Source organism: Scardinius erythrophthalmus (genome assembly GCF_964197995.2).
Source record: "Scardinius erythrophthalmus genome assembly, chromosome: 16".
NCBI classification, from domain to species: Eukaryota; Metazoa; Chordata; class Actinopteri; order Cypriniformes; family Leuciscidae; genus Scardinius; species Scardinius erythrophthalmus.
The window spans coordinates 6,189,456-6,333,634 of record NC_138236.1 but is presented as its reverse complement, the minus strand read 5'-3'; the positions used below and the strand labels follow the sequence as shown (position 1 = coordinate 6,333,634).

General features: G+C 36.8%; 7 protein-coding genes across 12 annotated transcripts; 2 read left to right on the top strand and 5 right to left on the bottom strand.

The window, feature by feature from the left end:
• Positions 1 to 39,712: 39,712 nt before the first annotated feature.
• fxyd3 (FXYD domain containing ion transport regulator 3) lies at positions 39,713 to 52,006 on the bottom strand. Its single transcript, XM_081389587.1, has 8 exons — positions 51,740 to 52,006; positions 42,705 to 42,755; positions 42,453 to 42,488; positions 42,300 to 42,323; positions 42,112 to 42,186; positions 41,430 to 41,466; positions 41,253 to 41,296; positions 39,713 to 40,408 (listed from the first exon to the last, which is right to left on the bottom strand). Exons 2-8 carry the CDS (start codon positions 42,736 to 42,738, stop codon positions 40,389 to 40,391), a joined length of 270 nt encoding a protein of 89 aa, XP_081245713.1. The 5' UTR covers positions 42,739 to 42,755; positions 51,740 to 52,006; the 3' UTR covers positions 39,713 to 40,388.
• Positions 52,007 to 53,019: 1,013 nt separating this feature from the next.
• Positions 53,020 to 54,080, bottom strand: fxyd11 (FXYD domain containing ion transport regulator 11; the record flags this gene model as incomplete). The annotated part of the gene is made up of 4 exons (XM_081388033.1): positions 53,020 to 53,048; positions 53,150 to 53,224; positions 53,756 to 53,788; positions 54,047 to 54,080. The coding sequence occupies 4 exons, from the start codon at positions 54,078 to 54,080 to the stop codon at positions 53,020 to 53,022; spliced, it is 171 nt and encodes a 56-aa protein (XP_081244159.1).
• Positions 54,081 to 68,283: 14,203 nt separating this feature from the next.
• Positions 68,284 to 84,400, bottom strand: hpn (hepsin; the record flags this gene model as incomplete). The annotated part of the gene is made up of 12 exons (XM_081388032.1): positions 68,284 to 68,337; positions 68,441 to 68,605; positions 69,647 to 69,789; positions 71,969 to 72,064; positions 75,068 to 75,264; positions 75,910 to 76,075; positions 76,163 to 76,203; positions 77,200 to 77,316; positions 77,450 to 77,579; positions 79,135 to 79,176; positions 79,288 to 79,389; positions 84,382 to 84,400. 12 exons carry the CDS (start codon positions 84,398 to 84,400, stop codon positions 68,284 to 68,286), a joined length of 1,272 nt encoding a protein of 423 aa, XP_081244158.1.
• Positions 84,401 to 86,257: 1,857 nt separating this feature from the next.
• On the top strand, positions 86,258 to 89,498 carry LOC308703945 (myelin-associated glycoprotein). Its single transcript, XM_081387989.1, has 4 exons — positions 86,258 to 86,340; positions 86,487 to 86,882; positions 89,156 to 89,255; positions 89,333 to 89,498. The coding sequence occupies exons 1-4, from the start codon at positions 86,286 to 86,288 to the stop codon at positions 89,355 to 89,357; spliced, it is 576 nt and encodes a 191-aa protein (XP_081244115.1). The 5' UTR covers positions 86,258 to 86,285; the 3' UTR covers positions 89,358 to 89,498.
• A 2,777-nt stretch (positions 89,499 to 92,275) lies between these two features.
• Positions 92,276 to 103,102, bottom strand: LOC308703984 (B-cell receptor CD22; the record flags this gene model as incomplete). Its single annotated transcript, XM_081388031.1, has 12 exons — positions 92,276 to 93,554; positions 93,673 to 93,774; positions 94,923 to 95,021; positions 95,122 to 95,170; positions 95,256 to 95,337; positions 96,591 to 96,860; positions 97,033 to 97,302; positions 99,200 to 99,469; positions 101,033 to 101,290; positions 102,229 to 102,585; positions 102,815 to 102,873; positions 102,930 to 103,102. The coding sequence occupies 12 exons, from the start codon at positions 103,100 to 103,102 to the stop codon at positions 93,489 to 93,491; spliced, it is 2,055 nt and encodes a 684-aa protein (XP_081244157.1). The 3' UTR covers positions 92,276 to 93,488.
• A 3,450-nt stretch (positions 103,103 to 106,552) lies between these two features.
• On the top strand, positions 106,553 to 113,020 carry dnase2 (deoxyribonuclease II, lysosomal). 2 transcript variants are annotated; one of them, XM_081388444.1, is made up of 7 exons: positions 106,553 to 106,702; positions 106,957 to 107,062; positions 107,760 to 107,919; positions 108,450 to 108,540; positions 108,635 to 108,799; positions 110,415 to 110,630; positions 111,721 to 113,020. In XM_081388444.1, the coding sequence occupies exons 2-7, from the start codon at positions 106,974 to 106,976 to the stop codon at positions 111,981 to 111,983; spliced, it is 984 nt and encodes a 327-aa protein (XP_081244570.1). In that variant the 5' UTR covers positions 106,553 to 106,702; positions 106,957 to 106,973; the 3' UTR covers positions 111,984 to 113,020. The 2 variants fall into 2 exon arrangements, with proteins under 2 accessions (XP_081244570.1, XP_081244569.1); XM_081388443.1 differs by having other exon boundaries at positions 111,586 to 113,020.
• Positions 113,021 to 114,215: 1,195 nt separating this feature from the next.
• On the bottom strand, positions 114,216 to 142,293 carry rgl2 (ral guanine nucleotide dissociation stimulator-like 2). Of its 5 annotated transcripts, none has more exons than XM_081388441.1 (21): positions 142,111 to 142,293; positions 141,229 to 141,397; positions 131,374 to 131,421; positions 129,760 to 129,843; positions 129,511 to 129,677; positions 126,462 to 126,515; positions 126,160 to 126,353; positions 124,894 to 125,003; positions 124,490 to 124,705; positions 124,290 to 124,393; positions 123,350 to 123,434; positions 122,925 to 122,984; positions 121,805 to 121,891; positions 121,550 to 121,582; positions 121,337 to 121,458; positions 121,158 to 121,247; positions 120,186 to 120,279; positions 117,947 to 118,174; positions 117,621 to 117,735; positions 116,314 to 116,521; positions 114,221 to 115,954 (listed from the first exon to the last, which is right to left on the bottom strand). In XM_081388441.1, exons 2-20 carry the CDS (start codon positions 141,385 to 141,387, stop codon positions 116,340 to 116,342), a joined length of 2,232 nt encoding a protein of 743 aa, XP_081244567.1. In that variant the 5' UTR covers positions 141,388 to 141,397; positions 142,111 to 142,293; the 3' UTR covers positions 114,221 to 115,954; positions 116,314 to 116,339. The 5 variants fall into 5 exon arrangements, with proteins under 5 accessions (XP_081244565.1, XP_081244564.1, XP_081244567.1 ...); XM_081388440.1 differs by having other exon boundaries at positions 142,008 to 142,139; XM_081388439.1 differs by having other exon boundaries at positions 114,216 to 116,521.
• Between the last annotated feature and the right edge of the window lie 1,886 nt (positions 142,294 to 144,179).

The following is a 144,179-nucleotide window of genomic DNA, read 5'->3' as shown; positions in this document are numbered from 1 at the left end:
GTTGTTAGCATGTTTAACACTTGCTGGCACTTTTTTATATGTTATTAGGAGTCCATAAAAGTGTTAAACATGTCACTTCCTGTTGCCAGCAGGTGGCGCTATGACTGTAACTGAATATAAGCATGGTCATGTGTTCAGGACAGAACGCTTATCAAAAGTGTGAAGTTTGGGGCAGATTGGACATTCCATGCCTGAGTTACAGCAAATTCATATTTAATTGCAGTAATATCATTCTTTAGCACTTAGCTAAGTGTTTGCTAGTATGTTTCAGCATGTCTCTAGTATGTTGGTAGGATGTTTAGCACCTACTGGCATTTTTTTATATGTTATTAGGAGTCAAGAACAGTGTTAAACGTCACTTCCTGTTGCCAGCAGGTGGCGCTATGACTATAACTAAATATGAGCATGGACATGTGTTCAAGAGATAACTCTTATCAAACGTGTGAAGTTTGGGGTAGATTGTACATTGCCTTCTTGAGTAACAACAAAGTCCTGTTTCATTGAATTAGCATGCTTTAGCATTTAGCTAAGTATTGCTAGCATGTTTTAACATGTTTCTAGCATGTTTAGAACTCAATGGCATTTTTAACATGTTGCTAGAACGGCATCAACGTGTTAAACATGTCACTTCCTGGTGCCAGTAGGTGGCGCTATTACTATAACTAAATTTGAGCATAGACATGTGTTCAGGCCATGATTCTTATCAAACGTGTGAAGTTTGGTGCAGATTGGACATTGCCTTCTTGAGTAACAACAACATCCTGTTTCATTGAATTAGCATGCTTTAGCACTTAGCTAAGTATTGCTAGCATGTTTTAACATGTTTCTAGCATGTTTAGAAGTCAATGGCATTTTTAACATGTTGCTAGAATGGCATCAACGTGTTAAACATGACACTTCCTGTTACCAGTAGGTGGCGCTATTACTATAACTGAATATTCTCATGTAGATGTGTTCAGGACAGAACGCTTATCAAAAGTGTGAAGTTTGGGGCAGATTGGACATTCCATGCCTGAGTTACAGCAAATTCCTATTTAATTGCAATAATAGCATGCTTTAGCACTTAGCTAAGAGTTTGCTAGCATGTTTTAGCATGCTTCTAGTATGTTGTTAGCATGTTTAGCACTTGCTGGCACTTTTTTATATGTTATTAGGAGTCCATAACAGTGTTAAACATGTCACTTCCTGTTGCCAGCAGGTGGCGCTATGACTATAACTGAATATGAGCATGGTCATGTGTTCAGGACAGAACTCTTATCAAAAGTGTGAAGTTTGGGGCAGATTGGACATTCCATGCCTGAGTTACAGCAACTTCCTGTTTCATGGCGAAACATCGAAATTTGTCAGGCCGCCGAGGACCCGCACTTCGACGAAAACTCAAGATCTTCGCAATTTAACGTCGCAAAGGCCTGAAGTTTACACTCACCAAATTTGAAGATGATCAGATTAAAACTGTAGGAGGAGTTCGTTAAAGTACGAGGCCTGAAAATGGCAAAAACTGCACAAAAATCTGAGAGGAAGTTCAAAATGGCTGACTTCCTGTTGTGTTTAGGGCTACGCTCCAAGAGACTTTTTTGTAGGTATTAGGTAATTACATATATGTACCGAATTTCGTGCACGTACGTGGAACGATGCGGGAGGCGCACTCCGTTGAACTTTTATAGGTGGCGCTATCGAGCCATTTTGCCCCGTCCAATTCTGAAACCTATATCAGATGTAAATTTTCGCCAGTTCTGACGCGTGTGCAAAGTTTCGTGAGTTTTCGAGCATGTTTAGGCCCTCAAAAATGCAATTCAATGCGGAGAAGAATAATAATAATAATAATAAATATAGCTGCGAGCAGCGATTGCGGGCCCAAGCCGGTGGCACCGCCACCCTGGTGCCTTTAGTTACACTAAAGCCACCGGGGTGGCGGTGTCACCGGCTTGAGCCCTCCATCGCTGCTCGCAGCTATATTTATATATATATATATATATATATATATATATATATATATATATATATATATATATATATATATATATATATATATAAATAAATAAATGTAACAAAAAAATATATATATACATTATATATCTGTAACAATAAATAAATAAATATATATACATATATATGTATATATATATATATATATATATATATATATATATATATATATATATATATATGGCGAGGCGAGGAACGGGCAGAGAAGAGCGAACGTTTTTGGACATTCATCATATTGCATTGGTTTTCATTTCTTGTCCTCAAACCGAGCACTAATCTGTTTATTTTTAAGTCACACATTCTTCATTGATTAAAAAAGACAATCAAATGTATTTTTTAATGGTAGTATTATTTTATACAGAAATAAATTATTTATAATTCAGATAAGAATAAAGTTAGTGTTAATTAAAATTGTAAGGAAAACAAATATATTGATCTAAAATCTACTATCATTTGCTGCAAATATGTTGACTATTTATAATTATTATTATATTTTATTACGGCTGTAATGAACCGGCTGCGATGTCAAGATTGCAATGCTGGAATGCACTGTGTGTGTGTGTGTGTGTGTGTGTGTGTGTGTGTGTGTGTGTGTGTGTGTGTGTGTGTGTGTGTGAGGCGTGGGCACGATCGAACAGTGGAAACATAAAAACATAGGCTACTCCGTCGGTTTGTTCATACAGGACATCATTTAAACTGCAATGTGTTTACTTATATTTATGTACACTCGCAATAAAACACAACATTGTGCTTTTGTAAAAAAAACATTCAAGCAATCCCACCCCCGAAATGGCGCTATTTTTTAAATGAAACTAAAATGCTCACGGCTGCACGGGCAATAACGCACCTACGGCGAGGAACGAGCAGAACAGAGTGAATGTTTTTTAGTTCATTCCTACTGGACGTCCGTATTTCACTTTCGCTTTTAAAGGGATACTCCACTTTAAAATGAAAATTTTGTCATCATATACTCACCCTCATGTTGTTTTAATCCTTTATGAATTTCTTTCTTCTGCTGAACAGAAACGAAGATATTTAGAAGAATGTCAGTAACCAGACAGTTTCTGATCCCATTGACTTCCATAGTAGGAAAAAAATGTATACTATGGAAGTCAATGAGACCAGAAACTGTCTGGTTACTGACATTCTTCTAAATATCTTCCTTTCTGTTCAGCAGAAGAAAGAAATTAATAAAGGATTGAAACAACATGAGGGTGAGTATATGATGACAGAATTTTCCATTTAAAGTGGAGTATCCCTTTAAGTTAGCGATTTAAAAGCCCCCGCCGCGGTGTCACACATCAATTAACCAGTGGGAAAAAATTCTCAGTCACATCGCTATTATATTTATATATAAATACAATATACAATGGGCCTACCTGATTTTGAACACAAGAGGGCAGTATAGCCCTATGTATGACGTTTTTTTTTTTACTAAATAGCGCATTCTGGCTGATTTTAAACTTGTACATAATTCTTGAATTGAAAAAACTGAATAAACCCAAAACTAGTTCTGTTTCGGTTTAGTTCTGATATTTGTATAATTTTATATAAAAATAAATGGTGTATAATTAAATTTTTTAAAGATATGAGATGTTTTCTGATTCCTTTTATGACATTATTTTAATCCCTCGCCATATCAAAACCGTTTGAGATATTCAATATCCGTTCACAATTTAGCATCTTTAATGTATTTTCATCATGTTGAAAAAGTTTGGTGTGAATAAAATAAACCACTTAGCAGGAGTGGGTAAAAATGCAGAGGCTGAATTTGCAAATAAATCCACATTCAAACCAAAATATCTGACTTCCTGTTGGTCAGAGCTAATAACTGTAAATTAGAAAGTTGTCCGGCTCGATGAGACCAATATATGTACTGATTTTTGTAATTGTGGGTAAAACTAACCCCCCCACTTTTGTCAAAAACATTTTGAAAATGACACACTTCCTGCTGCCAGTTGGTGGCGCTATAACTTTGACTCACAATAGTCACATCCATCTGATCGGCCTCTTACCACGAACACACTGCTGAAGTTTCATCAAGATCAGTTAATGTGTGCAGAAGTTATAACACTTTGTGTTTCTCTTTTCTCGCCATAAATTCATGTCCTCGCCACGGCCAAACCGTTTGAGATATCAAAAATCCGTCCGCAATTTAGCATCCTCAATGTCTTGACTTCATGCACACCGAATTTGGTGGCGATTTAATTAATTCTCTAGGAGAAGTGTTTCAAATTCCACAGCAAGCGTTCTCCAAACAACCCATAATTGCCGACTTCCTGTTGGGCTGGCGTAAAACTTAGAGCACGAAAGTTGTTCGGCCCGATGAGATCTATATGTGTACCGAGTTTCATATCATTACATGCAAGTGTGTTTGATTTATGGACAAGTGTTCGGATCCCGTTCCAGGGGGCGCTGTTGAGCCCCCCTGCCACGCCCGGGTACCAGCTTCAGCCCGGCCCTGATGGCCGCGGTTTCTGACCTGTGTGCAAAGTTTCAAGAGTTTTCGAGCACGTTAAAGGCCCCAAAAGCCCCTGAAACCTTGAAAAACAGGAATTTTAAACAAATCTCACTCAAAAGACAAATCCCCCCACCCCTCACACACACAGAGACGCAGAGGCAGAGAGAGAGAGGGAGAGAATTCTTCAAAAAATCACATTCAAACCAAAATATCTCACTTCCTGTTGTTCACAGCTTATGACTATAAATTAGAAAGTTGTCCGGCTTGATGAGAACAATATACATAACGATTTTTGTGACTCTACTTAAAACTAAGCCCCCATTTTTGACTAAAGGTGGCGCTACTGAGCCCCTCACCACGCCCGTTTCTGAAACTTTGCACATGTCTACTGGCTAATAAATGTGATGTGTCTGTCGAGTTTCATCCAATTTCAAGTATGTTAAGAGTCTCAAAAGCATCTGAAAAGAATATTAAAGTTTGATGCGTTGCCACGGCAACAGTATTTAAGATATCAATAAACCTTTCACAGGTCTACATCTGCTGTGTGTCTACATTATACACATAAAGTTTGAAGCAAATCGGGTAAAAATAAGAGGGTGATTTCAAAGCATTTTGAAAGTGACACACTTTCTGCTGCCAGTTGGTGGCGCTATAACTTTCACTCACAATAGTCACATCCATGTGATCGGCATCTTACATCGAACACACTGCGGAAGTTTCATCAAGATCAGTCAATGTATGCAGAAGTTATAACACACTTCCTGTTTCTCTTTTCTCGCCATAAATTTGTTTCCTCGCCACGGCCAAACCGTTCGAGATATCAAAAATCCCCTGGCAATTTTTCATCCTCAATGTCTTGACTTCATGCACACCGAGTTTGGTGGTTATCGGGTGAATTCTCTAGGAGGAGTATTTCAAATTCCAGAGGATGCATTTTTCAAACAACCCATAATAGCTGACTTCCTGTTGGGCGGAGCTAATAACATAGAGTGTGGAAGTTGTTCGGCCCGATGAGATCTATATGTGTACCGAGTTTCATATTATTTCATATAAGCGTGTTTGATATATGGACCAAGTTTTCGGACCCCGTTCCAGGGGGCGCTGTTGAGCCCCCCTGCCACGCCCGGGTACCAGCTTCAGCCCGGCTCTGATGGCCGCGGATTCTGACCCGTGTGCAAAGTTTCAAGAGTTTTTGAGCATGTTAAGGGCCCCAAAAGTGCCCGAGAAGTAGGAAAAAATAATAATAATAATAATAACAAATAATCCTACCGAAAACAATAGGGCCTTCGCCCTTTCAGGGCTTGGGCCCTAATAATAATAATTAAAGCTGCAAGCAGCGATGAAAAGGGCCCTCGCACCCCTGCCACCGCCACCCGGCACCTTTAGGAAAGGCCTTAAGATTACACTCACCAAATTTGAAGAGGATCAGATCAAAACTGTAGGAGGAGTTTGTTAAAGTACAACATCAGGAAATGGCAAAAACTGCCCAAAATCTGACAGGAAGTTCAAAATAACTGACTTCCTGTTGTGTTTAGGGCTATGCTCCAAGAGACTTTTTTGTAGGTATTGGGTCTTTACATGTGTGTACCAAATTTCATACCTGTACGTGAAACGTCGAGCCGGGGCAAAATGTAGGGGCAATAAGTAAGCCATTTTGCCCCACCCAATTTTTAAAACCACATCACACGTAAATTGTCACCACTTCTGAAGCGTGTGCAAAGTTTCATGATTTTTCGAGCACGTTTTGTATTTGCCACACTTCCTGCTACCAGCAGGTGGTGCTATTGCTATAATCATAATGAGCATTGGCATGTGTTCAGGACAGGAGTCTTATCAAACATGTGAAGTTTGTGGCAGATTGAAAATTGTATGCCTGAGTTACTGCAGGCTGTCTGTGGTTGCCTAGCAACATCAGAACTGCAAGCAACATTAATATTGAACTTATCTGATCATGCATATATCACCAAAAGGCCGAAATTGGGTGAACTAGTGCAAAAAATGCCCGTGCAAAATCAGTTTTTGTGTGTGTTTTTAGTAATTGTTGGTTTGGTGTGTGCTCATTGTTACAATTACACAGCAAAAGTTCAGTGACATTTTTATTTGTGCATGGTAAAAAGCACACAGTGAACTCCGAGAAAACGCTATGCTTGAGCAAACAGTTTGTGAATAGGCAACTACAAATGATGCCCGTGAAAGAGACTGTGAACGCATTGAATAGGATATGTTTAGTTGGTGAATAGCATAGGCTATTATTACACAGTAGCGACAACGTTAAGCGCACCAGAATGAAATATAATATTCAGAAGTAAACACTAACAGCATAGCTGACATACAGATTCAGTTTACATCCACAAATGAATAAGCACCTCGATTCAGGGAGCAGTGCAAAGTGCCCGTGCAAAATCAGTTTTTGTGAGCTGATCGCCGTCAAAAAAGTTCAGGAGATATTTCTTGCGATGGCAATATGATCAAAAATAACTTTATATTGATTCAATGGATTAATAGCATTTTGAAAAAAAAAAAAAAGTCATGAATTTATTGCATTTTTGGGAAAAAATAATCCGTTTTTATAATAAATCTTAAAAAATTCAAATCCAGATTTTGATTTTCAATGTTGTTATAACCTAAAGATTCTATGTGAAAGTTTGAAACAGAAAATAGTGGTTTTCACACATTTAGTGGTTATCTCACATTCGAGAGATATGCGAATAACACACAGACAGACAGACGGACGTTTCTGTAATTTATAGATAGATGGATTTATCACGTTCGGGAACCAAACTATAATATTCAGAAGTAAACAGTGTAGCTGACTGAGTGTTTATGTCAGAATGTTTATTTTTAAACCACAGCCTTCTTGGGGCTTCTTTGACCGATACAACTCTCTAATGTCAGAATGTTTATTTTTAAACCACAACCTTCTAAAAATGATATATTTAACGATATCTTTTGCATTTCTCATCCAAACAATGTCAAACTTGGCACTGCACTTACTCGTGCCCGTGGCGAGACACCTGTCGAGTTTGAAATCAATCGGACTAACGGTTCGAGAGATATGCGAGGAACAGACACACACACACACAGACAGACAGACAGACAGACGTTCCTGTAATTTATAGATAGATGTTTGTCAGGCCGCCGAGGGCACACCCTTCGACGAAAACTCTAGATCTTCGCAATTTAACGTCACAAAGGCCTTAAGATTACACTCACCAAATTTGAAGAGTATCGGATCAAATCTGTAGGAGGAGTTCGTTAAAGTACAACATCAGGAAATTACGAAAAATGCCCAAAATCCAGGAGGAAGTTCAAAATAGCTCACTTCCTGTTGTGTTTAGGGCTATGCTCCAAGAGACTTTTCTGTAGGTATTGGGTCATTACATGTATGTACCAAATTTCATACCTGTACGTGAAACCAGGAGCCGGGGCAAAATGTGGGGGCAATAATTTACCGAATTTGCCCCCCCCAATTCTGAAAACCATATCACACGTAAATTTTCACCACTTCTGAAGCGTGTGCAAAGTTTCATGAGTTTTCGAGCATGTTTAGGCCCTCTAAAAAGCGATTCACTTTGGAGAAGAAGAATAATAATAAACGGAGCAAAAACAATAGGGTCCTCTCACCATCGGTGCTCGGGCCCTAATTAAAGCTGCAAGCAGCGATGAAAAGGGCCCTCGCACCCCTGCCACCGCCACCCGGCACCTTTAGGAAAGGCCTTAAGATTACACTCACCAAATTTGAAGAGGATCAGATCAAAACTGTAGGAGTTTGTTAAAGTACAACATCAGGAAATGGCAAAAACTGCCCAAAATCTGACAGGAAGTTCAAAATAACTGACTTCCTGTTGTGTTTAGGGCTATGCTCCAAGAGACTTTTTTGTAGGTATTGGGTCTTTACATGTGTGTACCAAATTTCATACCTGTACGTGAAACGTCGAGCCGGGGCAAAATGTAGGGGCAATAAGTAAGCCATTTTGCCCCACCCAATTTTTAAAACCACATCACACGTAAATTGTCACCACTTCTGAAGCGTGTGCAAAGTTTCATGATTTTTCGAGCACGTTTTGTATTTGCCACACTTCCTGCTACCAGCAGGTGGTGCTATTGCTATAATCATAATGAGCATTGGCATGTGTTCAGGACAGGACTCTTATCAAACATGTGAAGTTTGTGGCAGATTGAAAATTGTATGCCTGAGTTACTGCAGGCTGTCTGTGGTTGCCTAGCAACATCAGAACTGCAAGCAACATTAATATTGAACTTATCTGATCATGCATATATCACCAAAAGGCCGAAATTGGGTGAACTAGTGCAAAAAATGCCCGTGCAAAATCAGTTTTTGTGTGTGTTTTTAGTAATTGTTGGTTTGGTGTGTGCTCATTGTTACAATTACACAGCAAAAGTTCAGTGACATTTTTATTTGTGCATGGTAAAAAGCACACAGTGAACTCCGAGAAAACGCTATGCTTGAGCAAACAGTTTGTGAATAGGCAACTACAAATGATGCCCGTGAAAGAGACTGTGAACGCATTGAATAGGATATGTTTAGTTGGTGAATAGCATAGGCTACTATTACACAGTAGCGACAACGTTAAGCGCACCAGAATGAAATATAATATTCAGAAGTAAACACTAACAGCATAGCTGACTTACAGATTCAGTTTACATCCACAAATGAATAAGCACCTCGATTCAGGGAGCAGTGCAAAGTGCCCGTGCAAAATCAGTTTTTGTGAGCTGATCGCCGTCAAAAAAGTTCAGGAGATATTTCTTGCGATGGCAATATGATCAAAAATAACTTTATATTGATTCAATGGATTAATAGCATTTAAAAAAAAAAAAAAAGTCATGAATTTATTGCATTTTTGGGAAAAAATAATCCGTTTTTATAATAAATCTTAAAAAATTCAAATCCAGATTTTGATTTTCAATGTTGTTATAACCTAAAGATGCTATGTGAAAGTTTGAAACAGAAAATAGTGGTTTTCACACATTTAGTGGTTATCTCACATTCGAGAGATATGCGAATAACACACAGACAGACAGACGGACGTTTCTGTAATTTATAGATAGATGGATTTATCACGTTCGGGAACCAAACTATAATATTCAGAAGTAAACAGTGTAGCTGACTGAGTGTTTATGTCAGAATGTTTATTTTTAAACCACAGCCTTCTTGGGGCTTCTTTGACCGATACAACTCTCTAATGTCAGAATGTTTATTTTTAAACCACAACCTTCTAAAAATGATATATTTAACGATATCTTTTGCATTTCTCATCCAAACAATGTCAAACTTGGCACTGCACTTACTCGTGCCCGTGGCGAGACACCTGTCGAGTTTGAAATCAATCGGACTAACGGTTCGAGAGATATGCGAGGAACAGACACACACACACACAGACAGACAGACAGACAGACGTTCCTGTAATTTATAGATAGATGTTTGTCAGGCCGCCGAGGGCACACCCTTCGACGAAAACTCTAGATCTTCGCAATTTAACGTCACAAAGGCCTTAAGATTACACTCACCAAATTTGAAGAGTATCAGATCAAATCTGTAGGAGGAGTTCGTTAAAGTACAACATCAGGAAATTACGAAAAATGCCCAAAATCCAGGAGGAAGTTCAAAATAGCTCACTTCCTGTTGTGTTTAGGGCTATGCTCCAAGAGACTTTTCTGTAGGTATTGGGTCATTACATGTATGTACCAAATTTCATACCTGTACGTGAAACCAGGAGCCGGGGCAAAATGTGGGGGCAATAATTTACCGAATTTGCCCCCCACAATTCTGAAAACCATATCACACGTAAATTTTCACCACTTCTGAAGCGTGTGCAAAGTTTCATGAGTTTTCGAGCATGTTTAGGCCCTCTAAAAAGCGATTCACTTTGGAGAAGAAGAATAATAATTAAAGCTGCAAGCAGCGATGAAAAGGGCCCTCGCACCCCTTCCACCGCCACCCGGCACCTTTAGGAAAGGCCTTAAGATTACACTCACCAAATTTGAAGAGGATCAGATCAAAACTGTAGGAGTTTGTTAAAGTACAACATCAGGAAATGGCAAAAACTGCCCAAAATCTGACAGGAAGTTCAAAATAACTGACTTCCTGTTGTGTTTAGGGCTATGCTCCAAGAGACTTTTTTGTAGGTATTGGGTCTTTACATGTGTGTACCAAATTTCATACCTGTACGTGAAACGTCGAGCCGGGGCAAAATGTAGGGGCAATAAGTAAGCCATTTTGCCCCACCCAATTTTTAAAACCACATCACACGTAAATTGTCACCACTTCTGAAGCGTGTGCAAAGTTTCATGATTTTTCGAGCACGTTTTGTATTTGCCACACTTCCTGCTACCAGCAGGTGGTGCTATTGCTATAATCATAATGAGCATTGGCATGTGTTCAGGACAGGACTCTTATCAAACATGTGAAGTTTGTGGCAGATTGAAAATTGTATGCCTGAGTTACTGCAGGCTGTCTGTGGTTGCCTAGCAACATCAGAACTGCAAGCAACATTAATATTGAACTTATCTGATCATGCATATATCACCAAAAGGCCGAAATTGGGTGAACTAGTGCAAAAAATGCCCGTGCAAAATCAGTTTTTGTGTGTGTTTTTAGTAATTGTTGGTTTGGTGTGTGCTCATTGTTACAATTACACAGCAAAAGTTCAGTGACATTTTTATTTGTGCATGGTAAAAAGCACACAGTGAACTCCGAGAAAACGCTATGCTTGAGCAAACAGTTTGTGAATAGGCAACTACAAATGATGCCCGTGAAAGAGACTGTGAACGCATTGAATAGGATATGTTTAGTTGGTGAATAGCATAGGCTACTATTACACAGTAGCGACAACGTTAAGCGCACCAGAATGAAATATAATATTCAGAAGTAAACACTAACAGCATAGCTGACTTACAGATTCAGTTTACATCCACAAATGAATAAGCACCTCGATTCAGGGAGCAGTGCAAAGTGCCCGTGCAAAATCAGTTTTTGTGAGCTGATCGCCGTCAAAAAAGTTCAGGAGATATTTCTTGCGATGGCAATATGATCAAAAATAACTTTATATTGATTCAATGGATTAATAGCATTTAAAAAAAAAAAAAAAGTCATGAATTTATTGCATTTTTGGGAAAAAATAATCCGTTTTTATAATAAATCTTAAAAAATTCAAATCCAGATTTTGATTTTCAATGTTGTTATAACCTAAAGATGCTATGTGAAAGTTTGAAACAGAAAATAGTGGTTTTCACACATTTAGTGGTTATCTCACATTCGAGAGATATGCGAATAACACACAGACAGACAGACGGACGTTTCTGTAATTTATAGATAGATGGATTTATCACGTTCGGGAACCAAACTATAATATTCAGAAGTAAACAGTGTAGCTGACTGAGTGTTTATGTCAGAATGTTTATTTTTAAACCACAGCCTTCTTGGGGCTTCTTTGACCGATACAACTCTCTAATGTCAGAATGTTTATTTTTAAACCACAACCTTCTAAAAATGATATATTTAACGATATCTTTTGCATTTCTCATCCAAACAATGTCAAACTTGGCACTGCACTTACTCGTGCCCGTGGCAAGACACCTGTCGAGTTTGAAATCAATCGGACTAACGGTTCGAGAGATATGCGAGGAACAGACACACACACACACAGACAGACAGACAGACAGACGTTCCTGTAATTTATAGATAGATGTTTGTCAGGCCGCCGAGGGCACACCCTTCGACGAAAACTCTAGATCTTCGCAATTTAACGTCACAAAGGCCTTAAGATTACACTCACCAAATTTGAAGAGTATCAGATCAAATCTGTAGGAGGAGTTCGTTAAAGTACAACATCAGGAAATTACGAAAAATGCCCAAAATCCAGGAGGAAGTTCAAAATAGCTCACTTCCTGTTATGTTTAGGGCTATGCTCCAAGAGACTTTTCTGTAGGTATTGGGTCATTACATGTATGTACCAAATTTCATACCTGTACGTGAAACCAGGAGCCGGGGCAAAATGTGGGGGCAATAATTTACCGAATTTGCCCCCCACAATTCTGAAAACCATATCACACGTAAATTTTCACCACTTCTGAAGCGTGTGCAAAGTTTCATGAGTTTTCGAGCATGTTTAGGCCCTCTAAAAAGCGATTCACTTTGGAGAAGAAGAATAATAATAAACGGAGCAAAAACAATAGGGTCCTCTCACCATCGGTGCTCGGGCCCTAATAAACGGAGCAAAAACAATAGGGTCCTCTCACCATCGGTGCTCGGGCCCTAATTAAAGCTGCAAGCAGCGATGAAAAGGGCCCTCGCACCCCTGCCACCGCCACCCGGCACCTTTAGGAAAGGCCTTAAGATTACACTCACCAAATTTGAAGAGGATCAGATCAAAACTGTAGGAGTTTGTTAAAGTACAACATCAGGAAATGGCAAAAACTGCCCAAAATCTGACAGGAAGTTCAAAATAACTGACTTCCTGTTGTGTTTAGGGCTATGCTCCAAGAGACTTTTTTGTAGGTATTGGGTCTTTACATGTGTGTACCAAATTTCATACCTGTACGTGAAACGTCGAGCCGGGGCAAAATGTAGGGGCAATAAGTAAGCCATTTTGCCCCACCCAATTTTTAAAACCACATCACACGTAAATTGTCACCACTTCTGAAGCGTGTGCAAAGTTTCATGATTTTTCGAGCACGTTTTGTATTTGCCACACTTCCTGCTACCAGCAGGTGGTGCTATTGCTATAATCATAATGAGCATTGGCATGTGTTCAGGACAGGACTCTTATCAAACATGTGAAGTTTGTGGCAGATTGAAAATTGTATGCCTGAGTTACTGCAGGCTGTCTGTGGTTGCCTAGCAACATCAGAACTGCAAGCAACATTAATATTGAACTTATCTGATCATGCATATATCACCAAAAGGCCGAAATTGGGTGAACTAGTGCAAAAAATGCCCGTGCAAAATCAGTTTTTGTGTGTGTTTTTAGTAATTGTTGGTTTGGTGTGTGCTCATTGTTACAATTACACAGCAAAAGTTCAGTGACATTTTTATTTGTGCATGGTAAAAAGCACACAGTGAACTCCGAGAAAACGCTATGCTTGAGCAAACAGTTTGTGAATAGGCAACTACAAATGATGCCCGTGAAAGAGACTGTGAACGCATTGAATAGGATATGTTTAGTTGGTGAATAGCATAGGCTACTATTACACAGTAGCGACAACGTTAAGCGCACCAGAATGAAATATAATATTCAGAAGTAAACACTAACAGCATAGCTGACTTACAGATTCAGTTTACATCCACAAATGAATAAGCACCTCGATTCAGGGAGCAGTGCAAAGTGCCCGTGCAAAATCAGTTTTTGTGAGCTGATCGCCGTCAAAAAAGTTCAGGAGATATTTCTTGCGATGGCAATATGATCAAAAATAACTTTATATTGATTCAATGGATTAATAGCATTTAAAAAAAAAAAAAAAGTCATGAATTTATTGCATTTTTGGGAAAAAATAATCCGTTTTTATAATAAATCTTAAAAAATTCAAATCCAGATTTTGATTTTCAATGTTGTTATAACCTAAAGATGCTATGTGAAAGTTTGAAACAGAAAATAGTGGTTTTCACACATTTAGTGGTTATCTCACATTCGAGAGATATGCGAATAACACACAGACAGACAGACGGACGTTTCTGTAATTTATAGATAGATGGATTTATCACGTTCGGGAACCAAACTATAATATTCGGAAGTAAACAGTGTAGCTGACTGAGTGTTTATGTCAGAATGTTTATTTTTAAACCACAGCCTTCTTGGGGCTTCTTTGACCGATACAACTCTCTAATGTCAGAATGTTTATTTTTAAACCACAACCTTCTAAAAATGATATATTTAACGATATCTTTTGCATTTCTCATCCAAACAATGTCAAACTTGGCACTGCACTTACTCGTGCCCGTGGCGAGACACCTGTCGAGTTTGAAATCAATCGGACTAACGGTTCGAGAGATATGCGAGGAACAGACACACACACACACAGACAGACAGACAGACAGACGTTCCTGTAATTTATAGATAGATGTTTGTCAGGCCGCCGAGGGCACACCCTTCGACGAAAACTCTAGATCTTCGCAATTTAACGTCACAAAGGCCTTAAGATTACACTCACCAAATTTGAAGAGTATCAGATCAAATCTGTAGGAGGAGTTCGTTAAAGTACAACATCAGGAAATTACGAAAAATGCCCAAAATCCAGGAGGAAGTTCAAAATAGCTCACTTCCTGTTGTGTTTAGGGCTATGCTCCAAGAGACTTTTCTGTAGGTATTGGGTCATTACATGTATGTACCAAATTTCATACCTGTACGTGAAACCAGGAGCCGGGGCAAAATGTGGGGGCAATAATTTACCGAATTTGCCCCCCACAATTCTGAAAACCATATCACACGTAAATTTTCACCACTTCTGAAGCGTGTGCAAAGTTTCATGAGTTTTCGAGCATGTTTAGGCCCTCTAAAAAGCGATTCACTTTGGAGAAGAAGAATAATAATTAAAGCTGCAAGCAGCGATGAAAAGGGCCCTCGCACCCCTTCCACCGCCACCCGGCACCTTTAGGAAAGGCCTTAAGATTACACTCACCAAATTTGAAGAGGATCAGATCAAAACTGTAGGAGTTTGTTAAAGTACAACATCAGGAAATGGCAAAAACTGCCCAAAATCTGACAGGAAGTTCAAAATAACTGACTTCCTGTTGTGTTTAGGGCTATGCTCCAAGAGACTTTTTTGTAGGTATTGGGTCTTTACATGTGTGTACCAAATTTCATACCTGTACGTGAAACGTCGAGCCGGGGCAAAATGTAGGGGCAATAAGTAAGCCATTTTGCCCCACCCAATTTTTAAAACCACATCACACGTAAATTGTCACCACTTCTGAAGCGTGTGCAAAGTTTCATGATTTTTCGAGCACGTTTTGTATTTGCCACACTTCCTGCTACCAGCAGGTGGTGCTATTGCTATAATCATAATGAGCATTGGCATGTGTTCAGGACAGGACTCTTATCAAACATGTGAAGTTTGTGGCAGATTGAAAATTGTATGCCTGAGTTACTGCAGGCTGTCTGTGGTTGCCTAGCAACATCAGAACTGCAAGCAACATTAATATTGAACTTATCTGATCATGCATATATCACCAAAAGGCCGAAATTGGGTGAACTAGTGCAAAAAATGCCCGTGCAAAATCAGTTTTTGTGTGTGTTTTTAGTAATTGTTGGTTTGGTGTGTGCTCATTGTTACAATTACACAGCAAAAGTTCAGTGACATTTTTATTTGTGCATGGTAAAAAGCACACAGTGAACTCCGAGAAAACGCTATGCTTGAGCAAACAGTTTGTGAATAGGCAACTACAAATGATGCCCGTGAAAGAGACTGTGAACGCATTGAATAGGATATGTTTAGTTGGTGAATAGCATAGGCTACTATTACACAGTAGCGACAACGTTAAGCGCACCAGAATGAAATATAATATTCAGAAGTAAACACTAACAGCATAGCTGTTTTAAATGAGTCTACTCCTCCTGGATACTTCTATAAGCATGAGCCCCGTCTGAATGGTCGTGGCGGCGGTGTTGCAACAATCTATAGAGATTTTCTCAATGTTACTCAGAAAACGGGTTATAAGTTTATTTCATTTGAAGTACTTGTACTAAATGTTACGCTCTTAGATGATAGAAAAACATCCCTATTATCTCTAGCCTTGGCTACCGTATATAGACCGCCTGGGCCTTACGCTGATTTCCTAAAAGAGTTTGCAGATTTTCTCTCAGACCTATTAGTTAACTTCGATAAAGCATTAATTGTTGGAGACTTTAATATCCATGTAGATAATCAAAATGATGCGTTAGGGGCTGCGTTTACTGATTTATTAAACTCCTTTGGGGTCAAGCAAAACATTACCGGACCGACTCATCGATTTAATCATACACTCGATTTAATTATATCACATGGAACCGATCCAACCGATATAGATATCATTCCACAAAGTGACGATGTCACTGACCATTACATGGTAACTTGCATATTACGTACTCCTGTAATATATCATGCTGCGCCGCGTTATCGATTAGGCAGAACAATCCTTCCATCCACCATAGATAATTTTTCAAACAGCTTATCGGATCTGTCTCAGCTGCTCAGTGAACCCAAACAAACAGATGAACTTGAGGAATTAACTAGCACTATGAGCACCATTCTCTCTGGATCATTGGATATTGTTGCGCCCATTAGATTAAAAAAGGTCAGAGAGAAAAGTAAAGCACCATGGTACAACAGTACTACGCGTGTTCTAAAGAGAGAAACCCGTAATTTAGAGCGTAAATGGAAACAAACCAACTTAGAGGTCTTTAGAATCGCATGGAAAGACAGTATGTCACGTTATAAAAAGGCCCTAAAAGCGGCCAGGGCTGAGCATCTACGCAAACTAATAGAAAACAACCATAACAATCCTAAGTTCTTATTTAACACCGTGGCGAGACTAACAAATAAACAGATGTCTCCTGAACAAAGTATTCCATTACAGTTTAGTAGTAATGATTTCATGAAGTTCTTCACTGAGAAAATAGAAAACATCAGAACCACAATTGTAAACGTTCAATCCTCAATCGCGCCTTATAATTCAGCCTCAATTATCACGCCGCAAGAACAATTACAGTGCTTTTCAACTATAGAACAAAAAGAGTTAAATGAATTTATCATTTCCTCTAAAACAACAACATGTTTATTAGATCCCATACCAACTAAACTATTAAAAGAAGTGTTACCTGTAGTGGAAGAGCCTCTCCTCAATATTATTAACTCGTCTTTATCTTTAGGTCATGTTCCAAGAACATTTAAATTGGCAGTTATAAAACCTCTCATTAAGAAACCACAATTAGATCCGAATAATCTAGTAAATTATAGACCCATTTCAAATCTACCTTTTATGTCTAAAATACTAGAAAAAGTTGTGTCCGCTCAACTGGGCTCTTTCTTACAAGAAAATGACACCTATGAAAAGTTTCAGTCTGGATTCAGGCCGCATCATAGCACTGAAACTGCGCTCGTTAAAATCACAAATGATTTACTTTTAGCTTCTGACCAAGGCTGTATCTCAATATTAGTTTTACTTGATCTTAGTGCTGCGTTCGATACTATAGATCATACAATACTCTTAGATCGACTACAAAATTATACTGGTGTTCAAGGACAAGCATTAAGCTGGTTTAGATCGTATTTATCTGACCGCTACCATTTTGTTTATTTAAATGGAGAAAAATCTATCATAACTCCAGTAAACTATGGAGTGCCGCAGGGATCTGTGTTAGGCCCTCTATTATTCTCAATATATATGCTGCCACTTGGAAATATTATAAGGAAACATGGAATTAGTTTCCATTGTTATGCTGATGACACTCAAATCTATATTTCATCACGGCCAGATGAAAACGCTAAATTATCCAAATTGACAGAGTGTGTTAAAGATATAAAAGATTGGATGACGCATAATTTTCTTTTATTAAATCCAGACAAGACAGAGGTACTACTTATCGGTTCAAAAAACCACCCACAAAACCTCTCACAATACAACTTTAACATAGTAGGATGTCCTGTTACTTCATCCTCTACAGTAAAAGACCTGGGTGTTATATTAGACTGCAACCTGTCTTTTGAAAATCATATTTCATATGTTACAAGAACAGCCTTTTTCCACCTTAGAAACATTGCTAAGCTACGTAATATGCTATCAGTTTCTGACGCAGAAAAGTTAGTTCATGCATTCATGACCTCGAGACTAGATTACTGTAATGCGTTATTAGCCGGTTGTCCTGCATCCTTAATAAACAAGCTACAGTTAGTCCAAAATGCCGCCGCTAGAGTTCTAACTAGATCAAGAAAATATGATCATATAACACCGATTTTATCATCCCTACATTGGTTACCTATAAAGTCCCGTATTAATTACAAGGTATTGCTACTGACTTATAAAGCCCTAAACGGCTTAGCTCCAGTCTATTTAACCGATCTTCTATCGCCCTATAATCCATCGCGCTCTTTAAGATCACTAAATTCGAGGCTTTTGGTCATACCTAGGATATCCAGATCCACCAAAGGAGGGAGAGCATTTTCACATTTAGCACCAAAACTCTGGAATAGTCTTCCGGATACTGTTCGTTGCTCAGACTCACTCTCCCAGTTTAAAACTAGATTAAAGACGCATCTCTTCAGCCAGGCATTCATATAATACTTTTAATCCTACAGTTAAATCCGACCTCTAGTTCATAAACGCCAGAGGAGAACTGGCCCCCGACTGAGCCCGGGTTCTCCCAAGGTTTTTTTTTCTCCATTAGGTCACCTGATGGAGTTTTTCGGTTCCTTGCCACTGTTGCCTTTGGCTTGCTCAGTTGGGGATATTTGGGGATATTTAATTGAATTAATCAATCAACGATACTATTGATCAGCATTACCGAACGTAGACGTTCCACTAGAAACAAACATTGATGTATTGTTCTAATTTATTACTGTGAAGCTGCTTTGATACAACCTGTGTTGTGAAAAGCGCTATATAAATAAACTTGACTTGACTTGACTTGACTTGATAGCTGACTTACAGATTCAGTTTACATCCACAAATGAATAAGCACCTCGATTCAGGGAGCAGTGCAAAGTGCCCGTGCAAAATCAGTTTTTGTGAGCTGATCGCCGTCAAAAAAGTTCAGGAGATATTTCTTGCGATGGCAATATGATCAAAAATAACTTTATATTGATTCAATGGATTAATAGCATTTAAAAAAAAAAAAAAAGTCATGAATTTATTGCATTTTTGGGAAAAAATAATCCGTTTTTATAATAAATCTTAAAAAATTCAAATCCAGATTTTGATTTTCAATGTTGTTATAACCTAAAGATGCTATGTGAAAGTTTGAAACAGAAAATAGTGGTTTTCACACATTTAGTGGTTATCTCACATTCGAGAGATATGCGAATAACACACAGACAGACAGACGGACGTTTCTGTAATTTATAGATAGATGGATTTATCACGTTCGGGAACCAAACTATAATATTCAGAAGTAAACAGTGTAGCTGACTGAGTGTTTATGTCAGAATGTTTATTTTTAAACCACAGCCTTCTTGGGGCTTCTTTGACCGATACAACTCTCTAATGTCAGAATGTTTATTTTTAAACCACAACCTTCTAAAAATGATATATTTAACGATATCTTTTGCATTTCTCATCCAAACAATGTCAAACTTGGCACTGCACTTACTCGTGCCCGTGGCAAGACACCTGTCGAGTTTGAAATCAATCGGACTAACGGTTCGAGAGATATGCGAGGAACAGACACACACACACACACACACAGACAGACAGACAGACAGACGTTCCTGTAATTTATAGATAGATGTTTGTCAGGCCGCCGAGGGCACACCCTTCGACGAAAACTCTAGATCTTCGCAATTTAACGTCACAAAGGCCTTAAGATTACACTCACCAAATTTGAAGAGTATCAGATCAAATCTGTAGGAGGAGTTCGTTAAAGTACAACATCAGGAAATTACGAAAAATGCCCAAAATCCAGGAGGAAGTTCAAAATAGCTCACTTCCTGTTATGTTTAGGGCTATGCTCCAAGAGACTTTTCTGTAGGTATTGGGTCATTACATGTATGTACCAAATTTCATACCTGTACGTGAAACCAGGAGCCGGGGCAAAATGTGGGGGCAATAATTTACCGAATTTGCCCCCCACAATTCTGAAAACCATATCACACGTAAATTTTCACCACTTCTGAAGCGTGTGCAAAGTTTCATGAGTTTTCGAGCATGTTTAGGCCCTCTAAAAAGCGATTCACTTTGGAGAAGAAGAATAATAATAAACGGAGCAAAAACAATAGGGTCCTCTCACCATCGGTGCTCGGGCCCTAATAAACGGAGCAAAAACAATAGGGTCCTCTCACCATCGGTGCTCGGGCCCTAATAATAAACAGAGCAATTCCAAGAGGGTCCTCACACCATCGGTGCTCGGGCCCTAATAATAAACAGAGCAATTCCAAGAGGGTCCTCACACCATCGGTGCTCGGGCCCTAATAAGATCCAGCAAGCTATAGACCCTTTTACAGTTGGTAAACATTGTGACGTATTTGTGTGGGCGGGGCTTAGCTGGAGGCAGAAAGATCCCTCTGGCCGCTTCACTAACGTTAGTTTGCCAGTTTTGTTAGCTTGTTTTTTAAACAATGACTGGAGAAAATCCAATTTTATCTTAATGTGCAAGGTCACTCACTGTCCAGGACTGCGATTGTTATTTGCAAAAGTTAATTTTAACGGACGGAACCAGATTGGCCGACCTGTACACTCAGTTAATGGATGGACGATCTGACAGGATTAACGTTAACGCAACCTCCGGTTGAGAAGCCTGCTCTACACCTGCCCGATAGAGAAACTGAGCGTAAAGAGAAACTGAGGGCATACATCTTTAGATGCCTATAACTATGTGCTGAATGGCGTGGTACGATCCGCAGTTCTGCCTAGCCAGCGCCAAGGCCAGAAAACGACAATGTGAAGAGTGACATTACGGTGCAATTTTAATTATGTGAATATTTTCTTGACATAAAAATTCCAGATACAGCATATTCATTTTTTAACTATGTATCTGATTACCCTTTCTTACCAGGTTCTTCAAAAAGTCTAGTCCCAATCAATCAAAACAACAATCATAGATGATTCACAAATAATCACAATAATTTAGAAAACATTATGTGATAAAATGTAAAATTGGAGCCTGTACTCCGTCGATTATAGAACCCAACAACACAACAAGATGACATTTAATAACAATAATAATAATTTAAGCTCCTTATTATGTAGTCGAATCTGTGCTGGTTTGTTTTGGCCGCCTCCAGTTTTCACTCATTTTTACCTCCAGCTAGCGCCGTGACGTAACTGTGACGTCCACGCAAAAGGGGTCTATAGACTAATAGCGTTGACTTCTCACTTAGGTAAGTTAATGGAAAGATTGGTGTATAAAAGGTTAATGCACTTTATGGAAGAATGGGGGCTGATGGCTATTTGTCAGAGTGGTTTTAGAAAGGGGAGAAGCACTATTGATTCTATTATATGTCTTGAGGATGAAATAAGAAAAGCACAGATAAAAAAGAGACTGTTGTGGCAGTATTTTTAGATGTGGAAAAAGCATATGACATGCTATGGGTAGAGGGTCTTTTAATTAAACTGCATATGTTAGGAGTAAGGGGAAATATGTTTAACTGGGTAATGGACTTTTTAAATAATAGAAGCATCCAAGTGAAAATAGGGATAGAAACATCTAGAAGGTGTTTGGTAGAAAATGGGACACCACAAGGTAGTGTTATTAGTCCATTGCTGTTCAACATAATGATTAATGACATTTTTTCTAATGTTCAGCCAGAAATTGGAAAGTCATTATTTGCAGATGATGGTAGCATATGGAAAAAGGGGAGAAATGTGAAGTATACTGTGAAGAAGGTACAGGAAGCTCTAACCATAGTAGAGGAGTGGGGGAGGAAATGGGGTTTTAGATTTTCTATTGAGAAAAGACTAAGGGTATTTTTTTTACTAGGAAGAAAATCGATGAAAGTATACAACTGAAGTTGTATGATTGGAATTTGGAAAGGGTGAAAAGTGTTACATTTCTTGGTGTGGTCATTGACACTAGACTTACATGGAGGGAGCATGTCTTAAAGGTCCCGTTGCATGCGATTCCATGTTTCAAACTTTAGTTAGTGTGTAATGTTGCTGTTAGAGCATAAATAATATCTGTAAAATTATAAAGCTCAAAGTTCAATGCCAAGCGAGATATTTTATTTAACAGAAGTTGACTACAAAAAACGGCTCGATTGGACTACACCCCTCTACATCCTGCATTAGTGACGTCACCAGAACCGTTTCTTGACTAACCTCCGCCCACAGGAATGCTCCCTCAACTCTACTGGCTACTTGCGCACTTCTTATAACTTAGCCTACTGTGTTTACTCAGCTCTTACGGTGATTTTCTGAAGTAAAACTGACGCTTCATCTTTTGTGTGATGTACAATAAACTTTATTAAACTCATCAGTACATGTTTGATCATCATTCAGACAGCAGACTTGTAGGCTATTAATAAATAATGGATACATAGCCTACAAGCAGATGACAAATACGTTATAATAACTGTAATTAAACTACTAAACTATACCTGTTTCATCTCTATACAGCAATCTGACTCTGTAGGCATTATTGTCCGACTCGAAATGAACGCCGTTACTGAGAGTTTCTGATATTATCATCATTCCGTGAGATGAATTTTTCCTGACAGACTGAGCACGAGCTCATGAAGCTCCGCCCCCTGTGTCGTCCAGCAGCACCTCATTTGCATTTAAAGGGGACACACTGAAACGGCTCGTTTTTCTGAGCCCCAAAAAATGTCAATTTAAACATGCTGTAAAAAATGATCTGTTGGGTATTTTGAGCTCAAACTTCACATACACACTCTGGGGACATCAGAGACTTATTTTACATCTTGTGAAAAGGGGCATAGAACGGGACCTTTAAAAGTAATAGAGAAATGTAAAATAATTTAATGAGTGAATTTAATGAGATGTCTTTAATGAGATTTAATGAATTTAATGAGATGTCTGGCTGGAACAGAATGGGGAGCATATGTAGGTTCTTTGAAGCAAATTTATATATATTTAATCAGAGCAAGAATTGAATGTGGGTGTTTGGTTTATGGATCTGCAGCCGAATCAGTTTTAGCTGAGGTAGATATACTCCAAGCTAAGGCACTGAGAATATGTACAGGAGCTGTGCGATCTTCTCCAGTGTGTTCCTTACAGGTAGAAATAGGAGAAATGCCATTTTTCTTCATTTTTACGAAGTAAGCAGCTGCAGGCTAATTATTGGATCAACTTGATGGGTCAACGGAATGATCATCCAGTTAAAATAGCAATTCAGTCAAGCTGGGAGAGAGAGGTGGCAAGACTTCCAAGTTTTGGATGGACAGGGGAGGCATTGGCACAGGAAATGAATATACATGATAAGAACTTTTGTTCAGGAGTACTGTGGCCTTCAATTCCTTTATGGCAGATGGAGGTCCCAAAGACTGACCGAGAAATACTTGGGATTAAGTTAGAAAATCCAGAGTCAAATTTGGTACATGAGTTTCAGTGTCATATAAGAGAAAGATATCAGGAACACATATTCATTTTTACTGCTGGGTCAAAAGATCAAGAAACAGGTGCCACAGGAGCAGCTTTTGTTGTTCAGAGGTGGAATGTCCAAGCTTTTAAGAGAACCTCACATTTTTTAAGTGTATTCACAGTTGAATTATATGCAATCTTGATGGCGGTACAATGGACTGAACAGATTCAAAATCATAAAGTGTTAATATGTAGTGACTCTGTGTCAGCTATCAATAGTATTGGGAAAGGGTCATCAAAGAGTTGACAAGACCTTGTGTATGATATTCTTTTGGCAATTAGAGATGTGAAAATGAGAGGGGTAGAAATATCATTCATATGGGTTCCAGCTCATGTAGGTATTGTAACAAATGAAAAGGTTGATAAGTTGGCCAAGGAAGCTGTTCAAAAGAAAAACATAGATGTCAATATAAATTTATCCAAGGCGGAGGGTAAAAGTATTGTGCGGCAGGAAACAATTTTAAAATGGCAACAGCTCTGGGAGCAAGAAAATAAAGGGAGGCACCTATTTTCATTGTCTAGTAGGGTAACTGACTCAGTTAAAGGTATAGTGGAGGATTTTCTTTTTCCGGGTGGATCATCAAGACTATTGGTCCTCCTGGTTGTCAATCATTCTGGTGATATGTTTACGTAAGGCCGTCGTACGTGCTCGTCCCTAGGTAGTTTTCGCTTTCTGCGCATGCGCACTTTCAGGTGTATGTGTGGTGAGCAACGGTTTCAGCCATTCATTGAAGCTCGCCGTTCTCACCAGGTTTTTTCAAAATGTCTGAGGGTCGCAAGAAAAAAGTGTCTACGAATTGTATGTCAAGAAGAGAAAGGCCTCTGAAGAAAGAAACAAGACCAGAGTGTGAATTCACCTGCGGCAAGTTTACTTTTCACCAACTCCATCTTCTTCTCCAGGCTAAAGCGTGCACGCAGCGGCGTCAGGTATGCCCCCGCCCCTCTCCATGATGCACGTTGCACGCAGCAGCCAGACTTTCTTTACGGTGAACAGCAGCGATGATTAATAAATGTTTTTTAGTTTTGTTTTGTTTTTCACTGAGCGGAAAAGATTAAGCCCGAGGTCCGACCCAACCCGAGTCATTTGCTTATATTTTCAACTCGAACCCGGCCCGAACCCGCGGGTCCCGCCGGGTTTGTCGGGCCGACCCGACCCGTTGAGAACTCTACTCTCATGCACACGTTTAATAGGCGTTCCCTCTTCGGAGCAGGTAGAGTGTTGCGCATGTGCATTTTTTCAAAAAGTGGAGAGGGCGGTTCTTTTCTAAAATTCGGGAAAATCCTCCGCTATACCTTTAATGTTTTTAAAAGAGAAAGAATGAAACGTAAATAACAGGGGATTATTTCCAGAATGAGGATAGGTCACACGTTTCTGATCTCCACTTTATTTATTTTAGGAAAACATCAGAGTGGCTTGTGTTCATATCAGGAATCTGAGACGGTGCAACATGTTCTGATGTATTGTAGAAATTATGACATCCAAAGACAAGATCTTATCAGAGAATTGTGTGAAGTTGGTTTAAAAGAAGTATCTTTGAAAAGTATTTTAGAAGTAGGGTCAAGCGGGAGGGGAAAACATTTTTATTAGACACTGGGCTATATAGCTGAATATAGTACGTTAAGGTAGTTCCATAGATGGCAGAAATGCAACTTTTTAGGATGCCGGCTGCCGTAAAATCCCAAAGAAGAAGAAGAAGAATCTGAGCGCTGATGATACGTTGGATTCAATAGTAGAGATATAAATTCTCGCCATTTCATTCTTAACCTATACTGTCTTGTTGTTCTTAACCAATGTAAGTTACAGTTGGAAAACGGAATACAACTTTTAGCAGAAGTGAGAGACTGTGTAAGTTTTGAATTGTTATGTCTCCTAAATGCGAATTTTGTCATTGTTTTGGAACACCAGCTTAGTCAGAAGCTTAAGGCTAACATATTCATACTAAAAGCTAAAAAACTTAAATTTTGATTTCAGGTGACCTTTAAACGTGAAATTTTGAAGCAGAAAGAATAATGTTCTTGTGAAATGTACTCCAATGATCTTTTATTTACAACTTCGAAAAATCTTTTGTGCAGGACCGATTTTACATTGAAAATTGACATTGGAAATAGAGACTGAAAAAATGTTCATTGTATGAAAGTACATAAATAAAAGTTTCCATTAGCCACCGCATAAATCACATTTTGTTAAAAGTCTCCCTTCTAAAAGTGGAAAGATCTTTTGAAGCTTATTTTTTTGGAAAGACCAATATTCTTTTGTGACATCAATGAAGAAAGTGGAGGATGAAAGCAGGTTTGCTTATGACTGTGAGGTGGTAAACCAGCTCTAATCTTGAGGTTTCTTATCTCTGGAACAACCACCTCATAACAGCAAGATTGTGCACGTTTTTTATATCTATTTTTATATTAAACTAGGTTTTATAGGAAACTTCCACTGCTTTCATCCTCCCTGATTTGTAGTCGATTTTTTTTTTCCCAATTCATTTTCATTTTCCCCCCTTAACTGTATTCCCTCCAACACAAAAACACCCCAACCATACAACACCTCTCTTTTCCTATGGTACAAACAGTTTGCATAAAAACAGCATTCCGATTCTCTGAAACTTCAACTGAACACTGGTTTCTCTTACGAGAGGGTCTCTCGTACTGTGTAATATCTTACGCTAGGGGAAAACCTCTTTTCCGCGAGATATTGATGCCAAAAATTATCCTTAATTTTGTATTAATGTAAATCGCGTTGCGACAGCATGCAGACATAGGCGAGACAGCTCGTGCGCCCATTGGCTGCCCTGCGGCAACTGCAGCAGCCTATTGAGAGAGGCCATTCATGACGTCAGATCCAACGAGGGCGCTTCGCGCCCACTGCGTCACGTCCCGCCAAAACGGGCGTGGCTTGGGCCTATAAATACGGCTCGACAGGCTGTAGAATCTGATTTTTCATCTCTTCAGAGAAGCTCACGCATCGCTGGATCCCGAGAGGAAGAAGCCGCGCAATCTGAGAAAGCCTTCTGCGGGACGAGCCTCTGCATCTGAGGCCGCTGGCCGACAACTCGCCGCCTTCAGTCGCTGTTCCTGCGACGCTATCCGGCGTTTATATCCTTTTTCTCTGCTAAGTGTGTGTTTGCCGCTGCGACTCACACTCTCATCCTAAAAGAGCCGAGCGTCTTTTTCAAGATGCCTCGTACCCTCTGTGGCTCGTGTCGAGCCCCACTCAGTGATGGGGACCGCCATGTCATCTGTGTTTCCTGCCTGGGTAAGGATCACGCAGCTCTCGCGCTCGCTGACGGTGGCTGCCCTCACTGCGAGCTAATGCCCATGGTGACTCTGGGGACTCGCCTGGCATCTTTCACCGAGACTGCACCTCCGCCCGCTGCGGTGCCGCGCCGTAAAAAAACGCCGTGCTCAGCGGGTCCCGGAACCTCCTCTACCCCGCGAAAGTTTGCCGGTTCACCCGCCAGCTTCACCCGAGTCTCTCGCTGACGGACAACTGCCGCCATCTGCCGCCGCCTCAGTCATAGACGACGATGATGAAGCCGCGTCTGTGGAGGATGACAGCTGCTCTATCCTGGCGTTGGGCAGTGAGAACTGGTCGAGCTCTGTGGATCTCGCCCCCTCTGCTCGCGAGCCTTCTGGGAAAAGGGCCAGCATTGAAGCAGAGCTGATGCGTCTGCTCACGCAGGCCGCAGCGAGCCTCGGCCTTGAGTGGTCGACGCCCGAGGAGCCTGCGCACAACCGGCTGGATGGATGTTTCCTGCAAGGGGGCCGCGTTTCGCCGTCTTCGAAACCCGCGCCTTTTCTTCCTGAGCTTCACGAAGAAGTCGCGAAATCTTGGAACGCCCCCTTCTCAGCCAGAATGTGTACCTCTGTCTCAGCAGCATTCTCCGTAGTGGACGGTGCTAAAAACAGAGGATACCATTCTCTTCCTCATGTGGAAGAAGCTGTAGCGGCCCATCTTTGCCCGCCCTCTGCTGGACGGCGTGCCAAGATAGCGCTACCATCTAAAGCTTGCCGCACGACTTCAGCCATGCACAGTCGCATTCAAGTTGCACTCAATGGGTGGAGCATGGCCTCTCAGCCGCAGCCTCCGCCCGCCGCCGCTTCTCAGCGTCGACAGGCCCGGGACCCGAGACCGCGCTCTCGCCCTGGTGGCCGCCGCCCCCCTCCGCGGAAACTTTGGAAAGTTTCTCCAAACGTGTTTATTATTTTAGGTAGTTATTATCGTTATATTATAGTTATTATTATGAAATGGTTTTTATTCGTTATTTGACACTATAAACCATGCTATAAACACAGACTGACCACCTCGAGCTTTTATTTTGGCACTTCCTGCTACCGGCATTTTGAATTTGCATATTAGTTAAATATTTAGTTTCACCCGAAACATTTAGATTCAACATTTAGATTTAGATTTAACATTTAGATTTAGATTTAAAGGTCCCATTCTATGCCCCTTTTCACAAGATGTAAAATAAGTCTCTGATGTCCCCAGAGTGTGTATGTGAAGTTTGAGCTCAAAATACCCAACAGATCATTTTTTACAGCATGTTTAAATTGACATTTTTTGGGGCTCAGAAAAACGAGCCGTTTCAGTGTGTCCCCTTTAAATGCAAATGAGGTGCTGCTGGACGACACAGGGGGCGGAGCTTCATGAGCTCGTGCTCAGTCTGTCAGGAAAAATTAATCTCACGGAATGATGATAATATCAGAAACTCTCAGTAACGGCGTTCATTTCGAGTCGGACAATAATGCCTACAGAGTCAGATTGCTGTATAGAGATGAAACAGGTATGGTTTAGTAGTTTAATTACGGTTATTATAACGTATTTGTCATCTGCTTGTAGGCTATGTATCCATTATTTATTAATAGCCTACAAGTCTGCTGTCTGAATGATGATCAAACATGTACTGATGAGTTTAATAAAGTTTATTGTACATCACACAAAAGATGAAGCGTCAGTTTTACTTCAGAAAATCACCGTAAGAGCTGAGTAAACACAGTAGGCTAAGTTATAAGAAGTGCGCAAGTAGCCAGTAGAGTTGAGGGAGCATTCCTGTGGGCGGAGGTTAGTCAAGAAACGGTTCTGGTGACGTCACTAATGCAGGAAGTAGAGGGATGTAGTCCAATCGAGCCGTTTTTTGCAGTCAACTTCTGTTAAATAAAATATCTCGCTTGGCATTGAACTTTGAGCTTTATAATTTTACAGATATTATTTATGCTCTAACAGCAACATTACACACTAACTAAAGTTTGAAACATGGAATCGCATGCAACGGGACCTTTAACATTTAGATTTAATATTTAGATTTAGATTTAACATTTAACATTTAGATTTAACATTTATATTTATATTTAATATTTAGATTTAACATTTATATTTATATTTAACATTTAGATTTAACATTTAGATTTAGATTCAGATTTGGATTTAAAATTTATATTTATATTTAGCATTTAGATTTAACCAGAGCAAACCAGAGCAAGAGAGCGAAAGCAGTTCGCCATCAAAGCGCCCTGCCCGGCTTTAGGGAAGCCAATGTCACCAAAGAAGTGTGTTTTTGGTTGCCAGGGCAAGACAACCCTGCACAGATTCCCAAAGAACCCGGCGTTAAGACACCAGTGGATGGAGTTTGTTTTTCCTGAGCATAAACGGAGTTGTGTAAGACTGTTGTTCCCTGCATTTCGACGATGATTGTTTTATAAACAAAGCCCAGATCGATGGATCTGCAGATCGTCTAATGCTTAAGGATCGAGCAGTCACAATGATAAAGGTTCGGTGAGTAAAACTGCTTCTATTGTCTCTAGGTGCTTCTCAATTCTTATTTGTGCATCCTCGTTTCCTCTCCTCGCTTCCTTTCCTCGCGTCTCAGCTCCGCCCCCTGTAGGATGCGAGGGAAGCCTGCAAGGAAAAGACGCGAGGACGGAGGAATCGAATGAAAGCTTTTTTTATACATTGGAATCCTTGATCACTCGAGCGTCACTTCACCGCGTCATCAGCAGCGCTCAGAGGATCTGCCCTCATGTTGTTGAAATTTGTTTATTTAAGAAATTCTTAATAAATAATAATAAAGAAAGATACCCTGTTGAAATATGTAAGGTGTGTGGTTTATATAAACTGCAAAAGTAAAGTATAAATCAAAATTATTGTGACCGATGTGAAGGGGGAGGAGAATTTATACGTGCGTCACGTTTTAGTCGATAAAACTCTTCCGCATAGGATCCACCTGTGTATCCTCGCTCATGACTCCTCAGGAAGCCTCCTCACTCCTCGATCCTCGACTCCTCGCGGTGCAATTAGAGAATTGAGATGTCCTTCAAGATGGCTGAGCTCGATCGGTTTCCGGGTCATAGGATGGAGGACGGAGGAGAGAGGAGACGAGGAGACGAGGAGGGATATTGAGAAGCACCCTCTGTGTGTTGTTACCAGGGGGGCAGCGTTTCATATTATGTTGAAGCTTCTCCGGGCGCCGCCATTGATTAGCAGACCATCACCTGCAGTTAGCATCCCATTGACTCCCATTCATTTTGGCGTCACTTTGACAGCGAATAACTTTACATCTGAGGCGTTTAAAGACTCCATTTGTCCATTATTTATTTCTAAAGAAACACGAAAATGTATAAAAGGCTCCATTACTTTGTATCTTACGTTATGGCCCCGTAGAAGCAGTTTTTGTAAAAATAAGCTAATGATTGCGTCATACCCACGCGACTCTCTGTCGCACAGTAGAGAATTACTGTATGGACAGGAGGAGAAGCTCGCGCGCAATCGGGGGGACGTGGAGGCAAAATGGCAAAGTAATTAACCAGAATACTTAGCAAAAGTTTCTCCTGCTCCTATCTCATGGACAACTCCAACTCACGCTCTCCGTCTCTGCAAGTTTCGGAAGGGAATGATTCAGATTTCTCTTGGCACAGCTACTAGAAGACAGACGTCACATCTACGTCGTCAAGCTCAGTGTGAGTCTGCGCAGTACGCTCGACCATCAGGAAGTTAATGCTTCTAATTGACTTCACTTTCCTCCATTGAATCCAATGGGGTCGCTGTGTCCAGTTTATATACTGTCTATGGTTGTTACTAGCTCGGCGCGTTAGCACAGCTTTAGCTTCGCCCCAGTGCCCGCCTCCAGCCGCTCGTTTTTTTCTGGAAAGACTCGGTACATCTTATCTTTCTTAATATAATATAATAAAACTAAAGACTTTTTGGAGATATGAAGGATGCAATACTACTCTATAGGTTCTCAAGATTAACAGGAGATTGAGTGAAAATGAGCATTTCACCCCCCCTTTAATATTCAACAATATTACTGATCTGACTGCACTGACACTATTGGATGAGAATGACGATGACATCACTTTGCAGAACTGCTTTATAATGTTATGAACAACAGCTACGCTTATTATTTCCCATTTGCTTTTCTGTTGTATCTCGGGATGCCCATTCTAAGGTAACTTGAGAGTATGTCAGCTCCAGTTTGGATCCATTATAACATTGTCCCAGTGATCTTAAAGGCAATTAATATCATGCTAACATGATAATACTGATTGCACCATATAAGAACAGTTTCAATACGACAACTATGCCATTAAGTAGTTAATTAAAATGTGTTTATTGGTAAGGATAAATGTTATAAGTATACTTGCAATAGTTCCACTTTAGCACAATCAAATATACTTAGGTATATCTTTAGTTATCCATAAATAGTGCTGAGGTCCAACTAAAGAACATTTAGAACAATAATTTAGTTGTTCCAATTTAGCAGACTTTAAGTATGTCCATTGATATACTTAAAAGTACAATTATGGGTAGGCTTTTTATATTTTATAAGTACTTAAATATGTAAATGTATTTGTTGTATACTTGCCATAAAATAAATGTATTTATACATATAATGTATTTATACATATACAAATGTATAAATACATTTTGGTAAATTTATTTTTCACTAGGGTGTTCATGGATTTTTTATTATTCACAAAATCTCTGGTCAGACATAAAATAGAGAATGAACAATGTAGATTGTTTTAATGAACTATCATAGTATCATAAAAAAAACTTCTGAAGCAATTATTTCACGAATTAAAAAATGAAACAATATTTATTTTCATAATACATTTACATTTTGTCCATTGACACTTTCATTGTTTTTATTAAAATTAAATTGTACTGTAATTTTTTTTCTTATAATATATATTTTATTCAATGATCCAGATCTGCATACAGAGTAAAAACTAATCTCACAATGATTCAGTCAACATTATGAAAACATAGCATGGGGTAAGTTTAGAAAGGTAAATGATTTCCATTAAAGTAAAATATGTAGAGGAGAATTAGTGTAAGGAGGATGGTGCCCACAACAACACCGACATGGTTCAGGATGAGTGCAGTTCGAGAGTTGCTCGCTGCTTCAGCCCTCTGTCCAGCTAAGTTTGCTTTGCGAGTCTGTGAAAGTAAAGGTAAAATCGCAAATGTCAACAGGCTAAAAAACAGGTTACTGGAAAATCAAACCTGTAACCACAAACCACAATATTGCACCTTATAACTCACTCTAGAAGCATGTAGAAAGTAAAAACGGCCCTCTGAACGGGCTCTTTTTTTTTTTTTTTTAGATGCCCTATTAGCCAAACACTTATATTTGCTGTCAATTGTCACAGCAGAGAAAATCAATATGTCTTCATGATAGGTTTAGTGCAGTGTGTGCTTGGCCAATGTGAACTGTGAATTATGGCAATTACCAAGAGTGAAGCATATGCAAAGGCTTATTTGAGCTCAGCATCATAAAGTCCCTTGAGCATTGTGGCTTTCCATGATGCACTGGAGGACTTTCCAAAAGCATGCACCTGAGCTGATGTACTTACAAGAAACATTAAAAACCACAATGAGTTCTGTGGTTGAGTTTAATTAGGGTGTAGAACCTGCTTGCTCGTATTTGACCTATAGCAAATAACTCTCTTGGAATCTTCACTGTTGTAATGATCAATTTTTGGGGGGATACTTTTGAGGCCTGGTAAAAAGATGACATAAAAATGCATAGGCTATGGGCCCATGCATGATTACTTATTAAAAGATCACAGTCTCGATTCAAACACACACAAAGACCTTATTCCTAGTGACGATGATTCTGCTATGTCTATCAAACCTTTGATATTATGATCACACCAGAATATTTAAACCTGCTTTTAAAGGGACGTGGTGGTGGAAAAAATTTAGGATGGGATCTTTTTTTTTTTTTCAAATCTTTTGCGTTCCCTCGCAAAACTTCTGCGTTCCCTCGAGAAACTGTGCGTTCCCTCCCTCGCAAAGATATTTGTGTTCCCACGAAAAAACTTTTGCGTTCCGTCGCAAAGATATTTGCGTTCCCACACAAAACCTGTTGTGAGCTCGGACAGACAACGCAAAATATTTGAAAAATAATTATAAAAAATAATAATAATTTTTCCACCACCACATCCCTTTAGGGGCTCCATATCGCTGACCCAGAGAAAGCAGAGGTCATGTATGTTTGAAACAGCTTTACAAACAGTGTTTTCAACTATTGCTATTTCTGTGTTGCAAACATTCATAGGCCTTATAACAAAAACAAAACAAAACCCCCTATAGCAACACCTTAATTTCGGTATGATTTAATTTAATATCTGTAAATTTCTGTGTAAATGTGTTCTGAGCTGTTGCTTATTTAGTAATTTTATTTGGCAAATTACAAAAAAAAAAAAGAATAAGAAAAAAAGAGATTGGGGTCAAAATGTAAGATGTGGCCCATGACATAATGCTATAAATTATTTTAATATTGTATACGCAAAACACTAAATTCAGTTGATTTTGAGATTGAGGGCATAAAAAAAGCTTGCACTCTAAATCCAAGGAAATATCCCTACAAATATATTTTTGGACAGTGAAAGAGAAAAAGTGACAAGTGGGAAAAAATGTTCTTGGTTATCAAACAACTTTCATAACAAAATGTCTACTAAATATTCAAATGCAGTGTATCACAATCTTCAACACATTATATAACAGTAAACATAATATATTCATTAATTCATTATAGTGAAAAATTAAAGACACGTGGCATGACATATCACATCAATCCACAAACATATTTCACTGCATTACATTATCTGTGTTCTATCAGATAATAATTATTTATGCCCCCTAAAATAAAAACATGTTTATAAATGTGTGTGGAATGTGGATTATTCATTGTTTCATCAAGTCATACTGATAACATAACAAGCAATCATGTTTTTTTATGATCTAAATCTGTTACAGTTTTAGATAAATATGTCAAATATTACCAATGTTTCACAAAGCTTTAAAGCAAACCAGATTATCTATCAGCAAGGACACATCAAATTTATCAAAAGTGACAGAAAAAACGTTTATAATGCTATAAAAAATTTATATTTCAAATAAATGCTGTTCATTTGAACTTTCTATTTTTTAAAGAATGCTGAAAAAATGTATCATTGTTTCAACAAAAATAATAAAAGCTTTCTATAGGCCTACTGATGATAATAAAAAAAATACTGTTTTTCTTTTTTTTAATTGCAGCCTTGGTGAGCATAAGAGTCTTTCAAAAACAGTAAAAAATTATGAATATCTTATTTGAATCTTGCATGATATGAAAAATCTTCCTGAAAAAAAAAACAAAAAAACATTCAAAGGTAAATAAATGAATACTTACCTCTCTAGAGTAATGTAGTGCGGCAGCTCCCAGACAGATGCAGCAGCAGCCCACCGTAAATCTTGAGTAAAACATGTAATCGGGCTCAGGGTCAGGCAGTGGAGCGCGAGCCCGGTACACAGGGGGTTGAACAACGACCACAGGCTCGTTGTGGTGATTCAGGCCCTGGGCATGGAGCTGGAGCTGGACGCTGTCAGGATGGACTGCATGATGATTTCCAGCATTGTTTCCCTGAGGATATAGTGGAGATATAGCTTGGGCCATGTCTGAACACTTGCGCCCTTCTTCTTTAGATATGGCTCTTCTTTGTTTCAGTCGAATATTGTGAGTCTTTTCTCAGTACTTTGGCCTTTTATGGTGAACCGTGTGAACTGAAAGGCCCCGATTTCACAGTTTGACCACATTCAGTGCAAAAGCAACACTGTGGCATTTATAGTTATACTTTCTCAGGGGTGGTTTACATGACACTGTTTCCAACTATAACAGAAAACTTTTTATGCAGTTTGGCCATTCATTTACACAACAAAGCCGTTTTAGGGGCCTGCAAATGCAAACTTTATTTGTAGTTCATACTGTTTTAATACCCTGTATTTTCTTTCTCATTTTTAGGGAAAGCACTTAATTACCATTGTTTATTTCTATATCAAATGTCATACACTTGCAATGAAGCTAAAAATATAAACAACTACATCATTATGCTGATATCCTATATTTTTACAATAACGACAAACATGTCTTCTAATATCCTCAGTTGTTGCGTATACCGAGCTGCATCGAACACATTTGTAAATTATTTTCCTTGAACCCATTGTGCGAGTTCACTTTAATACTGCATGCTTTATATACATGTTGCTGCTGATTGGACTGCAGTTCTGACACACCCACCAAACAAGAGAAAACGTATCTCAAACACCGTTGCACACCGGTGCACGCCGTTTCCAGGAAACATGTCGTTCAACAATATTTCAGTCGAATATTGTGAGTCTTTTCTCAGTACCTTGGCTTTTATGGTGAACCGTGTGAACTGAAAGGCCCCGATTTCACAGTTTGACCACATTCAGTGCAAAAGCAACACTGTGGCATTTATAGTTATACTTTCTCAGGGGTGGTTTACACGACATCGTTTACAACTATAACAGAAAACTTTTTATGCATTTTGGCCGTTCATTTACACAACAAAGCCGTTTTAGGGGCCTGCAAATGCAAACTTTTGAAGATGGGTTTCAAAATGCAAGTTTTTGAAACCGATACCGTTATCATCTCATATAAAATACAAAAACTTGAATTTGTGAAAACGTGACGTCAAGCGCATGCATATTACGTGTTCAGTTTTGAACGTGTAAAGTTTTCTTGGCAGTCTATAGGCGCGCAGTGTTTTACAAAGCTACATCGCCAACTACTGGCCTGGCAGCATAATACAGTGTTTTAGTCGTTTTCACGGATCCATGAAATGGTGATCATTTTGACAACAATGTATCTGTAGGCAAAAAAATAAAAAAAAACATTCTGGCTTACGATCCTCTCTGCATTAAAAAATGTTTTGGTGTAGAAACAATTGCTAGAAAATTTCACAAAGAATCGGCAAGTAACACACTGAATTAAAGGCCCACTGAAGTGCCTTGGAACGCGCAGCTTTGTATGATGCGTTGACGTCATTTCCACTGAAACAGGAAGCTAAGGCGGGGCATATTGAATGGCTCCTCCCCTTTTTCAAATAGCCAATAGTGTTTAGTTTACCTCAGACTGCAAGTGCAAGTCTACTTGACAGCACTATGGAAGCGAATCCGAGCACTGATGTCATGTTGGATTCAATAGTAGAGGTGTGAATAAATTCTAGCCATTTCATTCTTAACCAACGTACAGTTGGAAAACGGAATAAAACTTTTAGCAGAAGAGAGAGACTGTAAGTTTTGAATTGTTGTGTCTCCAAAATGCGATTTTTTTTCATTGTTTTGGAACACCAGCTTAGTCAGAACCTTAAAGGTCCCATATTGTACACCTTTCTGAAGTTTTATTTTAGGTTGTGATGTCCTTGAGAATAAATATTTGTGGTAAGTACCAAATAGCCTGGCTCCGCCCTCCTGCATACTTACGCTCAATTTTCATTTTCATTCAGTACTCCGTCTGGGTTTGCGGGACATTCTTGGGTTTTCTTCGGCCAAATTTTTGGCGGTCCAATCAGCGAACAGAGGGAGTGGCTGAGAACGATTACGTTGAGGTTGTGCGCTAGTTTGAGTTGTAGGATTACGTCATGACCAAACGCTAGCGATTGGTTATGGCAGATCCAAAGTGGCTTCAACAGAGTACCCACCTTCAAGGAAGTTAACACTTGTCAATGGAGAGTGGCCAGACTCTCTGTACACATGAAATGTAGGAAAGTCTGGTACGACCAGGCTAAAAACCATCCCAATAAATTTGTACAGCTCCTTTCTCTGGAGCTCTGCTAAGAACAGGTTGATTTTGGCCTTTCTAATAATATTCATGAGCCTCTCTTCTGATTGGCCTGTTGTTTTCTGAGTGACGCACGGCCAGGCCAACCACAGGTAACTAGGGTCATATATGCTGTAGCCTGCACTGGCTTGGTGATGCTCACAAGTAAGGTAAATAAACATCTGTAATGATGGAAATTGCTGAGGGAAACGTTATCTGGCCTTATATATACGAGCCGGACTCAGACCCCGAATCGGCGACGACAGGAGACAAACAACCACCTCCTTACTTTCGCCGTTATTGTAAGAGTATTATAATTACCACTACATCAATGCTGCACGCAGATTTAATGTTAACGCCAATTTAAACTGTCTGTAAACAAACTCAGACTTTTTTTTGTTGTCAAATTCGATTTAAATCTCCAAAAAAAATCTTTTACATTGTAACTTTTTTCTGTAGATGGTGTACTTGTGGTAAATGTGCAAAGATCCCCACAGAACGCGAGAACATATGCTGCAATTGACGCCCAAGGTAAAACTATGAACTGTAGGGACTGCAGCATCTTTGAGGAGTAGCTTCTTTAAAAAACTGGCATTGAGCTGTGCCTGACTGACGAAGCAGTCACTTGTGAAATGTGCAGAACAGACGGTTAATGTTCGAACTAAATTGCTGTGGCATTTCTGAGTAAATAAACATTAGCCACTGTTCTCTTATATTAATGTTGTTCGGAAGCCTGTGCAATGATGGTGGGCAGTGCTCGGGGTGGGACTGAAGGCATTGACTGAGTAGTTCTGACCGGGGGGGGGTAATCTATCAGCCAGAAACTGAAGCTTCCCCGGGCGCCGCCATTGATTAGCAGACCATCACCTGCTGTTAGCATTCCATTGACTCCCATTCATTTTGGCGTCACTTTGACAGTGAATAACTTTACATCTGAGACGTTTAAAGGCTCCATTTGTCCATTTTTTATTTCTAAAGAAACACGAAAATGTATAAAAGGCTCCATTACCTTGTATCTTACGTTATGGCCCCGTAGAAGCATTTTTTGTAAAAATAGGCTAACGATTGCGTCATAACCACGCGACTCTCTGTCGCACAGTAGAGAAATTAGCGTATGGACAGGAGGAGAAGGTCACAGGCAATCGGGGGGACGTGGAGGCAAAATGACAAAATAATTAATCTGAATACTTAGCAAAAGTTGCTCCTGCTCCTAGCTCATGGACACCTCCTACTCCCACTCTCCGTCTCTGCAAGTTTTGGAAGGGAATGATTCAGATTTCTCTTGGCACAGCTACTACTGTAAAAGACAGACGGGTTGCTCACGTCACATCTACGTCGTCAAGCTTAGTTTGAGTCTGCGCAGTACGCTCAGCCACCAGGAAGTGAGTGCTTCTAATTGACCACTTTTCTCCGTTGAATCCAATGGGGTCGCTGTGTCCATTTCTTTTACTGTCTATGGTTCTGACATCACATTTATACAGAAGACTCAACGGCTTGTGAAAAGGCACAGCTACTTTATGCAGGCTGTGTGCATTTGTGGATTGACTGTTTTGAAACTTATATGGTAGTTTCATAGCCCCTAGACCTTTGTTATTATGAAAAAAAGCCAGGAAATTTCAGTTTTGACAATATGGGACCTTTAAGGCTAACATTTTCATACTAAAAGCTAAAAAACTTAATTTTCAGGGGACCTTTAAACGTGAAATTTTGAAGTAGAAAGTATATTGTTTTCTCGTGAAATGTGCTCCAATGATCTTTTATTTACAACTTCAAAAAATCTTTGTTTCTTCTTTTTTGCAGTGTGTGTTATCTATAACCCATTATGAATAGTATCGTGCAGGACCAATTTTACATTGAAAACTGACATTGGAAGTAGAGACTGAAAAATTGTTCATTGTATGAAAGTACATAAGTATAAGTAAAAGTTTCCATTAGCCACTGCATAAATCACATTTTGTTAAAAGTCTCCCTTCTAAAAGTGGAAAGATCTTTTCAAGCTTATTTCTTTGGAAAGACCAATATTCTTTTGTGATATCAATGAAGAAAGTGGAGGATGAAAGCAGGTTTGCTTATGACTGTGAGGTGGTTAACCAGCTCTAATCTTGAGGTTTCTTATCTCTGGAACAACCACCTCATAACAGCAAGAGTGTGCACGGCAAACGTTTTATCTATCTATTTTTATATTAAACTAGGTATTATAGGCAACTTCCACTGCTTTCATCCTCTCTGATTTGTGATCGAAACATTCTTTTCCCACCAATTCATTTTAAGCCCCCCCCCCCCCCCCCCCCATGGTTTTCCTTCCTACACAAAAACAAATTCTTGTATTTGCTAATCAGCAGATCTTGACCGCCAAAATCAAGCATATGTAGGCTACATTTCATGCCCCATGCCAATAAATGCTGCTAAATAATTCACTCAAGAGTTGTCATGACTAACTGTGGTTCTGTTCACACAGCACATACCAACCAACCAACCAATCTTGTTTAGTGTTGGGAAATCACTGTAGTTATAGAATTAGGTTGTCAATGTATGTACATAACTGTATTTCACATTGCAATCAAGATAGACAGTTGTATTCTGATAATAGTTCCTATGTAATGCCAAATATCAGTGAGTAGAGGGCGCTGTTGAGTAAATTTTGGGCCATTCCAATTGCAAAAGTCTCTTAATAACAGTTTATTCCCACCCAGTCACGTTTAATTTTGGCCTTTTTTATCTAGCTTCAACTGAATAATTTCATTAAAACATGCACATGCATGAAAAGGATGTGAGAAATAACATGTCGTATCCTGTAGCTATATTGTCTAATGGTTGCCTTAATCCACATATCACATGCTCATCTAAAGGCTTTGAGAAACAGTAGGGTGTCAGTCAGCTGGAGACAGAGAACAGAAAACATTGATACAGGTGCTCTTTGTTTAAGTGTCTTTTAGTTTATTTTAGTGTTTATGTTTGAATGATACTGACAATTTTTCACACAACAGATAAAAACAAACTTAATACTACTAGCATGTTTGTGATAAATAGGCTGGTAATGAAAATAAGTCAAGCACATGACAATGTAAATATGATAGGGTTTTTTTTTCCTTTCTTGAGAGCGTGATCTTTTCATACGTCTTATTCAACTATTACTCAATTCCAAAGCAAGTCTGAACAGAAAACTACTTCACACGAATGCAACAATGCAATATTGGATGGATTCACTACAGCGTACAGAAATATTTGGTTAAAGGTTTCCATATGAGACTGAATCAGGACACTGCCATTGAAAGCCTTCCCTTACCTACATCCAACATAATTTAATACAGTTACTGACAGGATAAAAAAACAATTTGCATGAATGTTTTTGGTGATCGATTTATATTAAATGACATTACAAAGACACATCTGGCATTAAAAAAACAAAATGGTACATGAATTTTCAGCTTCCTCCTCTATGATCTGGGAGCAGATAAGCAGTGAAAACACAGAAAACCTTTGTATTAGGTTCCTCGTCTTAAAGAGAAATGATTCCTCTGATAAACCAGCACATGAGATAAAGGAAGGCAGACCGTCTCCTCTGATTGGTTCAGGTCAGGTCAGTAGGTTTTTAGCATTCGCTGGCCCTTGCTGTAAAATAGAAACGTATTGAAGATGAATATCACATTTAAATATTTAATGAACTGATTTTTTATTGGATATTCATTTAGATCAGTCTCTTACACTGAGAACACAAAGGGAACCGATTTATCTGAAGGCCTGAGAGTGGTCAGTATCAACTTATAATATTATATATTTTCTTATTATTTATGTTTCTTTGGCTGGACAATGCCCTAATTTATTTTTTCATGCCAATTCATCTGTCTGATGTCAGAAAGTTGCAGACCTCCACATTTTTTTTTTTTTTTTTTTGCAGCTTAGTTTAAAAAAAATGCTCCTTTTCATTGGGAAGTTTTGAGGGTTTTAAAATTACAGCATGCTTTCTTTGTCCAAAGAACTCTTTCATCTCAAAAGATAAAGGGAAATTTGACACTCATGGTCCCTTTAAATAATTTAAATTAAATTCTAATTCTTTTATTCTTCACTATAGACAATTAGATACTGAATAAAACATTTACATAGCACATCTTTGTATCCTGTTTCCCCAACCCCACCCTCAGGGATCATGGAGTGTAAATACTCCCCGGGGAGATATTATGACTCATCCTGGAAACCATGCGACTGGTGCTGTGGAGATGGGCCATAAGGGCCCACCACTGAGCACAGACCCACTGTATCCCACTGCATCACGGGGAACTGGCACACAGCAATAATTAGCAGATGGATTTCATGCGTGCACACGGCCTTCAGACCACACAGGTTTATAAGTGGCGTGTTTCATAAGGGAACTTGGGGGGGAGAGTTCTGATTTATACCAGGTTACCAGCACTGGTTTCATGTTACTGGTTGCACAGGAAAATGAGGGCGGTCATACCTGTGTCATTGAGCATCGATTGAGCGTTACTTCCTGTCCTCCTCCTGTCAAAAGAGAACTGCGCTTTTAGAGCTAGTCAATGCGTATATACTTTGATGTACATACATGCAAAGCACCACAATGTGAATCTATTAACTGTATAAAAATTAGCTGTAGCCAATATTATTCATTTTATACCTTTTGTCCTGGTTGAATTTGCATCTGCAGTGGCCACCTGTAATAATGGCAAAGGATGTTGTTAAACAGGTTGCTGGCTGAATCAAAAATATGTCCAGGTCACATTTCATGTCAAAATTTAAGAGTTATTGAGTTAAGAGTACAAGAGTTATCATGTCAAAAAGCAAGAGTTATGGCCATATATCAGCATGTCTGAATATTGTCAGTTCAGCGGACTATGTGCTATCCAATGAGTGATTTCATATGCCACGGATTTAGGATCTGCTGTTGTTGCTAGCTCAAAATATAATAAATAAGCCTCAATTATTAATTATAAAGTACAATAATCAAGAAGTTAATACTGAGTAACTTATATTTTAGACACAGTATTGCCAGTTTAATAAAAAATACTTAACAGTTCTAAACATCATCGCCAAAAAACAGTGGTGTTTTGTTTGTAAATGATTTGGTGTTTTTGAACAAACTCAATGACTGAATTCGGAACCATACTAGCATAATACTCCTACTTCTGCCAAATAATTATACTGTAAAATTTGTTAAAGTTTTAGGCCATTGAGCTAGTTTTGTTGTGTAGACCTGGCAACCTTTTTTGTCACCATCTAACAGTTCAACTAGGCTATGTAACATGCAAAAAGATAAGCCTATATATCTTAAATCTTGTCTGAATATTGGTCAAACTCACTTAGGAGAATAGTAATGCCAATCAGACACAGAACTGCTGCCAAGATCAAACCTCCAACTCGAAGTCTGTGATAATCTAGTGAGAGACAGAATAAATGACAATTAAAGAAAATGTGAGATGATCTTAAGAACACTTTTAGCACTGGATTATGGATGATAAGTTCAAACTAAAAGATGTGTGCAACTAACCAAAAGAGAAGGGGTCTTCCTCTGCTGCAAATCCCAAACGGGAAAAAAATATAAAAATTATTAGTGCATGTAACATTGTGTAAAATTATTTTATCACAAGGATGAGAACAGAAACAAAAAGAAACAGTGTAATTGAAAAGTGAAATCTCTTACTTGTCTTCTGACCTTCTGCCAACACAAGGGAAAAAACTACAAAAATAATATATATAATAAATAGTATATTAGCAACATAACATCCAAAGATTGTACGGTCACATGTGTGTTTATTATTATTTATAGTTACTTGTGGTCTATACAGATAAAAGCACCTTAATGAATTTACATTTCTATAAGAGATATGACAACAAGCAAGTATTTTTAAAACCAAAGACTTCCAGAAAATGCGAAAAAACAAAACAAACTCACGTGTCAAGAAAACTAGTGCCAAAGTCTTCATCATGACGATGTGGTTGTAACCTGCAATACAAAATTAGGTTTGACATGAAAAAATTAAACAGGTAATAAAGATGCATCTGCTTTTCATAAAATTATCACTAATTTACTTTCATAAAGGGATAGTTCACCCAAAAATGAAAAACATGGTTTGGGATGACTTGAGTATTGATGACAGAATTTTCATTTTTAAAGAAATTAAACTTAATATAAATTTAAAAAAATTCCATTTTCTCTGCTTTCACCAAACCTTTACCTTTTCCTTCCCCTCCAGCCACCTGACTTTATGATCCAATCATCTTCAGAGGAATAAAATAAAGTCCCTCCCTACATTTTCTCAATGATTATCCTTTTTCTCTCGGACATAAATCAGACCGCTGTAAAGTCAAATGGATTGTTAATATGAGCTTAAGATTTTCACATTTAATAATTAAGTTAGTGTTGGAAAGCATATCATGTATCTGCTTGCTACATCAGAGCAAATTCCCATTGTGCTTTGCAATCCACTTATGCTCTAAATATAACATGAATCCCCTTAATGCCTGAATTATTGTCCTCTGCCAGCTTCACTTCAACAAAAATGGGGTAAAATCAAATGATCACAATCTTTGTCAATGCATCTGATCTGATTAAACATACTGGAGCAACAAATAGCAGCTCTTCCGAACACAAAGCAGACCTGGATCAAATGTCAACAACGGCCTGGAACATCTCAGCAACCAAATGTTCATACACCAACAAAACAGCTGCTAGGAAACACACATCAAGACGCTAAACCCTTTCATATAAAAGACGACCTTTGTGCTGGAGGTTTACATGTTCTGACAAATGCAAATTTACGTCTACATCGTAATGAAAGGTGCACTGTGGAAACACACTGGAGCACCAATCCAAAGCTTAGCTGGGATTTTCCATTTCGTCTCCAAGAGACCAGAGGGAATGCTGTGGCCATCCCTGTACCAGCACAAGATGATGTAACACGCTCCACCTTCAGCTTCCAAGCATGGTAGCAGAGAAGGGGAAAAGTAATGGGTTCACCAGAGACGTGCTGAGACAAAATAAAGTCCAGTATTTCAGCCCTTTGATCAGAGAAGCCGTTGTCAGCGTGAGCAATGAACAAGGCAGCAGTTAAGAGCTTTTTAGAGAGTATTCAAAAGAGGTTTAATAAATCCCTTGTGTCTTTTTGATACCCTATTATCTTGCATGTGAATCATCTAATTTTCTTCTTCTTGTAAACATGGATTCAATGTATTTATATAGTCGGCCTACATCATTTTATGTTCTTAAGCATGGGTGCCTGATCAATTTGTTTATGTAAATTAAGTCAAAATAGCTTCTGGCTAGAACATGAAATTTGCAAACAGGTGCTAGTCTGATGGTGATTTCACTTGTCTATTAAAGGAATAGTGAACTCATTCTGTCATAATTAACACATTTCAATATTCTGAAAATTCAGATCTTGAATGTTGGCGACAATTGGAAATACATAGTGCAAAACTGTATTACTTTTAAATGAAAAAAAAAAATTAGTTGCTTGGCAGACTTGGTGACTACTACAAACTGACAGTCTGAGCTTTCTGTGGCAATATTTCAGTCCCCATTTCTAGGGGACTGAACCATAGATATATTACATAGATGCCTCATTAGGGACTGTTTCTATAAGCCGTCTGCCATATTAGAACGGTAAAAACATTGGTCTGTGACACTCAAGAGCAAGTTGACTGCAAGTATCTAGGTCTCTGCATGACAGTAAGGTACCAGATCAGTGGGCGAGGCCATAAGCAGAGGGATCAGACAAAGGGCATAATTTTCATTGCATGATTTATAAACACCCACCAGTTTGAAAACACCCACAAATTTAGAAACGCCCACTTTTGTTCCGCAGAGACCCATAGGCTACTCGTTTACTGTGCGTCTGCAACTGTAGTTAGACGGATGCATGAATATCTATATCTGCAATAGACTTCAGCAGATGATCTCGGCAGATTTACAACCAGAAGATACGCAGGGAAGTTCTGATAATTTTACTGACTCGGAGCTTTGAATCTCGTTCAAGTTTCGTTTTGAGTCTATCGACTTCGGGTTCGAGTCGAGACAAATCATTTCTCTTTCCGGTACAGACAACTTAGCCTCTATGGGACTGACAGGCAGAACTAAAGACTCGGACCCGAACAAGAAAGCCTAGAGAGATGAACTAATCATTTCTGTTCACTGTACAGAACCTATAGGAAATTGCGCATGCGCGGTCAACACAAAATGAACGAATCACTCTCTGAGACAACTCGGTTCAAAATGAACGAATCGTTCATAACCTACCCATCTCATTGATTGTTACTGTGAGTGACGACACGCTGACCGTTCCAAGATGGCGGGCGCGGTGATGTGTCTAGAGCTGTCAAATTTGAATTCTACGTGTATACATTTCTATGACCGAAACTGACACCGCTGTCTGTTGCTAGGACGCGCCACATACATTCTGTTGTTGCTTTGTCCAATGTCCGGAACTTTACTTTGGCGAATCAAAAACAGATAAACACTAGGCAATATTGTGTCAAAAATGTAAGTTAATCAATATTTTTGTTTACTGAAATGGTTTATAAGGGCAATATCACACTCACAGTTGCGCTGTTGGTCTGTAGCCTACCAAAACAGCTTCTCATGCTTTTTTAATCACTCTTACTCCATCCGTGTTTTCTCGTTTGAGACCAAGGGCCCTATTTTAACGATCTGAAACGCAAGTGTCAAAGCGCAAAGCACAAGTATCTATCTATCTATCTATCTATCTATCTATCTATCTATCTATCTATCTATCTATCTATCTATCTATCTATCTATCTATCTATCTATCTATCTATCTATCTATCTATCTATCTATCTATCTATCTATCTATCTATCTATCTATCTATCTATCTATCTATCTATGATTTGCAAAAATTAAAACTGCTGCTTCTGTGTAGATTAGAGAATCAAAGTGTATGCGCGTTGTGCACGCTATGGTCAAGCATGCGCCCTTAAAATAGCATATGAATAACATGCGCAATGCGCCACTGACTTTAGACTAGTTTTTTTTCTGGCCAGTGGCGCAATTGTTTTATGGAACAGTAAAATAGCACCGGGGATTGTTTGCGCCGTAACACGCCTCCTCTTTTCGCTGAACCGCCCCCGGGAGCGCAAGTTCATTCCCTAGTTTTGCGACGTGCTTCTGTGGAGGGAAAAGCGCGCTTTGCGCGGGTGCAAAATAGGAATGAAACATGCGTCGGTGTACAAAGTCAATTGCGCTGGTCTGACGGACATCTTGGGCTTTCGAAGTGAGTTTTTTTTCTTCATTGATTCTTTCTGCAAATTAGGTGGCGACATGTGACTGTAAGTTGGATATTATTAGCGAGTCACTGAATCAATCTCAACCAATGATTCATTCAGGTTCACTTGCTCTTTTTGGATTCGTTTGAAACTAGTTTCATTGGAAAATAGACAAAGTACAGTAATGTTACTATCATGTAATTTACTCAAGATTCTTGTTTCTTTTTAAACTATTGTTTAAATTAAATTAAATATTACCTGCCATAGTGTTTGTCTAAACAGCAGGATTTTGAGTGTACTTTCTTAAAGTGTTCTAATTCTACGGTACTGCCTTGCCCTGCCTTGTTATAGCCTATAAAACTGGTTAGGCATACTGATGGAATTTAAATTTTTAACAACTCATTGTTAAAGTTGTTGGTTTTTTTTCCTGAAAAATAAATTAGTAGTACTTTTAGGGCCTGAGTGAATTCACGTAGTGTAACGTTAACAGCGCAGCACTTCTGGGTTGTACGTCCCTACATAGGCTCACGCATCACACACATGACCAGCGTCGGCCAATAGTGAGCCTACGTGGTGATGTACAACCCAGAAGCGCTGCGTTGTTACACTACGTGAATTCACTCAGAGGCCCACACAGAAGAAAATGAATAGTTGAAATAAGTCGTTAGTTTTGTTTTGTTTTTTGCGCACAAAAAGTATTCTCGACGCTTGATAAACTTATGGTTGAGCCACTGTAGTCACTTGGACTATTTTAACGATGTCTTTACTAACGTTTCTGGGCCGGCAAGTTTCGATCCCATTGAAGCCTATCAGCCTACAGCTCTCAGATTTCATCAAAAATATCTTAATTTGTGTTCCGAAGATGAACGAAAGTCTTACGGGGTTGGAACAACATGAGGGTGAATAATTACTGACAGAATTTTCATTTTTGGGTGATCTAACCTTTAAAGTCTGCTAAATTAGAACAACTAATTTTGCACTTTGTCTAGAAATAGTGCTGAAGTTTAACTAAAGATATACTTAGCCTAAGTATATTTCATTATGCTAAAGTGGAACAATTGCAAGTATACTTTAGGTACACTTTAAATATCTTGCATTTAAAGACTGATATTATACAGTGATCATGCAGTTGTGCAGTAAAGAAGTACTCCAAATGAAGTTTAATTAAAATATTTATATCAGTAAGTCTCAAGCGATATGTCAGTAAATTTGTTAATGGATTTGTAGTATACTCGGTATGAAATAAATGTATTTTAAATACATTTTGACATAGGTTTTTCACAAGGGTAACCAATAAGTGAAACGACAAATAGTTATTTTATCAGCAGTAATTCTTCCAAGAATCTGGCAAGAAAACCTGTTTCTGGGTATTTCACAATCTTCTTAAAGCTCATCATGTTACTGTACAAAGAACTGAGAGAAAAGGAGAGAGCGTTTCATCTTCTTGTTTTAGGCTTGGACAGTCTGGGCGTTTTAGCACCCTCCTGCCAGCAGAATCACCCAGGGTGCACGAAGATAATAATGAAAGTCCTGTGATCTGGTACGGTCACGTTGGCTTGCCAATGAGTGAGTCATGGGAAAGAATGAGGAATTGTGTCCAACATCACTTCCTCATCTCACATTACAAACCGACCTCCCCTCTTTCAATGTAATGCCTTGTTTCTTTATGTTTTTGCAGTTACCATAGTTCATTCATTCTAGAAACAATAATGTCTCTCAACCCTTTTTGCTCCTCTTGTGCAACATTAAATCCTCATTCAGGAAATGAGATATTCAAACCAGATAACCAAGGGATATCGCTCACTCTCAGTGTCTGAGCAAGTCAATACTTTAGTCCTGTATTGTGTTTGCTTGTAATTTGTCATAGTTTAGTTATTTTAACAACTCCCTAACCGTAGAGGTATTACATTTTGCTGAATAACTCTCCCTGCACAGTTTGAGCTACTAAAACTGTGACTTGTTGTGCACTGCAAAAATGTATTTTTCTTACCTCATAAACAGACATTAACAGATATTTTAATAAATGTTGTTTTTGAAAGGAATAGTTTACCCAAAAAAATTAAATTACCCCACCAGTCACTATTAATCCTTGGCCATCCTTGGTGTATATGACTTTCTTCTTTCAGCTGAACACAATCAGAGATATTTGAAACAATAGCCTGGTTCTTGTAATGGCATTGAATAGTGCCCGAGTTTGCGAAGCATGAACAAGTGTACGGCCGTTGCCAGAAGCCAGTGATTATAGTTTATAAAGTTTTAAATATGGATATTATTCTTACAAAAACCCATCTCTTTGCTTCAGAAGGCATTTATTAACCCACTGGAGTCATATGGATTACTTTTATGATTGAGGGATGCATTTTTTATGGCTTCAAAATCTTTCAATGCCATTGCAAAGCTAGGAAGAGCCAGGATATTATTTAATATAACTATGATTGTGTTTGGCTGAAAGAAGAAAGGCATATACACCTAATGGCTTGAGGGTGAGTAAATTTTAGGATAATTTTTAATTCCTTTAAGAAAAGTGATCTAACACATAATTTTGTGCTTTTGACTTTGTCCAGCAGATAGCCAACGAGCAACCACCCAGAAACACCGTAGACCAGAGATGTAGCAACCACACGGCAACCTGCTAAAAATCATTCATAAACACCTCTGCAACATCCTGGCAACCCATAGCATCATGGTGGTGAGTTGAATAGAGTGCAGAAATGGCTCTGTCTGGATGAGAGCTCACTAGCAGACACAAATTAGTAAACACACTTGATAGTCCTACACTTCTCTCTCCTAATTATAGTTTTTTTTTATATTTAGATCATGTCTACTACTGGTTTATTGACCAAAGTCAGTCTAAAGGCATTTACAGTTCTGCACATGAATTGAGGTTGTATCGCTAACACTGAATGAAAAAAAAAAAGTTAATTATGGTTAAAATCATTGCATCTGCCCTATACTGGTGTGAGCAGCAAGCTATCTGTTTGATATACATTTGACGGACACGCCTCCTCTGCACTAATTTGATCAATCTAGTAATTATTGCGAGCAACAGCTGGTGTGGAGGTGGAGTGTGTTCTGTGTTGAAGAAAGGAGAGAATTATGTTGAAGTAGCAGCTGGCAGGCAGTGCCACACGCACATTGTTCCTTTTTTTTTTTGGTTCTTATTTAAGCTCCTCTTTTTCCTTTCTGCAGTAAACATGGTATATACATATACACACTCAAGCCCAAAATAGCTAAACACTAAGATTTAAATTGTCTTAACTACAAATTACTGGTCATGAAATTAGCAAAATCAAAGCAAATGCACTACTTAAAAATCATCAGACTGAAGTTTTTGGCAGAATATGGGAAGTTGTTTTTGGAGTGATCAATCACAATGAAACAAATGAGGAATGATCAGATGTTATTGTTCAGCAATGCTCCTGCCCAAATTGCAAAGACAACCAAGAAGTGGCTTGAGAACAAGTTCATCAGGCTGGTGTTTTGGCCTGGTCAGAGTCCAGATTTGAACCCTATAGTGATTATTTGGTCTCACATTAAACTCAAACGAACTGGGAAACATCAACTACCAAAGAACGGTTTGAAGCCATTATAACATTGAGTGGAACAACACTGACTCTTCCTTCTGTAAAAAGCTGTCTGCAAGTCGGGAAGGCTATTCTGCGCTAAGTTACTTTATCTACAGTGTTTGTGAATTCTTGCTAGTTTCCTGAGCAGTGATTTGTGATTAAAATGGTTAGACCATTAAAAGACCACTAAATCTTTTTAGATTCTAATATCCACCCAATCAGAAGACAAATAGGCATATAAATAAACAGATAAATGGGCATATAATAGTGGTGATATTACATAAAAAATAAATAAAATAAATAAATGACCATGTTTACTGCGGATAGGAAAAAGAGAAAGAAAGCAATACACATATTTGTGTGTGAGTGGTCAGTGTACTAAAGTCTCACCTACTTTTTCCAAACACCACGCACTCCATATAAGAGAACTTGACTCAATCACATGGCAAACAAAGGATGCACGCCATGTACACAGGAATCCAGACTGCAGCTATATTAGGAACGAAATTCCACCCCTGAGAACAGGCTGTGAACTTTGAAGTATTGTATGATTATACACTCCAGCACAAACACGCTGACAGATGCCCTTTAGTAACACAGGCTGTTTAAAATGGAGGTAAAGTAAAACCATGTAGTTCAACAGTGTTTTTACAGACAAAAAACTCCAGAAAAGTCCTCAATATATAACTAGATTTGTATTGAAGTTTACAGTGCTTTCAAGCTCTTTGCTGTCCAGAGTGACGCAGGAAGGAACGAGACATTCTGTTGAAATGAATCACTGTTATAAAAACCACAATCCCGCCCTTTCCAGTGGTTAACGTAGTGCTGTCCTTGTGCTCCCTTCAGCTAACAAACGCCTGTTTCCATGAGCAGATCATGCAGTAAAGCCAACATGCTGAAAATAAGGCCATGAGCATCTAAATGGAATCCTTTCACACCACATTTTTCCTTATTTTGTGATAAAAGAGGTTAACCAATTTTGAGACGGTGGGCTGTCAGGATGCATCTCCAACTTTAAACACCACATTTGTTTACTCGTGAACGACTGGATTTCATCAACATTTCCATATTCACAGCCAGCTCATTATTAAGCCTCCATGTTCCTTATTCAGATGTTCACAAATATACACTTTCTAAGATCTCAAACGTACAGTCGCAACACTTAGTCCATAAAACTAAAATAATAATACCAATAATATTAAAAGTACCAAGTATTATAAACATAGTAAATAGTATTTCTACATGTTGTAGCATCAGGAGGTTTCTGTCATACAAAACACAGTTGGATTTTGTTCAAATAATATTCAATGAAGAAGGGATTATTTACAGGCTGGTATGTTCAGTAAAGAATTTATGTGCCTGTGATCTTTAAAAGTCGCGGTGATCAAGGGCGCAGCTGCTCTCCACAGTGAAGCCGCTTGACATTCCAGTTTCCAAATCACTGGAGGAAAACTAACTCAAACAGTGAGGTCCAAGTCTGAAACCACCTTGAAAACCTGGATTTTTTTGGTTTTGTTTTGTTATTAAATGTAAAACAGACCCCCCCCCCCCCTTTTTGCAACACTGATCTTATGAACTCTCTTGTATAGACGGTTCTTGCTTTTATAGAAGCACAAGATGCTTGCCATCTATATTATATTTTGCTCATGCAACTCCACTGTCGCAGTCATTAAAGCAAAAGGGGAGGAACCAAATACAAAATTCATATATATTTTTCATTTTGAGTTTTCACTTGTATTGTTCTGCATGTTCAATTAGAAAAATGCAAAGAAAAAGTGCATTTTCATTAGTGGTCTCAGATTTTCAGACCCTAATGTTTTACTCAAATAATGTCTGATTATCTATATATTTTTTCCTCTTGAAATTTTAGGTACTTTTTAGTATTAGTATCATTAGATTTGATACTTTTTTCTTTTATAAAATAAATGTTATTGTCAAACAGACTAACAGATGGAAAGTATGTAAAAGGATACAAAGATCCCACATTAAACACCAAGTAAAGTGTGTCGTCAAAAGCCCTTAAAAAGTTTCTGAATGCTTAATTATCATATTTTAATGCAATGAACTTGACTAAATCCATCAGCCATAACATATGTTTCAGTATATAAATATTAAAATGGTGTCCAGAATTGATTACTCACCTTTATCAAGGAGAAAGAAACTGAAACGTTGAAGTTTGAAACGTGGTTGTGGAGGAACCACCCTAAACGCACGTAAAAATGTGATCTAGACAGACTTAAACCAACACCCTAAACAATCCGCTCAACAGGTTGGCTCAGTCCGAGTGGGTTGAGTTTTGAATGAAGGATCCTTTTCTCTGGGAGAGCAACTCTAATAGTTTTTAGTTTGTCATGCACGCTCAGGCTAAATTGATTCTACTGGGTGGAAACAATGATTCACACTGGCTCAAAAAAGGAGGAAATGTTAATAAACTTAGCTGATGCAGTACTGGTAATTTTCTGCCAGAACATTATTCATTTTTCTATGGATTATTTACAGTGTATACCGTTTAAAATAATGTTCCAAAAGGGTGTTTTTTGCAGCGATGTTCATTTTACGTTCCTCAAAGAACCTTTCAGTGGACAGTTCTTAAAATAACAATTTTTTACTTAGTGTAAAGAACCGTTTTTCACCATAAAGAACCTTTCGTGCAAAGGTTCAATGGATATTACAAGTTCTTCATGGAATCATATGTGATTAAAGAACCTTTATTTTTAAGAGTGTACAACACTGAGGAACAGAACAGGTAAAATTAATATAAAAATTAACTGCTATTATTATTATTATTATTATTTAGCATTCCCCCCATGCTTCAACTATGCATTTCAGCATTTAAGTCAATGTAATATAAAAGTAATCCAGACCATCAACTGGAAAAATGACATTTGAGCTTTTTCTTGCATAAGGCCAGCCAGTGTTTGAACATCTCTCAGCCAAAATAACCTCAGGCATGCATAAGAAATTACTCCAAATGCATTTTTGCAGGCCCATAATTGAGAATCTTTATTAAAGCGCCACTTGGAGAGATTACTGAAAATGAATAGTATAAATCTACAGATTCAAAATAACAGGAACTGCTTTCCTTTTGGGGTGCAGGAACTGTGATTAATTAATAAATTAAATGGTTGAAAAATGTTGAAACAATGGAAAAACTACATTGAAATAAAGTACAAGTGAGAAGTGGAGCTATAGCCATCTGTAGTTTCTAGTCTTCTACTTGATCAAATATCCAATGGAAAGTTTCAGCGGATGAAGTCCCTGATCCTTAGATTTTGCTTGCATCTTCTTCATCCCTGTCAAAAAGATGAGGCGCATTTTAAATAAGTTTTTTCTTTTAATGATACATTTTGATTTCAAAATGTGCATCATTTCACTGAGATGTTAACGTGTAAGTGTGAATTTGATGCTGAGATCAGGTGACCTACTTTCTTTTTTGTTTGCACTGCCCCCCTGTGAAGAGAACAATCTGTTACTCTTTCTGTGAGTATATAAAGTCAAACATAAGGTATTCGTTAGGTAGAAAATGTGTGTAAAAATTCTGAGCTACTTACAACACAAAACTGTAACCCCTCCTGCTACAAGCAGAGCTGTGAAGATCAAACCCCCGATCCTCAGCGCCTCATAGTCTAAAAAGTGCAGCAGTCAGCAGTCAATTTTAAGACTGTTTATTATAGCTTAAACATTATATTAAAAATGAATGTTTAATAAATGTATATTTATTATATTTATGTATTATTATTAACTATAAATAATATAAATGTGTGCGTGTGTATTAGTGCTGCCAAATCGATTAATCACGGTTAATCACATCTAACATACTTTAAAAAAATATTTTATGTATATATATGTGTGTGTGTGTGTGTGCATTAAATATAACATATATGATATATATATATTAAAAAAAATATATATATATACACACACACACACACAGCTATTTTATATTTATTATATTTATTAAGTTTTATTTATTAGAAAATCATGAGCCTCAGAATACTTACTGTAAACAAAAGGATCTGCAAAGGCAAAAAAAGAGGAGAAAAGTTAGATCGCTCTTGAAAACAGACAGAAATATATGCCAGAAATGTTCTCATTGCATAAGACTGATAAGCTCAAATGTTGAATAGCAATGTAAGAAACAAACAGTTCTGCCTTACTTGCTTCAGCTTGACTGAAGAGTGCCAAGAGGACTACAGATGAAAATGAAGATATGTGACAAATCACACATAGAAGGAGATGATTACTGACATTAACAAGTATAAATATACAACTATAAATATACTGTATATTGCTAACCGTAATTTACTAAAAGCTTGTTCCATCAAATCACTAAGTCCATGTATACTGTAAATGTGGACGGAAAGTCTCTTTTGAATGTTTGACCTTCAGGCCCAAGGGCACAGATCTGTCTGTGACCTTTACTGTGTACATAAATAGTCATGACTTACCTGTAAGGAGAACTAGTTCTGTGAGCTTCTTCATTTTTACCCCTCCTGGTCAAGGACACACACACACACACACACACACACACACACACACACAAACACGCGCACACACACGCACACACACACACACAGTAAATTAGAAAAAAAATGTGTCTCCTAAAGGGATTGTCCACCAAAAATAAATACATTAATTAAATTCTGTCATTTACTCATGATGACTGATGCTCTAAAATGACAAATAAACGAATCATAAAAGTGATCCATACAACTTGTTTCTCAAGCTGCATATATTCATCTCTCTGACGCAGTCATAACTTCATAACAATGTCAGAAGTAATAATGTTTAACATGTGAGTGAATTCTTTTGAGTCTTTTCTTTGAATCAGTTGATTCATATCCTTCTTGAATCAGACTGATTCAGTTCTCTTATAATCACCTACTGAATTGTCCAGTCAGCCCACTGTAGTGGTAATTATAAGTGAATGACGATTTAAATTTAGCTCTGTTTCTTACACAAAGCTTTCAGAAGACTTCAGAAGACAGCGCTCATGTTTTATGACCTTTATGATGCTTTTATGGTGCTTTTTTTCCAGTCCCCATTCAGCTTCATTATATTGAAAAGAATGGCCAACGTTTATGTTCCATGGGAAAAAGTCATACAGGTTTGAACATCGAGAGAATGAGCAAATGGTACAATTTCAACTATTTTACAGAAACACTTAAAAACTTAAGATAAAAGATATTAATGATTTATTTTGAAATCATTTCCAGTATACATCACTAACAAAGTCAGCACCGGCTACTTGCAGCACTTATAATTAGATCTGCTATGTTTCTTTCCCATGTTCAGGTCAGTGGTGAGACGCAGAATGTTTGTTAAGAAACTCCAGCTGTAAACGCAGCTGAGAGAAATCAGCGCTCGTGTTTTAAAAGTAAACATAGAAACGGCGGGTCAACGCAGTCGGGACGCAGGACACTGCTGGTGTACCCTTGAACGCCTGGAGGTGTTTTGGAAAATTTGCCCTCCCACCTCCTCTGGTTATGGAATCATCTCCGAGTGCTTTGGATCAGTAAATCAGCACTTTCTTGATCTCACTGACCACATGTGCCCTGACCGATGTCTAGATGATACGCTATTTCTTTCTCAAGTTTGTTTCAAATCTGTATGTATGAATTTCTTTCTTCTGCTGAACACAAAGGAAGATATTTTAAAGAATGTCGGTAACCAGACAGTTGATGGACCCCATTGACTTCCATAGTATGAAAAAAAGTACTATGTATGTCAATGGGGTCCATCAACTGTCTGGTTACCGACATTCTTCAAAATATCTTCCTTTGTGTTCAGCAGAAGAAAGAAATTCACGCAGGTTTGAAACAACTTGAGGGTGAGCAAATGATGACAGAATTTTCATTTTTAAGTGAACTATTCCTTTAATGCATTTTATAGTCTAAAAATTACTATGATTATCTTTTAAAACATAATTCTTCTGAATTAAGCCTTAAATTAAGGTTTCAAAAGGGGGTTTTCGCAGTGATGCCATAGAAGAAACCTTTTAAGTTTCCCAAAGAACCCTTCGTTGAACATTTTAATAATCTAAAGAACCTTTGAGAAGTGGAAAGGTTCATTGGAGGTTCTTTATGGAACCATGAATACCAATAAAGAACCTGTGTTCCAGGGAATATTTACACAAATTTCATGTAAAATAATTCTCGAAATGTCCACACATCTAAAATCCCATGGGGTCACCTTCAGCTTTCGACCTGATTCTGAGAGAGAATGACTTCATAGCAGTGTCAGAAGTCACAATGATGAGCAAATTGTTCTTTTGAGTCTTTTCTATGAATCAGTTGATTAAGATCATTCTTGAATCGGACTGATTCAGTTCTCTTATGATCACCTACACCTTGTCCAGCCAGCCAATTCTCAAAATGTCCACAAATCTAAAAAGCAATGGGGTCACCTTCAGCTTTCGACCTGATTCTGAGAGACAATCTTTATCTAATCATTGTTAATCTTTAGTTAAATTAATAACTTAGACAATGGATTATGTATTTAATCACAAATGGCACTGAATCAAACATTAATGAAAATTTTCTAAAGATCCTAACTGGCATGCAAGCTAAATCAATAATATTACAGGAGGTAATTCTTCATTGCATCATTCCCATGTCACATTTAGCACAATACATTATATAAAATGAGCATCATCTTACCTTAGCAGAGGAACTGATGGCTCTCCGAGGCGGTAGATGTTGGATGATGCTCCTCAGGTAGGGTAAACTCACAACCTTTCTGTCTTTTCTATAACCTTTAAAAATAACTCCTCCTTACTGTATACACATAAACAAAGCACAGCATATCAGATCGATGAATTTTGGGTGTGTGCAACACGTCATCCTGTCCCACTGTTTAGCCCAAAATATGACCCGTGTGTTGATGAATTACACAGCTTAAAAGTTGTTTAAGATGGAGGCCAGCATGAGTACACCGACAAATCAATGTCCTTTAAATGTTCTTTACTAGAGGTATTAAAGCGAATGTCCTTTACGCTACAGTCAACAGTAATGTGACACTATGGGCAAAAAACAAACAAAAAAAAAATAATAAAATGAAATTTAGAAAATCATGATTTTTTTTTTAATATATGTCATTATATAATATATGACTAAATGTAAATTAAACAAAAAACATGAAAAAAAATATAAGAATATAATTTTTTTAATAATAATAATTATATAATAAATATTTTACAATAATGTAATGATATATATATAACATGCTTATTATAAAATAACTCTAATTTGAGATTCTGGAAATGGCCTCAAGTCATTTTGATATTATATTTATTAAAAAATATATAAGAATATAAATACATACATACAGTGCCTTTTGAAAGTATTCGTACGCCTTAATTTTTTTCCACATTTTGTCATGTTGCTGCTTTGTTACTCTACTTTAAATTAATTATTTTTTCCACATCAATCTACACTGACAAAGCAAAAAACAGATTTGTGACAACTTTGCAAATTTATTAAAAAGGAAAAACTGAAATAAGTACATTTCATAAGTTTTTTGTACCCTTAACTTAAAGCACCTTCAAGCTTTTTTGGGTATGGTGCGACAAGGTTTGAACATCTGCTTTCCTTCTCTGACGAGTCCCCTAGTCCCCCAGTTTTCATGTGTCCTCACTGAGGAGAGGCTTGAGTATGGCCACTCTCACATAAAGCCTAGATCAGTGGAGTGTTGCAGTCATGTTTGTCCCATCTCCATATACATGATCATGTAACTGAGTGACCAATAGCTTCTTGGTCAACACTCTAACCAAGGCCCTTCTCCATCGATCGCTCAGTTTGACCAGGAGGCAAGAGTCCTGGTGCTGGTTGCATAAACTGCTTAGACAAGTCTTAAAAGTTAGTCATCTAATTTTTTTCTTCAAAACTGGTCCTTACTTTTTAAAGCCAGTTACATAAAAGAGTAGATCAGTCTAATTTGATTTGGAAAAGTAAGACTGATCATCTCTTGTCTAACTGCTAGTTGGTCAAACTAGTTTTTAAGACACAGTCTTCTTAACATAGTGGCTAAGTTTATGCAACTGGCCCAACTGGTTGTTCCAAACTTCTGCCATTAAGGATTATGGAGGCTGCATGCTTCTGTGAACCTTCAGTGCAGCGTTTTTTGTTTTTTTTTGTTTTGTTTTTGAGTCTCGACACAGTCTTGTCTCTGAGCTCTACAGACATTTCCTTTGACCTCAAGGCTTGGTTTTTGCTCTGATATGCATTTTCAGATGTAAGACCTTTTATTTAGAGGTGTTCGCCTTTACCCGCCTTTTATAACCTTTTATACCTTTTATCCAAATTATACCCATTCAATTTAATTTGCACAGGTTAACTCTACTCAAAGTGTTGTAACATCTACAAGTGAAATGGGGATGCTCCTGAGCTAAATTTCAAGTGTCCAAGAAAAGGGTATGCTTATGCAATGTAATTATTTCAGTTTGTTATTTTTAATAAATTAAAGTTATCACAAATCAGATTTTAAAAACTTAAAGCAGTCTGCAACAACAAAATGTGAAAAAGAAAGAAGGGATACGAGTACTTTTGCAAGACATATATGATATATGTGTGTGTGTGTGTGTGTGTGTGTGTGTGTGTATATACTGTATATAATCATTATATTTTGTCAGTCTGGAAAATAGTATGCATTCAATTTTATATTAATTGTGCATTGCCAAAATTGAGCACATTTTCAGATGTTCACAAGCTAAAATATCTGGAAATGCATCAAGGCAATTAACCAAATGAGTGGTTATAAGTGGTTATATGTCCCTTTTTAGGGTGTGCACTTGAAGAATCATCTTAATCACTGCAAAGAAAACTTTGAACGACAGCAAAATAATGTAGTCTACTTGTAGTAATCTCACAAGCTCTGATAAAGTCCAGCAATAGGTGGATTTTTTTACAGTACCAATTACAATCATTCACAGTGAGAACAAAAATCTGCCCTACTGCACCATTACAGAAGAAATGATATTTCCTAACCACAGTATTTAAGAGTGAACAGGCAGTCAGGGAGGAGCTGCTCTCTAGGGCATCTCCAGCAAACGCAGTCATCTGAAAGATTTCACATGGAAAAACTGTCAGTGAATCCACAGCTTACGTGACTCTTTCATCATTAATTGTGTTGAAGAAAAAAAAGAAAATCTGTCACACAAACCAAGACTGGCAAAATGCTAAGAGCTAATACAGTTTAATGTTCTTCATGACTTTGAATTTTAAGAACTGACTATAAACTAAATGTGAAAGTTTTTTCTTTAAACACTGAAAAAAAACCTGTTGGGGGTCTTAGAAACACGAGTAAATGCAATGAATTCTCACATGCCAATTTATTTGATTGATGTACACACAGTAGAAAGACACACACGTCTGCCACTTTTTGATTTCAATATGTTTTATTGTATTATCCTTAACCCTCTGATGGTCTTCGTTTAGCAGTCACACTGGGGGCCTTCCCGGTCATAAATGACCGGACACCTAAAAATGAAACTTCCTCCATCCCAGTAAAAACCAATGCAATTTATTTTTATTCTATAATATTTATTCTTTTTAATTTAGAATTTTGAGACAATTTGATTGAACTTATTAATATTTATGCAATATTTATAGTCCATTTTTTGCCATTGAAAATAATGATTTTTTTTTTTTTTTGGATTTAAAAAAAAAATTCTATGCAGTATTTTCGGGTAAAATAGAGACTAGGCTTTCAGAAAAAAAAATAAAATAAAAAAAAATTCATCAATTTATTAATCATAAAATTAAATAAAACATGATATTGCATGGGTTTACCACTAGATGCCTGTATAGCTCTAAATGGAGATGTTTGTGAATTCTAGTTGTTTTTGGACCAAATTACTTACTTTTAAGATGTGGATTGAATGTATTTTTTTAGAAATTCTCAAATAATACTTTTTGCCAAGGTTTATAACATTTTATTAATTATTATTTTAATAATTTTAATAATTATTATATTAATTATATATAAATATATTAATTATAATTATTAATTATGTTATGTTTTTCACTCTTGATGTTTTAGAGCTTCACCCCTTCATTGCTGAGCATTTTTTTTCTGCATCGTGGCTGATTTGTAGAGAATTTTTGTGTTTTTGTCAATTTCCCATTCATTTCCTATGGGGGTAATTTTGACCGAAGACCAAAATCATAACTAATTTTTTTACGACCACTTAGCATGCTCGGATCATGAACTCAATTTTTTTGTGTGTTCACATACCTAATGCCAGAAAAGTCACCAAGTTTCGTAACATTCTGATGAAGCTGTGATTTTTAAAAATTCAAAACAGATTTTTGTAATCTGAATTTATTGGTGTGTATGTGTATAAACGTGTGTTTGTATGTGTGTGTGTGTGTGGGTGGGTGTGAATTTTTTGCACTCTTGATGTTGTAGAGTGTCACCCCTTTACTGCGGTGTACTTTTTTTAGAATCGTGTCCGATTTGTAGATTGTACAGACAAAAATTCAGAGAATTTTTGTGTTTTTGTAAATTTCCCATTCATTTCCTATGGGTCGGTCATTTTTGACCGAAGACCACGAGTGTGACTCTTTTTGTTTACGACCACTTAGCATGCTCGGATCATGACCTCAATTTTTTTTTTATTCACATACCTAATGCCAGAAAAGTCACCAAGTTTCATAACCTTCCGATGAAGCTGTGATTTTTAAAATTTCAAAACAGAAAATTATTCGGTCAGAAATGACCGAGGACCATCAGAGGGTTAAATGTATTCTCACTGGGGTCGAAATGACCCCAAACAAACATCTCTATACATGATAATCACCTTTATGAAAAGTACATGCTGATAAAACAGAGTAAAAGCCTCAATAATATGTCTACTGGGTTTTGATGAGGTCAGTGGAACATATTACACAAATCTGAAAAGAAGATAGTAGGTTAATTTAGAAATTACTATCACTATTATATCAGTATGTAAGAGTCCCTCTGACAAGAAAGTGAAGTCATTCACAAGAGAACATTAAGCATTAAATGTTATTCAAAAATAACAATATAAAATATAATCTGATTTGAAATGCAGAATAGAGATTTTTTTCTCATCTACATTTCAGTCAATAATGTTCACATTTTTAATTGTTATGAGCACAATCTGAAAATAAATATCACATAATATTAAATCTAAATCTGACTGTGAGCTAAACCAGATAGAGAATTGTTGTTGTGTGCTGTAATGTGATCTCTTGTGTGTTTGCTGGAGTAGGCTACACATGCAAATAGCCAAAGCTTCAAAACATGTTCAGATGTGTAGTTTCTGAGAGAATCTTTAGAAACTAAACTAAAATGCTCATGGACTGATATCTACAATGGAAAACATAGCAGAATAGAAGCACAGTCGTTCCAGGGTGCAGCGAACCACCTGTGTCAATATTGACCCATCTAGGCTACTATTGATCTACTCAGTCAGTACAATCCAAAAGGCTCAGTTTGTGTCCTGAAAAGTTGTCATTTAGCCTCTTAAAGCAGTGTAAAATGAATGTAATTAAATTATATCGGTCAAAGTTGTGTGTCATATCGTAAACAGTAGGTATGGCAATGACAAGAGTACTTGACTATTCATTAAACAGTAGATCCATGGTTAAATAATCCAATCTTTGTATTTGTAAGATAAACATTATGGAAAGGTGGAGTTGATTGATGCTAAAAGTGGATTAGCCAAAAAGACCTGGATCAATATCCCTTTGTTTTAAGAGGAAGGTTAGGGTTAGAGATAGGAACACAGTTATGATAGTTTAATAAGAATGTTCCTCCATGACCAAAAAAAAATGTATGTTGAACCAGAAACATGCCCTGTTAGGAAATTAAGAGCAACGAAGACGCCCCCTATTGGACAAGAATCAAACCTGCAGAAACACAGGCCCTTCTTTCAAATCTGGTATAGAAGATATTGTACTGTATGTTGTGGCCTATGTTACATTTATTATATCATGATATTTGTGCTATATTATTACAAACCCTTCAAATCCACATTTGTTTATAAGCGTGAGAAGGATTTCAGTATTGCTTCGTTTGCGTCGATTGCACGTCATCTTGGATTCCACCAACCGACCCTTAAAAAAAAAAACGCAGAAAAACGAGACCAAAGTTTAGAAACAACCTGTCTATAACTTAACATCTCGAATTAAATATATTTAAGTCATACATACAGAACCAAATGTCATGAGCAATGAGAAACTTACTGAAGCATCGCTGTGCTTTCTCGGATCTTTTCAACAGGATATAAGCCACAACGATGGTAATGAGGGCGGATAGAAATCCTCCGATCACGTATCCGATGAGCTTCGCGTAGTAAGAATCATTCGCTGAAAGACACACACACAGAGAGAGAGAGACATGAAGACAATTGTCTGTTCACTCACTTACACACTTTTAATTGCTAGTAACATACCGTATACATAAAGGTTTCCGATTGTGTCATTAGCACCACTGACCCTGCACAAAAAAACTGTGCCGTTATCATCTTCCGATGTGGCTGAGATTTCCCACACAGCTACAGATCCATCGGATTTAGGAGTCGGACGACAGTCAGCTTTCATCGACTGAGGAAAGGAGAAATATTTAAGAATATTTACTATCATTTAGAGGCTATATGGAAGCTGTCCGCAACTGAATAAAAAATAAGAAAGTTAATTGCGACTTTTTATCTCACAATTCTACGGAGATTTAAAAGGTTAGTTCACCCAAAAAATTTAATTCTGTCATTAATTGCTCACCCTCATGTAGTTGCAAACCTGTAAGACTTTTGTTCATCTTCAGAACACAAATGAAGATCTTTTTGATGAAATCTGAGAGCTTTCTGTCCCTCCATTGACAGCTACGCAACTACCACTGTGACGCTTCAAAAGGTTTTAAAAAAGTTTCTAAAGAGACTTGATCACTTTAGATGATGAGCAGATTTAGGCTTTTATTCACATATAAACATTCATCAACATAAATTCAATCTATTCATCATAAAAAGCGATCAAGTTTCTTCAGAAAATTTGGACTAAGCCGCTCAATTCATGTGGATTAGTGAGCAATTAATGACAGATTTTTCATTTTTGTGTGAACTATCCCTTTAAGGGGACATGATGGTGGGACAAAATATGAGACGGGAGGAAAACACAATAAGTCAATACTTTTGCATTCTCTCGCAAATGTTTTTCAGTCCCTCGAGAAATTTTTGTGTTCTTTGCGAGTGAATGCAAAGTTTCTTGGGGAAATGCAAAACATTTGCGAGAGAATGCAAAAGTATTAACATATTATTTCAACACAGTATTTTCTCAAAATTACAACTTTCTCAGAATTGTAGCCTACTTTTATATCTCACAATTCTGACTTCGTAACTCGCAATTGGGAGTTTATATCTCGCAATTCTGAGGGAAATAAATTCAGAATTGAAATAAAAAAGTCACTATTACAATTATTTTCACTATTACACTATTAACAATTACAATTTATTTTTTTTTTATTCTGTGTGGAAACATACGGGGAACATACTAAAGGGACCTGCTGGTGGGAGAGAAAAAAAAATGAGATGGGAGGAAAAATAATAAGTCAATGCCTTTGCGTTCCCTCAAGAAACTTTGCGTTTCTTGGCTTGACGTAAAAGTTTTTGCGAGGGAATGCAAAGTTTCTCAGGGGAACGCAAAAGCATTTTTCTCGTATCTCTCATTTTTTTCCTTCACCACGATTATTTTACAAATGAGAAATAAAATAAATACGCTTATTTCTTATTCCATTGTCCATGATATACTATATTTTAAGAAATGTAATAAAAAATATTCTAATATCTAATTTGTGACACCCTTGAAGTGACATCATTTGGGCATTTTCTACAGTATTGTAGAAATAAATAATTATACTTTTTTATTGTACAAATTGTAGTGTTGGCTGCTTTTGTCAAGCTCGCCCATTTAAACCTGTTATCCAAGTTATTGTAGAAAAAAAAGAGTTTTGGGCCCAGTTTACAATCATCCCAGGATGCACCACGTGAATATGCAGAGCTATAGGCTAATCTAGGCAAAGAGTGGCTACTTTTATAGCTATAGTTTTGATGGTTGATCAAAGCATTTGTGTTGTTTCTTAGTTTTGACAACACCGTTATTATAAAATGTAAAAAAAAATAGTCAAAATAAAGATTTAGTAGGAGTGTCCAAACTTTTGCTAGTGTACAGATTGTGCACCACAACAGTTTAAAGAGAAGTCAGTTCATCACCTGAGCGGGTAAGTATTTGGTTGAGTCTCCTGGACAAGACACAGAATCATTGACCTTCGAACCCATGATGTAAAATCTGATTTTTTCCGAGCCCAGGTCACTGTAACCACATTGAAAGGTGACAGTTTTCCCAGTCTCCGAGGTCACATTTTGAGGAAGTACAGTGGATGTCAGGCCTAATGCACAGGAGAAGCAACAGATCACAGAAGGGCTTTGCTGATTTGACTAAGAAATTATCAACTTTTTGACTATATTCTAATGGCCACACCTACACTCTTAAAAATAAAGGTTCTTTATTGGCATCAGTGGTTCCATAAAGAAACTTTAAAATCCATGGAAACTTTCCGTTCCACAAAAGGTTATTTTATAGTGTAAAAAGGTTCTTTAAGGTTCTTTAGGGAACCTTCTATGATATCGCTGGGAAAACTCCCTTTTGGAACTGTTGTTTTTAAGAGTGTATACACAAAATAAGCATTAAAATCAATCTAAAAAATCAAATCAAATTAAAGGGGAAATGTTCAAATACTCTTATACAATAGAAAAGTTTGAAATATCCTTCTTTACCAACAGCTATTTGTATTGTTTTTATCCCATTACAGTTTTTCAAGTTTAAAAGTCAAGGATCTTGAACTGTCCAAGCATCCCATCTTTTATAATCACAGTCATTTTCTTCAACTGTAAGAATTAGAATGAAATATGAAAACACACCGTTTGTAAGTGAAGCAAACTGCAGCACTAAGATCAGAAGCCTCATCAGATGGACAGCGGTTTGGATCTTCATCCTTCTCATGTTCTCAGTTGTCACAGGGCCACGGAAAGCCCTTTGTGCTGGCGCGGTCCCTCGAGCGATCGCTCGGTAGCGGAGCGGATGAAAGCCGTGCTCGTTCTCAGTAGACACTGTGTTGAAAACACCGTGGAGGACGGAGGATGCTCTTTTGCAAGGAAACCTTCCAAGAAAGTCTTAGGCTGGGCTGGGACATACCCTGTTCCAACCTTCAGAGCAGCGCACGTCGCTGTCTTTACACTTCCTTGTGTGCTTAGCGCTGATTTCTTTATGCTTTCCCTTTCTCCTAGCATTATTGAACAACTATTTGAGTATGAGGCATTTTACTGCCAAAACAGTGATGTAAATTTACATCAGCCAGAAAGACACATTTTTTCCACCCAGCCTTGGTTCAGGATGCGAAGCAGTTTTTATGAAGAGTTAACGTACATGCATTCAGATTTGATATGTGTTGCATTCATTTGCACAAACCTATAATAAGCAGGAGAATGAAAGATTTAGAAATTAAGAATGAAAAAGGTGAAAATTAGAGCGCTTAACATGATTGCACCATCACCGGCATATTATTCACATTGAATAAATATACACATTATAGTCTGATATAGTCATTTTTAAATAATAAACATACACACACATAATTATGCAAAATTCTAATGCACTTGATACACTCAAAAAAATACCTCATCAGTTGAATATATATTAATCATGTGGCAAATTTCCACTATACATAATTGTGGCCAACGTGTTTTAGAGAAAAACATTTATTTCATAATGTGATTTCCCCCCCACATTCAATTCTTTTACTTAAATGAGGTTTTATTTAACAAAGTTCGGGAGGAGCAGGTTCAGATAATTAACCAAATTATGCACAGCTGGAGATTAATCAGTAATCAACTCAATGACAGAGTATAAATTCACAGCAGACCTATCTCTGTTCATTGAAAGTTTGTCAGCATCCCTCCTCCACCCCATCTCCTCACTTCCAGTTCCATCTACACTTCCAGTTCCATCTACACTTACCAACTGGGGGAGTACTTTGGGTTCGGGCCTAACTCCGAGCTCGGAGCCCTCCCCCCGGACAGTACGCCAAATACGCATAAACTTATTGTATTAATTATATGTAGATGTGAACTCGTGAAATGAAAGGTTAGAATTTTGCACATTTTTTGAATGAAAGATCAAAAGGATAAACGATGCAGATTTATTTTTTACAGCCAGTTTTGATCATATTTACCAGGGGTGCCATTAATTGTGGAGGGCACTGTATAATAAATGTATGATAATAGTAATAAATGTTTCTTGAGCAGCAAATCATCATATTAGAATGATTTCTGAAGGATCATGTGACACTGAAGACTGGAGTAATGATGCTGAAAATTCAGCTTTGCATCACAGAAATAAATCCCATTTTAAAATATAATAAAATAGAAAACAGTTATTTAATAATATTTCACAATATTAATGTTTTTACTGTATTTTTGATCAAATAAATACAGCATTGGTGAGCATGAGAGCAAACTTCTTCCATACTTCTTTCAAAAACTTCTTTCAAAAAAATCTTACCGACCCCAAACGTTTTAACAGTAGTGTATATTTATAAATATTGTTTAAACATCTAAAAGCTGATGCTTTTATGTCAAGTTTCTAAAGCACAAAAGTAACCACAAATTATTATTGTTTTTTATTAAAAAATTATGTCTTTATTTCAGTATTTAAAAGGCATATATTAAGGGTGCAACATTTCGATTTGTTGAAAAGAAAAAGCAGTCAGATTACTGTATGTCAAAGGTCAGAATTTCTATATTGTACATATATTCATATCAGCTACTTTCATGAACAGAAAAACAGAAAAATAAGCATATTATAGAATAAGAGCTAAATTGTTCGACGATTATTGTCTATTTGACAGGCTTAACGGGCTACTAAATTACAAAACAAATGTATTCAGAAGGTTATGGTACAAAATCTGGATAACAATATAGCAGCTTATAAAATTAGACATAAACTTGAATTAAACAGTGCATTGCATAGTCAAGAAGCTATTATTCATATATGTACATCAATATAAGCAACAATACTGACTGCCACAGCAATGAGTTTATTCATTCTGCTCTCTAAACCAGTCTTTGGTTTGTATCTTATCAATGCTTAACACAGAAAAGAAGAGAAAATAAAATACATGTAAAATGAAGTGTGTAGTTTTCATTAAACATTTTCACTGTGTTGGCCATTTAAATTTACAAAACCCATTTAAGTACATATTTTATCATGGCACATTTCACAGGCCTGTATTATTCAGCAAAATCCTACTTATAAGTTCATGTACTAAAGATATGACTTACAGTATATGCCTTATTATTATGTAGCATATACTGCACTGTACCTGTGCCACTAGTAAACAAAATTGAGATAAATACTGTAGATTGAGATAAAGTCCTTGTCATATTTAGGATTAGGATAAAATAAATTGAATTTTTCTTCCTTTCTGGAATCCATATAATGTCTGTTTGTACAGCATTTTATTACTTAAAAATAAAAATAAAAATTTTTCTCTTTATTTTTATTTATTTATTTTTTATCTGACTAGCTGAACATGACCATATATTTAAAAATTTTTGATGCCAAACACTCTGTGCAAACCTGCAATAAACTAGGATAAAAATATCTTTGAATGTTTAACAAAAATATTTATTATTTCATTTATTTGTGTGTGTATATATATATATACACACACACACACACACACACACACACACACACACACACACACATAAATGAAATAATAAATAAAAATGTATGTCCGGCCTAGGAAAATTGACATCTTCACCCTTCATTCAAATATGGTTAAAAATTAGATTTTGTAAGCATATTGCATGTTGTGTTTGGAGTCAATTGTTTTATTTGTCATTTTTAATTTTTGGCCAGGCTGTCATACAGAGAAATTATGAATGCATGCAAAAACAAGAGAGAACCAATGGAATATTAATAATTGATTATGTTGTAGTCAGTGTCCGCTTTTTCTTGTGAGCTTGTTGTTTTTCTATGCGTTTGTTTTGTATATTAAAACCTGTAGTTGTAGTTGGCCAAATAATTTTGTTAGATAAATATCTTAACCAAGTTTTGTTCTACCTTCATATTTATAATTACTAAACATTACATATTACATTATATTACATTAATAATATATATATGTATATATATATATATATATATTATGGTTTAATCGAACTTGTAGGGTCATTAAAAACAAATATCCCCTCAAGACATCACTTTTTGCCACTATTGTATGTGTGTGTGTGTGTGTGTGTGTGTGTGTGTGTGTGTGTGTGTGTGTGTGTGTGTGTGTGTGTATTGTATTCATATATATATATATATATATACGAGCGCTATTGGGTTGAGCCAAAATTGCAAATTTGATTATCGTACTATACTTTGGAGACACGTTTTACGGTAAAAAAGAAAACACATTTTATGGTAATTGCCAGCATCACAAATGGTTCTTGACCTCCATGAGTCAGATATTGCAAAAGATTTTTGTCCTTGAGACAGGTTGATCATCACAGAACATCAGATCAACATCAGACGTCTGATCTCAGCCACAGATCCGAGCAACCAATCTGACCTCAACGGGCAATATTTCAGTCTCATATAAAACATTTCTCCACTCTGAATGGCTATGGTGTAACCGCCCGTGCCATTTTGTGCACTCCTGGGGAATTCTCATACATCTATGGAGGTAAACGTGAGAGAAAAGTGAGGTAAAGTTTGTTTTAATGATGTTTTAATGTAGATAAGCTGATGAAAGTGTGCCGGTCATCCAGCATCACTCACCCTCATGGCTGTAGAAATCCAGGGCAGAAAGCGTGACACACGGGTGTAGACGCCGGGCTTCTTGGCCATGGCACAGCCTGTGCCCCAGCTTACCACCCCCAGCAAACGATAGCGGCTGGTCTTAGACAGGACATCCGCTGCTACAAAAGGACCACCACTGTCCCCCTGACATCATATGAGAGATTATATCATGTCAAAATCAGTGAACAATGCCACAGTAAATGGAAGCTAAGTGGGCAGCATCATGAAAAAACATTTAAAACATGCAACTTTTCTAAAAGTGTAACCACATTTATACCATTTTCTAAAACGGACTGAAACATTACATATGCTATCAGAACGATGCAGTTTTAATTCAGTAACACTTTTCAATAAGGTTCCACATTTTAGTTAACTACATTACTTAACATGAACTAAAAATTAATACTTCTAAAGTATTTCTTTATCTCAGTTAATGTTACTAATACATTATTAAGATCAAACGTTGTATCTGTTAATATTATTTAATGGACCAGAGCTAACATGAACTTACAATGGTTAGTTGTATTTTTATTAACTAAGTAACAAAGATTAATAAATATGGTAACAAATTAACAAATGTATTGCTCATTGTTAGTGTTAGTTAATGTATTTACTGATGTTAACAAATGGGCCTTACTGTAAAGTGTTTGTAAGCAATTTCAGTACTTCAACTTATTTTATTACAGTTAGTGGCCAAGGCTGGTCTTACAGAGGACCACCGCTGTCTCCGATAAGAGACAGTACCATAACTGAGCTCATATCAGTTCACAGTTCCCCACTGCCACAAGTACATTAGTTATGAATGTCTCCCTCTAGTGGCTGTGTGCAGCGCTGCTCAGTGATGTTCAATCCTGGTCCTGGGGATCCACCGCTCTGCACATTTTGTATGTCTCTCTTATCTGACACACTTACTGTAGTTCAGTTCACAGAGCTCTCACCTAAAGAGCTGATGATCTGAATCAGGGGGTGTAAATAAGGGAACTGTGTACAGAGGGCCCATAAGGATCTCCCCGATTTCTAAAGGAAGGGAATATACACCCACGCGGTAACACGAGGGGGCCAGATGCACTAAACTGTACAGGGGGTCCACTTAACCTAGAGACACCACTGGCGGTGGGTCCCCAGGACCAGGACTGAAAACCACTGATCTAGACTGATGATGTCATAGACTGGCAGATGCTGTACCTGGCAGGAGTCGGTTCCTCCCTTCTCATAACCAGCACAGAACATGGTGGTGGTGACCTGGTTGTCATAGTAATCAGGACCATTGCACACAGCATCACTGATGATGGGCACATGGGCTTCCTGGAGAACGTTGGCTTGAGTGCCTGCAAGAAATAAAGACATGTGAAGGAGGGAGTCAGAGCGAAGCTCAAACAAAGGTTTATGATTTCTAGAATCCTTAAAGCTACACTGTGTAGGATTTTCTCCCATCTAGCGGTGAAATTGTTTATGAATACCAACTGAATATTACTTTCTAGCCCCTCCCATTCCGAGGGCATTTTAACTCCTACGGTGGCCATATTATTTCAAATCTGCCGGCAGTAGCGAGTAATCTCCCCCTCGCATTCGTCACGTTGCCACTGAGTGTAAAAACGCGAAAGGCGAAGCTTGAATTTCCAGGTATGTCCCTCTTTGGATAATGTATTTTCAAGATGGAGGCGCAACATGGCTGCCGCCATTCGAGCGACTCGCTCGTATGTATTCTAAATGGCAGATTCTACGCTTACGAGAATACTTGATTAGTTGGTAGAAGTCCATTTTTTAAGTTGATTCTTAGTAAAAAACACTTTGATCTTTCAAAATTATATGTGCTCATTAATGTGTAAACAAAGTGTTTTTTGCTAAGAATCAACTTAAAAAAATTACACAGTGTAGCTTTAAGAGAATATTGAGAGTTTTCAACCTAGTGTCATCTGTTGCCTTCAAGTCATGTTAATGTTCATATTTAAAAGAAGTGTAATGCATTACACTGTTGCCTTACTTATAAAAAGCAGTTAATAACAGTGTGTTGCATTGTCACTTTTTATGGGAAGTAACTTTTGCTTTACATTTTCTCTGTTGTGACATTGGACAAGGACATAATAAGTTATAAAAATTGTGAATGTCTTGATACATTGTATCCTGTGATGTAAATGCATTTGCGTGGTAAAGGTATGGAAACACATTTATGATATTGCATGAACATTATATGCGAATAAAAGCACAAATGCATTTACTCAGGAAATATTCATGATATTCGCGATTTTAATCTTTATAACTTACTACTATGATCCAGGCCAATTCGTTTCAGGCATGTTTCTCTTGTTTTCCATTGGTGATTCATTTGCAAATTGGCTGTGTTTATGTTCATTAATCTCATAAATATGATCATTCTGACATGACATGAAGGCTGGCATGCTGTCAATTACCAATACGTGACCCTCAGTGTTTATGAACAAACAGGTAATGTGTTTATAGTAAATGAGAGCTTAGCAGGTAAGTGGACAGCATCATGAATAAACATTTAATACATTCAACTGTTCTAAAAGTATAACCATTTTATTATCATTATATACTATATAGTATTCATTTATATATATATATATATATATATATATATATATATATATATATATATATATTATAGTATTATTAAAGTAATATTATTATAGTTTTATTTCAAGTTTTATTTTATTTATTTATTTATATTTATTTCAGCTTTAGTTTTAAATTAAAATGAAAAATCAGAAATTAAATAAGTCGAATATTTTCAACTAATATTTACAGTATATTTCACTCAAAGATTTAGTTAATTCCATGTGAAACAATAATTAATAATTAAGAGGAGTACTTATTATGGAAATAATATACCTAAAATACTTAATGTAATGTAACTTAAATTAATGCAATTAAAGCAGCCTGGTTTCACAGACAGGGCTCAGATTTAGGCCTTAGTTCAATTAGGACATTTAAGTATCTTTTATAAACGTGCCATAATTTTTTTTAATTTTTTTTTTACATTATTGGTGTGAATCTTGAGACAAAACAATGGCACTGAAATATTTTAAGTATATTTGCCAGTGCAAATTGCTTTCAGTTAAAACAGTTCAAACATGCATTTTAGTCTGGGACTAGGCTAAAGAAAACCAGGGATACAAGTGCACTGCAAAATTCAATACTATTAAGTATTAACTATTACTAGGCTATTAATTAAGGGATAACAACACTGGAATGATGTGATAGAATCAAACTCAATAAACATAATCAGATATTCCCCCACTAAGAAAAGTAGTTTATACTAAAGAATTAATTTAAGTGATTTTATGTGTTTAAAAGTACTTTAAAAAAGTCAGAAGTTCACACACGTGGTTAATTCAAGCAGAACAGCACTCACACAGGTCACTGACACAAAGGTCAAAGAGACAGACAGACAGCAAGTCTCGAGTTCCAGGTAAAGATGATAAACACTGTAATATGGCACAACAGTGACCTTTAAATTAAGACACAGAATGAGACATTACTAACCATAATATTCCATGTTACCCCAGCCAGTTACTGTTCCTATCTGCCCATCTGCCAAACGCTGGCCGTAGGTCGGAAGACACACTGGCTGTATATAATCTAAAACACAAAAGAGATTATGTCAGCTGGGGAAGGAAAACAGTTTCACATACAGTCATTCACAATTATCACGCTCCATTTCCTTTGACCTCGTGTAGCTCCGCCCCTTTTTTGCGCTGCTTGTTGTGTTCCGTCTTCCAGTTTGTATTTCCACAGCATGAAGGTAAGATCTTACGGATTTATGAATGAACCACTTGTTTTAAAATCTTCTACTGATATCTGTTATGACATTATATCTGTTATTCTACTGATATCTGTTATGACATTCGCTTCAAACATTGCAATGCCCACGATAACTGTCGTTGGAGGAACATGCCGATTTGTTGGGACTTTAGCTTATTCACTGTATCCCCCAGAGTTAGATAAGTCCATACATACACTTTTCATCTCCGTGCGTGCCGTAACTCTGTCTGACGCACCCACCGCTAGCCTAGCTTAGCACAAATACTGGAGGTAAACGGCTCCAGTTAGCATACTGCTCTCAATAAGTGACAAAATAACGCCAACATTTTCCTATTTACATGTTGTGATTTGTATAGTCACAGCGTATACAAATAACAAGGTCACATGAGACACAGCCATCTTCTAACCGTATACATACTGGGAACTATATTCTCAGAAGGCAAAGCACTGCTACTTGGGCGGAGTGATTTGCTCACAGCACCTGAGAAGCCCCGTGGTGAGGAGCAGAAAGTTCGCTCAGAGTTGGAGCAAATCCAAAATATGTTTACAGTTAGAAGATGGCTGTGTCTCATGTGACCTTGTTATTTACACGCTGTGACTATACAAATCACAACATGTAAATAGGAAAATGTTGGCGTTATTTTGTCACTTATTGGGAGCAGTATGCTAGCTGGAGCCGTTTACCTCCAGTCTTTGTGCTAAGCTAGGCTAGCGGTGGGTGCGTCAGACAGAGTTAAGGCACACACGGAGAGGAAAAGGGTATGTATGGACTTATCTAACTCTGGGGGATACGGTGAATAAGCTAAAGTCCCAAAAAGTCGGCGTGTTTCATTAACTCTACAATAAGAAGACCCACTTCACCAGCTAATTACTCTTCGACAGCAATAGAAAGAGAGCTACCGCGAAAACAGAAGTTCAAAAACAAGGTTCTCTGTTGTGGAAAAAAGTTTTTTTTTAAATATTCTTCACACTAAGAAAAAATAGGTTCTTTTAAGAACTGTTTGCTAAAAGGTTATTTAGGAACCAAAAAAATGGTTCTTCTATTGCATCACTGCGAACCCAACCCCCCCCCCCCCCCCCCCCCCCGCGTTAACTTTAATTTTTTGAGAGCAAAATCTTTTCAGAATAAAATCCAAAGTTTTCCTTTCAACATTCTGTTTAACTATACAGAAAACTGTGAATATGAGCAAAAGCTTTGTCCTTCAGGAAAAGTACTGTCTTTTGTTTCGACTCAAGGCCGTGTGGACATAGAGGAGCTTTGTTCTCAGGACGAGCAACCTGAGACCAGAGGGAGGTTTTACTATAATGCTGTGTGTTCACCCAGACAGGCCTGTAACATACCACTACTACCTAATGAAAAACACCTCAAAACAAACTCCAATTAAACTGCTGCTAGAAAAGATTTGTCCTTGTTACACAGAGACATGTATCTTTTATGAACAAATTATTTTATAAAAAATACTTTTGTGTTAAGATGCTATTTACTGTAATATTTAAAAGACACTTTTATTCAGAGTGGTTAAAGCAAACGTTTTCCAATCATTTTTCTGTCCACACCTAAAGCAAAAAGGCAGCCAATCAGAACAAATTGGATATTTAATATATTTACATGGAGCCAGATTTTGACCAAGGAAATTACACTTTATTTTAATGGTCCTTCGGTTGATTCGGTTGTCTATAAGTAACGTTGCACCTACATGCCAACTAATTCTCATTAGAGTATTAGTAGATTATTAAAGGTCCCGTTGCATGCGATTCCATGTTTCAAACTTTAGTTAGTGTGTAATGTTGCTGTTAGAGCATAAATAATATCTGTAAAATTATAAAGCTCAAAGTTCAATGCCAAGCGAGATATTTTATTTAACAGAAGTTGACTACAAAAAACGGCTCGATTGGACTACACCCCTCTACATCCTGCATTGGTGACATCACCAGAACCGTTTCTTGACTAACCTCCGCCCACAGGAATGCTCCCTCAACTCTACTGGCTACTTGCGCACTTCTTATAACTTAGCCTACTGTGTTTACTCAGCTCTTACGGTGATTTTCTGAAGTAAAACTGACGCTTCATCTTTTGTGTGATGTACAATAAACTTTATTAAACTCATCAGTACATGTTTGATCATCATTCAGACAGCAGACTTGTAGGCTATTAATAAATAATGGATACATAGCCTACAAGCAGATGACAAATACGTTATAATAACTGTAATTAAACTACTAAACTATACCTGTTTCATCTCTATACAGCAATCTGACTCTGTAGGCATTATTGTCCGACTCGAAATGAACGCCGTTACTGAGAGTTTCTGATATTATCATCATTCCGTGAGATGAATTTTTCCTGACAGACTGAGCACGAGCTCATGAAGCTCCGCCCCCTGTGTCGTCCAGCAGCACCTCATTTGCATTTAAAGGGGACACACTGAAACGGCTCGTTTTTCTGAGCCCCAAAAAATGTCAATTTAAACATGCTGTAAAAAATGATCTGTTGGGTATTTTGAGCTCAAACTTCACATACACACTCTGGGGACATCAGAGACTTATTTTACATCTTGTGAAAAGGGGCATAGAACGGGACCTTTAATAAACTGTTAGGTTATAGGGTTAGTAGAATAAGTTGACTTGCAAAGCTACTTATAGTCAGTAAATGTCTGTTAGGGAGACAAATAAAGTGTTAGCAGATATTACAGTCTACTAATACTCTAATGACTGCTAGTTGACATGTAGATGCAATGTTACTTATAGTCAACAAAATGTATAAAGAGGACCATCAAAATAAAGTGTTACCATTTTCTGTAGTTCTGTGTAAAAACTCACCAGTGAAATGCAGAGGTTTTGTCAGCGCCAGGACTGCAATGTCACGACTGTTGTCATCAATGTTGGCGTCGACGAAGGGCAGGTAGCTGCTGTGGTAGACAACAGTCTTCACCTCGGCAATCACAACGTTCTTACGGATGGGAGTGTTGTAGATCGATCCCATCAGAACCCGCCAGCGTGACACGTGGCGATACCTCCTGAGGATTACAAGCCTGAGAGTGAGATCTTGCAGATAGATGTTTTTTTTAGCTTGTTGTTATCATGTTGCTAACATGTTTTAACACATTGCTAGCATGTTTTAGCATGGTTTTAAAGATATAGGCCTACAATGAAAGATGGACAGATTGACGTTGCTACTCATTTTAGCATGGTGCTAGCATGTTTTAGCTTGCTTAGGAGTTGTTCACATGGAGCTATAGCTTGTTTTAACTTGTTTCTAGAAATTTTTAACATGCTGCTATCATGTTTTAACACATTGCTAGCATGTTTAGCATGGTTTTAAAGCCATTTAACACATTTCTAGCATGTTTTAGTACAGTAGTAAAAATTTAAATATCAAGCCACCTTCATTTATATAGTGCTTACAATACAGATTGTTTCAAAGCAGCTTTACAGTGATGTTAGGAAATTAATGCAACAAAGATTGTTTTGGCTGTAAATCAGATCTAGAAGAAAGTCATTGTCCATCTTAAGTAAGTTTTTGATTGATTAATTTCTGTTGTAAAAATCAATAGTTATTAATTTGGGGGCTGCTTACACAACACAATTTTCAACTGAAAACCGAAAACTTTTAATGCGTTCTGGACGTTCGAGAATATGGGTGTAAAATGTGTGTCACTCACTCAGGAAAGCAGTGTGCAGCACTGACAATCCAGCGATCGGAAATGATGGATCCACCGCATTGGTGAACTCCATCATACTGTAAGCTGACCTGCCACGGCCACGAACCCTGGCGAGCATCGACACCCCCCACGATCCGCTCTTCAGGCAGCATACGACGACCACAGTCTACAGCGATAGAGAGTCAACAGATCATGTAGCCTATTTGCGGTGAAGAAATATTCTAAATGCTACAAAATGAGTTGTAGCACTTACCCTGACAAATCACCTCTAGTATCTGACCTTTGTCACATTTACTGAAACAGAAATGAAACATCAGAATGTTAAGACTATTGCAACCGGTTCTTATCTTTTTTGTTTAAAATACTCTTATTACAATTTAAAATCACTGTTTTCTATCTGAATGTATTTAAAAATGTAACCTATTAATGATGCACAGCTGCATTTTCAGCATCATTACTCCAGTCTTCAGTGTCACATGATCCTTCAGAAATCATTGAAAACCATGATAGCTACACTATAACATTCAAAGTTTTGGGGTAAGTAATTTGGTAATGTTACAAAAGATTTCTATTTTAAATAAATGCTGTTCTTTTGAACTTTCCGTGAATCAAAGAATCCTGAAAAAATGTCACAGCTTCCACAAAAATATTAAGCATATCTATTAAATTTTCAAAATGGATAACAGTAAGAATCATTATTAATAACTGAGCAGCAAATCAGCATATTAGAATGATTTCTGAAGGATCATGTGACACTGAAGACTGGAGTAATGATGCTGAAAATTCAGCTTTGATCACAGGAATTAAATGCTGAAATAAAAAAACGAGTAAATTTAAATTGTAATAATAATCACAATATTACTTTTTTTTTTTATATTTGTGATCAAATAAAAGCCTGGGTGAGCATAAAAGACTTCATATCATAATTATCATAACTGTTATAAAATCATAATTATTCCAAACTCTTGACCAGTAGTGTAATCAAAGATCAAGAGAGCGGCCAGAAAGTGTATTTCTCCCTTGATGGCCATTGAAAGCAACATATGAAATCACAAATATTTCAATATATTATAGATTTTTTAAACCAGTTTTGGTAGACTATTTAAAATGCAAAATGTATAGCTTGCTATAGAGAATGCTAACTGAGAGCTTTCTCCAGGTAATATAGCCCCCCTTGATGCAAACAATGGCTAAAAGGGAACTGTTTGAAAGTTTCTTTTTTTAATTCAGTTTGGTGATGTTCATGGTGCATATATTTATATTTAATCATATGAAAAGGTAATGTCTTACCAAGGATAGAGGGCTGTTTTTATCTTCTTCCCGTATGTTAACTCACTATCTTTCACGCAGAAAAAATCTCGCTCACCACCATTGTCAGGAGCACATGTGGCTGAGACATTTACTGCACTGAATGGAAAGAAAAAATGCAAATCAAGACATAACTAAAACAGTGATGAATTTCAGTCAACAATTGAATCTGGCTTGACTAAATGAATGTCTATACCTGAGAAACAGTGAGCCTGGCATGCTTGTTTGTTACCTGATGAAGCCCATCTCCTCACAGCTGATGTTGGCGATGAGCTGGTTGACGCTGGACGAGCAGACGTGTCTCCATCTCCGCTGGGTGGAGTCGAACACTCTCAGCCTCTGGTCAGCTGCACTCACCTGCACTGCAGGACATAATGAAGACAGTCCGTGGGTTCATACTATTTTAGATTCATACTGTATATATTTAGTAGACTTAAAAAAAAAAAACTAAAATTATGTATACTAATTAGGGGTGTAACGATACCCTAATGTCACAATTCGATACATATCACGATACTGATCTCACGATACTATATAATTACGATACTCCAAGACATATGGTAAAAGGTTAAAAAACATGTTCTGTTGATTAAAATGCTAAATTTGGTATTACATTGTGGGTGTAAATGAATAGAATTGGACTTGGTGCTGGTAACCCAATTCACAGGACAATAGAGACACCAGAATAAAAATATTCATGATTCTGAAGTGGAAAATACAGAATTATTTTAGATTTCATTTACTAGATATATTTAAAATAATGTAGGCCACTTTTTACTGGTAACATGAGACATTTGGCATTATCAGGATCCACAAATATTCCCCCATTGCATTATTATTCATTATATTCAACATTATATATAGTAGTTTAATGTAGTACTGACACTAAAACTCTGTAAACTTGAATTGTTTGAATTAAACTTGAACTTTACACAATACATATTGGCACTATCCACGATACATACTGTTGCATTTTTGTATTGCGATATATTGTGACATGATATATTGTTACACCCCAATTAATAATATTATTTAACTGCAGTCCGTAGTTTTTTTCTCTTTGTCGCCATCTCTGTTCGAAATCTGCAATTGCAGTTATTCAAGGAATTATCAACTTTACGTGGGTTGTGCCTCGGCACGGCACAGCGCGGATGAATCCGATGTTTTGAGGAGAATGTGCGGCTGTCAGTCGCCGCCGGTGTGGATACTGTCATTCGCAAACACAGATTCTACTTTTTGGAAGTATGACCAACATAAGAATTTTCACCGGAAAATGTCGTCTGAACAAGTAACATCCACTTTTGTTCTGACCAACTAAGGGAAAAAAAGCATTGCAGTAAATCGCGCTGATTAAATCTAACGATCTCTTATCATATCACCGTACAAATTATACTTTGTTCTCAAATTGTTAATGTTTACAACATCAGCACTGCGTGACTACATTTAATGACCTTTCCGATATTTATCCTTGTTTTTGCGGTTGCAGTCACTTTTTTTCTGTAGCCACTCCGAAGTCCGAAGTCTTTTGCATTTTACAACGGGTGAATCTCCAGTTTTCACTGATGATTGTCGTTTGAACCTTTCTGGATCCGCCATCAAATTGCTAAGTTTATTTATATTAAGTGCTGTGAGAAAAGGCTATAAATCTCCACCTCCAACATCCTCACACTCAATATAGCCTACTAGCTGAGACTCTTCTTTATGTGTACAGATGACGCAAAGACATGCTCGAATTTCCCGCAGAAATCCACCAGTTCCACTGGAATTAAAAACTTTATTACAAGCTTACCGTTTTGAATCGAGCTATGGCAAGCAGATAGTTTATTTTGGATAATTTTTAACCCAAAAAAGTTACGGACTGCAGCTTTTAAATATACTATTAATATATTTAAATGTAATTAAAAAAGCAATGCTTACCATCAAATAATCCAGTATCTTCTGTTGTTCTAAGATACGTGACTGAAAATCAAACAAACAGAACAAGTGTAATGAGTCTCTGGAGTATTCCATTAAATCAGCAGTTCCTAGAAGCAAACTGGAATTCCCAGAAAGCCGAGCCGAAAGTCTTACCAAGGGCCCAGATTGCGGCTCCCAGTCCCCCCAGTATGATCAAGATCACGGCTACCGCAGCGACCACACGATACGGACTGAAGATGGTCATCCCTGGACTTCCTGTAGGACAGAAACCAACAGGACAGTACATGTATTTAATGCAGTAATGTGAGATTTTTGAATGTTAAAATACATGCTTGTGAGCAAACACATAAATCATGACAAAGCTGATGAAAAGAACAGAACCATGAACAAAATCAATAGTCCAAAGTCATCAATTCCTCTCTGCTAAAGTAAACGGGACTGAATTTCAATGTCAAGATCAGCTTTCTCTCCACACACGCACACACACACACATTGGGTTTACATGTTTTATGAGGACATTCCATAGACATAATAATTTGTATACTGTACAAACTGTAATTTCATTCTCTTAACCCTAAACCTACTCATCACAGAAAACTTTCTGCATTTTCAAAAAACATCACTTAATATGATTTCTAAGCTGTTTTCCTGACACCAAAAAATTTCCCCACAATGACAAGGATTTTGGGTTTTGCCATCTCTGTGGGGACATTTTATCCACATAACATTGAGTATACCTGGACCACACACACACATAGAGAGAGAGAGAGAGAGAGAGAGAGAGAGAGAGAGAGAGAGAGAGAGAGAGAGAGAGAGAGAGAGAGCAGTGTCAGCATGTTCCTAGACAAAATAGATGTAACCATGTCAGTGTTATTGACCAATGCCAAAAAACATATAATATCCAGACCTGCATGCACTGATCATTTACAAGTTCTACCATTTACAAGCCCTACTTTATTATCAATCAATATCTCAATCAATAGCCATTATCATCCTAGATAAAACACCCACCAAATATAAATGACTTTGAAATACATATAAGTCATATGTATCCTGCTTCGCAGATGTTTATTTATTTTATTCTGAGAAAAACACCCTAATAATCTCACACGTGTCTCTTTTAGAGTTTCAGAGGATCTCAACAATGATTAGAAAGATCATTGTTGATTGCAAAGAAAGATAGATGATTGGAAAGAACAATGATTGCCAAGATATGGAAACAAAAGTTATGAAATATAAAAACACGCATCCCTAAATTATGTATTCAAACCATTAATAAAATATAAATAAAATTATATATTAATAGCATTTACTCTTTTTTTTTTTGCTACTGTCTTATTTTTTTTTAATTGTTTGCTTCTCCTAATAAATTTATTCTTGACGTGAAAGAATCCAATAACAGTAGAAACAGAGAAGGAAAAAAAGAATAATATTTCCTTTTCAATAAATCAAAATGATAAAGTTTAAAGAAAATAATATATTTTTATATTATATTAATATTTAACATTGCTTTTTAAATATATATTATTTCTGAATTGTTGTTTTTATTGCCTTGCCATATTGTCCTTAAACTTAACTTAATGGACACATTTTTCTTCATTTTCACTTTGATTTGCTCATGTTAAAAAAAGAGGAATAATGCATCCTTCTTAAGTGTACATTTTGATTTCTTTTACTTTTATTAAAAGCCAATGAAATGAAAAATCATAATAGGTGGCTTTCCTGCTATGCTTGATGCTAAATGTGTAAAATACTGTCATAGGCAAAAAAATCATATTTTTAAGGAAATAATATAAAGTTTTAGATTTCATGAGCTCAAAAATAGCAATCTCTGAGCAATAATACAGGCCAGAATCAAACCTGCATCCCCAACATTTCAAGCTCACGCCTCACTGTACCAATGTGCCACGGCTCCAACCAGAATAAACTATATTCATTGACAAGACTCAATATGCTAAAATAAACATGGATCACCAGGACCATATCCTGTGGGCTTTTTAATAATATTTAAAGACGTCCTATTGTACATTTTCATCTTCAGTGTGTAATGTAACTATTGAAAAAGTTCTGCAAAGATACACAAAGTCACTCCAAAGGCATATACTGTCACACAACGCGTGTACACTCTGCTTATTACACACACAGGGACGTGCAGCAGCACACAAACATGCCAAATATTAAAAATTAAAGGATTACAATGTAAAGTATTATTATTCTGTACATAAAGATATGGTGGAATCCGGCTTGTCCCATAGTTGGTCTGCTTGCTCGCTTTAACCTCGCGCACAAGCTGATCCGTTTCCTTGCTAGAGAAGCGTTCAGCTTTTCCACTTGCAAATTCCGCCATATAAATAGCGAATCCGCCATAGCAGGAGCGCAACTGACTTTTAAAGGGAATGGGAGATGAGACTCTGATTGGTTTATTGCACGTTACGCCCAAAACACACACATTACTCATTAAGAGAACAACAGAGACAATCCTATAGACCATGCGCCGGGCGTGCCAACCATTTTTTTCCCGTCGTTAAACTAGCAAAAGTGGATTCGGATGCCCTAAGTGCACCATGCGCTTTAGACCATGTGCTTGGATCCTTAAAATAGGGCCCTTAATCTCTATATCAGTGCATACTGTTTTTTTTTTATGCCCTGAAACGCCTCCATTGCAGTCTTGAGTTTTCTTCCGGGAAACGAACACGCCACAATATTCTTTATTTGAATAATTCCCGCCCAAGCCATATGCAGAAAAGGGAGGTGAGGCCTGGTTGAGTTACGTTAGTAGTGTGTTTAAACTTGCGGTTATGGTAAGGGGCGTGACATTTCCCAAACACGCTCGAAGCGGTTGACCAATCACAACACATTGTGCTTTTCAGAAGAGAGGCTTCATAGAGACAGGAACTAAACGGGTACGTTTCCCAAAAGCACCGTTAGCCAAACTATGGTCGCAAGTTCCATTGAACTCTTTTGGTAACGACAGAACTTGCGCATCCAGAGCGTTACTGACACACTGGGAGAGGGAGAGAGAGATGCAGCACCAATATATGTGGAAAAATAATGTGCTATTTGAATATTCAAGCATGAAAAGCTATTTCAGACAGAAGCTCTGGTGTGATGATTAACAGTAGGCCCATCTGACATGCAGAGACTGTTCTGTCTGATAAGCCCAGAGCAAACAAACACACAAAACAGGTTACCGCAGCTCTGCAACAGGGCCGAACGCACAACCCTTTGCATGGGTCATAGGGACGCATCACGTAGAAACAGTCTTTATAGCATTTCAAGTATTTCTTATGATCCTCTTATGATGGTGCAAACAAGCAAATTATGTTAGATGTTTCTGTCATGATAAGAATTGATAAAATGAAAAAAAATGGTGGGGAATCGGCAGCTACTTTTCCATGATTCATTGAATTTCTAAGACCAAGAGCTGAGATAGGAATCCTATATTCTCTAACATTATTTCTTACACTACAGTACTGTATGTAAGCAGTAATGCACAGATACCCAGTCATCAGAGTAAAATAAAATGTAACATGGTCATCACAAGTGAAGTGAAATATTTATCAAGCAGTAATGACTAACTGTATTTTACCCTGCTCATTACACAATTACTTTGCCAATAAATTAATTCTGAAGTTGAAACTGTTTTGTTGAACGATGACGGCAAGTGATCGAAAAGATGCAAAACTAGAACATCTACACTACCGTTTAAATGTTTGGAGTAATATTTTATTTTTTTAAGAAATTTCTATTTTCATTCTTCAAAGACACATTGAATCGATCAGTAAAGATTTATAATGAATGATTAGAATCATTAAAACAATGTATTACTGTTTCAACATGAATATTAACATTGATAATAATCAGAAATGTTTCTTGAGCAGCATATTAGAATGATTTCTGAAGGATCATGTGACACTGAAGACTGGAGTAATGATGCTGAAAATTCAGCTTCGCACCACAGGAACACATTACATTTAAATTATAATCAAATAGAAAAAAAAGAGATTTTAATTTTTACAAATATTTCACAATATTACTATTTTACTGTATTTTGATTAAATAAATGCAGCCTTGGTGAGCATAAGAGACTTCTTTCAAAAATGAAACAATTGTACTAATCCCTTACTTTTGAATGGTGTAGAAATCAGTCATTTGCATGAATTATGCAGTTTAGCATTCTTATTGACCATTCAGAAAGTATTTCAAAATGCATCTAAATTATGAAATGATTTATTTATTTAGATGTTGGACTGAATCTATATGAGAACTGTTGTAAATTCTAGTTGTGAAACATCTTGGACATTGATACAAACTGTAAAAAAAAAAAAAAAAAAAAAAAAAGCTATATCAATGTAAAAAGAGAAAAGGCAAAATGTGACCATCCAAATCTCACCGTGACTCTCAACTGACCAGTGACTTTTTCTCCAAGCCCAGCTTTGAACAGTTACATTAGAGGTCAGAACAAAACTGAAACAGTGTGATGTTTTCCTGTTTGCTGTCTCTCGTTTCATTCCTGAGGATTTCCCCACTGCCTCAGACTGTTTCTACGGCACCTGCCATGACCCATTTGACCGGAGAACAAGTAGTACTTTTGTCTGAGTGGGGGGTGTGTGTATGAGACAGAGCTTCTTCATGGTACACTGCTCACTCTCTCTTTCTCTCTCTCTCTCTCTCTCCATACCTGGATGATTCATGTTTTGCAGACAAATTAAAACATCACAAGCCCCTTTACATGGGGTTAAAAATGAACATAATCAGAACAAAACTGTTGTGTCAGCTCTAAAATGTTCTGTATCCACTGTAAAGGAATGTTTTGGTCTAGAACAGTGTCTCATTTTTAATGAGAGAATTCAAATAGATGGTCAGATATTAAATATGAGCAGCCAGAACGACGATAAACAAATATAGTTTTGTTTTTGCTGTAGTTCATCTGAATTTACAAGCTCGCATAAAATATTGAATAGCATTTGTTTTTGAGAAAGACAATAAAGGTTCAGCTCTCTCAAGAGTGGATATATTTACAGTTAACCCTAATATAACCCTGATTTTCTTTTTATCCATTGTAAACATGAAAACATTATGGACAAATCACGTCACGTCATGTCTTGACACCTTTTGGCCTTTTGTCAAAGTGATACACCGACCAAAACAAATCGAGTACATGACCCATCACCGGCTAGCGGTTAATCTTTAACAAATCCAGTCGTCTGATGTAAAAAAAAGAGAGAGAAACAGCTCAGCACTCACCGATCTTCTTCTCTGGCATCTTTATCCAACAGAAAACTGACAAATAAGCTTGGAATGGATTCCAATGTTTCCTCCGCCAAACTTTGATTTGCTGCTTCTTTCAGACCTGGAAATGTTTCGAAAAGCTTAGAAATCATAATAACTGCTGTCACAGACACATATGGGTTAAGCAAGTTAAATAAACCAAAGTGCAAACTAAGAAAAACTTCAGAGGGTTACAGACAGTGCTGTTATTAACAATCACCGTCAAAAGTTTTTAACATAATGCTATAATAAAACAAATATTATTTCCCAAAATGTACCTTGTGGCATTAGTAATTAACTAAAAAACTTTCTTCATTAATATTTAAATTCAAACTTGTTTAAGTTGTAATTAATTTACCACTGTAAGATTGTAACCTTAAATGTTGTTTAATTTAAGCCAATTAAACTCAAGTTTTACATTTTAGAGGGCTTAAATGTTTTTAGTTTTGAGAGACTTAGCCTACTTTTTAATTTTTGTGTCTAGTGTTTTCAAGTATTCACATTTATTTTCTCGGGACATGAATCCATAGCATTTTATATACATATATATATATATATATATATATATATATATATATATATATATATATATATATATATATATATATATATATATATATATATATATATATATAAAAAGAAGAAGCAGCAGCTAATTTCACGTCCAGTTTATAATCAGTAAAACCCAATTTAACGAATTTTTTCCTAATGATCCGTTACATAAGCCCGTTACAAAAAATAAATAAATCTGGAGATGATGGTTATTATCATTATATGATATAAATTGACATTTTGTAAATATATAAAAATGAATGTCTTTTATTTCAAGTTGTCACTAATGCTCATAATAGTAAAAAAAACCTTTACCTCTCCACTACAGGTCTTTGGATAAATTTTTGAAGTAGAAATAAAGAGATGAAACGGTAAATCAGATGTTTCCTCCAAAAATCCGCGCTGACATTTCCCTTTCCCCGGAGTCCTACGCTCTTTTCTTGTTTGTTAAATGACTCTCTTCTCCTCACCCTCTCTCTGCTCTCTCTGTGCTGTTCGCTGGAGTGGAAACCTCCCTCTTCCGGTCAGCAGAGAGTCTCAGCGAAGCGCAGGTGTGTGTGAAGGTGCGCGCGCGCGCTACAGGTGAATCTGTGTGCGCGCACCTCATCTCTCAGGAGCAGCTCATCTGATGAAGCACGTCAGGGAGCGATACGACTGCGACTAAAGCATAACCAATAATACAGCCATATACAGAACATGATATGTGTCACACATTTACCATATGGTATCATGTTCTGTATATGGCTGTCAAACAAGATAACACAGTGTAGCTATCTTGTTTGAATTATACAGATTTTCGCACATAAACACTGATCCTTCAAACTGAATAACGATAATAAATATAAAAAGAATGTGAAAAGATGTAAAAATGTTTTTTTAAAATCTTACTTTTATTATATATTATTAATAACTACAAATAACATTAATAATAATTATAATATTAATTATTTATATATAGCTACTATATAAATATATCTATATATAGTATATATAAACAACTATATATACTATATATATCTACTTTAGATGTGCCATATATGCCATAAACACATCAAATATTAAGTATTATTAATTTTAAATTGTTTAAATGTAGTAGTAATAGATTGTAGCTGCTCATAAAATAACATAACATGGGACGTATACAGTATGTTACAAAAATAAAACATGCACCACATGAAAAAAGGAACAAACAAAAAAATGTAAAAGGGAACATATGAAGAAATGAAAGTAAATGACGAGAGAGGAGAAGGAGGAACTCAAAACCAGACAAGGGTGATGTCTTCACATTTCTATTGCTCAGTAAGTATAGCCTGCTTGAGGCAGTAAAGATGACTGTGAATCTCCTTGCAGGCATATGGATTCTGACGTCTTTGATTCTGTCAGGTGAGATGAAACATCAGAAGAGTTCTCTAAGACTATATAAGTTGCTGTTGCAGGCACAGATGTGAATGCTATTTAGACTTCACTTTGTTTCCAACCAGCTGTTTCTAATAAGATTCCTCAGAATGACTCATATGCTTCCATTTCAGGCGTCCTTGCTGTCAACTGGGTAGTGCGTGTTCCTATCGATCCAGTCTATGCTCCTCCTGGGTCTTCTGTAGTTCTGCAGTGCACCTATGACTTCCCTGAGGAGTCAGACCAGGGAACACGACACAAGGTGCTGTCAGAGATGTGGTGTCTGAATCAAAGCCACTGCATCACTCCGAGATACGTGTACCACAGTGCAGGGATATTTCCCGAGCCCTCGTACCAGGGCCGCGTCAGGTACTTTGGGCAGACGGGGAGCAAAAACTGTTCTCTGATGATATCTGATTTGAGGTCAGCAGACAGCGGCCTGTACATGTTCCGGTTCATCACCGACCACCCGAAGGCCAAGCTACCAGGACAGAGAGGGGTGAATCTACAGGTTACACATCAGATACAAAGTAAGAACAGCAATATTTCAACTCATACTGAGAAGTGCACTTAAATCGCACATTTTGATCATTGAATTTCCAACGTTTTCAGTCGTTTGTCAGTAGCCTATTGAATGGTTTAAAAAAATCATTTTAGGGGGTAAAATAAAACGGTAACACTTTAGTTTACGATCCAATTCTCACTATTAACTAGTTGCTTAGGATTTTGACTGTTTATTAGTACTTATAAGCACATATAAATGCCTTATTCTGCATGACCATATTCTACATCCCTTAATCCTCACTGTAAAAAAAATCCTTTTGATTTTACGGAAAAAAACTGGCAGCTGTGGTAAAAAACACATCAAACCGTAAACATACTTACGAAGTTACATGTAAATTTAACATTTTAAACATGTATATTTAACTTTGGATTTCAGTAATATGATATAATGTTAATTTACCGACCTATTGAAGTATTAATATCTGTTTTGCACCATAGTATTACACTGACAAACCAACAATCACAGCAGTAATGATGAGAGTCACATGATTAATCAAAGCTCACCAAGTAGTTCTTCCACTAGAGAGTTAATATTAATATATATAGTATAGAAGCTGCACAGTGTCATTCACACAAACATTAAACACCATCATGGTAACACACATGAAATTTTAAAAATACAATAAAGATTAATTTTTACAACATTAAATGTAAAAAACCCTAATGTACATAACTGATTATAAAAAAAAAACTAAGAAAACTGACGAAACAGTTATTTCAACAAAAATACATCAAATTTGAAGTGTCACGCAGAATTGTGGGAATGTCAATTTACGTTTTTTTTTCACTGTAAATTCTACAATGACTTGTTCGTCTTTACTTCCAAAAACTGTAAATTTAACTCTATTTTACAGTAAAATTACATTAAATGTACCATTAGATCTATCGCAGTTATTTACCGTATATAGTAAGGAAACTTTCTGTTAACCAATTAACAGTTTTTCATTGTAGCATTTTTAGTCTTTTACTGTTAAAATCACGATGATTTGATACCCAATACCTAAACTTAACAACTACTGTACCTTACTAACTATTATAAAGCAGTAATTAGGAGTTTATTGAGGAGAAAAGTCGTAGTTAATAGCTAGTTAATAGTGAGAATTGGACCCTAAACTAAAGTGTAAAAAAAAAAAAAAAAAAAAACATTTTACACGTAGAATTCAACACATTCTCACACCCAAGGCGTCACTTTTTGTCACTTTCAACCATGCTTCAATATCTGACGCTCAAAGCGCCCCCTAGCGTCCATATGTGACGCTTCGGTTATGGGTAGCTTTAGGCGTCATGTAACTGACGCTTTCGGAAGCGTCAATATTCAACGCACAAAGCGCCCCCTAGCGTCCATATGTGACGCTTCGGTTGGGTAGGTTTAGGTCTGTGGTAGGGTTATGCGTCTCAAATGGACGCTAAAGGCTGCTTTGAGCGTCAGATATTGAAGCATGGTTGAAAGTGTTAAAAAGTGACGCCTTGGGTATGAGAACGGTCTTCAAATTCACATTTCTAGTAAAGCATTCATATTATTTATATGGTAACACTTTACAATAAGGTCCCATTAGTTAACGTTAGTTAGTTAATCCATTAAGTAATATAAACTAAAACTGAGCAATATATTTGTTACAGTATTTATTCATCTTTGTTCACAAATACAACTGTTTATTAATAATTCATGTTAGCTCAAGTCCATAAAACTTTTGTTTTTAATGATTTATTAGTAAGTGTTAACATTAACTAAGATTACTAAGAACAGTAATGTGAAGCTACCATTTATATTCATAATAAGGTTATTCCCTCTGTATTCTGAAATAAGTCAAATGTGTTTAGTATTTTGGTGGTACTAAAAAAGTGAAATACAGTTGTTTAAAAATTCCAAATCACATTTAAAATGAACATGAATGTTTATGTTTGAAGAAATGTGTGAGACAAAAAACAAAACAAAAAACAGGCTGTTTTCCACTGTGCACTCATAAAGTAAAACGTCCATTGTTTTAGATCACAGTCAGTTGTTCACAAGATTACATTAGAAAACACATTTCCTCAAACAAGAGACACTTCCTCAGAGAAATCTGTCCAGCTTTCATGACTCATTCTAATTGTTTTATTTCAAAAAAACAATTTTAAACAGTGACCAGTCAATATGGCATTATTTAGCACAGATAAATTAATTTGTCAGACAAATTACTGACACACACACAAATATATGTATATCTGGAAGAGTTACATTGTCCTAAATTCCTCACAGCAAGACGTGCATGTTCATCTACTATTGGCATTGTGTTTGGAGTTATTGTCATCATTATCGCAATAGCAGGCATTGTGATATTCATCAGACGCAAGTCCAGGTAAGCAAAGCACTTACTCTTGTTTGCCATCATTCCTGGTCTTATAGAAACTAATGGAACATGGCTTTGTCTTTCAGGAGAGAGGGATCAAGATCACTGTAAACAAGCAATCAACATCTTATTACCACAGAGGATGAGAAAAATAACCAGTGGCTGTGACCAAAACCAAAACAGCTACTGTCATTTTTTCTATTTGTATGCTACTTTCACATTCTTTTACAGCATTTCTGCATCTATTATGGAGTCTATTATATTACATATCAAACGGCATTATGTCATATTATATATACATCATATTGTGTCTTACGTTTTGCATGTTGCTGACCGCCACGGTGAACGGGATTTCACTAAGTTAAAGGAGAGCGCCGGTCAATTTTAACATTGAGCTCATTTTTTTGTAAATTTGGAGTGGTGTCAATACAGAGAACAACGACAAAAATCGGTGTTGCCTACACCGAGTTATTCTATTTTTAAAATTTGCACCCTGTTGACTTCAATAGGGCAAATTTTAAACCAGCTTTTAGCCTCTTAACATCCTTGATGTGTCATTACAAGTGCCCAGCCAATGTGAGTGATTCCTTCGGAGTGAACACGAGTGAATCTGACTGCAGTAGATGTGAAAGATATTAATAAAAATGATGTTATTTCAGCCAGCGCACATACCTGTATTTTCTTCCTGTTTTCGGTCGAAGCCTAGTAATCGATTGTCGAGTTCACCCGCATAGGTTTAGTCATAGATATCATATAAAGGCTAGATGTCTTAAGGCGGAGTCACTTCCGGCATCACCGGCGGCCATCTTAGGACAGGGCTCTGTGAATTAAGGTGAGTGAGCAGCACGCACACAAATCCTCTTATCTCGCTGAAATCTGGACGGATTTACAAACGTTTTGGTTTCTTACAAACGTTATTAACGTGGCTATAATTCTGAATGCTTAAACATTTTGAACATAATTATTCATATGTATGCAGTATAATAGCTACATCTCTGACGTTTATAACAAACCAAACCGTTTGAAAATCGGTAGAAAATTGAGCAAGTTATGGTTATTTAAAAGTACATGCACCATGTTATGAGTGAGCGAGCACCCTGTCGTAAGATGGCCGCCGTGTGCGGATGTCGAGCTCCATTGGCCAGCAGCGCGGACGAGACATCTAGCCTTTATATGATATCTATGGGTTTAGTCACCTATGATCTTGTGCGTGAACTCGACAATCGATTACTATGGACTTCGACCGAAAACAGGAAGAAAATACAGGTATGTGCGCTGGCTGAAATAACATCATTTTTATTAATATCTTTCACATCTACTGCAGTCAGATTCACCCGTGATCACTCTGAAGGAATCACTCACATTGGCTGGGCACTTGTAATGACACATCAAGGATGTTAAGAGGCTAAAAGCAGGTTTAAAACTTGCCCCATTGAAGTCAACAGGGTGCAAATTTTAAAAAGAGGATAACACGGTGTAGGCAACACCGATTTTTGTCGTTGTTCTCTGTATTGACAGCACTCCAAATTTACCAAAAAATGAGCTCAATGTTAAAATTGACCGGAGTTCTTCTTTAACATGTTCCTGGATCAACATCTTTGTTGATCCTGGAACAACATTCCAATCAACCAATCAGATATGAGGGACAAGTTTACAGTTAATGTTAAATTTAGGGTTACAACCAGGGTTAAGGGCTATGGTTGCAAAGTGTGGACACTGAAGTAAGAATTCCATGGACAAAACTGTCTGAGCAGGAATACAAATTGGCTAGAACAACGTACAAATTGCTGAATCACATTAAATCCTGCAAGATAATCTATTTTGGTCATGTAATGAGACAATTAGTCGATACCATTGAAGGCAGCATCATGTCAGGTTTAGTGGAAGGTTTCAGTAGTATGGAAGACAGAGAATATGCTGGCTGGATAATATCACAACATGGGCTGGTCTATCAGGAGTTGGCTTGTTTCATGTCATACGAGACAGAAGACTGGTCATTACGCCGGTTTCACACATACTCCGTGTGCAGTGCGTATGCGGTGCAGGAGCTGCACGTACACACTAAAGTGATGTGTTTGCAGTGCGTAACTGATCCACGGCTGTACCACAAACATATACGCAATGCTGACAAAACTTTTTTTAAATAAAAGTTGCTGACATCTTCTGGATTTGAAATACAAATAGTGAGTAGGCCTATGTTTTTGTGGTACAGCCGTGGATCAGATACGCACTGCAAACGCAGCATATGTGAAAGCAACGCGTGCTGCTCCTGCACCGCATACGCACTGCACACGGAGTATGTGTGAAACGGGCGTTACTTTCTCATCCACGATGGCGAAATGATATGACACATCTTTCTTATTCACTCTTATATTCTTATTCTTATTCACTCATCATTTCCTTCTAATTTAGAGATAAGTTATGAGTAGGAGTTTAGGGGGAGGGTTTAAGAGGACAGTGTCAACAAGAGGGACTTATCAACGCTTGTCTTCTTCACAGAGCCTGAAATAAAAAAAGAACAAAGAACACTAGCAGAAAGCAATGAATTTAAGACGTCAGCTGGAATAATATTATGGATTGTCACATTGCAAATCATAGAAAACTGCTTCACGTTCTGTTTTCTGGCATATCATTTAATTAACAAAGCCATTGGTGTTGTTTTTAAATCGCTGTTTATAATACAGTAGCATTCATTAAAGGAATAGTTCACAATTACTTTCAATCTGTTGTTTTTTTACTTTTTCTACTCAAGGGTTATGGTTGGTGTATTTCCAGGTAGAAATAATAAAACCCAATTTCCCAGGTGATTGTAGATTTCAGAATTTTGGAGCACACTGTATTCATGATTTTAATGAAACATTCAAATATTCAGGAAATGAACTTGCTTTTCTTTCTTTTTTGCATGGTGAAGTTGCAAGAAGAGTTTGTTTATTTATCTTGAATAGAAGTAGATCTAATACTTAGTATTTTAATAAAACAAATTGGGATTGCAATACTGTATTTGTCAGTTGGTTGCAGAAACAGGATATAAGTGCAGCTGTCTTTATTTAAAAATAAACTCAAAACTTCTCAAAACAGATTCTCAGGAACAGAACAACCAACATAAAATGACGTAGAACTGACAATGAACTGAAAGACACACAGGGTTTAAATAGACAGCAAACAAGATTAACTAAACACACCTGAACAGAACTAACTCAAATCAGTTACCAAGGAGATTGACAGGCAAAGGACAGAACTAATTAGCAAACTAGAAATCTAACTAAGAAACACAAACATTCACAGAACAGGATTTAAACAGATTACAAACAAACTCAAAATGTGACAAACAGACGTAAAACATGACAGTATTGTTGCCAGAATGTACAGTATAAGAAAACAGACTTTACGTTAGCATTGTAAGAAATTATTTTTTATTTGGAGCTTCCTGTCAGGAACCACCGTTACACATGTCAAACATGATCAGTTTAATCAAATTTATGGGACAAGAAGGTCACACAACATATTTGCCCTACCATTCAAAAGTATGGAGGAAGTAAGATCTTGAAGGAAATTCATATTTTTATTCAGCAAACATCAAAAGTGACAGTAAATACATTTATAATGTCGTAAAATATTGCTGTTTCAACTAAATGCTGTTCTTCTGAACTTTCGATTTAAAGATTTCTGCAAAAAAATCAAGGCTTCCACAAAAATATTGAGCAGCACAACTGTTTTCAACATTGATAATAATAAGAAATGTATCTTGCGTAGCAAATCAGCCAATTAGAATGATTTCTGAAGGATCATGTGACACTGAAGACTGGAGTAATGATGCTGAAAAGTCAGCTTTGCATCACAGGAATAAATTACATTTTAAAATAGAAAATCTAAAAGGAAGTTGAGCACAAAAGACTCAAAAACATAAAAAAAAAATTCCTGACCCCCAAACTTTTGAACAGTAGTATATAGAATCTCTGTTTTTTGAGCAACTGAATTTTTATTAGAACAAATTACAGCTGGACACAGTTGAACATTATATCCAATAGAGATTTCATCTACCTGTGTGGCCTTTTTTTAAGTCTTTGACTTATAGGCTACATCAAGTGGTCCACACATACTCTATAAGTACATGTAGTTTAGAAAAAAATCCCTGTGTGGTTTCACAATTTCTTCTATCACTTGTTGTGATGTTTCATCAGTTGACCGCTTTAGATTCCAGACTCTTCCATCCCCTCTCTCGGTTGCTTGGTGAGAACAACATTAGGACCATCTTTGAGCTTCTTCCCTCCATCTAGAGGTATGTTTGTGAACTTCACCTGGTCCAGACTGCAAATAAACATGACATACACAACATCTCTTGTCTTAATATGACAGAGGACTGCTGCAAACCAGCACACATGGATGGTGTAATTGTGTTTAACCTGGGCATGCGAGAGAAATGCACCGTAATGTAGTTGATTTGCCTCTGTTCCTCAGCGCTCCGAGAAGCTTCTTTCAGGGGTACGATGGATGGGTAACTGCTTTCATACATCTCCTCTGGCTCCTCCTGAAACAAGCACAAAATAAAACACTCATGTGTCACATGAGTTTGTACAGTATGGCCCAATTCATATACTATACATTCTTAATATCAAGACTACAATTAGTGCATCACAAATTACTCTACATGTATGGGGCCTGTGGTGGTATACTATTTCTGGTGAAATTTAAAATAATGAGATTAAAAACTTGGAACTATGACATAAAAACTCAAATTATGACATTCTAAAGGCTGATTTATACTTCTGCGTCGGACCTACGCTGTATCTTCTATGCTGTAGGCTACGCGTTGGTTTTCATTTATACTTCTGCGTCGTTGTCTGCGTTGATGCACAAACCTAAGGGAGGGGTTCTAGCAGACCAATCACAGCACTTGCAGTCCGCGTAGAATTGACGCGTTGTTACATTTTTGGAGAGGTGCACGTCAGGGTACGCGTACTACAAACAGCCTACGACGTAGAGTTCGATGCAGAAGTATAAATTGGGCTTAAGTCATAATAATGACGTACTAGGAAAGTCATAATTTCGACTATCTCATCATTTTGACTTTTTTCATTTCATAATTATGACTTAGTATGTCCTAATTTCAACTTTTTACCTCAATTTCATTTAACTTTTTATCTCATAATTATGACTTAGTTTGTCATAATTACAACTATTTATGTCATAGTTTCAACTTTTTATCTCATAATTCATGGCTTTGCATGTGACATAATTATGGCTTATGTATTTAATATAAGTTGACTTAGTATGTCATTATTATGGCTTTGTATAGTTTTTATACCATAATTACCAAAGCGTGTTTTTTTTTTTTTTTTATGTGGCGGAAATGGGGTTTCATATTTTTGTGATTATAATGCTAACAATAAATTTTGCAATTGAAAAAGATGAGGGTAAGATTTTTTTGTTGATCAAAGGTGCTCAGTTTTTATATGTATAACCCACCCTTAAAGTTGTAATGATGAAATTTGAGAATGGAAATGTAGCTAATGATAATGCCAGTGGTATTATTTTATGACGATATCTTACTAAAACATCCTTTCACCAGCATACATTCTTTTATTGTGTATTATAAATATGTGAATTGGGACACAGTCCAGATAGAGAACATCTAGAATGTGTCCCAATTCACATATTTATGCTAAGAAAACTTACCGGAATATCTGACATTTTTGTGCTCTTGAAGAGAAACGTCTCTGAAGTTGATTCACTGAACAGAGTTTCATCCATTGGTAAATCAACTACTGGTGAACACTGTTTTTTTAAAAGCACAAACCCATTTGATTAATACAATCATTTTGTTTAGATTCAAATCATATAATGACAGAATTAAATATATAAAAAACATAATTACCTGTTTTTCTTCCTCAAGATTTTCAGTGTCGACACGATGCATGTTTTTACTGCAAAATAAACGTGAAATGATGTGTGTAAGATCAAATGAGAAGATCAGATATTCATCATTTTAGCACATAAACATACAATCACCTGATCATGACCACCACGGTCAATGAGATCAGTCCGATAGACACGCCCACTGCAGACGCCAATGCAATCACTTTCAGTCGGCCTGGACAAATAAACCACATCAACTCAATCATGCACATCAATCACCTGAATAGCAAATACATAACATCTAACAGGGGTAACTATACTTATGTACAGAGGTCCCTCTCTCATAGCAAAATTGGTTGCACATATACATGCATTTTAGTTGGCCAAAAGGATTTAACTCTTTGACACTAGTTATCTTTTGATTTGCAAACGCAAAGGTGAACGTGATTTCACCAAGTACCACATGTTCCTGGATCAACATCTTTGTTGATCCTGGAACAACTTTCGAATCAACCAATCAGATTTGAGGGACAAGTTTACAGTTTATTTCAAGTTAAGGCTTAGAACCAGGGTGAGGTGCATTTCCCTCTGATTTTAGGGAAAAGTTATGGGTAGGGCTAGGTTTAGGGGTAGGTATAGAGTAAGGACTACATTTTGAGACAGGAATATTCTTACTTGGCAAAATCACGGTGACCCTCATGCAAACTGGGTTTACCTTATGCTAATACATTTTTTAGTTTATATATATATATAAAATCATTGTTCTGGTCTGAAATCGTTGTTTCATTGTTTTGGAGTGTTTTTTTTTTTACAAATAAATAAACACAGACACACACACACACACACACACACACACACACACACACACACACACACACACACACACACACACACTGTTTAAAAGTTTGTGTTTTTGAAAAAAGTTATTTGATCAAAACTACAGTAAAAACTGATATATCGCAAAATATTATTGCAATTACAAAAAAAATCTAATAATTAAAAATTTTATATTTGTGATTTTGTAAAAAGGTGAATTTTCAGTCACATAATCCTTTATAGTCACATGATCCTTCAGAAATCATTCTAATATGCTGATTTGCTACTCAAGAAATATTTTGTTATGTTATTTAAAATTATGAAATATTCCAAATGTTGAAAACAGTTGTGCTGCTTAATATTTTTGTGGAAACCGTGATACATTTTTTGCAAGATTCTTTGATGAATAGAAAGTTAAAAAGAACAGCATTTGAAACAACAAAATAATTGTCTTCACTTCACTTCAATTTAATGTGTCCTTGTGAAATAAAAGTATCAATTTCTTTAAAAAAATTTATCAGCAGTAACAGCAATATGACAAAAACATCAATGTTCAAGAAGCATTACATTAAAACATTACATTTATTAATACTAATAATCATAGGTAGATGTTTGATCCTCAAACAAACAATAAACAGATTGTTGAACACAGTAATTGTGTAAGGTACTGACCTCGAACTTTCACCGTCAGAACAGGCGAGCTGTGAGCCCCGATGCGGTTGCGGGCCTCGCAGTAGTACTGGCCGCTGGCTCGAGGGCTGACCTCAGCAATGGTGTAGCTGGGACCCGATCGAGTTTCCCAGGCGTCAGCCGCATTGATCCGGTGCCAGGTGTAGTTCTCCACCGCCGGATTGGCCTGACTGCTGCAGGTCAGCGTCAAAGAGCTGCCCGCTTCGATCACAGGGGAAGGCTGAGCCAACACAGAGGTGTTTTTGGGGGCATCTGATACAGAAAGAGAGAGAGAGAGAGAGAGAGAGAGAGAGAGAGAGAGAGAAAGAGAGAGAGAGAGAGAGAGAGAGAGAGAGAGAAAGAGAGAGAGAGAGAGAGAGGAGGGCAAAATAAGTAGTTCACACAGGCATGTACACAGTATAGAGTTTATAATATATAAACTTACAAAGCACTGAAAGAGAAATAGTGGCTGATGTCTCCATGCCAAACACGTTCCATGCAGTGCAGTAGTATTGTCCGGCATGATGGGAACGCACACTAAGGAAGGTGAGATTTTGCGAGGCGCCTCTGGTCCAGGGCTGCCCGCCGTTCACTTTGTACCAGGAGTATTGCTCCACAGGAGGGTTGGCGTTGCTGCTGCAGGTCAGATTAACAGCAAACCCTTCCATAATGTCTCCTTTGGGGCTGATGAGGATTCTTGTGTTCTTTGGGGAGTCTGGAAACACGCATAAGTATATTTTGCAATACATAAAAGCAATGTTGTTGATTTCAGATACACTACCGTTCAAAAGTTTGGGTAACAGGTTATGTTTTTGAAAGAAGTCTGCATTTATTTTATCAAAATACAAATGAAAATGGTACTATTTCAAATAACGCTTTTGTATTTTAATATCAATTTTTTTATTCACATGATCCTTCAGAAACTGTGATTGCTAGGGTTGTTTGGGAGTGCTGAAATGTGGTTCTTAACTTGTTAACTGTTGTTAACAGTTGTTCTAAATAACACTTTTTAGCTAACTTTACTTAATTCTTAAATCTTAAATACTTAAATCTTAACTTGTAAAAACACTATGACTTGTTTACACAGAAAACCAAAGTTAAGATTAAGTTATTGGTTTGAGTGCCATATTATGAAGCAAAAAAAAAAAGTTTTTGGATGGGGCAATTCTTAATAGACTTTCCACTCATTTCCTCCACTTCTGCAGTTATCTTTCCCTAGTTGCATTCACTCATTTCCCAAATTCATCTTGAATGTTGAATTATCAATACAACTGAAACATTTTAAGAGAGCATCACATAAGCTGACTTCATAAATTGATGTTGTTTTTCCTAAAATGTTTTTGTCTGAACTCACCATTATGATGATAAGTGTTCACTTTGGATGATCACTTGGAACTTAATTTATATTATCGTAATTCTCTTCTTATGGATGCAGTGATGCAACAAGTAATAAATAAGTTGCTTTTAAAAGGTGATATTAAAAAAAATATTAACTAGTCTATTTTTCATGTCAAATAATGATAAACACCTTGTGAAACTTGTGAAACAACTGCGTTGATACAATCCCTCTATATTTGTGACAATATCTTGCAATTGACCATTGACCAGTCACACACAGACTTCAACATTCAGCATGCAAAACAAAACATTAGTAACAATTAAATTGTATTTATTATTTATTCTTTTTAGTTACTAGAACTCTTGTGTAAGTGAGCTATACTAACCAAGCATTTGTCAGTGCAACATACTATTCCTATTTCGCTTTACTTCGTTTTTTTTTTATAAGGCAATCGGTTTGCATGCGTTTTTTTTTCTTTTTAAGTAAGTCAAACTAATTCGATTTTACAGCGTGGTTGCTAACTGGCTCACACCAAAAGTATCCTCCCTAGAAATGGCTTGGTTTCTTTTTTCGATATATTTCTTTAGCTGCTTTTCTACCATCGGGCAGAACAGTTCTAAGAAAGGTAAGGAACGGTTCCACTTGAGCTTGGCCTGATGGTGGAAAATGTTTTATCATTTGGCAGGTGATAATAAAAAAAAATTTCAACGCAGTTGCACACTTGTCCTTCATAAACTGCACTATTTGAGGTATCAATCATGCTTATGGCATAAACAACATGGGACAAGTCACGTACCAAAGTTTAATACTAACCCCTCACCCTAAGTATGACCAATGTTAGTAGTGATGTTTGACTTAGCAAGTGAAAACAGGAAGTAAATACTCCTTTCACGACTGAGCATCATGTGGCTTCCCGGCATATTTGACCTAAATATGTACACTTGATTCGAACTTTGATCTATTGGAGGTTGGCAGACAATGTGTGACAATGTGACATAATGTCCTGCCAAAATTAAAGTTATTACACAAGAACCAGCAACTGAAAAAACTCACAAAGACATCAGCTCAGCAACACTGTAAGCATGTGTCTAATTAGGGAAAGTGAAAAGTTGAAATGTCTGGTGACATTTCCCAAAAAAATAAAAAGGCGGTCACTTTGACCTATTCACTGATAAACTGCACATCCTGCAGTTAGAAAGCTTCAATATGCACAGTAGAAATGCATGCAAACAAACCAGTAATGCATAAACAGATAAAAATAGAGGCAACCTACAGGTTACATTGAGTAAAAGCGGTCTAGACCGGTCTGTGCCGAGTGGGTTGCGGGCCACACAGAAGTACTCTCCGTGGTCCCTGTAGTCCAAACTCCACAATCTCAGCTCCGGTTTAAAGCTGTCTGGCATGCTGCCACTCTCTCCTTCCTTAAACCAGGCAAAACTTTCTGCTGGCGGAGCTCCATCACTACTGCAGGTCAAAGTCACCGAATCGCCCTCTCTGACTGCTTCTCGAGGGGTGATCTGCACCGTGGTGAAGCGAGGAGCGTCTAAGACACAGAAAACAAGAGATGAAATGCAAGTGATAATGGGAGAGGGCGGCTGACAGTTGAACTCAACTGCACACACTCAGAAACCTGCTTTTATCACTGTGTGCACTAGTTTTATGTATTTGGGACATTGACAAATAAAGCTTCATAAAATTTGTTTTTTAAAATCTTTTCAAGACTGTCATGAACAATGTGTTTAAACAAGTTTCAGTTGTTAAATAACATTTCAAAGTGTTTAAATTCTTTTTTTGACCCATTTTATGTCAGGCAGTACAACCAAATAGTTGTATGTATACCACCTGACATGGAAAGTGTACCAACCTACCCATACTTGAAATGAACAGTTATTACCAGTATTTAAGAGAGATCTACAAACCTTTTCACTCTGCCACAGGATCAGACGGGGTCCTCTGGATGATGCATTATCATATTTACTGTTATTATTGTCAATTCACAATAAAAGAGCCGTGTTTGAAGTTGTGCCACCCTGACATTTGAAAATATACAAATTGCTGGACAAAAGTTTTTCAATTATCTCAACAGCTTTAAAACTACTGATATTTATATAATTTGTTTATATGAAAGGATTCAAACCTAAAATAATGCCATACTATTTTGTGTTTAATTTTGTATTATTCATTTAATTTAAATAGTTTTCTTAGTCCGTTCATTTTGTTCGGATAGTTGATCCACTTGACATTTTGGGGGTTTAAGATAACAAAAGATAAAATAATATGTATTATTTAAATAATGTATGAGTTCAAACTAAATAGGTTTTATAGAATAAAGTGATAAATGTCATGAATTTATCAAATTATTTTAAAAGGAAATAATGCACAAAAATATGCTTGCCATGTCATTGACCTATTTAAAATATAAAATGCAGTTTACTTGAGGAGCTATTTCTACTTAATATTAAATAATACATGTATACAATTAGATGATTTAGATGTTTCCACACGAAGCATATTTTAAAATATTTTTGATTATTGATTATTTCTGTTCTCTTCTGCTAACCAGGGCTGCATTTATTTGCACACAGTAAAACAGTATTATTGTGAAATACAATTGAAAATAACTGTTTTCTATTTTAACTTATTTTAAAATGTAATTTATTCCTGTGATGGTAAAACTGTATTTTCAGCATCATTACTTCAGTCTTCAGTGTCACATGATCCTTCAGAAATCATTCTAGAAACACTTCTCATTATAATCACCAATGTTGAAAACAATTGTGCTTAGTAATATTTTGTGGAAACCAGAATACTTTGTTCAGGATTCTTTGATTAAAAGGAAGTTCAAAAGAACAGCATTTATCTCACTTTGGGTCAGTTTAATGCACCCTTGATGAATAAAAGTATTAATTTAATATTAATCCTAATCAAAAACCTATACCAAAACCACAAACACACACACACACACACACACACACACACACACTCACTGTATATATATATATATATATATATATATATATATATATATATATATATATATATATATATATATATACACAAACACAAGAACTGTTGTCCATAAGCACAATAAATATTTTATACTCACATCCAAGAGCCAGGGTGACTCCCGGTGACTGAACGTTTTGAGGGGGTATTGGGCGGCAGGTGTAGGTACCTGCGTGCTGGCTGTCAAAGTTATAGATGGCTGACAGCTTGCTGGACTGCCCCAAGTTGATCCCATTCTGATAAAGAGCAAAGTTCCTGCCAGATGCGGCACAGCCTCGTGCCACACAGCTGAGGAAGACCGTCTCACCAGCAGCAAACATGTTGGCAATTCTCGGTGGATGTACGTGAACCTGAAGCTCTGGAACCAGGACAACATTTCACTGCATTTGGTCCATACTAGTACTTGCTTAACTATTTTAGGAGCAGCTAGATAGGTTTTCGCCACAAAAATAAGCAAATACACAATAAAAATAAAAAAAAGTTTTTATTTTCTCAAATGAATAGATTGTTTTTAATAAGATTTGAGTGCAATTATTGCAGGGTGTTGCCAGGCTATTGCTATGAGGTTGCTTTGGCGTTTCTAGGTGCTTTTGTATATATTTGCCTATAAAATATTCACAAACACTCTTACCACACCTTACACCCTGCCCGCTGACAGCCATTGGTCGAGTAAACAGGTAATTCCACTCCAAAAATTCTATTGACTTACACTATCATTCACATTTTTGAGGTCAGTAATATGTTTCTTAAAGAGGTCTCTCTTGTTCATCGAGGCTGCATGCATTTATTTGACAAAAATACAGTGAAAACAGTAATATTGTGAAATAATATTAGGATTTAAAATTACTATTTTCTATTGTAAAATATTTTAAAATATAATTTATTTCTGTGATGGTAAAGCTGAATTTTCAGCATCATTACTCCAGTCTTCAGTGTCACATGATCTTTCAGAAATCATTTTAATATGCTGATTTGCTGCTCAAGAAATATTTCTTATTATTATCAATATTGAAAACTGTAAGTGTTACTTAACATATTTGTGGAAACAATGAAACATATTTTCAGAAACTTCGAAAGAACAAGATTGTTTTGAAATAGAAATATTTAATAACATTATAAATGTCTTTAACGTCACTTTTGATTATTTTAATGCATATATGCTGAATAAAAGTATTGTAAATCTTACTGACCCTGATCTTTTGAACTGTACTGAATAGTGGTAACTACATGTTAAACTGGGTAACTATTTTAATATAAAAAAAATACACTTTCAATCTTTAATATGTGTGGCCTTACCTGTGACGGAGAGTGTGACTGCATCAGGAGACGTCCATCTCTCCTGCTTATTGTCGGTCTCGAATCTGAAATGGTACATTCCTGCATCGCTCAGCTTCACGTTTGAGATCTGCAAGCTGCATCTTTTGTGGCCCCCCAAGTATTTGACCCTGTCCCTGTACGAGGGGCTAAACAGATTCCCGTCAGTATGGTAGGCGATTTCCCGCCGGCCCTCCACAGAGATGTGGAACCACATAAACCGCGTGAAGCTGTAGGGCGAGGGGTAATCGTATCGGCACGGCAGGGTAACCGTGGTCCCAGCCCAAACGCAGATGTCCGTCCTGGAGAAATACACCAGCCATTGACTAGCCCTGACTCCTATAAAGCAACAGAAGAGTAATCAGAGGCCGGCATTGACCTCAGTAAGGTGTGCGCTGTTGATGCCAGGGATAAAAACAGGAAAAAACATGGATCAATACAATATAAATAACCTGTGCAGCAAGGGCACACAGGTAACATAAGAGCACAGATTAGACACAGAGCATCTGCATTAAGCAATCACATCCATGTATCGCTAGGAAAACACAAGATACCTTTCCAAAATTACCTGACAGAAGAAGTGAAGAGTAAATGAAGGTCAGAATTACACGTACCCACATCTCAGCCCTGTGTGTAAAAGCAGGAAAGACAATAAGTGACTTCAAAAATGATCAAGAAAGTACCTGTTTCTGATGTAACAGCACCTGGTTCTGATGTTCTTAGCAAACGCTCCCAGCCGTCTGTGGATGCATGAATGCACATTTGTTGAAGACGGAGATCCGAGTGGCACCAGACGCACGGCGTAGGACGCTGAGCCGGAGAAAGCAGAAGTTGAAGGATGTGATAGGCTGGTCATCCCCTGTCTCTCTCTCTCTCGCTCGCTCTCTCTCTCTCTCTGAGCCTCTAAACTCAGTCTCTGTCTCCAGTGAAACTCTACTCCACCTTCAGCAAGGTGCACAGGGCAATAACCACAAGTTGCTGACATCCACATCCCTCCTGTTCACACACACACACACAAACATGTTTATGGGAACTGAGGTGTCAGGAAGCACTTCTTTCAATAACACATTTACTTTGCGCCATTTCTTAATCAAAGTAACTTATTAAAAAGGCCATACTGTTTATGCAAAGAATATCTCTTCTTATGTAAGGCAAGGAATGGTTTCTTCGCCTTATCATTTTCAGAAAGTTGCTTATAGTTTCATTACACATGATTATGACACATGGAATACGTACTGTAATTTTTGCATCAAATTATAAGTCATTTTTAGTAATTTCATTCAAAGTCAAAGAATCTGTTTTGGAGATGTCATGAAAATGTACAATTTGAAGTAAAGTATTGAATTTCTTGTAAAACCAAAAAAACAAACAAACAAAAAAGCTATTTTGGTAACACTTTACAATAAGGTTTTATTTGTTAACAGTAGTTAACTACTTTAGTTAACAAGGACTAAGAATGAACAATACTTCTACTGCATTTATTAATTTTGGCTAATGTTAATATCAACATTTACTAGTACGTTTTAAAATTAAAAGTTGTATCTGTTTACATTAGTTAATGCACTGAGAACTAACATGAACATTCTATTAACTAACATTAACCAAGTTTAATAAATGCTGTAAAAATATATTGCTCGTTGTTGGTTTATGCATTAACTAATGTTAACAAATGAGAGCTTATTGTGGTTCTTAAAGTGAACTAAACTAATATGAACAGTTTTTTTAACTACAGGAACAAGTTTTTGTTGTAAAATCGTAGTAACCACAAGTAAAACCATATTTTATGGAAATTAACTATGGTTGTACAGGAACAAGAGTTTAACTGTGGTAGGCTGTTAAATGTAAATAATTATAGCAATCAAAAGTAAAACTATATTTTGTGGTGATTAGCTATGGCTTTACCACAGCAACAATAGTTTAACGGTGAAAGTTGATGTAAAATCAAAGTAATCATAAGTAAAAACCCTTCTCAGAAAATCCTCCATAGCCTCAGGCTGGCATAGGCACAGCAGAAGTGTTTCAAAGTAGACCTTAGCGACCTCTTCTGGCATGAAGAAGGAGATGCAGTAGAAAATTAAATACAATTCCGAAAAGAGTAACACTCATTTAGTAAATCTAGAATTTACTAAACTATTTTTGTTTTATATCAGCTCAATATCAGTTATTCATAGTAAAGCAAAAGATTTTAGACATCTATTTGATCCTGAAGTGTAGCCATCATCTGATTGCATTTTACATAAAATAGCCATGTATTTGTAAACCAAGCACTGACAGCTTCAAAAATGAATGTGACTGTACATCTTTCTGGGCCACTGGCATATCACTGGCATGCTACATTGTCTACCAATTAATATGCACAAATATGTACTAATAACTTTCTTCTAAATGTCTTAACAACAGCAGAAACATGTGATAGAGGCGAAAAGCAATGTGATTCAATTGCAATGGGTGAAATGTTTTTTTTTTTTTTTTCTCACCACACATGTAGGAAATGATGATTCTTCTCTTAAATTAGGCCATTCTCTGTCTGAACAAAAACAGAACAGGGAAGTTAAGAGAAAAGAAATTCAAGAAATACTTAGGCTACTTCGTTGAATTAACTGCATAATACTGTGGTTTCCGCTGCACCAATAATAGGCCAATCATGATCATGACCAGTGGCGGACTGGCACCAAAAAGAGGCCCTGGCAATTTTAGCAGAGAGGCCACATTTGTCTTCTCAAGTCATCTGCAACCAACAAAGAAACACAAACAACACACTCTTCTTCACACGCTTCTTCTCTCTCTTTTTTTCTGCTCCACCCTTTTCTACTCGCCGTTTTCTCATTCCTCGATCCATTTTCTTTCACTCCGTGTTGTTGATATGCTCTCATTACCCATCATTCACTTGTCATTATCTATCATCTCATCAGGTCAATGATTGCAAGAAATTCCACTGACTAAAAACATTCAAAATACCTTATAAATAGAGAGATTACATACATTTAGGCTATTTGTCCTTCACAGGAAAAATAGAAATAAAAAGTCATTATTATTATTTAGTTCATAGGGCTATTATTTTTCAGAGATAGGCCGTGGTGTTTGTTTGTTTGCTTTTTTCCTTGTTTTTTTGTGGCCGCCTGCAGCTCCGCTTAATTTATTATTATTTTATTCATATTTACTTTTACATTTATGCATTTGGCAGACGCTTTTATCCAAAGCGACTTACATTGCATTCAAGGTACACATTTTTACATTTTGTCAGTTCATATACTTAGTCTGTTGATTTGCGACGGCCTATTGTTGCAGACACTCCGCTTTATTTATTTATTTAGCCTTTTTATATGGTTGTGCGCCACAAGTTGTGATGAGCTCGGCGAGCGAGCCGCTGGTGGTGCTGCCGCTTGCAGCCATTGCGCCAATAGGCGGCCGCTTCCTCGCTTTATTTAGCCTATTTATTTGTTTGTGATGCGGCCACAACAAGTGATGAGACCAGGCGGCCGCAGTGGCATTTGCCCACATTGCCCAATGGCCAGTCCGTCACTGATCATGACATGAGGTTTAATATGTTGTAACCTCATACAGATGCACAGACACGATTTTTACGAGGGATTCTTTGGATTTCAAACATTTTATAGCGTTTCAACATTGTTTCATTCATTAAAAATAAACAAAAGTATGTATTGTTCTTCTAGCATTTGCTACAAACTAGACACGTTTCATGTTGGTGCATGCACCATTACTTCAGCTTCATTAATATTCATAAGAGCATTAAAACAAGTAGGTTTGACGGTGTTCCGGTGTTATGCCGAATTTTGACTTGCACAACATCAGTGTTTTGGATACGGTTGTAAATAACAAAAAGGTGGTTCCTTCAGGAGGCGCACTAGGGCTCAGAATAACTAATACTCCCTTGAGCGCCATTCTAATCTCAGGATGTTTTTAACCTCGTTAGAGACCATATACAATAAAAAAGTGAACATTTTAATAACAATGATTGGCATCTGGCATACAACTGAAAATCGTCCCCATCAATCGCTATAAAATTATATATATAGGCTATGTATATTAAAAAAAAAAAAAAAAAAAAAAAACGAATCCAGTCATCACAAATGACTGAGATTGGTTCTTCCTGACGGCGCTGAGAAAAGTTACAGTTATAGCGTGACAACTCTCCCTGGTTTAGCAGCGCTGTGAATAATAATAAACGCATGAATAATGATACTGAGAAACTGTAATAAACACTGAATTGAAAATGCACAATTGTTCTAATAAGAAAATACTTATTATCCGAACACTTATGAAAACATCATGGCCACCAATCCCCGCCCATTTTGGGTTAAAGCTAAATGCGATTCTACGTCTACAATGAACCTGCTACATGTGACAACATGAGGATTTTTAAAAAGTTTCACTTTCGGAAGGACTGAAATGATTCAGTTACTTCTGTCTCAGTAGAACGTCTGCCTTCGTTAAGGTAGGCTAAATATAAGATTTCTGTCAATATTTAAATACATATCGATGATCATTATTGCAGCTATTTGGAGTTTGTTATTAGACCAAGCATACAACGCCTACATTAAAACTAAAAACTGACAGGAGTAATAAACCACCCGTTAATATTCAGACTGTTTGTAACAGTGTAAAAGTGGTGTTGTTGAGAAGGTTTGTTATTGTATTTGTACACTTGATTTACCCCGACAGACAAATGAAACTATTGTACTGTTTCAGGTTAATTAAGTTCCATCATGTTGCTTCATGTTCTGCTCCTCCTTCATGCATCAGGAGCTTCTTCGTCCATCTCATGTTATGATGATGAGGGAAAACCTGTTGACTGGTTTGTATACTTTTAAATGGCATAGAAACGCATAACATGCAACATCTTGAGTCATAGTCTACTGGGTCACAGGTCATCTTTGTCCATTCTTTTTTTATGTTTTTATGTTTTATTCAGTATTTTTTTATATCATACCAGTACATGACACAGTTCTTAGTCCTAGCACTGTATTGAGGACATACTGTGACATCAAAGATGATTGGTAGTTGACATGTCATGTCAAGCAGTGTCCAAGTTATGGTGATTTTGATCAAATAAATGCAGCCTTGGTGAGGATGAGAGATGTAAAAAAAAAAAAAAACTTATTCACAACAGAACTATTTAAAGGGATAGTTCACCAAAAATGAAAATTCTGTCATTAATTGCTCACCTTCATGTCGTAAGACTTTCGTTCATCTTCAGAACACAAATGAAGATCTTTTTGATTAAATCTGAGAGCTTTCTGCCCCTCCATTGACAGCTACGCAACTACCACTGTGACACTTCAAAAAGTTCAGAAAGAGATTGTAAAACTAATCCATATGAATTGAGTGGTTTAATTCACATTTTCTGAAGAGACCTGATCACTTTATATGATGAACAGATTGAACATATATATATTTACTTATAAGTTAATACATGGATTTAGCTTATGTAAAATGTACTCATCATCCATGTGATTGGGTCATATTTTCCTCTTTTCTGTCTCTCCTTGCAGGTTTTACTTGTATAAACTCCCACACCTGCATCATTCCCCTGTGCAGGAGGGGCTGAAGTATCTTTTCATGGATGGAGAGAGTGAGGGATGGATGGATGGGAAGACTTTAGTTAATGACAGTCAAAGTGCTGTTGGTAGAACAGTAGGGCCTTTATATGAGGTACAGCTCACCCTCCAATTATGCAATTATGATAGCACAACATGACTTTATCATAAAGTTGTTGGCTAAATAAATAAAAAAAAGAGAAATGTCCAGTTTTGCTTAAATCAACTTTTGTTTTTTCCCCAAATATTTTCATTATCCATAATTTTCTGGCTGATTCTCGAGAAGCTTACTCGGCTTATCTTGTTCTGTAGTCTGCACATTTTTCCCATTTTGCAGAAGTATTAAAACACTGCGTTGGCATTTACATTCCAAGTTTTAATTATACATGTATTTTAAATCTATTTAGTTATACTACCACATTTAAAAGTGGCACAAATCAGATACCTAATTAATTTATTCTCATAAGTGTTTTTGCTGTGTACACACATGCAAACAAACATGCACAAATGAAGCTAAAACGGGTGTTTATGGCTTTATGTGCACATAACTGTTTCATAAAAAAAGAGGAACTTATGCTTTATATCACATGCTCCTCACAAGGGCATGTTTATTATGAAGAAGCTTTGAGCTTTAACTTTTTCCAGGGCGGTGATGTTGGATACATCTTGTATAACGACCAGCCACCACAACAGAAGCCGTTTGAAGGTGCAGGCAGGATTTGTGGCCACACCAAAGGTGCAGTTTTACTGCAGTTAACTGCTATTTAAGGCACATAAACACACATTTATTTTGTGGATCATGTTAATATACACTATTTCTTTTGTTCCAGGGGTTGTTGTCTTTGATAAGCAGCAGGGCTTCTGGTTGGTCCACAGCACACCTCATTTCCCCCCTCCTAAATCAGCTGGCCAGTTTTCATACCCCAGTTCTGGCATAAGTAATGGACAGAACTTCATCTGTGTCACATATCCTTTTGAGCGCTTTCAGACCATAGGTACGCCTCCAATGCATTCTATATATCAGTGTCACTGTTTCTGAACTCCCCGAAACGCCTTGATTGTAGTCTTGAGTTTTCTTCCGGGAACGAACACGTCACAATATAATTCTCGCTCAAGGCATAGGCAAAAAAAAAAGAAAGAAAAAAGGGCGAGTTGTAGTGTGTTGAAAGGGCCGTGGTAAATGGTAAGGGGCGTGGCATTTCCGAAACACATTCGAAGTGGTTGACCTATCACAACACACGTCTCCAGCTGACCAATCAGAACACATTGTGCTTTTCAGAAGGAGGGGCTTCATAGAGATAGGAACTAAATGGAGTGTTACTGACAGACTGGTAAGAGAGGTGCTGCAACAATGGAGAATATGTGAAAAATAATGTGTATTTTGAATGTTAAAGCAAGAAAACCAATTCTAGTATACCCCAAAAATGAAAAAAGGGCATAATATGGCCTTTTTGTCAAAAATTGTGATAGTTTAAAATGAACTCTTTTATTTATTGTCCTAAAGCAATAATATGTATGCAGTTTTTGCACATATTTTGCATTAAGTGTTTTAGTCTAAACACACTTTAAGGGACAGTCCACCCCAAAATAAACTCACCCTCATGTTGTTCCAAACCTGTATGACTTTATTTCTTCTGTGGAACATGAACGAAGATATTTTGAAGGATGTTGGTAAACAGTTTCGGTTGATTTCCATTGTATTTGTTTATTTGTCCATAAAATGGACGTCATTGGGAACTGAATCTTTTTACCAATAATCTTAAAAATATAATTGAATTTATCTTTGAATTATTTTTATTTTGGGGTGTACTTTAATGCCACAGTATATGACTGCATGTATGAATGAGGTGGACTAGTATGATCTTAATGCATGTTTTAATGCATGTTTTTTTCATATGCTTGTTTTTAAGAGTGTCTGATGTTAGAAACGCTGCGTGAAATTCTTCTCAAATAACCTTTTCATATGCAATTTCTGAAGACAAAACATTTATGGGATACAGTTGCCATAGTGACTGTTAAAGAGTAATCCTTCTGACACAGTAACCATAGTGACAACACCTACTACTGTGCTGCTCTTTGTGTCCAATCAGTCTTGTGTTTGTAAATCACAGTATTATCACTTTCCGATAATAGTAATAAAGCAATAAGCCAGTGTTTCCCAACCCTGTTCCTGGAGGGACACTAACAGTACACATTTCAAACTATTCCTAATCAAACATTAGCTTGTTATTGGACACTCTGAGGCTTGAAATGGATGGGTCAGATAAGGAAGAAAGGTTGAGAAACAAAGAAATAAGCCAGTCAAGGCTGTAAATTTCAGACATACGTGACCTTAAGTGGCTTATTTCTCCTATAAAACAGGGAGCAATATTGTAATAGAAACCAAAAAAAAAAAAATATATATATATATATATATATATAAAATTTTATTTTATAATTTTTTATATGTACACATATATATATATATATCCACACACACTCACATATATATATATATATATATATATATATATATACATTATTGTTGTTATTTACTTTATTATTCTATGTGGTTTGTCTTTGTGACAGTAATTTAATATATTTTCTTATAATGTTTTCTATTTTTTCCAGGTGAGCAGTTAAAGATCAATCAGCCTCACATATATGACTGCAGCATCCCTGCTTCCCTGGCCGCTGCTGTTCCTGCTATGGCTCAGCTCTGTAAACACACACTGGGCCGATGGGACAACACTTCTTCCCCCTCCCCATCCAATCGCAGTATATCACTCCTCTCATTGGCTGGAACAGAGTTCATTAGCTTTGCAAAAGGTGCATCATTTGCCAATGGTAAGACTCATTTTTAATATTGATGTAATAGTGTAAGTGACACTTTAATGCCACCCAGTCAAATGTGTAACGATCAAGAGTTTAGCTCTATTTGTTAAACAAATCTGTTCTGGTCAGGTTGAGGATGTTTTCTTGCATCTGTTTGCAGTTTTTTTTTTTAAATAGTTATTCTATGCAAATATGTCCTAGATTAACATCTTAGGGCCAGTTTTACTAAAAGATTGCAGCAGCGCAAACCCTCTTTTGGCGTAAAAAAAAAACACTGTCAGGATTTATTAAAGACACACAGTGAAGAATTTGCACTGAAAAGGCATGGACAGGGTTATTTTTATGGCTTAACTTATCGCATATGCATGCATTTTTCCTTTTCAGATGCAACATTTATGGTAGGAGAGTGTTTAAATAAGTCATGCTAGGTGATTTTCTAAGTCAATTTACTGGTATTTGTACAATAATTTGACAGCCAAAAGAAGCATGTCTTAAACCAGATGTTAATTTGCGCTGCTTTTGGTAGATCGCATTGGTCATTATGGAAATTATCTGCTGTGTCTTTCTTTAATTTGCTCGTCGTCAGTAGATCACGCTCAGAATTTCCCACTTCTATTGGCGCTTTTTTCTGTTTTGTGCTCTCACACTAATTTACCCTGTTTATTCAATCTGGCCTTTAGACTGTTATGATGCATTTTGCTGTTTTTCAGAACTTTGTTCCAATGAAATGCATGCAAGTTAAAAGAAGTTCAACTTATAGACATGGCTTTGAGTCATCTATTCTGACAAAAAAAAATGGTGTAGGATTTACTTTGAAAGTGATCAAGTTAAATTTGACAAGAAATGGCAAATAACAGAAGTAGAACGACTGAAAGTGTTAAACATACTGCAGTAATTTATTTTACAGTGTATGCATTTTATAAAAAATTAGTAATTATTTCTTTTTCACCATTTGATTGATAACCAGACCTGTATCACTCTTGGGTGGCGCCTGCGCTACAGTCCGACCTGCTGGTTCAGTTCTGGCGTCGCTCCACAGGCCTCCTGCCCTCTGACTGCTCCGACAACTGGAAAGTCCTCAACATAGATCTCATTTCCGTAGGCCAGAGCGTCACGTTCAAGGCCACAGAGGACCACTCGAAGTGGGCGGTCAGTACCGGCAGCAGCCGCTCTGGACGTGGGACATCAGGCGGCTGGGTCTGCGTAGGAGACATCAACCGTGACGAGGCGGAGGAAAAGAGAGGTGGGGGAACGGTGTGCCGCCAAGATGCTGCGGTGTGGAAGGCCTATCGCTCGGCCGCCTTGCAGTGCGAGACCTGCGGTGGAGAAGTGCAGACATGCGAAAAAGCCGTACAGTATCTCTGATGCAGTTGAGCACAGCAGAAATCAGGGTATTGCAGAACGACTGCACGTGTAGGTGTCAAACAGGTATGATTATGAGGTCAAATGCTTTTTTTATTGCACGTAAAAGGACTGTAAGTTTCATTAAATCTTCACATTTATATAATGTCTCATAGCTTCAGCTAAACCGGCTATAAATGTAATTATAATGCGGTACAGTTTTATGTGTTTTTAAACTGTATATATATAAATATTTGCATGGGCTATGATCAAATTTATTTGATCATAGAAGAAACATTGGGTATTAGATGGTGAAGTGTTTAATTAAAAGCATTAAAAGCATTCAGCATTAAAACTAAAATGCAAAAATAATATCTGTTTTCTAGCAAACTTCTGTTGTTACAAAAAATGGGTCTCTCACCATTGGTTGAGATGATGTTACATATTTCTGTTTGGTGCTTCGAGTGGCACAGATTTATGCACATCACCTCGGACCTCGAGGAGCCAGAAGTGCATTATGAGAATTGGATTGAGATGTGTCTAGTAGAGATGTTTTTAATCACTCAAATATTGTTGCTGTATTAAATTGAAGAAAATAAAAGCACTGTATGAGACTTTAACTAAATTTTCACTGCTTTAGCTTTTCACAAATTATAATAAAATATTCTGTATAACTAATAAGGGGGAAATATTCTGTATAATGAAGGGTGGCCAGTAGTGAGTTCAGAAAGAGGCCTGAACTAATAAAGAAAACCAATTCCTGTGATGCAAAGCTGTATTTTCAGCATCATTACTCCAGCCTTCAGTGTCTCGTGATCCTTCAGAAATCATTCTAATATGCTGATTTGCTGCTCAAGAAATATTTCTTATTATTATTTCGATGTTGATAAGTTTAATATTGCTTAATATTTTTCATGGAAATGGTGAGATATTTTTATTCAATTTATTTTAAATGGAAATCTTATAATTGAGACATTAAAAATGTCTTTAATGTATTTGTTTAATCAATTTAATGAATACTTGCTGAATTAAAAGAATAAAAAAACTAACTTTTGAATGGTACTGTGTTTGTGTGTAGTATTATTAGTGCTTAAACCTATTGTAATTGTTAGGTTTTTCAAAGATCAGCATTCTGCAAAAAAAAAATTGTGATCAGGCAGACCAAACCGCAAGCCGTAGAGACTTTGAGGGATGGTACCAGATCCAAAACAGAGCGGGACCAGATCTGGCCCACATTTGGGCCAAATTGCCATAAAGGAATCCGGAGCTGGCCCAGCTCTGGTCCAAATGAGGAAAAACTTACGAAGTGTCAGCCTGATGGTGGCGCTGCAGCGATCAAAAGTACGAAATCGTTCATAACTCTTAAACTGTTGGTCAGAATCCTTTGCTCATGGCGAACAAAACGCACATCTCTGATTTGATTGACGAAAAATTAGGATATTTTTGATTTTTTTTAAAAACCTACTTTTGCGAACTATTCATTCCTAAACAAAAACTCAGAACTTTGCTTAATTAGGTGAACACTAGTGAAATATGATTCTAAATAAGAATGCAAACTTTTATGTAGATCAGGCCATAAGTGATAGGTTATAACTGTTAAAAATGTGTAAAATGCTATATTTCTATGCCAAATCACTTGATATGGCTGAAAATGTTCTTTTTCATGTCTGATTTATGTAGAACTTCACGAAATTATGTGAGCACATGCGACGTATGATTCTAAAGAAGCATACACACATTTATGGAAATCGGGCAATAGGTGCCACTATAACAGGTAAAAAGATTTGACAAAACATATATTTCCTTAGAAATTACCTGTATTGGCTGTAAATTGTCTTTTCCATCTCTGATCTAGATGGTTACAGGCTTGCTAAATAAAAAACAATACCTTTTATGCGTTAAAGCGCTTGAACCCTGTTAATCGCTGTGTGCAGTTATATTTATTATTTATAATAATGATAATATACAATATTATTGTCCTATTAGTATTATTATTATTAATAATAATATATTTTATAACTGCAGATGATCAAAAAATGGATTTAGCAGGACATGGTTGATGTAAAGAAAATGGTATTACTGTAACATATTTTTTATAGTCGGTATAAACATTTCTATTTGTGCTTGTTGTGAGACCAGTCTCTGGAAAATAATTTTTAACAGTCCTTATCCAGTAATCATGAATGTGTTGATAAATTGGTTTTCACATGTAAACGTAATGACATTTTGAATGCATAAATCAGGTCTGAAAGCTGTCAGTTGTATCAAAATTAAAGTTTATTACAAGAATAGGAGGTATGTAGTGCATAAACGTGTCAGAATACAGATCTGACTGTACAGGACTGAAGCTGCAACATGCTTTTCACTGCGCAACACACCGGAACAACATTCACACAAGAGCACCTGATAATAAGGCACTGAACAAACAAGTGACCAAAAACAAAGGCTATGATTGGAAAGGAATACTAGCTTACGACTTTTTTTTTTTTTGTTGAAAGAGTATTTGAAACAGTTGCCATTTTTCCAGGATAAGCTCTCAAACAGGAGTATGCTACATTGCTGTCATCATAACATTGTACTATGTTTAATTCAGCATCCACTTATCATGTTGTAAAATAAAAACTCTTTCATATACTGCACATTCTGGCAAATGTAGTAGGCATACAGAAATGTACTACTGTATATGCAGCAATAATGAGTATGGTAGTATGCTATTCCGAACATAACCAAAGGCTGAAAATAAAAGGAGACCCCTCTTCCTTACTGCGAGCTCTCGCATGCCTCCGTTCCCACAGAGACGTCAACAGCATACGAGTCAGAGAGCGCAAGGTTCATCAGGGTGCAAACAACAGTGTTGTTTTTTCTATTCTTGATGATCGTAGCGTTATGCATTTATCGGTACAAAAATAATGTCACAGGCACAGCTTTGTTGCATTTTTTTAAAAAGAATCGATTTGGTTTCGTAGAACAGCCAGAACTGGAGACCTGCAGTGCAACACTCTATTGGCTCTGTCCCAAAGCCTAGTGAGCTGCCTACATAGGCAGCACTTCAAGGCATTATAGGTGCTCCCTACGCAAGGCCAGTTTCAAAATGTAGGCTGCGTGATTATGCCGCCTTCTAAGGGTGCATTTACACAACAACGATGTACTGAAACGGGAAAGAATTCCTTCGCATTTTTTGCAGATGACAACATTGTCAAAACGTTCCCCGTTCAAATGGATCCGCGAAAACGACTAAAAATGCTGTATTCTGCTGCCAGGCCAGTAGTTGGCGATGTCACTTTGTAAAGAAACACTACGAGTCTATAGAGTGAATATGTAATACGTATGCGCATGTTGTCACAGTTTTCACAAATTCACGTTTTTGTAGTTAACGTGTAGTTAAAAAAAAAATTGCACTTTGAAAAAGTTTTCACACCCCAAACCTTTTACGTTTTTAGTTGAAACCGGTGTTGTGTAAACGGCCCCTAAGAACTTTTACACAAACTTTTTACTAGGTTTTAGAACAGAGCCTCGATATTACCATGACCATAATGAATTCTGTTTAAATATTTAAAGAGAAAGCACACAGTTAGCAACGATCAGTTTGCATACTTGGTGAGACCATTCGAGAGTGGCAGTGTTTTTTGCGACTCTTCTTCAGGTAGGTGTGTGATTTTCAGTAGCTTTTTGCCCACACAGAACAGCTCAGGGTTTGAAATGTTTAGACAGGTGTAAGTACCTTCTGTAAGTGTTTATTTTATTATGTTGGGATCTTTTATCTGCGCTCTCAGTTCATTAATAATGGCTTTTCTTGATTAATATACGGTAACCAATGAGCTTTAGAGGTAGACGGGGGATGCTGGCATCAGCAAAAGGTACATGATTCTGTCTTGGAATTCATTATGGATTTATGAAATGTAAGAATAGTGCAATGTTTAGCTGTAACTAATATTTTAGAGCCGTTTCAACCAAGCTTTCACTAAAAAACAAGGAACTCCGGCACACTATCAGTACTTGCAAATGAGAATCAAAATTGTATTTAAAATATCGATTCTCATTTGCAAGTACTGATAGTGTGCGGGAGTTCCTTGCTTTTTAGGTAAAGCTTGGTCCAACGTTTTTGGATTTTCATGAGACCGAAACAGTGTGCGGGAGATCCTTGTTTTTTGTAGATTTTTTGACCTCCTTATTTGGTCTTTTTTTTCCCCACGCACCAATCACCTGCAGGTGTGCGATGGTGTTTGCTAATTAACCAAGCTTTCACACAAATTACTAATATTAGGAATTAAGAAAATTATTTTTGAGTCAATATTACACAGTTACATCATAGAGCGCTGAATGAAATATTTTGTGCCTTTTCTTTTGAAAGTACTTGGACATGAATATCCTGTTTTTCTGTTAAAATAGTGTCCGGACTAGTCTTCTGCCCTTGGCTTTGATTCGTGGGAAGGTTGCGCTGGTTTCGTTGCCAAGAGATGGAGACCCTGTTGGTGTATTTCCTCCTCTTCTCCTTAACAGGAAGTCCACGCTAGCTGAAGACATGGCATAGAAGACGTTTCCTGTGGGAGGTATTATTAGCTCTGTGGAGGAAGAAAAGAAAGACAAAGAAATACTTAAAATACTTATATCTATAAAATATAAATTTAGTTAAAATCTTAAATTTTGTTACACTACCATTCAAAAGTCTGGGGTCCGTAAGATAAAAAAAACAAAAATGTATGCTCACAGAGGCTGCATTTATTTGACCAAAAGTACCAAAAAACAGTAATATTGTGAAATTTTATTACAATTTAAAATAACTGTTTTCACATGACCCTGAACAGTGTCACATGATCCTTCAGAAATCATTCTAATATGCTGATTTGCTGCTTAAAAACATTTCTCATTAATTATCACAGTTGAAAAGAGTTGCTTAATATTCTTGTTGAAACCGTGATAATTCCCCCCCCATTTATAGGAGATAGAAGTCGTTTGTGACAATAAATGTCTTTATGGTCACATTTGATCAATTCAATGTGTCCTTGTTGAATAAAAGTATGATTTTTTTATAAAAATTGTACTGACCCCAAACTTTTGAGCAATAGTGTATGTGTGACCCTATATGTCTTAAGTCGCACGGGTATATTTGTGGCAATAGCCAACAATACATTGTATGAGTCAAATGATCGATTTTTCTTTTATGCCAAAAATCATTAGGATATTAAGTAAAGATCATGTTCCATTAAGATATTTTGTAAATTTCCTACCGTAAATATATAAAACATTTATTTTTGTGAGTGAATGCAGCACATTCATGAACATAAATGGACAACTTTAAAGGCGATTTTCTCAATATTTAGATTTTCAGATTCCAGATTTTCAAATAGTCGTATCTCGGCCAAGAATTGTCATATTCTAACAGACCAATGGAAAACTTATTCATTCAGCTTTCAGATGATTTATAAATCTCAATAAAAAAAAAATGACCCATGTGACTGATTTTGTGGTCAAGGGTCACATATTCATTTATATTTTATTAAAATATTTTATTTGATTGACCGCTGTCTGTTTTTTTTTTTTCTTTTTTTATCATAAGTCACTATGTCAAATCATTATGCCCAGAATAATGTTTTCTCAATTTAGGATGTGATTCGAAAAAATAAACACCTCTGTATGACATTTAAAAAAATTTGACATCACCTTTTCCCTCTGGCAGCAGTTGGATCAGCTCGTATTTAGAGGCTTCTTGGGCATTCTGGTTGTGCTTCTCTAATGCAGAACTGATTATAGTGGGTGTTTTATCATTGCTAGTGACCTGAGGCAGCACAGAAAAGAAAGTATACATTAGAACAAAGAGCGACAGCATCCATATTAAACAGGAGCTGACATGAAATGCAAAAGTTGGTCTGATGTAACACTGGATTGCTGCTGTGAAATACAGCAGTTTCAAAGCCCAAAAGTGTGGGAACACAGTTTTTTTACTTTAAATTTTGTCACTTTCATTTGACTTTTGTTTGTTAGACTACCAGAATGCTTCTATACAAGTTGCCGTCATGTAAATCCATCCGTATTCTGACGATTCTGATCTCAGGCCCCGCCTCTGTTTTGTTATTGGTGGGGTTGTTGCCACAGGAGACAGACCGCCGATGTGATTTGACAGCTGTAGTGGGTGTGGTCAGGACAGAGGGCGTGGCATCATTGGGCGGTGGTGACGAATCAACATCCAAACAGGAAACAGATGGGGATTTCACATGCTGAAATAGAGTTAATACAAATTATGACAATATTTTTTGGAATAGTTCACCTAAAAATTACAAATTATATCATAATTTGCTCACTCTCATGCCATTCCAAATATAATATTTTGCTAAATTAAGTGTCTCTTTTCCATAAATTGGAAGACTACAGTATATACAGTAGACCACAAGCCGTCAAACTCAAAAAAGAACAAGCTAGATTTTGGCAAGGATTTGTGGGGGGTTACCAGGTGTTGCTAAGTCTTAAAATGCCCATATTATGCTTTTTCGGATATTACCTTTCATGCAGTGTGTAATATAGCTGTTTATGAATGCTGAGGATCAAAGTGCTTGATAAATGGAGTTACTGTCTCCTAAAAGAAAAACATGATTCTGAACTGCCGAAACGAGTCTTACTTCCTTCTCGAACCTACGTAGGTCTGTAGCAAATTTGCATAATGCCACCCAATGGTCTTCATTGGCTGCCTGCACACAACGTCTACTTTGACCCATTCTCAAACACTGTAGCTGTACCTGAGGCCTAGAAGGGTTTGGTTCATGTTGTCGACATGTCGAGAAAACGCTGTTTTCTGCACAGCGAAAGCAAATCCACTATGCAAAGTATGAGGACTCGGGCTACAATTGATATGGTAAAACCGACGCTTTTGTTACTGTTCGTATTACTGTGTAACAAAAGCTGAGGAAGACTCCAGAGCTGAAATTCAGATATGGTAATAAAAGTTTAGTTTCCGACACACACTGTAAGCGGTTGACCATTCACAACAGACTGGGCCATCTGACCAATCAGGCTCTCGGAAAGGAGGGGTTTAGAGAGGCCGAATCCTTCATTGAACCGTTTCAGACACTGTGAGGATAGAGGTGATGCTGCAATGTATATTATGGGAAAATTAAAGTGTTTTTCTTTTTGTTGTTTTTTAACCTCGGATGCACGTAAACCTAATGTAGGAGACCTCAAAAACAAAACTAGGAACCTTTTTAAATCAAAATAGGCCACATGTGTCTTTTCATTCATTTTCATAAAATTACCAGAATGACTTTACCGGCAAATACACAAATATGCTGTTCACACAAGCAAAGGCGTTCTAGCTTTTTACCATTAAGAGACCATTCACACATCAGCTCCAAAATACCGGTAAATTCTGTGATGTCAGTCATCGGAAATAATCTTTAAACACTGCGCCGTTGTTTTCATTTTCGCGCATGAGGAGAAGCACTTTAGTTTCACTATCTGTTCAATTTGAACATTTTTTCCTTTTTTTTTTTAATTTAGCATTAAAGACAGTAATGCGAAAGGGTCTGATGTATATGGGTTATTATTTCATCTGTTTTGTTGTTGAATCTCATATGTGCTCAAACATATTCTTAAAGCTCACACATTTTGCTAAACATCTGTTTTTCTGCTCCACAGAAGAAAGATTTACAGGTTTGGAGCGGCGCTCATGATGATGACAGATTTTTATTTTTAGGCGAACTATTTCTGATGTCAAAAGCTAGAATATTGGTCTTAAAAGGTGAGTTTGAGATATAAAAAGGATCCATATACAAAAATTATTAGTTCCACACTACCAGTAAAAAGTCAGACACCTAAAGATTGTTTATCAATAATATTTTCCTCATTTTGGAATAATAGAATAAAAGTCTAATGAAAGCTTGTTAGCTCATAAAATAAAACATTTCTGAAAAAAAAACAACAACAAAAAAATACGGAAAAAAGCTAAGCATAAGCCTTCAAATTAAAATGTATTTGGATCATGAGAAACACAAATTCAGTCAAATGCGTCCAACCTTTTGTCTAATAGTGTGAATTTTCACAACATTCATGTAAAGTGCACATAATGAAAGGTTGTCATGGATCAATTCCCAAAAGCAATTTTAAAATGCTATAAAGAGCCTCTGTGGGCTCTCAAATAATAAATATCTCAAAGTTGCTGATAACACTTTGGAAGCCGGGCTTTTAAAGGCCCATTACTGCGAAGTAATCAAAATAAAGCTCTTTATTCGCCCTTACCTTGCAAAGCTTAGAGAGCAGGTGATTGACAGGAGATTGGATGTCAAATATGCCATCAGCATCCATTGTTGTATTTGCCACGGCTGAGAGAGCACTGTAACGGGAGAAAAGAACGATCTTGTCACAAACTGTATTCAGTCGGGAGGCTCTTTGCCACGTGCTGCTTATGGCATTGATTCTTTCTGAACTGACTGTAACCTGGAGTATAAATACAAAACTCAAAATCAGCAGTAGCTTTGAAGTCACACGCTAACTGCAGACGATAAGTGTGTCTTTGTCCTGCTTTAAAACTTCATTTCGTTCGACTCGAGCAGCATCACGGTGCTTAAGAGCTCATGAAAGAAACGTCTGTGTGTGCATGTCAGGGACTGAGCTTGATCCTCAGAATAGCCTACAGGAAGATTGTCATGAATAGTTATAAAAAAAAGAAAAAAAAAGAAAAGAAAAAAGCCCAGGATTTATTTAGTAAAATAATAAAAATGCATGTCATTCTACAGAATATAGTAGTGTTTTCTAAAAATGACCAACAAATTTGTTGCATACATTTTCAGCAGAGAAAAAACAACAACGCTGAATGCAAATAATAATATGCAGCTACCATACACATAATTGTGTATAGAAAATTTAATTTTTCCCATTTCTTTGGCAATTCTGTGGCATTTCTGTGTCCAAACAAACTATACTGTATTGTGGTGCAAATGAATTTGTCATCTTAAAATATCAATATCAATATATATATATATATATATATATATATATATATATATATATATATATATATACATACATATCAAAATATTTTATAATAAGAAAATGAAACCATTTTGTACAATATATTATCTTGTAATTTTACAGCACTTTGGGCACATTTTTTTTATTTTGAACGGAAAACACTAATTTTGGACTCTACAGTAACAAATGCTGTGTGGTTGTTAATGTAGGACATTAGTTTACTGAACATGATGTTCTTACTCAGGATGCTGTGTGATGATCACTGTAGGGTTCGAGCCACGCCCAGGACTCGGCTCGCCCGGTACTTCAATCTGATTGGACAGCTTGTAGCTATTTAAAAAAAACACATGGTCAACATCATATGGCCAAACAGTGTGTTTCTGAGACGTTAAGCATAGAGTTACAGAAGTATCACTGACCTTTCCTCTTCACGTAGAGAGGGTACGCTGTGATACCACTGAACAAACGTCTCATCCGTTCTGAAAATGCTGTTTTTACATGAGGACTGAAGGAGGCGAATTTGAGCAATGACTTCAAACTCCTAAAATAAGAGAATGTGATGTTAATACCTTTTTAACTTTTTTAAAACCACAAATAAATGATAATCAAGTATATAATGTCCATAAACTCACCCTTCGTCTTTTATCAAAGTTAATGAAGCCGTTCTGCAAGAGAGTAAATGTTGGTTCACACATTATGACCTGCTTTGGCTTATGCACAGTTGACTTAGTTTTGTTTTGACACATCTCGATTCTACCAGATGACTTTTGACTAACATTGTGAAACCACTGCTATTTTTATACTTTACAGCTGGATGTGCTGCTGATGCTGTCTATTTTGTATTTTTCTGTTAACTGTGCTATATATGGCAAAGAACTATACATCACCTCCAATCTGTCTTTGACTGCAGTGTCCAGCATGGTGAGATCTCTGAGGAAGATACCCAGGTATGGCACAGTTCCCTGAGCACACGACTACAAAAGAAATACAGCATTCAGGAGCGGATTTGTTTCAGTATACATCAAAGATTATAAACGGCAGATGACACTGTGATAATATTAAAGCTGCAGTCTGTAGTTTTTCCTCTTTGTCGCCATCTCTGTCCGAAATCTGCAATTGCAGTTATTCGCGGAATTATCAACTTTACGTGGGTTGTGCCTCGGCACGGCACAGCGCAGATGAATCCGATGTTTTGAGGAGAATGTGCGGCTGTCAGTCACAGCGCCGGTGTGGATATTGTCATTCGCAATCACAGATTCTACTTTTTGGAAGTATGACCAACATAAGAATTTTCACCGGAAAATGTCGTCTGAACAAGTAACATCCACTTTTGTTCTGACCAACTAAGGAAAAAAAAGCATTGCAGTAAATCGCGCTGATTAAATCTAACGATCGCTTATCATATCACGTCAAACCGTGCAAATTATACTTTAATGTTAACAACATCAGAACTGCGTGACTACATTTATCGGCCTTCCAATATTATGCTTGTTTTCGCATGGGCCCGGTTGCAGTCTCTTTTTTTCTGTAGCCACTCCGATGTCCGAAGTCTTTTGCATTTTACAACGGGTGAATCTCCAGTTGTCACTGATGATTGTCGTTTGAACCTTTCTGGATCCGCCATCAAATTGCTAAGTTTATTTATATCAAGTGCTGTGAGAAAAGGCTATAAATCTCCACCTCCAACATCCTCACACTCAATATAGCCTACTAGCTGAGACTCTTCTTTATGTGCATAGATGTGACGTAATGACGCAAAGACATGCTCAAATTTCCCGCAGAATTCCACCATTACCACTGGAATTAAAAACATTATTACAAGCTTACCGTTTTGAATCGAGCTAAGGCAAGCAGATAGTTTTGAACACTGGCTAGGTTATGTATTTGCTCAAAAATGTATTTTGGATAATTTTTAACCCAAAAAAGATACGGACTGCAGCTTTAAGTATATTTGATTATGCTAAAGAGGAAGCATAATGTGTGTGTGCTTTATTTAAGGATGCTTACCCCTGTAAATCTCCTGTTGTTCATTTTAGTGTCATGGTTTGCAAATTTGGAAGTCCCCTCCTGTAGAATGAAAATGAATGTCGTGCATGTTGTTACAGAGGCATAAATAATTCAATTAAACTCAGTTCGGTTCCTATGTTTGCAAAATGTCTCTGTATGATGCATTTAAATCAGGCATGTTGTTGAATTACACAACAAGCACAGTGCATAAAAGACAACCTCACACTGAATCTGTGATTACTCGTTCTTTTCATGTCATCAGTTCCTCCCTTCAGGCCATGCTAAATTGATGCCGTTCTCTACGGCGATGAAGCCCAGAACATCGATTGGCCTGATATTTTCCCATCAATGCATCGCCACGCTCTCTAATAACATTAGCGAAAACGCTGTTTGAATTGGCTGCTTTGTGTCGTGGTGTGACTAACCTCTTTGAGCAGCTCGCGGCTCTGGGAGTAGTTGTCTTTCTCTGAGAAGATGTCAGAAAGTTCCTCGTATCTCTTCACAGCTTCTCTGTCATCATAGAGAAACAGACTTTAGGTTTCTCTGTGCTGCTATTGTTAAAAAGTATGCAACATTCTCATATACCATGTAGGGCTGTCAAACGATTAATCGCGATTAATCGCGATTAATCGCATCCAAAATAAAAGTTTGTTTTTACATAATACATGTGTGTGTACGGTGTATAATTATTTTCTATATATAAATACACACACATGCATGTTTATATTTAAGAAATATTTGCATGTATATACTGTGTATATATATTTATATTATATAGAATTTATATTATATATAAATATTTTATATATAAAAAACACATTTTCTTAAATATATATATGCATGTGTGTGTATTTATATATAGAAAATAATTATACTCCATACACAGACATAAATTATGTAAACACAAACTTTTATTTTGGATGCGATTAATCGCGATTAATCGTTTGACAGCCCTAATACCATGCATCATGTCTTGCGTTTCAATGCAAATGGGAATTATAACTGTAACCATGACTTTATGGATTAAAGGAATATTCCAGATTAAATACAACTAAAATGTTACCATAGAAAATAATTTGTAAAAAAAAGCTTGTAATTGTAATGCACTTGCAATCCTATACATCAACACATTTTTTTATATATATACACAGTTTCAAATTAAAAATCTATTTAGCTTAAATCTTCAAATGCCTAAATCTATTTTAAAATGTAAAAAAGGGGCAAGAGATTAGGAAAAAGAAAAGGAAAAAGACATTTTTTTTTACCTTTTTGTATATTTTAAAATGTATTTCAAACATGTCAGAACATATTTTTGTATATATATTCAATAATATCCCTTTAATGCATCAAGAAGTAAACGCATACCTGTCTGTCTCATGCCAGGTCTTTCTCAGTCTGTGGATTGGGTTACTCTGCAGTGCTGATAGAATGGCATACAGTGAGGAGAAGTTTTTCCTGGTTCTGCAGGCCTGTTTGGGAAACAAACCACACACAAGTGAGTCATTTATCCTGGCTGATGACATCATCAGTGTCTGTGTCTGAGTTTACAGTTAAACTACTCTTACTTCTGCAACACTGATCCATTTCTCCAGCAGTCTTGCTCTCTGTTGGCTCTTCAGACCCGTGTTCCACAAGGACGAGGCTGTGACAGCATTAGTTAAGCGATTAAACTGCTTGATAGTGGCTCTGACCGACCAGCACGCTCCTTCTTGGCCCTTCTTATCTCTCTGAGACCATAGAGACCCCAGACAGTGATAGGGAACCAGCTTTAGAAACAGATCCTTAAGGAAAAACAAAAGGATTTCATTTAAGGATATTACAGACAGGTCTAAGATGTTCAAAGCCCTCAAAAAGTGTGGAAAGCTGTGGAACATTTTACTTTAAATAATTATTTCTAGTATCAAACTAATCACTGGTCTTTTCCACAGATTGTAAAGGTAACGTTTGTGAGTGGTATGATCAGACTTACTGTCTCAATCCTGGTCAGCTGTTCTGCGATCACACTGGATGGAAACCCCAGGATGCTGGTGGCATCAAACTCCGAGGGATCAGGAGGAGATGTCACGCCTTTGGTAGGATCTGTAGAAGATCAATACGGTATGAAATGAATATGACAAAGTGGACAATAAGAACTGCTGTGTCTGTCTAACCAGCAGTCAGAGTTCAACAGAAATGCTTGCTAAGAGGCAAATGTGCTTCTAAATGGAAAAAAGTAAATAAAAAAAAAAAAGTTTGGGTTCAGAGAGATTTTTTATTTTTTTTTAAATTAATTCTTTTATTCAGCAAAGATGCATTAAATTGGTCAAAAGTGACAGTAAAGACTTGTATGCCACAAAAGATTTCTATTTCAAATAAATGCTATTCTTTTGAACTTTCGATTTAACAAAGATTCCTGCAAAAAATCAAGGTTTCCACAAAAATAACTGTTTTCTACATTAGTAATAATAAGAAATGTTTCTTCAGCAGCAAATCAGCATATTATGATGATTTCTGAAGGATCACGAGACACTGAAGGCTGGAGTAATGATGCTGAAAATACAGCTTTGCATCACAGACATTAAATATATTAGAATAGAAATTTTAAATTGAAATAATATTTCAAAATATTACTGTTTTTACTGTATTATTAATCAAATAAATGCAGCCTTGGTTGGCATACAAGAACACATTAATTTTACCAACCCAAACCTTTGCCAACTGTTTTAAGCTTACAAAATTCATTGTTTAAAACTGCAACTGCAATGTTTTTAAAAATTGTATTGAACAATTTCTAGCCAGTGAAGAATATTATAATGAGTTTGACTATAGAAATGTCCCTGACTTTTTAGGATTGTATTAATTTCCATGAATTTTCACTAACAATTTTAAAATTCCAAGATTTCCAGGTTTTCCATGAGCATTTGAACACTTGTTGTCAAAAAAAATCTAGTTTGACATTCAAATTATTATTCAAATTATGTCAATCAAATCTAAGAATTGCATACTAAGGAAAATCTCATTGTTGGCGTCATTTTCCCCCTCATTTCAAAACTTCATGTAGTGATACATTCCTGCCACCAAAATGAAAATATGAGGTACGAAATCCATGTTCTTGTGACAGGTTGCAACAGGTGGTTTTACAGTGAGACTGACAAGCTTGTGATGCTGCAAGTGACACAATAACCTGCACTGTCTGTCACAAGCGCACAAACAAACGGTGAAGGACTGCCTTTGTCAAAGAGCCAAATATCCTGACCTGAGAGTGAGCCAGACAGCAGTGTTTTCTCTCTCAGCTCCTCTGTTATCCTCAGCAGTCGGCCCCTGATTTCCGCCCCTGAGGAGTCTTCTGGAAGCAGGGGGCCGATCCGCTGCAGGCAGGAGGGATCGCTCAGAGAGCGGAAGTCCTCGGGATAGTCACTCAGCCATGTGCTGAACACCGTACACACCGCCCTGAACACAGCAAATGCCCATAAATACTGTAACTTTACTATCACAATACAGTCATAACCGGCTATCATTCATTTCTGTTTATAGCTTGATGTGTTCAGTAGTACATACTTGTTGAACATTTGACGAGTGTTACTTTTGTTCTCACCAGGAGGATTTCCCAACCTAGAAAATAGTTCATATGAAAATTAAGGGTTAATGTACAGTCAGTTATTACTGAAAATAATTGGTACATTAATATTATTGCAAATTGTGTGATATTGTACAACAGCATTTCCAGAAAAGTTGGACAATTTTGTAAAATGCAATAAGATCAAGAAATTTCTAAATCAAAATTTGTTAATATTTACAAAATACATTCAAGTTGGTCATTGAAAACATTGGAAATTTTTTCTTTGTACTTTCGTCAGCAAATAAAGTTTCAAGAGAATGGACAAATCCCAGATAATTGATTTTATTGCATTTTAAAAATTGTCCCAACTTTCTAGAAATGGGGTTGTACATAAGGTTGGGTGATATTGCTCAACAATCTCAAAATTTTTGAGTATGTTGATGATAGTTGATGTGTGCGTGCGTGCGTGCGTGTGTGTGTGTGTGTGTAATATTAGTCACTGTTGAGATGCAAAATGTTTAATGAAATAGTAAACATTAAGAAGGCATGTTTTCCACACTGTTTTTCACTAAATGAACACAAAGGATTATATTTGATGATTTTCTTTTATCCATTTTTTACCAGTATAACAATATTCAGCATTATACTTTTAGAAAAACGTTGAAAACATTGTGATGCATAAAAATGCTGTAAATGGACTTCAGTCAGTGAACATTTTTGAGTGATCAATCATTCAAATGAATCAGTTAATTTATTCAAAATTCAATGCTATATGTTATGTCTTGTAAGACATACAGTAAGGCCCGGTTTCACAGACAGGGCTTAGATTAAAGGGATAGTTCACTTTGAAATTAAATTTTGGTATGTTTAGCTTACCTCAAGGGCATCCAAGATGTAGGTGTCTTTTTTCCCGCAGTAGTTTCAATTTTGATATTTTTAGGTCAAACCGTTCTTGCCTGTCAGTCGTATAATGCAGGTCTGTGGTCACTGTCTCAAAGAGCATGCACAGAGTCCAAATTAAAACAATTCCCCATCGTCCAAATTAAACAATTCCCCATCGTAAGTACACATTGATGGCCTAAGACACGAAACGAGCGGTTTGTGTGAGAAAACGAACAGTATTTATATCGTTGTTACCTCTTGAACACAGCCGCGTCCAAGTGATCTGAGGGCGCGCGCGCATCCTGGTGTGTGACGTGTACGCAGACTGGTGCATAGATATATACACTAGATGTCGCCTTAAAGACATTCGTTCCAATGAACTGCCGTAGACAAGGCGACATCTAGTGTATATATCTATGCATTATACGACTGACAGACAAGAACGGTTTGACCTAAAAATATCAAAATTGAAACTACTGCGGAAAAAAAGACACCTACATCTTGGATGCCCTTGAGGTAAGCTAAAACATACCAAAATTTAATTTCAAAGTGAACTATCCCTTAAAGCCAGGATTAGGCCTTACGCCCGTTTCACACATACTCCGTGTGCAGTGCGTGTGCGGTCCGTGTTGCAGTGCGTATGCGGTGCAGGAGCAGCACGCGCAATAGTGCTTTCACATATGCTGCGTTTGCAGTGCGGAACTGATCCGCGGCTGTAGCCACAAACACATAGACCTACTCATTATTTTTATTAAAAAAGTTTTAGGATTCTCTTTGTACACATCCTCCCTTGTCTGTCTTGGCGTCGCTCTATCTTTTTGAGCTGACTAATATAAATGCCAACGAGGAGGAGAAAGAAGCGTCGACAGATCAAACAATTGTCTTTAGAATTCTATTTTAGTTTTCTTTGTTAGGCTAGTTGTTGTCCGTGCTGTTATATTTCGTTCACTGGATGGAATGTTCGTTATTATTGTTCGTCTGTTGTGAGTGAGTAAATAAATAATTGCACTGATTCCGCCGTTTACTTGTTCTTGTTTAGGATCTCTTCTCTCAGAGTTGATATTTTTATGAGAGGTCGTAACACAACGTATTATTCAATACATTACTTCTAGATTATATATTAAGTTGCTCAAGCAGTGGTCAAATATTGAACCATGTAGCTACTTATATTAAAATTGCATACATTTTAAATTAAAACTTAATTTACAAAAACAGCAGATTCATACCTTTTCTATTTAAATCGTTATACAAAGTCTTGCATGTCACAACTAACTTGTTTTTCCACCTCCACGAATGAGACGAGTGTCGTTATGTTGCCATGTTGAAGTAAATTGTAGTTTTCCTTGCTTTACCTCGTCTTAAAATAAAAAGATGACTGTGAAAAATGGTACTATTTAATTAAATGCATTCATGGTAAGATTACTAGCCTGCATTGTATTTAATTAAATGCATTTATGGTGAAATTATTACATTTTCATGTCAATCTGTGTGCATTTTAAACACGAACCATGCGTTGTCACTTTAATTCAGCGTTTGCAGCACAGCAAAAAATAGACTCGGTACGGAAACGATCGCTGCACTGCTGTATACGCACCGCAACTGGAACGGATCGACGGACTGCATCCGTGTACAGTGTGAAAGCTCTAACCTGTTAACATGGGTGCAGAAAAAAATACACACCGCAGACGCACTGCAAACGGAGTATGTGTGAAACGGGCGTTAGTTCAATTAGGGCATTTAAGTAGCTTTTACAAACATGCCTATAAAAAAATTACTGGTGTGCATCTTGAGACAATCAATGGCACAGACATATTTTAAGATATGCCAGTGCAAGTTGCTTTCAGTTAAAACTTCTCAAACATGCATTTTAGTCTATATATTTTAGGGTATATGTTTATGTTTGCACTATGCTGTTCAGAGACACTGTGTCTCGTTTCTTCCCCATTCGCAGTAGCGTAATGACAATAAAACACTTGACAAGACATGACTAATGCTGCGAGACATTACAAAACAAGAAAGGATCACACAACTGATCTTAGTTTTATGTTTACTGTATATGTTTCTGAATTGAATATCCCCAATTGTCATTGCAAATGTATCATCAGTATTTGATATATGAAAGACAATGACTTTATAACTATTTCTCTAACTATACAGGTGCTTTACCTGTCAATCAGGATTTCCAGCACTCTCTGGGTGGAGGTGAAGGTGCGATAGGTGGAGAAGAAGATGGAGATGAAGGAGGAGTCGCCCATGGAGAAGGAATGAAGGAGATGGAGGACCAGCTTTTCCTCTGTCCCTGCTTTGATGTGCTGAGAACGGGACGCTGTGGACTGGGAAGAGAGGGGTGAAGACGTCAGGACAGAACTTCTGGATGACACAGCATTGAGCCTCACTCAGGAAGATGGGACTTACCCGTGGGACGGTGGGGGAATCGCGCCCTTGTTTGACCACCACAGTGTAGATGATACCGTCTTCCTTCATTTCAGACACAGTGGACTGAACCAGAGAGAGATCAGAGTAAGTAAACAGTCATTTTCCTGATATTTTTTATCCAAAGTGACTTCCAGTACACTTATAAGAAGATCTTGGGGTTAAGAGCCTTACTCTGGGTCATATTAATAAAAACTTATTGTGTGCTCCTTGCAATAATTATTTGTCTTGTATAGCCAAACTTTTGATTAAAGGAACCGTATGTAAGATTGTGGCCAAAACTGGTACTGCAATCGCTTTCAAATTACTGTAGACCGGTGTATCCCCTCCCCCAGCCCTGACTCGAGGTTGCCAGATAGGCTGCAGGATCCAGCAGGAACGTAGGCTGCTACAAGGAGCTTCCAATGGCAAGTGACGAGTCTCCTATACAAATCCTTGTTTTATTTTGGACTTTGTCCCAACGTATTTCGGATTCATAACGAGGTCTTTTAGGTTTTGTAACGTTAGACATTTTTTATCTGACTCGTTTGTAGCTGCAGCTGTGGTAACTAGAGCAGAGCTGGCAACCCAGATGCACTACTGACTTCGTGATTGGTAGATAGGTGGAGGGTGGAGCATCAGGCCAAAACACAACATGACAACATCAACATCAGTTGAGGGCTGCAACTATCACTTTTAAATGACAATATCCTGGTCGGACTACTGTTGTCAGTGATATAAGTATTTGAAATTAACATGATTTCTTAATGTCTAGTGACATATCAAGGCCATTTTATGATTAATTGAAATACATTTCTTACATACGGTTCCTTTAAAGTCTGCTATTTTGGCCAAGACTTGTCCACTTCACTGATCAATCACAATTTGTTTTGTTTTTGCTTCCCATTTTAATCTGCAATAAGTTACTGTAATACCAAATACTAATATCCTGGTGTGGAAAAAAACTATTTAAATTAATACACAACTGTAATCCAAAAGTAATCAATAATCATTATTGCACAGACATATCACTTCCAGAAGTTTGGGCTTGGTAAAAATTTTTAATGTTTTTGAAAGAAGTTTCTTATATTGTAAAATATTATTACAAAATTAGCTGTTTTCTATTTGAATATATTTTGAAATGTAATTTATTCCTGTGATGCAAAGCTGAATTTTCAGCATCATTACTCCAGTCTTCAGTGCCACATGATTCTTCAGAAATGCTGATTTGCTGCTTAAGAAACATGTCTTATCATTATCAATGTTGAAAACAGTTGTATTGCTTCATAATTTTGTGGAAACCATGATTCTTCAATAAATAGAACATTCACAATAACAGCATTTTTAAGTATTTTTTTTTACTGTCACTTTTGAGCAATTTAATGCATCTTTGCTAAATAAAAGTATAATTTTTTTTAATTTTTTATCTTAGGCTACGTTACGACATGAGTGCTATGCGCCATCATGTTATTGTTCTCTTGCGCATGCGGGTGTGCGGGTCTGTGATCAATTCACACTTGAATCTGATATTGGCCAATTTTTATTTATTTTTTTAAACAATGTGAACAGCTAACCAAAAAAAAAAAATTGAAAAATTGAAAAAAAAAATAGTCTCACCAGGTCCAGTGGACAGTACCATGTGGTCTTCATTGAGGATGGATCCCCCTAATAGAACACAGACAGAAAATGTAAGTGCATCATAGATTTTGAATTTAAACACTGTTTAGACTGGAAATGCAAACATGTAGCAAAATTAATTATTGATATTAAACAATCACATAAATTACAAGTGTGAAAACTGATTGTTTTCCTACAGGTTTCCAGAACAACTCCCCACATCTCCCATTGGTTGAACAAATAGATTGTCCCACCCCAAACTAACACCATTGGTTGAGCTGGTCAGGATGCACTCAACCTCATTTTGAAATGGCTAAATATCAGCCCAGTTATTCAGCTGTGCTATTAGCTACAGCCAAAGCTCCACTTTCTATTCTTACAACGGCTGCATACAAAGCAAGGTAAGCATGAATGGCCAATGTGTCTGGTTTGACATTTAAACCCTAAATGCTCTAAGGCACCACATTTACATGTTACCTCCAATAAAAACTTAATGTAGGAGTGAAATCTCTTCATGCAAACTTCTGCCTCAACATGCAGCCCTTAAACTGACGTGTGTATTCGAATGCTTTTGATTTAGTCAACTCATCTGACCGAGATTTTCCGACATGAAAAATGCATGAGGCAACGGCCAAAAACAAACCCAGTGACAAGGTTATGAGTAAGTGTCTGAGACGTCCACATGCTTTGCGGAAGACTGACACACATTGATAACTTTCTAAGATCAATGTTCAATTTGAATACAAATTTAAGATCTTTACTCAAAAAAGCAGCTATTGTGCCTGTGCATTAAATGCTAAATTGTTTCAAAGCACACAAGATACTTAAAGAAAGCCATAACCCTAAGCAAACCAAACATCATTACCACCGTTCCAGTTCTCTTGCTCAAAATCATTCAGTGTTGTGTGTGCCACAAATTGAAAAACAACACAAGGAAACATGCTACCTTCAACTCAGCAAGTCCAGACAGGCAGAAATTTGCCAACTTCCTTGAAATCTTTAGAGTTTGCCGGAAAACTGCATTTCCTTCGGGCCTTTTCATCTGTTCGATTTAATCTGTTTTTCTAGCTTCTGTTCTTAGATAGGTGTTGATTTCATTCGGTGAGATTCTTAGTCAATCTATCTTCCCCGCTCCAGTCTCACTCTCTCTGTTATGGAGCCGTTCAAACACACACCTGAGCTTGTCGCTAGGCCAACCCCCTCTACACACACACGCACACACACACGTCACAAGGGCACTCCTGTTACAGACTCGCACCACAATATCTCTCTTCCTCCTCCATTCATTCAGGGGTGAATCACAAAACCTCTGGGTCATATTTCACCCCAAAATCAAAATCAAAATCAAAATCAAAATCAGAACTTAAGTCTATTATAGGACCATTAATATTTTTTGCATTATTATTTTTTTTGTTGACATTATATAATATGGTTTATTTTATGGAATGAATTGCTATTTAAGTGAAATTATTGAACTTAAATATACGAGCTTGATAAAAATGATCATTCTAGAAGAAAATTTCAGATGGCATTTAGAGGTTTTTGCATCTGAACTCTTCATATATACACACACAAAACTTTATGCACATAAGTAATATAAGTCCTTATTTTGATTTTGGGGAAAAATAATTATAATTATTTAAAAAAATAATATAAATAAAATATGTAATATGATATGAAAAAATATAATACATTAATGTCCTTTTGTCATGCAAATAATGTACAAAAAAATATCTAAATTATCCTAAAAATAGGTTTTCTTTTCTTTATGCAAATATGAGTACTTATTTTGATTTGGGGGGGAAATATGACTGACAGGTCTCATGCTGTTCGTTAAACATGTAGACAAATGCTTGATAAACCTGTTTGGCGAAGTTTAAAGCAATGAATGAAGCCGGAGTAAATAAATACAAACGACTGTATTGCTTCAGATTTCAAGAATGGCAACCTTTGCGTCTACTGCTGTATGTAAAACAGCCATCGTTCTACGCCTAATCTTAAAAGAGATCTTCTTTAAAAAGCAATGCGTGACATGACAAATGCCTGCTAATAAAACACGAGGCAACACCTGTTTATCTAAAAGGGATACTCGGCCAAAAGCACATATTGACATAAAGAGGGTGACATGCTGTGCAGGTGTAAGGGCTTTGGTTACACTTTATGCAGTCCTGAGGGCGATGTGCATCGACCACGCTCATTACAACCCATTTTCTATATGTTATAGTGTTGTTTATATGTAATGAAACAGATGAGTTCCATGCTGTGAGCCACTGCCACAGGTGAACCACAGACATACAGTTATATTAGTCTAAGCTGAACTGAAACTTGGCTGAAACAAATCCCTTGAGATCACCTCAATCTAGGTTTTTTTGTCTTTTTTTTTGTCTTTTTTTCCCTGCAATTGTTGTGTATGGGTGTTTGATTAAAAAGGTGAAAGATCCATCTCATTCAAAAAAAATTTAATATAGTTTGTAGTTATATATAGTTTATATAATATAGTTAATTTAAATTGTCTGAAGAACCCATGAAAAGCTCTCTGTCACAAAGTTAATGGTGTTATGTGTGGTTGTCAGGGTGTTGCTATGCAATTGCTAGGGTTTTATGAGTGGTTTTTATTGTTGCTGTGCAGTTTCTAGGTGTTGCTCTGAAGTTTGTAGGATAGCAACACCTTGGAAACCATCCAGAACGTATAGCAATCTGCTAAAATCCACTCCGAATCTGGGCGGTTGCTAAGGCATTGCTATGCAGTTTCTGAGGTTTTTAAGTAGTTGTAGTGTGTTGCTATGCAGTTGCTAGAGTGCTCTGTGTTGTTTCTAGCATGTTGCTACTGTATGTGGATTGGTGGTTGCCAAGATGCTGCTTTGCAATTTGTAGCATAGCAACACCCTGGCGACTGCCCAGAATGTATAGCAATCTTCAAAGCAACATGCAAGAAACCATTCAGAATCTGGGTGGTTGCCAAGGCATTGCTATGCAGTTTCTAGGGTGTTTTAAATAGTTTTAGTGTGTTGCTATGCAGGTGCAGGTGTTCTGAGTGGTTTCTAGCATGTTGCTATGGATTCTGGGTTGTTGCCAAGGCATTGCTCTGCAGTTTCTAAGGTGTTTTAGACAGTTCTAGTGTGTTTTAAGAAATTTGAACATATTTTGTTACTAGGATGTTGTTGTTTTTTTGTAAACGTATCTAAACTTTCTGATAGTGCTGTCAAATCGATTAATCGTGAATAATTGCATCTAACATAAAAGTCTCTGTGTGTGTATGTGTATATATATATATATATATATATATATATATATATATATATATATATATTGGTGCTGTCAAATCAATTAGTCGCATCTAACAAAAGTTAATATATGTATAATATATGTATATATATAATATATGTGTGTGTATATATATACACATTTCTGTGTATTATATGTATATACTAGTTTCTGTGTAGAAGCATCATTTTAGTTATCATTCACGTTTGTAGCACAAATGGAACGAGCTGCATGTCAATTTATTTTACAACGATAGTATTTTGCTGTTATATATTTCTGATCATTTGTTGAAAAAAAAAATCATAGTATATGGGAATTTTTGGGGGGCATTTTCTTATGCTAATTAGGAACAACTGACACGCGCTTTCAATTACAAAGACGTGAGAACACAGGTGTGAACAATTCTGTTGTTTAAGAATGTCATGAATCCGACGTAGACATTTCTTAGGAAGTTTATTAAGTACAAAGTTAAGAAAATTCTTAGGAAGCTGTAGGTGAATGAGGCACAATGATAATAGTGATACTTGCCTTTGCATAGATAATTAGGTTGGTGTATTTGCTTTGTTATACTGAGTCCTTCTTTGATATATGCAACACAAGGTGCAAAACTTCTCCATTTCGATACCATTTACCAATCCTCTCTGAGTCAGGTTTGGAATTAACCTCATCAGCTCATTAACACACACACTTTTACAGTAGCTGTTAATATAATGTTGTGAAATCCACACTCACTCTTGGGTACGTTTGGAAACTTTGTGTTTCGCCTTTAGGTTAAACCGGCTTTGAGTTTCCATGTCTTTTCTCGGGCAGCAGGAAGTGCATAATAACTGGACAAACACAGGAAACAGGACATGCTGTCATGTCATGCTGCCCTTCCTCCCCCCACACACTCTTACTCTCCCCGTCAAACGCTTTTAGTCTTTGTATTCACAAGCGTTAGCCTCGGGAGGGTGAACAAGAAAACCTCTATAGAATTTCCCGAGACAATATCAGCTGCTAGTGCTCTGTGTTTACTATGCTCTCTGTTCCTCAGTAGGGGAGATTGGGCCAATTGTAACAGAAGGCAATAGTAAACAAACACATTGTCTTTAGTAACAAACAGGTCAGCATTCATAATGCAGCAAAATACGGTTGTCAATACTGTATTTGAGTCCTTAATACGGTTCATTTTCGGGTGAACTATCCCTTTAAATACTTTCGCTTTAAAAACATATTATTCCTGACTGACAAATGAGGGAAAAAATGAAAGAATATTAATTAGTATAGCAATCAGGGCCATCCTTAGGACAGGTATATTCGGAGTATTCTGTGAGTTATGAATGAAAATGCCCCTGTTCTCCCCTGCTAATGCGACTCTACCTCCCAGACGTTAAAAACCTTATAAGTCTCTGCCGGCTGCATTCTCACTGAAACGCATCGTAAATACATCACAAGGGAGCCATTCACAGAGACCTATTGTTTCTGCCTCCTTTATGAATACCTCGTCTCGCTCTCTCTTTTATCTCTCCTCTTCTTGTGTTCTCATCTATTACTGCATCGACCAACTTTTCCTCTTTCTCTGCTAATGGAAATCACACCGTGACTGGCTCTGAGCACTTGCCATTGACGATCACAATGCAGCTTAATGGAAATCAGTCAATCATTTCCACACTGTTGTTGAGAGGTTTGGTCGATGCAGTGCTGGCATTTCCCCGCAGCCGTTTCTGCGTGACACACGGTGCTTCGTGTGGCCCACGGTGCACCATTCTGGGGACATAATGAGCACTCTGTAGACAAACTGGGTCAGATAAGGTTTGTTTTTAGCTAAACAATTATCTAGCCCTCCTAGCTCTCCACCCTCAACGTATCTCCCTCCCTCCCTCTTTCTCTCTGTTTTTATGTTACACCCAGATACACACACACACAAGGAAGTTGCACGGTGATGACTGCAAACACATTTTGACCTACACATATGCATCCTGCCACAGTCATTAAAGAATCAAGAAAGGGCCGGATCTAGTTTCATCCTGTTGAGAATACTCTGGCCTTGCTTTTGTGTCATCTGAGCAAGTCTCTACAAAAGAGCCAGTGTGATTCGTAGTGGACTTTTGCATTATTTACCAAAGAGCTGTGAGCTGGTCATGTGACCTGTACAGGAGGGAAGTTACTACAGTGAACTGCATGAGCCAGCGGGGCTTCTGTTTTTAGACCGGGGAACCCAAGTGTTGAATGAGTTTTACCTTGGTGTTGTAATTTCTAGTCAATACTCAGGATGTTGTGACAAGAAAAAAGTCCAGGGCCTTGACCACCATAGACACATGCTCAATATTCAGATTAGTTGTTGTTGATTAATATGGGTTTTTCAATGATAGATTGTTGATTTCCTCAACTGGGGTTTCCCCAATACAAGTCAATACTACAATTTTATATATATATATATATATATATATATATATATACACACATATACATATATATACTGTACATATACATATATATATATATATATATATATATATATATATATATATATATATATATATATATATGTATATATATATATATGTATATGTGTGTGTATATATATATATATATATATATATATATATATGTATATATATATATGTATATATATATATATATGTATATGTGTATGTATATATATATATATGTGTATGTATATATATATATGTATATATATGTATATATATGTATATATATATGTGTGTATGTATATGTATGTATGTATGTATGTATGTTCATTCAGTTATATTAAAGAAAAAACACTGTTTTTTTCTACTTTGACCTGATATATAAAAATATATAAAATAAATAACAATAAAATATTATTATTAAATAAATAATAAACATATACTTTTATATTAATAATTTAAATGCTGTGAAAAGAATGCTTGAAGACTACTTGTGTTTTTTAATAATAATAATGATGATGATGATGATGATAATGAAATAAAAAGCACTATTTACTTAATTTGTTTATTTATATACAATTTATATATATTCTGTTTATTTTATTTGTTATTATATAATTATATATAATTATGTAATTATTTTATTTACATATATAATTATGTTGTCATTTTAATAATAATAATGAAATAAAAAGCACTGTTTACTTAATTCATGTTTATTTATTTATTTTATATATATATATATATACACACACATTATTTTTTACATATAATTGTTATCATTTGATTTATTATGAATAATAATAATAATAATTCTATTACTTATTTAATAATTCTATTACTTCTAATAATAATAACTCTATTACTATTACGGAATTATGAATGAATTTACCATTGTTTGTCACATTGTCGTTGTTATATTGTAGGCTAATCATAGTTCATCCTTTCGATAAAATGAAAAACGTAAACATTGTCATTTGCAGTATCATTATGTTTTAAGTAAAATGAAACGTGTAATAATGTCTTACTGATGACAAGACGGATCTCACTCACTGAAGCTTTTATTCGGAATTACAGCGATTGGCTTCGATCAAAACAATGAAAAAGCAGCGTTCTCTACGTGCTTTCTTTAACCACATAAATGATAAAGCAAACTAAAGAACAGCAAATCACAACTATACACCGTTTAACTGCAGCACTACAGTATAAATACTCAGTACATATCAAACGTTCTGTATCAGACAAAGCAATAGTGACGCATGGTAAAACACTGTTACACACACTTGTGTTGCGAAATTGCTTTCAGATCCAGTGTAGTCTTCACTGCATCATCTTTTATTTTCAGCCTCACTGAAAAGCCTGCGTCGAACTGTGTCTTGTTTAAAAACGAATCCACAGTGAAATGAAGCGAACAAACGAAACGGTGTCTTACTGATGCGATCTGACTGGAACTTCGTTAAAAAATAAAATTCATCCACGCTTTCTTAATGTTAGGATCAAAAGGAAGGCACTGTGTTTTTCCACAACTGGCCACTTCAAAACGTCTTGTAATCCTCAGAGGCGTCTCGATCGTTTTGTTGCTGGAGTGTTCCTGTGTTTCTCGTATTTACTACTACATGACATGTGCAAATTGGTGGGCGGGGCTAAAGTGGCAATGATGTAGAAGTAGGCGTTGATCTTCCTCTGCAGAGGCGGTCTTTCGTCGCACTATGATGTAATAATGTGACAAAATCCGAAACGAGTCGTTTTCTGAGCTCGGCTCCAATAAAAGCTGTTTTTTAACAAACAAGGAAGTTTTCAGTTCTGAAACTTGCAGGATATTTTTATAGATCCAAAAGATCAAGGGAAATCTGATTTCTCAATTCATGACCCCTTTAATAAAGTGTATAATAAGTGGTTTGAAAGCTCCTGTGGTTTTAAGGAAACACTTGATATGTATGTAAGCTACTTATGTAATCTCAAACCCGCCTGCAGCAGCTGACGGTGTATAAACAGAGCATGAGAGAATACCAGGTGGGGTCACAATCAGCTGTGCACGAGAGCTTTTGCCTTAGACTGATAAGAAACTCACCACCCCGTAGTACTTCTAAAACACAACTGTTCAGGCTAAAACAAACACAAAGCAGGTCAATCGGAGAGCACCAGATGAGTGATTTTATTAACTTTCAGCCTGGCCTCTTTACATCACCACAGTTAGTTTTGTAACAGATCCCCTTTAAACGAACATTTGCAGCTTGTTACTGTCTCCTTCAGTCAGACCAAAAGCAGCTTTACTAAGAACCAACCAATTGTAGCTTCAGTTTCCTTATGATTATATGTCTCATGAGAACAAGCATTCAACACTTCAGATGAAAACACTAAGTGAAAGGGTCACAACTCAGCTAAATATCCTGTTTCAAGGTTTAATACACAAGCGAAAGCTGATCTAAGACACAAAACACCAATGCATTCAGTAAGACAAAACATATGTACTGTATGATGAATGTGTGCCCTTCTCTTAGGCATAGAAACCATTGTACGGGTAAGCAAACCCAATGAGGAAGACCTGGTCCAAGAAATATGTCTCACTTTGGTAGTAATTATGTTGTTGTTGGTTGTATTCATGTGCTGTAACCAAGGTTAAAAATTAACCAGAACTTTAAAATGCAAAAATGTCCTGGAAGCTGACTAAAATGCCCCTTTTGTGTAAATATGGGTGTAAAAAATACCGGTTATTTAAAATGCACTCTAAAGTCCTGTTCACACCAAGGACGATAACTGTAACGGTAACGATAATGATATATGCCGCATCCAAAATCACATACTGTATAGTAGGTACTACGTTGGGTTTGAAACTTACTTTTTACACAATTTTTTTTTTTTTTTGATGATTTAATTAGGCAAATGCTTAAGAGTCTATGATTGGATAATTTTTGCAGTGATTATTATGTTTCTAGCATGTTATATGTTTGCCAAAACCCTAATTGATGGAGTGTGTAGCTTTTTGTTTCTTAAACAACCATGTAGGAAGACACATCTTGGGATGTTATCTTGGAATATGGCCATGATGTGTCTTCCTAGAAACATAATAATCACTGCAATAATGATCAAATCATAGACTCTTAAGCATTTGCCTATTGCAATCCAAATAGCGACTTTTTTGTCCGGGCAGTGTATATATACAGTATACAGTATGAATGTGTGTAGTATGAATGAATGTCAGACGTACTTCATCCGCCATGTTGTTACTGTCATGTGACCTACGGCATCAGTTGCGCTGCTTCACCTCCATTCACAAATTCTCTCCCGTGGCCTCATGGGATAGTAAAGTTTCCATCGTATGCACACTTCAGAATCACGCCGGAAGTAGTAATAAGTCATTTGGGTATTTTATAATACTGTTTTATGAATACTATGAATTCGGACATACTACTTGGCTCACATACTCTTTTTAGCGCAATTTTCCCCCGGAAATTGCGCTTGTTAACTCATGATTTCTGTTCTGTGCGTCTGTGCGCACCAATCTTGCACTTCTATCTTCTCCTCAACCAGACCACCTAGAGACTTCGGGTTTTCGGCATTATGTTAAGGAAGGTCTAATCTCGGGAACGCACAAAAAAAAAACAGGAAAGGATTTACTATCTCTTAGTGTTGTGATCCCATGAGGTGAGAAAATTGCGCTAAAACACTCACCGAGTTTTTATTACTTGTTTGCCTACTTTATAGTATGGAAGAAGGCATATTCAGATTCAGCCATAGTAAAAAAAAGAAAAGAAAAACATTGTCTACCTTACCTTCAATACTTTTTTGTGGAAACCGTAATAATTTCAAGATTCCTTGATGCATAGAACGTTCAAAAGAACAGCATTTATTTGAAGCTGAATTTATTTTATTTGAATTTATACTGTCACATCCTTGTTGAATAAAAGTATTCTGGTATTTCTTTAAAAAAACTTACTGACCACAAGCTTTTTTTCACTTTTGTTTTTCATTTCTAAGCACATTGGCCTCTTAGTAAGCACTGATTTTACATTCTCCCTGCAGGTTAGACAGACGCAGCTGTACTTACTGTCCATTTTTACATGTTCCTGTATTGATTAGATCCTTCCGAAGGTGTGACATCCCCTCCTGATCCCTCACTATATTATTATAATATATTAATGATGATAAGGAGTGAATCATGACATCGTTGCCAGCTTACCTGCGTGTGATCTGCATCCCTGTTTTCATTCTCCTTCCACAGCTGATCCGGAGGTCCGTCGACCTCTGGCTGTAGGGGTCGATACCCAATGAGAGGCACTTCTCTCGAATCCACTCCAGGCAGCTCGACTCCAGATGTTCTCATACTACGGGGGAGCATGATGGTGCCGCTGGCCCATACAAAGAAAACTGAGGTCAGTCGGAGAGGAACAAGCGGCAACAGGGAGTCATTCGCCCTGGTAGATCATTTGTTTTCATCATTTACATTTCCCTTTGCCGAGAGACAACTTGAAATTTGAATTCAGGTCCCTCCCTCGCCTCGTCTCCTTTCCCTCACTGGTATTTATATTAGGCTTCAGATAGAGATCTCTTTCAGGAAGAGACGGATGGAAGAGCGCAGCTCACCATCAAAACTCAGTGCCATTGTCACAAACAACAATGACCAAAATCTTTAAGGTCTTTCAAACAAGTGCAAGTTCATAAACAAGACACATTTTAACTGCTCTTTTGAATGCATCCATTCACTAGTCAGGGATAAACATGTATTAGTGTGCAAAACAAGACTGAATTAGGTCAAACCTAGCAGGAAAATAAAGCTTTCTTTCATCTGTCCCTAACCCTGCGTAAAGCACTCAGCTTAACTGCGTTATTTCCAGTTTACTGAATCTAACAGGGAAGTAACGTTACAGAACAAATTTCCATATAATGGCATTTAATGTCAGCTCAAAGTAGCCTACGTCTCGCACGCTTTTATTAATGACTTTTCTCTCGTGAACTTACAGTTTGTAACAGCCCTCATACAGGACAGCAGCACATCCTCTCTCTACATTCGCAGGCACAAAACACCTCTGCGCGATCTCACCAGACCGAAGCGCACAAATACCTGTTAGGAGAGCGATCTCACGTCCATCCGCCCCTGCGTGTAGATTCCTCGGAAGTCAGAGTTTCTGTGCCTCCATATCTCTCCTCTCCTGCTTCGCCCGTCAACGCTTATCGGGCCGATGAAGGCTGCGAGCTGAGCGTTGGTGAGGTCTGCGTTCAGTGCGTTCAGTGCGCTCAGTGCGCTGGTGACGTTGGGCGCAGTTCCTGCTGTTGCTCCAGCGCGTTTGGTCATTGGCTGGACGCACTGATGAGAAGCGTTGCCCGGTAAATTCAGAGCTTCTTCAGTTCACAGCACTCACTGCAGCGTCGCTGATCTGAGAACTAGCTTTCTTAACGAAGCTGTCTGGAAGCTCCCAATGCAACGCATAGGCTACATGCAGTCTTTATTTTTGACGCTCTGCATAGTCACTCTACTTCATGTTCTTTTATTTACCAATTTTTTATATATTTATATATTAGGCTATTATTATTATTTATTAATTTTGTTGCTTTACTCGTACAACTTATATCCCTCATTCATCTGTAATACATTTTTTTGTTTTTTGTTTGTTGCACTACTACTTTATCCACCTTTTTTCCTCTCAACCATTTGAATAAAAAATATTTTATTTTTAAATAGATTTTTTCTTTTTTGCAATTATTTTCTATTTTATTTTATTTTAGCTATATATATTATTTTGCTGCTTTACTCCAGTCACTTTATATCCCTCCTTCATCTGTACTAAAATAATTTTTATTTTAAAATATCATTTACATGTTATTTTTGCAGTTACCTTTATTTTATTTTATTATTTCATTTTATGTTGCTCCACTACTCTATCCACTTTTACTCCATCCAACCATTTGAATAAAAAATATTTTTTGCTGCTATTTTGCAAATATTTATGCTACTCCAGCCACTTTATTTCCCTCATTCATCTGAAATAAAATAATTACATTTTTTAATGATCAGTTACACTTTATTTTAAGATGACGTAGTTGTACTTACTCAAATAAGTACTACGGACTAATATTAATTAACTACATGTACTTACTATAGAGTTAGGGTTTGATTTAGAGTTAGTTGTAAATATGCATAATTTACTGTTATTACTATAGTAAGTGCATGTAGTAACGTGTCACCTTAAAGTGAAGTGTTACTTAATTTTTATCCGCTCCTCCAGCCACTTTATTTCCCTCATTCATCTAAAATAAAATAATATTATTTAAAATATAATTTGTGTTTTTTGCAATTATTTGTACTTTATTTTTTGTAACTATGTAACTATTTGTCCAATAACTGATTGTCTCATTTGTTATAGAATTATTATACAATTATGGTTTTATATGGACTTCATATTCATTGAAGGACTACAGACTCTGTATATTTCATTTAGTATTTTCATAATTAGTACAATAGGACTATTTAAGTGAACTGGACCGGAGTGAATGAAAATCCTAAAAGAAATGAGAAAAAGGAAAAAACTTGCTACAGCAAAAATGTTCATCTTAGATGCATATAAATTTTAACCTAATATCTTGATTTTGATGTTATGTCTCAACTACCCAACCACATTATAAATATTAGCTTTATTTATGAAGAATATGTCAATAAGAAGTCCCATTTAGCTCTGTGTATGCGTGTTGTGAGTGTGCATGTGAGTGTGTGTGTACCCTCACACGTTGTCAAGGTTGTATTTTATTACCTGGTGTTGTTTCACGGCCTGAATTTTAAGTGGCCAGTGGTGTTGAAGTTTTGATGTAAATGATTAATGCTTTTGAATGGCTTGGCAGTTCCTAGCGGGGTGATTATTTAAAGCTAATCCTTGAGCAGAGTGTCAGCTGTGGACTCCACTGACCTTGCAATATTTTTATGGCAGAGCCTTGAAGAGAAGACTACAAAAATAAGGACAAAAAATAGCATGCAAGTAAACAGTGCAGTGGAAAACAATCAATTGCTTTAGCCACCAAATAAACATCATACTACAGTCTATTATCATTTCTTTCCAGCTACAGTGTTCCACATATGGCATCAATTAGCAGCCCAAGGGGATTCAGAAAAACTATAGAATTACATTATGTGTTTGTTTA

Coding starts and splice junctions, on each gene's coding strand:
- fxyd3 (XM_081389587.1), bottom strand. CDS start 42,738: ATGATGAAGACTTTGGCACTAGTTTTCTTGACAC. Junction 42,187..42,299: donor GGAAGACCCCTTCTCTTTTG/GTTAGTTGCACA, acceptor GTCTCTCACTAG/ATTATCACAGACTTCGAGTT. Junction 41,297..41,429: donor AAATTCAACCAGGACAAAAG/GTATAAAATGAA, acceptor CTCTTTTGACAG/GAGGAGGACAGGAAGTAACG.
- LOC308703945 (XM_081387989.1), top strand. CDS start 86,286: ATGACTGTGAATCTCCTTGCAGGCATATGGATTCTGACGTCTTTGATT. Junction 86,883..89,155: donor GGTTACACATCAGATACAAA/GTAAGAACAGCA, acceptor AATTCCTCACAG/CAAGACGTGCATGTTCATCT. Junction 89,256..89,332: donor TTCATCAGACGCAAGTCCAG/GTAAGCAAAGCA, acceptor TTTGTCTTTCAG/GAGAGAGGGATCAAGATCAC.
- dnase2 (XM_081388443.1), top strand. CDS start 106,974: ATGTTGCTTCATGTTCTGCTCCTCCTTCATGCATCAGGAGCTTCTTCG. Junction 107,920..108,449: donor CAGTAGGGCCTTTATATGAG/GTACAGCTCACC, acceptor AACTTTTTCCAG/GGCGGTGATGTTGGATACAT. Junction 108,800..110,414: donor TGAGCGCTTTCAGACCATAG/GTACGCCTCCAA, acceptor TATTTTTTCCAG/GTGAGCAGTTAAAGATCAAT.
- rgl2 (XM_081388439.1), bottom strand. CDS start 141,387: ATGCTCCCCCGTAGTATGAGAACATCTGGAGTCGAGCTGCCTGGAGTG. Junction 121,459..121,549: donor ACTTTGATAAAAGACGAAGG/GTGAGTTTATGG, acceptor CTCTTATTTTAG/GAGTTTGAAGTCATTGCTCA. Junction 120,280..121,157: donor ATCATCACACAGCATCCTGA/GTAAGAACATCA, acceptor CTCCCGTTACAG/TGCTCTCTCAGCCGTGGCAA.